The following is a 118,781-nucleotide window of genomic DNA, read 5'->3' as shown; positions in this document are numbered from 1 at the left end:
ACTATGGGGGCTTAAGTGACAGTTCTATCAGTGACTTTTTCATTTCATGCACATATGCTGTAGATTAATACCATGAAGTAGAGTAGAGTATCCCAAAGATTAACAATGAATGGGTGGGGCGAGTCAACTTTTTTTAAACATATGCAAATTTCATCTCATTTCCAAGGCGTGGTTTAAGTGGAGAATCAGTGGAAAGTGTTGATCATCAGCTTCAAGACAAATAAATATGAACAAGCCTAACGTGGCTGATAGCCTACTTATAGTCTTACTTTTCTACAATTTAGCAAATGTTTAAGGAGTAGCTACAGTGTATCCCAGAGTTTTACCTAATAGATAGGATGAGTCAACTTGTCTTAAACGCCTCCTAATTCCACCCAATTTCAAAGTGTGCCTTCAGTGGAGAGTGTTAGTGCCCAATGATGATGCTGTTTTATGCTGTTTTTTTCCTTACTGCCTGAAGTAAACTGATCAAGTGCTTAAACATGGTATTTATCCATGTGAAGAAATTATTATTTAATCAGAACCAACATGAGCCTTGAAATATGTTTTATCTATTCTACAACCAGCAGGTGGGTTCCTTTCTGTTGCTATAGCAACCATTACTAGCAAAGTTCAATAAAAATTTAGTTTAAGATCAGATCTGTGACTTCCTGTTTCTATACTCTCCAATGCCTTTAATGAACCATTTTCTATGGATGATCTACTAATTACTGCTATTTCAAGTTTCTGTATGTGAAGGGGTTTTTTTTTTTAAGTTTTTGTTTTGGGCTTTTCTATGCCTTTATTAGAGTAGCAGTGAGAGAGAGACAGGAAAGTTTGGGGTGAGAGAGGGGATGACATGCAGCAAAGGGCCATGGGTTGGATTTGAACCCAGGCCACTGTGCCGGTACACGCTCCACCAGGGGAGCCACCGAGGCGCCCCAGTTTTAAGCTATGCTTATGATGGGGCAACATGGGATGCCATGTTGGTCCTAACAATCCTCCACTTTGATCCAGACTGATGTATCTTAACTAATATCTATCCAACATGGACTGTGGATGCAATTTGCACAAAATTCATAATCCCCAGAGGATCAGTCCTAAAGACATGGTAAATATTAGTAAATAAAGCAACAGTAAATTCAGCAAAGGTCTGAATTTACTGTTGCTTTTCATGTTTTATTTTTCTTGTGGACTCGGAAACTGTATATCACTTACTGTGTTGTAGGTTCTTTGAGTAGTATGTTTAATTGTTGAATTATACAAGGACAAAGCAACAAATTTGACTGTTAACATATTGTGAAGCTTTCGTGTTAAGTCAATATTAATAATACCAGTAGTCTTGATTTAGTTTACTGTATTGCATATTTTTGTGATTTGAAAACCATTATCATCAACCATTATCACTGCTGTATTTTTTTCAATGCTGTTTTCATAGTTCAACAGCTGCTTCCAGATTAAACAGGTCTTCCTGGTCCCAAACCAGTATTAGAAGTGTGTTTAGTTTGTGGCTGCATAATTGCGGACTTAAATATATATTGAGGGGAAATGATTATTAGTTAAGCAGTTGTATTGATACACCAAATGTAGTAATTATTAACTAGTGTTAAATACTGCTGTAATATAAAGGGTGATCATGTAGGTTTAACAGATGGTCTAAACAAAAAAACAAACTAACACACTCTGGGAGAAGGTTGCCTTAACATCCTATACATTGTGCAAAAACCTAATCTAACTGTGGAGATGATAGACTAACCACCTCGGTTCAGCACATTGTACAGTACTGTGTGTATGTGTGTTTATGTACCTATGGTTGTTTCTGGAGCAAGTTGCCTTCCAGCTTGCGGAAACAGATCCAGCTCAGTTTGATCAGTCTCTAAACACTGTATGTTCTATGTACTTGCAACAAGTTACAGTATCTCATACACACACCACGACTCACTAGGCTGACACCAGTGATTCAGTATATTGGGTAAATGATGTTCATCTGGGAACAAACATGTTATACCCAATAGGTACTGATAGTACTACTGTTACTCTTGATATAGTGATAATCATCACTTCTTTTCCTCTGTTTGAAACATTTTGGGTCTATTTCTCATTTTCCTTTGATAGATTTACTCACCTTAAACTTCTTTTCTGACTTATTTCATGTGTTTCAGCAGCCTACAAAAAGTGAGCCCTGATAAACTTGATGTGATACAAGTGTGAAGTTCAAATGTAGAGTATTACGTTGATCAAATATGACAAAATGCTCAATTATGTGTTAAGTGTTATGACCTTGGTTGGTCAGTAAAAATCATATTTTATGTAGGTATATATGTATATATATATATATATATATATATATATATGTATATAATATTTCTAAAACTCAACCATCTATTTGGCCAAAACTGTTACACTTACATATCAATAATTAAATGGCACATAACAATGGATGAAATGTAGGGAGACAGATACAAAGCAGCATAGCAATATGGTAACCAGTTTTGGTTTCCAGGCAACAGCTGTTGGTCCACCTTTTGTCAGTGGACCAGGAGCTGGAGAGGGGGTTGTCTTCATTCATAAGCTAGGCGGTCACATGAAGTGCCTAGTGACTCATGTCAAAGACCGAGGCAGATACCCAACAAACACACAGGACTAAAAATACATCTCAAAATCATTCTTGATTGTTTTTTATGATGGACTAAACTAAACTAATTGCATTTTCATCATATTAGAGGCACTGCAATGATGGTGCCACACACAAACATTCAGTCTTTGTTCTATCATTGTGAGGATTACCAAGAACAGATGCCCAAAAATATCAGTGACTAGATGCATTTATTCTTCCATATCCATGTTTGCTGAGAGGTTTCAGTGTAATGAGACACCTGCCATCAGGAACATAAAAACATGAGAAAAACAGGGCCTTGCATAAAAGACCTCTTTTTCCCTTCAAAACAGCCCCTTTCGGGAAACAGACCCTAACCATGTACAGTCCTCCTGTCTGCAAACACAGACAGCAGTGCTCTCGTTTTCAAGAGTGAACACACACTATCACGTGATTGTACACAAACACACAAGCTCAGTGACTCATCTCTAAATGTAAGAATACCCTTTTATAGATATTTACTCAGGAAAAACTGAGTATGTTTGCAATCAAACCAATAAAAGGTTATTAACAACAGAGGTGAGACAAAGGAAATTTGAATAATGAAAGATGACAAAGCATGGGCAATGGATAGATTTTAGATGAGAATAGAATTACTGCCTCACAGGTGTATAGTTGCAGTTTACAGCCAATGTCTGTCCAGGCTCATATGATATTTGTAGACTTTGAAATAATGCAATAAAAGGTATGAAGTGTATTTTTGGATTTTTGAAATAGGAATATATAAACAAAATTGATTTGAGACAACTTCCTTCATGTGTTCACATGCTTGGCCAATAAAGCTGAATCTGATAGAGCACAAAGTTGTAGCCATGACAGTAGATATTGCTTCAAATGTGGATGTTGCTGCAAAGCTAAGAATTCAAAAGCATAAATGCATTCATACACGTCTTCAACCAAGCTGCACAGAAGACCCATAAGATTAGTGTCACCAGTTCAGTGCCCAACCAATTGTGAAATATGGCCACTTCTGCTCCTGAACTACAGTGTCGAATAATGGCCAAAAAAAGTGTTTTTGCACAACATTATGATGTCACAGTGAAGTTGACCTTTGACCTTTTGGATATATAATATCATCACTTCATTATTTTATCCAATTAGACATTTGTGTGAAATATTGTCAGAATTAGTGTTTGAATTCTTGAGCTATGGCCAAAAACATGTTTTGTGTGGTCACAGTGACCTTGATCCTTGACCTTTTTACCACCAAATTCTAGTCAGTTCATCCCTGAAGTGAAGTAAACTTCTGTGCCAAAATTTGAAGAAATCAGATAAGAATGTAAGAAGGGAGGTATTGGGAGAAAATGGAGTGAGAAATGTGTCTCTGACACCTAAACAGAGACGTTACAGAGACACATTTACCGTGAAGACGAAACACTTCAATTTACTCACTAACTTGACCTACTTCTTACAAAAGAATTACATGTATTCACACACTATCACTCCTGGAAAACAAAATGAGCAGACCGTTCACAAAAGGCGTCACGAAAGAAACAGTTATGTCATTTGATAAATGTGTCTGACCGACTACCTACCATACCTGCCTTGCTACAGATGTCATCATGACTTCGATTTTATGATATTCACATCTGCTAAAAAACTGCTAATGGCTAATGGCCCAAATAAAGTGAGTTCTGAACACTGTTAAGAAATTAAGTTGCTGGCTGTCAACACAGGTGATGGTTCATAAAGATGCTTTAAAATTAAAAAAAAATCCGTTTTGGCTTTGATATATTACTGATAAAGCTTTGAAATCATACCCACAAAAGCTTGTTTTAGTTGTAAGGGCCACCACTGAGGAGACAGCGCTATTATCTTCAGTATTGTTTATGAGAATTTGAGCAATTCAACAACTTGAAGAAAAGTTTATGTTCTACAATTATGGCTACAAATTAGACATAGTGAGTTTTTTTTTTTAAGGTAGATCCAGATATTTTTAAGAGTCAATGTGACTGTGACTGATTTTAGAAAAAAAATAATGTAAAATTTTTTATGTTTTCAATGTTTGTCCTCCAGATTTTTATTTCCCAGCAGTGTATTCAGATCTTCATGTAAGGAGATAAAATTTAGAGAAAATATTACAAGTAAATACAACAGTGAGATCTACTTTTTCTTAAATCTAGGTTATCCCAGGGACTTAAAAGTCATGAATATGTAATTAAACACTATCATGTCTATATTAGACAATCACAATCAGTGGAGGCAGAGACATTAAAAGGGCATATAACCTCTGGAAATCATCTCAGATCACAAACTTTTGTTTATGTTTTTGAGCCAACATTACTAATTGGAATAATTATGGAAAACATGTCAAGAGGTCATGTTGGAATCCACCCATAATGGGTCCTCAATCCAAACTGAGTCGGAAAACATAGACTTATGAAGACATATAAACTGAATGTCTAGTGAAAAATTTCTTGGGTGGTTGGGGTTCACACTGGGGGGTTTGGACTCAGTATTTCTACAATTCAAGCTATGGTTTTATGTACTAGAGGTCCTTCCTTTAGTTGCCTGTTGTTTAAGCCTTTAAAAGCTGACCCCACTGCAGAAGTTTCCTTGCAAAATAAAAAGGAACTAAATAGTATTAAAATACAGGCCTTATTTTTTGTGATGCATGAGTTTTTCCTCCCCTTTGCAGCCATATGTGAGCAGAATTTTATCATAAGACTTGGTAAAGAGATACAAACCTGTAGGGTGATGGTAAACCAATACAGCGGAAACAATAGAGGCAATATTTGTCCGTGTACATGGTGTGTGCAGTGTAAGAACTTTTGCCAAATTTTCAGAAAATTTTAACTACTGATGTTTTTTCTGGAATCACATGAAATTCCTTTATGGACAAAGACCCTTGATGGTCCCAAAACATTGAAGATTCATGGCACAAATTCTAGTAACTCCAAACAAAATCCCTTCTCAGAAAACCACTAGAGTCACCTGAGTGGCTTTCCTCACTTTAAGTGACACGTGTCATTACAAGGTATCTGTAGTGTACTCTGAACACCTCTCAGCACTCCAGTTGTAATGATAGTGCTACAGGGTGAATGCCATATTCCCTCCTCTCCACTTGGATTTTAGAGACAGTGAAAACATTATTTTTCTTTAATTCCCCTGCCGTTCGGCATCACATCACATGCTGCAGCACCCCTCCCCTGCTCCCCGCCCTCCTCAGGCTCACGAGGCACTGATGCAGAGACCAGTGGTTAGTCGGTGTGCCGACTGAATGCGTGTGTGTGTGTGTATGGCAGGAAAGGCAGTCTTCATCACATTTCCTGACACTTGTGGGTGAAAGCTGAGTACTGACAGAGGATGAGAGAGGAGAGAGGAAAGAGAAAGTGTGATAGACAGAGGGAAAGTGAATAGGGCGCATAATGGGTGAAAAGGGACTGAGAGAAAGAGGAACTGACAGCAGAGGAGAGATGGGAGAGATGACAAAACAATTACAGAGGCTAGATTCAATTTTTGCATGTACAAAAGAGCGAAGAACCACAAAGCTCAGACAGAGAAAGAGAAAGGCAAAGAGAGAGAAATAAAAGAGTAGAAATCTGCTTATAGGCAACAGCAATCAAACCTCTCACACCATGTTAATAAATAAATGTTTAATTCAGAAGTGTTATAAACAATAATTAGCTGACATTTAAAAACAAAATCAGTGTGCAGTTTTGTAAACTAAGAATGGGGTTTAATAAAAAGGTATCAGTGATGTGGTTTACTCAGGTTTAAAAATCCAGGTTTTAATCAAAGCGTGCAGTGCACTCCTCAAAATATGATCAGAAAAAGTGAATGATCTTAAAAAAAAAAAATGACCTGGACATGGATCGACAGTACATGTATGACTTGCATTTTGTAACACTGTTCAATTAATATACAAACAAACATGTATTCATGTCAAGACTTTTTTAAACAGATTTTAAAGGCTCAAATGACATGAAACGGATTTAACAAAATGAATAAAAGGAAAATCAAAACTCACATCTGAGGTGGATTTTAGAGAAGTAGTCATTACAATCTTTGGACCTACAATCTGACTAATGGTTCCAAACATTTGGGTCAAAAACAATTAACATTTTTGAAATATACTGTACATATATAGTTAAATAAACTTTTTAAAAAGATTTGCAATTAAAAATTTAAATCGATGGAAAATAACATAAACAAAAAATAAAAAGAACCATAAAGGCAGCCTGTTAAGGCAAAGTCTGAATGAGTAAAAAACTGATTAGATTTGAAGCTACTAAAACACACAAAGGAAAGAAAAAAAAAATCAACCCATTTAGTTTAGTCCAAGTACAGGATACGTGGGTTGCTTATGAACCATTATCTTCATTATGGATAGTCTTCTCCAGAAATAAGGCAGAAATAAGAAACATTTGAAGAGGTGGGTAGATGAAGCAAAATGGATTTTTAGGCAAGAAACTATCTATTTGCTCTGTCCTGTAGTTACAAAGAAAAAACTTGAAGCCATAACCTTCAGAGTCTTAAAGTAGGAATGTCGTGTTGGACTACAGCTGATCATCCTCGACACGCATGATGGTAACAGAGATCTGGTTCATGTCAGCTGTGTCTCACATGTACCTGTTCTTGACGTACTCCCTGTACATCAACATGTCGTCCCTGCACAGCGCCCTCACCTGGCCCTGACCTGTCATCACGTGGCTCTCAAACACATCTCGGCTGTCTCTGTCTGCATGCGGAGGAGAAACGGCGTAGATGCTGTCCTCTGCAAAGCAGGACACTGGCTCTCTGAGAGTGAGGGAAGAAGACAGAGGGAGAGAGGAATGTTTCAAATGGTGGATGTAGTGAAGAATTAATTTTAGACAACTCGCGTAGCAGTAGAAAAAACAAGCCATGAAGTTTAATTATTTTAACATCAGGGAAAAAATATTACTATCTATAGCTATCACAAGATAATCAAGAAGTGCACTAAGGAATAAAAAAATTGTTTTAATCCAACTAACACCTTATGAAACGCTGCTGGGGAGAGCAGGTCATTAAGAGGGCTGTTAATGGAAACAATAAGAGGATGGCACAGATGGGGCTTTTTACAGCAGAATTACTCATATTTTCGCAGAAGCTATACTCTAAAGCATGTCTCATCATCTTAAGGGTGCATTATCAACCACGTGCTTGTCTGGTCATCTATTCAGTCAGCCAGTTCAACAGCAGCTGAGGTCCCAGTGAAAAGCTGCTCTGACACATGGCTGCATTACAAGATGCACCTCCTTGATGATTGGCTCAAGAGGCTGTGGTAGATCGAAGAAGCCTTGAAATGAATTACGAGCTCAGTAAGTGTCATTATGGAGTCTTCAACTAAGGGTTTAATGTAAATTAAAGCTAGTATGACCGGGTCCAATCGACCCAATTTGGGCCCAAGGGACACCAACACACAGCAACCGAGAAGCTGAGAGAACCACTCAAAGGGGCTTAAACATATCATTTATCACGTTTGTGTTTACATTTTCAGTATTTCAAGGGAATTTTCTTGGGAATTCGCAGTGTTTCCACTCAAGTTTTTTTTATGCAGAAACTGAAAATGCATATAAAACCAGGTGGATGGGAACCCACTTTGATGCTGCCAAGATCTACTCCAGCATTGGAGGAAGTAGAGTAGTGTGTTTCTGTGCCAAAACATTTTTCAATTTGCACCTCATTCAGAATGAAGCACAAATGATGTTGATTCACTGTCTCCTAGTTTCGAGACTTCACTCTGCAATACACATCAAACCTAAAAGGTGAAAACTTTGTTCTTTTCCTTTTATCAGATTTGCAAGACACTCTATAAAAGACCTGAACTACACACAGCATATATACGTTTATTTCAGTAAGTAATAATGGAGTGGTCAACTAAGGGTCGAAGGGTCAATATAAATTAATCTATATGGAAAATAGGAGAAGAATTCATACCAGTTTGTTTTTGGGGTTTTTTGGGTTTTTTTGCTCATGGCGAAATCTGAATATTAGGCACAATAGAATGCTTTACATATTGTGAAGAGTTGAAGATAAAATGGCTCGACAAAACCATGAAGGATCAATCATCAGAAATCAGGACAGTTATGATGGTTTCAAGTTGATGAACATTGACTGAGACGTTTGAAAAAGAAGACAAATAAATTAATTGAAGAAAATAATTAGTACTTACTTAAAGAAATACAACGCTTTACTAGTAATTAATGGATTTGGTTGTAGTTACTGTGAAAATGTGTGAGGTGAAAACATGTCTGACTCAAGCACAATTTGAAAGTTGTATTGCTATCAAATAGATTTTATTAAGAAGGTCAATCTCCACACTTCTATTTAAATAAGCACTTATGTAAATGTTGGAGCCAAAATGTGCTCTGGTGAAACCACTTGAAAGAACATAAGAGCTGGAGCGCACAATGGACATTTTAAAGGCCAACTCGTGAGCAGGTCGTATCAGTACATGTGTGGGAGAGAATGATGCAAATGAGGGTACAATTTTAACTGTATGAACCCTGAAGGCCACATGTGCGTCTAATGTGTATTCTGCAGTTGCGCTCTGTATTTCAGTAAAATGGTCAGTGGGCCACGCTACGTTGTCTGTTAAGCACACACAAGTCTCGTTTTGTGTCTGTTTGTTGACTAGTGGTGGCTCCTGACACACAGCTGAAATCTCAGCAGCTCTGGCAGACTATCATTACAGCCAGCCGACATCTCAATTGATGTGAGCTGGAAAGCAGGGGATCCCCCAGCTCCAAAAACGTTTTCTCACAGGCTTACACTCGCAGAGGATGTGAAATATTTGCAAAACGCATGTGACACTGGAGGTAAGCTGAATCTCAAAATTTCTTATACCCTTCTTTATAATCTGAGCTGACAACATATTCATATCTTGCTGACTTGCTCGCTGCTATGTTAGAATGTGATGATCATAATTTATGCCCAATAAAAAATGTATAAAACATTTGATTTCAGCTAGACAGACACTTCGATTACACATGAATACCTTAAAGAAAGCAATCTTTTTTTTTTAACTGTCCATTAATTATAATTTAAGGAAGAACCAAATCACCACACTGCAATAATTCTTCTCAACAGGAATCTGCCACAGTGTTCATATCCCTTTCCATTTTTACCTCCAATAATTAAGTAACCTCTGCCTTTGCCCAGTAGATCAATAGAGGAACTACACAGGGGGAGACAGACTTTCCTGTCAGTGAAACATGTTGAAACGTGTGTTGTAACAGCACCTTAGAATAGCACCGTTACACAACAGACACACCTGCCAGACCCTATGTACCTAACATGAGGACGACTGCAATGGATGACTGGACTAATGACTGGCCAGAGCGATGAGAGGTGAGGATGATATAGGTGGACAAGGTTGCAAACAAGATGCAAACTGAAGAAGGATGAAAAGATGTTAAGATTCCCAGCTGACTGAAGTTGCTCTTGCTCTTGAATTTATGTCTGCCATCTTTGTGTGACGTATAATAACCTAAATCAAAAATGGTATTTCTATTTAAAAATAAAGTCATGTGTTCAAAGAGAACCACAAAGACTCATGTATTCACTCTAAAAAGGCAGCACTCTACAGAGAGTCAAAGGTTACAAAATACATCTGAGAGATTTCATCCAACATACATTGGATTCCTTCAACCCACCCCAGAAAACTGAAATTTCTCACTGGCGTAAGTATTCAGACCCTTTACTGAGCCACATTTATCTCAGGTTACTCTTGATCACCTTTGAGATATTTTTTAAACCTTGATTGGAGTCCACCTGCGGTTAAATTCATTTGATTGGATATGATTTGGAAAGGCACACACCTGTCTATATAACATCTCACAGCTGACAATGCATATCAGAACAAAAACCAAGCTATGAGCTCAAAGGAACTGCCTGCAGAGCTCAGAAACAGATCTGGGAAATGCTACAAAAATGTCTGCTGCGTTGAAGGTTCCCAAGAGCACAGTGGCCTCCATAATAATAAATGGAAGAAGATCAGTATTCCTGGAGAGAAAGAGTCAGAAAATTACTTTTTTTTTTTTTTTTTAAACACAACCTTCAACCTTTCCTCCTGTGACCTTTAGCTGTCTATGAAAACCTTCTGACCTGAATGGTCGTCTTGGTTTACTCTGAAATCTTTTTTTATTCACCTGCACTCTCCCTCTCTCTCTCTCTCTTTAACCTGTGCTCTCACACTGCAAAGTGCAGCATGACATGAAGCAAAACACTGCCACGTGGATATATTTTTGCCGTCTATTTACCATTTTTCCATTCTGCAGAGGTGTCATTTCGACAATTTCAGTTTCCGATCCATTCAGTTATGATGCACGCAGTTAAACTGCAAACTCCGTCTGGCAACCTGGATGTATTTTTAGAGCAAAACAATAAAACAAGCCCTTCAGTTTCCTCTCGTGCCTCTGCTGCCTCTCCATGAAAAGCCCTCAATCATCTCTCATCTTGAGTAAGGGTTCAGAGCGTTATTTTTCTTGAGCAGTCTGGTTAGTTATCTGTACACTATTCTTGTGAAGAATATCTCTGTTGAAAGAAGTTCGAAGAAATAAATATTACAAAATAATACACTTTAAAGAGAAATCCCAATGAGGCATCTTGTCACTAAAAATGCTGTCTTTGTGTACGCGTCAGAAAGTTGAAGCTAGAAAAAAAGAAAAAAAAACGCTCAGGCGTCATTTTGGCTGCACATTGCCTTCGGACATATGGTTGAATTTTGATTTTGACTGAAGAGAAAAAAACTGTCTGTGACTCGCTAGGTCATGGCTGCAGAGAGCAGCAGGGTTTCGAGTGGACTGACTGGAAAACAGCAGGGGTGACAAGAAGTAAGGAAAGAGTGGTTGGTTACAAGAGATGAAGATTAAACTGCGCACAGCTTCCCTGGAGACCACTTAGTTCAAGCAACTGTGTTCACTTGTCCCAAGGCTGCTGGAAATGTTGAGTGGTATTTAAAAGGGGTCGGATTATAACAATAAACCGATATTGCATTGTAGCGCTCAACATCACATGTAAGTGAGAATTATTGAGTTTAGGCATATGTTTTTTTTTTAATTTCATTGTGTGTTTGGGTGAATTTGTCACATGTTTTACTCACAAACAGATGATGTTTGTCAGGTTTATGTGTTCAGTTCTCTCCACTTTGTGCTGGCTCTCGCCCAGATGTGCAAACCTGCAGAAAAAAAACAACAAACAAAAAACATGAAAAATATTCCTGAAAAAAAGCCAATACTCTAGATGCGATTGTCTCTGCCACTTCCTCCTGCCACCGTCATCATATGAAGAGCAATTAACAGAATATAATTGCGTAACAGTGTAATTTGTTCCTAAAACACCCGTTAAATTTCAGCTTCTTATTGTCTGTTCTTTGAGACAAATGCTCAGAGATGAGCTAAACATGTCTGGTGAGAACTCTAATGTTCGGAGCACATCATCATCAAATCTCAAATCTTCCCATAGGTCTTTTTTTTTTTGTAAAGACACAAGCAATAGTTGAGAGTTCCCCTCTGGCTCTTGCTTATGATTTTTAATATTAATGCAATGATTAGCGACACTATGGCTACAGCTAACATCTTTGGAGCTGTTCCAAATTCTAGCCTCAATAATGAATGCAGTTTAATTTTCATTATGTGCCACTACAGTGGGAGGATATGAACAACATTGTTCACTGCAGGTTGAATTTTTTTTTTTTGTTTTGTTTTGTTGACTCCTCTGTGCCTGCTATCAGATGAGACACAAACTCAAGAAATAAAAGTCTTTATATTGCAGCATTAATTCCTTTGCAGGAGCAAACAACCAGCATCAAACAGAGACATCTCAGGGCGATACAAGCGAATCCAAAAAGCTGCTTTTAATAAATTCATTTATTGTTGTTGCGTAGAACACTAACTCTATTTGAGTTGACAGAAATTCTCTTTTTTTTTTTCTTTTGCTCGAACACATTTTGGCAGTTGTTAAAACTGCAATTTTCAGAGCCCATGAATGGATCCCAGGATAAGTCTGAGGCAACACAAGATAATTAAAAGCATAAAGAAAGAAAAAGAACATTTTTGTTACCCATAACTATGTTTATTTTGACTCACTTTATTATAATTTTTTCTTTTTTCTTGTGAAAAACTGAATATTGAACTGAATCATGCCACATTTTAAGTAGTATATCAACTGATATGTGCATTTGCAAAAGTAAAAAGTTCACTTGGACAAATGAAAATATTGCCTGAAAGACATGGCCAAACATTTGCCACTGAAATAATACACTGGGCCAGTTATCCTCTGTGGGTTTAGGACAGCTGCGTGGGAGAAAAAAAGCTATTCAAGCTTCATCAAATGCATCACACTGTATCACATCAGCAGTTCGTATCCAAAGAACAGATAGTTGTGTTCAGTCTCAGCGCCTGATAAGGGCTATTCACTGTGGCTCATCAACATGGTTGGGAGCATACAGAGAGAAAGGACAGAATGAAACCGAAAGGACAGAGACAAAATGAAATCTCAGGGGTGGCAGGAAGGGAGAGGTGGACAAAGAGCAGTGAGGTCAGAAGTGTGATGCACACAGCAGGGTAGAGTTGTCCCTTTTGTAAAATGACCTAATGTCAACCTGAGGGGACTGCTGACAATGACTGCTTGTTCCTCCCCTTTCTGTCTTGGGCACTGGGTAAAGTTGTCAATAACAATAAAAGGAAAGTATTTTCCTCAGGACCAGTTGGTAGGTCTGAGAAATGACAAAAAATGAACCCAGAATTGTGTGTGTGTTACTTTTTCTGACTTACAACATCCATCAATCACCTTCCTCATATTTCATGCAGCCTATACAGTAGACTTTAATGCACGAAAATGTGGTGTGGATCTCAACAACTAGTGGATGGATGTTCTAATACTTTGGTTTTTGACTAAATACCTGCAAAACTCCGTCTCAGCTGTACTTTGTATTTACTACTAATCGTATGTCATTAAATATGTTTCTCATCCATTAGAGCTGTACTGTAAAGGTCAATTACTACCACATTATCTATGGTAGTAACTTAAATGTCCTAACTCAAAAGACCATAAAAAGCCCTATACACTGTCGTTAACCATTCTAAGGTGTGTGCATTCATTCTAATATCGACGTAATATATGTGTGCATGTGTGTGCCGTATTACCTTTGGTAAATGAGCAGATCTTTTTCAGCAGGAAACTTGGCCAGATTGAGTCCATAGGGCTCCTTCACGGTCTGCTGCTGCTGCTCCTGAAGAGGTGAGAGGGAAAATGTAAGAAGCTACAGGTCCATGAGAGCAAGACAGAAAAACACAAAAAGGTTTTACAGGAGATTTAACAATGACCTCAAAAGCACTGTTAAGAACTATACAAAGTGAAACACTTCAGGTAAAGCTCTTTGTTAACAGCCAGCTTCAGCAAATCAAGTAGCTGCGCCTCAGGTCATCAGGTTCAGCTGCTTCTCTACCACTAATTCGCTAATTAGGACGGCCAAAGCAGTGTAATTTAAGCAACTTTGAATATAATTTGATTGTTGGTGTCTGATGAGGTGGTTTCATGTGGAGGGGTAGTGCCCTCCTGGGGTTTCTGCACGCAGTGTCCAGAGTTAGTAGAGATATGACAATCATAATAAACAAAAGATCAGATTAAAAAGGTCAGACAGTTCAAGATGACAGATTCAAAAAAGGCTTAATATCAGAGGCAAAAGAGCATGATGTTCACAATATCATATTGAATTAATACTCAACTGAGCACTTATAATGGATTAATACCAAAAAAGTAGCAATGGAAAACTATACCTCTACTTCATAGAGAAGAAAAGGTAAAAGATTATGTAATCAGAACCTTTTCAGTCATTAAAAATGAGTGAGTTTGGAAATTACAAATAAATCATGAGTCAAAAATAATCAGTGGCTAAATCAAGTCAGATAATTATGAAATTATGACCAGGGGCGGTACACTATGATTAGGGCTCTGATCTGGTAAAAAAGAAACATACTATTGCATAATATATGAAACAGTAGAATAAAATATTTCCTATTGCATTTTCAATAGAAAATACAATTAATTAATTAAATGAAAATTATTATCAAGGATAATTCATGATGAGGCCATGTTATGATTAGAACAGCATTATTTCCACAGCAGGACATGCCATGACTTATGTTAAATTTTTCATTTTCTTAGAAAACAAGTTATCAAACTGCAATAAGACAAAATTTATAAAAATTATTTCAGAATTTTTTTTTATACTGGTTTGTATGTGATCTTCATGTGGGAATATACTCCTACATTCTTTCTTTTCTCCATCCTTAAGCTGTTTCCTACCAAGCACAAGGCTGATGATGATCTGGTGTATGGGAAGACTACTCTGAAAAGACAACTTGTTGAACCTTGAAGCAGAGTATGGTGAATTGAACTCCTGTAAGATAAGAACAAGATACTGAGGCCACAGTGGACACGTGCTCACCAAAACCAGACAGCTGAATTAGTGGGTAAACGTTATCTGGTCTGATGAATCTCATGTAAACAGCATGAATCCGTCTTCCCTTGTGTCTAAGTGTGAGATTGTGGGGATGGTGTCATGTTGTGGTTGTGAGTGTTTTCTTGGCATGGGACCATCTCCGAACAACTGAGCATGATCTGAATACTGCAGCGTCAACCATAAACACTGGGAAAAACTGAAACCTTTTTTATTATAGTTTATTTTTTTTATTATATTATATATTATTATATTATATATAGTATATACATAAATAAATATATATAATATAATATATATTTGGTATCTATGGTGATGTACCAGTCATACAACTGATCAATGGACCAGATGTAAGGAAACTGAAAACAGCCTCAGACACCTCCCTGATGAAGGCAAGATAGCTGAAAATGTTTGATGAATAAAGCACGGGGTAGTGGCGAAGAGAGTCTGTAAATGCATGTTATCTGTTCTCAAACCTGTTGTCTCACAGTATATACTGTCATTCTTTCCTGCCCTACATGTAATGGCTCATAGTTGTAGACTAACCTTACTATTAGTAACTTATTACTATCCAGTTGTTGAAAAGGCTCTGCAAGTACTCTTCAGGAAAAGGAGTTCTTGAACAAATCTAGGAAACCTGGACGTCTATTTTATGTCTTTCCATAAACCTAAAGAGAAGCTTGTTACGTAACGGCACGGCCATTAGTGTAGTCAGCTGTGCCATTCTTCTCTTTGAATGTTTTCTGACGCCGCAGCAATAAGCTCGACATTATGCATTGAATTTTCCCTGAATTTGTATTGATCTGAGATGCAGGGAGGGAAGAACGAATGAGGGCTCGCTATGAACACACACACACAGCATCACAAAAACACTTGGTTCAAACTGAGATTACATGGGAACACACACACACACACACACACATACACACACACATTCATTTGGCATCTAGTGTACAGACGAGTGTATAAACACATACACCCACACACATTGCAAATCTGTCCATGTTTAAGCAGGCACACGTATGCCAGTATTGAGGAGGAATATGAAATGTGTATGTGTAATTACATGGCAAACGTGGTAATGATCTGATGTTTAAATATTTCAACAGTTTTGTGTTGTGCCGGCACCCTGGCAATCCATTCTCAGGGACAGGCTCGGAGGCTGCAACACGAGACGCATGAGAGTGAGTGTGTGCACCCGACACGTGAGCTAGCTGTCCAGCGCAAAATATTCATGATCAGCTCAGTGCTCAAGGAGAAGAACAGAGAAGAGAAAACCTATGGAAAATACACCATAAATCAGGAGGGGAAAGAGATGGATGGAGCAAGGGGGAAGAGGGAATCAAAACGGTCCTTTTAAAATTGCTCATCCAGATTCTCTTCTCAGTTTAAATCAAGCTAAACTGGGTTTTTGAAAAATGATACGTTGGAAACAGTTCTGGTAATTTAAACTATTTTTTCTGACTGTCTAAAATTATAAAGCCAATTAATAGTGTCTTCATTACCCATCTATGTGATGAATGCCAGCTGCAAAGAACCAAGTTCTGGCTGGCAAAACATACAGTAGTCACAGAGATGGGAACCGAGAAATGGTTCTATTCCAAACTCAAGATAGGAAGGAGAAGTAAAAGAAGAAGTACCACTACCAAAACAATACTATTTTTGAATAAAAGTGTTTTCTACAACACACATTTTATTCACTGAAACGCATTGGGAGAACATTTATGTTACTTGTTCTGAGATTGTAGCAGTTCTCCCTGCTTCTTTTCAATCATGGATTGTGCATTATGTTGTTTCAGATTGTAACTCATATTTAGTGTAAAATTTCACATCTGAGGTGTAATAATGAAAATAAGTGACACCCCTAAAACCAAATTTCCCATGTGGCTAAAAAAACAATCCATTTGATAGAGGGGTGAGCATGAACAGCTTTTAAAATTTCACCTCTCACTGCCATCATTACAGAAGATGAAGTCCCTCCATCAAAGCACTGAAGGGGATTGTGTTTGAACAGCAGGAGCTGAACAAGCACTCAAGTGATGCCAAGCAAAGAGTTGACACCATCTGATGCACAAAGAACTGATTTACCCACAATCCCCTGGTGTTTTTGGGATTGCGAGTAATTCTTTCACTGATCTGCTTGGTTGTAAGACGACTGCCAACAAGGCACTTGGTCAAGTCATCTTTGGAACTGTTTCTGATTGAGGCTGATGTAAATTAGGACACAGAGTGCGGGCAGGGAGGGAGCGACCTCACTCCTGCTGATGTGAAAATGGCTGTAAATGATGCTTGTAACCACAGTAACATTATGGTTGCTGTGACCAACAGTTTACTCATCACTGGGGGCTCCTTGTGCACTATCTAAGACGGTTCTTATAAACTGACAAATTCCAAGAGGAAGCCATTTCCTGGTGCTTTTGATAGATCCTCTTGACACACTGACCTAATATCTGTGCTGATTAATGTGCTCCTTCTCACCACTGTGGAACTGAATCTGGGTCAAAAGGAGATGCAAACGTACGACCAGTCCACCTGGGGCATGAAATAGATACTGATATAGTGATGATTGACCCTGGGCATTCTTCATGCCTATACTGTACTCTACATATAAATTACAGCACGTGGTGAGCTATATGATCAGAGGTGTCAGTTATGAAAGCAGAAATAAGATCTGATAGTTGTGGGTGGTTAAAAAAATGACATCCAGAGGAGTGTAGAATTTTTTTCCTACATTACTCTGTGACACTCAAAATCAGTAAAAAGGATCCTTGTCATATGCAAAGAGACTGAGGCCACTAGTTTGATGCCAGAGAACTTTAATGCTCCACTAATATATTTTCGTATTAACAATATATCAAATAACTATGTGTAATATGAAAGACAACGCTCATAAGAGTGTTTCAGTGTCTTCTAGCTCATTTGTTTTGCAGCCACTTTACTGTTGTGTTCACTCTCACTGCTCTCATCAACCTAGTTTCTAGACGTAGCAGGCAAGCTGCTAGCGGCTAGCTGGTGAACATAGTGGCTGATTAACTGCTCAAAGGCCAGATATTTCCCTCAGCAGCTGGTGGAGATTAAAACAGGCCGACAACAGAGAGTAAATATTTGACTTTATACTCAGTGGGCTGTCAGGATATCAGATTTTCACTACACGACTATAGTGGCCAAAAGAATTCATAATAATGATATTATTGTGACATCTAAAGCAAATTAAAAATAATATATATATATCAATGGTATCAGTCAGATTCAACTTTAACTTTGTTTATTGTGTGATTTGTCTTTCTCTCTCTTTTTGGCAAATGAATTAGACTGGAGTGTGGAGAGAGAGAGAGAGTCTGAAACCATAACTGTACAAAAGCATATTGTAAATCTCTTCCCATAAATATGTCTTCACATTGTAGAGGCAGACTTGGACCTTACCATCAACCTTGGCAAGAAAACCCAAAGAGGGCATTCAATGAGCAATCAAAAAATCACAGCAGGCATGACACCTGCAGGTGACCAAATATCCCCTGATGCCCTAAAAGCAGACAAATCCCACAGGACATGTCCTACATACAGGCTTTAATGATACCTGGGCCTTGGGGGAGGAAGCCATAGAAGAACAGACCATTCTGCTACATTTCCCATGAAAGTAACACAGAATAAGTAATGTTTCTATCAATTCCCACCAAAATCCTGATCATGCCAGACACAGGATACAAGGCATGCTTTTTAAGAATCTCCAGAAAGGGCATGTTGATTTGAGGAAAAATGCTTATGTTTCAGATGGTGTTTTTACTTTCATTCATTCACTAGCATTCAAAAATCAAGACAGAAAGACGTGATAGAGATCAAAACTGAATTAAACAAAGAAAGTTAATTTAGTTCGTTAATTCTCTTCCTCCTGCTCTAGGCAGGCAGTAACTGGATCTTGAAAGGGAAGCAGTATAACAGAACAAAATTTGCACAAATCTCAGTAATAGCCACCACACAAATGGATAAAATGATATATTTATAAAAGATTGTGGATTTTAGTTTTAATATTTTACATAAGAACAGATCTACCGGTGAAGGTAACTCAGGCTAGATCAAGAACATAAGTCACACAGGGAACACATATGAAGCTGCTCTCTGCATGCTATGTGTAAATTATGTGTATAGAATAAGGTTTATTTTCGATCACTGATGTCATCTAAGTTTCATCCACAAGAGCATCAAAATCATGGACTACATTCAACCAGCATGTAGGCATCGATAATTCCTTTCCTGATGAAATATTTGATGAGGAGATGATATTAGAGTACTGACAGAGGAAATTGAGAAAGGAAGGAATAATGGCATAAGGCACCTTTTATTTTAATCACCCTGAAACCAGCATTAACACAAAGCCATGCTGGTGATGAGGCTGATTAGGTTGATGTCTTTTCTTCTGTCTGACGCAAACAGAAACACAGAACTAATTTCTTGTGGGAGACTCAAGCCGGGAGGTGGAGAGGAGAAAAAAAAACAATCAGGGTGACATACTCCAACTGGAAAGGAAAATGCTTCTGAGGCCCAAAATACAAGCAGGTGGCATGATCACATGTGATGACATTTCCCTGAGGTCCTTAGAGGAGGTTATATAACCTTGACTAATTAGAGGATCTGATTGGATAGGCTGCTGTTTTCCCTCCACATTAAACAATAAGTCTCTGAGGTGATACAAATTTTTATTTGGTTTTACTTGTCTTTTCAATTCCTCCTTGAAACGTTAAACTTCGTGTTTTCATACCTCCTGTGTACGAGTGCTCTCTCCAGACTCTGTTAGCAGTTTGATCGGGGTGGAGCGCTGGGACACGGATCCCTCATCGTCACGGTCCTCCTCGGAGTCGTCCTCTGATGTGCTGGAGATGGCCTCTTCACTCGGGGGAGGAGGTGCACTGGCAGCAGTCTTCCTCTGGAGCAGCGTCTCCTCCTTACTGCTCTTGTTGCTGCCAACATACACACACATGCAGACGGATTAACATATGCACAAACACACACAATTAGCTCATAGATTTAGTTCAATTAATTAATTCAAATGTAAACTTAGAGAATGTTTGTATTTCTCCTTGAAGAGACCACACTTCATCATTTAAAATAATACATCACAGCAGCAATGGCACCATGTCCTTTCACAACTCCACCCTAAATAAAACTAGACTAATTACTGAAACTAGCTTTCTGCTACCCAATAATCAGAGAGAACTTAGATCTTTCTACAGACAACATCTGAGTGCACCCTTGATTCTTCTAATATAATCTTACTTGAGCTCAGTTTTTCCCACCTCTACCAAGAAAAGTCTGGTTGAATCACCAAATGGTGACTCAATATCTCCATAACCAGTCCATACTCTCCAGGGTTTTTGCTTCTGCATGGCAGTGTGGGCATGTACCCTGCTGTTTTGATACTAATGATCATTTCTAGGCAGTGCTCACTTCAGTGGAATAAGAAAGTTAATGTGAAAGCTAATATGTTGGCTTGTAATATCCTATTGAAATCTAATAAGTAACAAGAAAATGTGGAACAGCAATGCCAAAGATATGTTTGAAGTCTAGCAGAGGCCACTAAAAACTTTTTCAAATGCAGTCACTACACACCTGAGTCACAATTCTTTAATATACATATTTAAATTATCCTTATCAAGTTTGTTGATTTTTTTGTCTTGACGTAAAAAAGAAAAAAAAAGGGAAGAGGAACAGCCAATATATATCATTAAAGATTGTTTTAAGCTCTTGATAACACAAACAAAAAGCTGAAAGCAGAAAATATATGACATTTTAACTTGAAAAATGTCCAAAAAATGTATCAATTATCAGAATAGTTGCAGATTATTTTTCTGTTGATCAACTAATCGATTAATCAACTAGTTGTTGTAGAGAGAGTTGAACCGAAGAGCACAACGAAACTTAGCAGTCAAGCTCAAATAAGGTTCTGTACAGGTTAGCTAGTCTACTGCTCCCTCACATCGAAAAGAGCACCTCATAATAACGGACCCTCTGCTGCGCTGGCATAACCAGAGGAGAGGAGACCAAAAAGAACTGCATCTTTCACAGGGCCTGAAAGAATCTGGTGATACTCCAGGAGCCTGAAAATGTTGAAGGGAAAAAGGACCTCTGGTTTTCTCTACTCACCATGTTGCCATAGTCACCTGACCAAGATAGGTGGCTTAAAAAGATGGATGAATAGATGGCTGTGTGTGTATGTGTAAGCACACGTGATGTGTTGAAGTTCAAAGTCAGTGAGTCAAATCAGTCGTAAATGCCACATACTGTATTTTTCACAAGGCGAACAGACAAATACAATAGCAGAAGGCTCCCTCAAGAGTTAAGTACTCAAGCAAAACATTGAAGCAGTATAGAACATTAGGGTGGTCAGGTGTAGTGTTGTGGTGGTCACGTTTTGCTGTGCATTAAAGAGCCACCAGCACATGAGGTTTCTAACCAAGAGAAATAACTCATTTTACAATAGTATGTGTGTGCAGGAGTGATTTAAAAAAAAAAAAGAAAAATAAAAAGAAATATGCGAACACACACGCACAGACGCACACAGGCAAGGTTGCTCGCTGGTGAATTCAGTGCCGTGTGCTATAAACAAAGACAGGAAAAATGGACAAAGTGCTGTGAGAACAGAGTGAGAACACAGTGTCAAATGAGGTTGTGCGTATGAGGTCGCAGTGACATAGGATTTATTGCATCAAAAAAATGAAAATATATATATATATACCTACCTACCAAAACATAGCAAATGTGGACATGTGTATTGGCTTAGATTTAGATTTACTCACCCGAGCACTGATTTCCCTGTTTCCTCTGGCTTGCGAACTGTGAATGGGCTTGGATCCACCCCTACAGTCTTGGGCATAAATTCCCTTTATGAACACAAAATAGAAGGAAACCCATTAGCAGACATCCGGCAGTACCATTGCAATAATAGCTAATGAATGTTTGCTACATCCTTTAAGTGAGGTGTTCATTGACAGAAACATTTCAGCCACGCTTAACCAATAACTTCACTGTATTTAGCTGTAAAAACATGCCTTTGCTTGTATATTACAATCACCAACCTTTGTTTTTTTTATGTCCCTAAACAAAATCTTGGATTGCCAGAATTTCTGTCTAAAGGGTTTTTGTATTTGTGTTTTCACCTTGCGGAGTTGGTCATGGCGATGCAGAATGTGTCATCAAAGGAGGTGATTTCATAAGGTTTGAAGAATTCTGTGTAGAGGTCGGTACTCTCATCAAAACGGCTCACTCTTTTCACTTCGACTTTCTTCATGTTGTCCTCACAGGGGACTGCATCCATACAGCAACAAACAGGCAAGACAAGCTTTACAGGGTATTAATCCATATAAATAAAATATATGGCTGGTGATATTTTATCAACATGTCCCATGAAAAAGCCTGTGTTGCAAAAGCCTGATGTGGCTTATTCCTCTGTGCCTGAGCTCCATTGTTGAACAAACACTACTTAAAACAATCATCAGAGAGCCACAACGTTGCACTGCGAGACATATCTTTTTTTTTTTTTTTTTGGCCATTTTATGTCTTTTTTGGATAGCTGAGGCATTTGAGCCCATGTGGAAGTCGCCCTAACCATCCAGCCATTAGGTCACACAAAGGGAGACATATCTTTTAATTGTCGGTCCACCATTGGTCTAGACAGAAGTAGTTACTATAACAGAACAAAAAATGGATTTCCGTGAGAGTTTGCAGAGATACCAATGATGCACTGAGAATGAATTCTTATGACTTTTCATGTAGCGGCACAGGTTAAAAAATTATTATTACAATTAAAATATTTTTTTATGACCAAACACCCATTCCTGTTAGCCTCAGCTGTACTTTGTTTTGTGCTAATTAGCAAATGTTAGCACGGTTACAAGCTAAACAAAGAAGGTGAGGTAGTAAATGTAATTTCAACATTTTCATGTAAGTTACTAAGGCTCAGCTGTGCTGTAAGCACGACTGACGGTGATGATAGCATTCAGCTTAAAGCACAGCTGAGCCTAATCTCCTCACAGGGCTGCTAGCCAGCATGGCTATAGACTAAAGATTTATCCTTTCAGTAGAAATGAATGGCCTTGGGGCTGAGAGCCACAGGCTGAGGAGGTTAAAAAGTACTGTGACACAGACTGATAGGACCAATAAGAGTGCCTTTTAAGTGCCGGATTGATAAGCAGTATCAATAAAAGTAGTAGTACCCTTAAAATCTTGCCCATGCCTGATTATGGATGTTTACAATTTTACATTTATTACAGATGTTATATAATAAAGAGATACCTTCATCATAGGGAACAGGAAGATAAGACAGGATTCCCTCTGACCACCACAGTGTGTAGCTGGAAACAGACAAGATACATAAATGTATTGAAACCTTACAGAAAACTTTGCACTGACTCAGGTATTATTCTGCAGTCTGCAATGTCTCTTCTGCGACTTCACATAACCTAGATATAAAAATTGACTTGGCTGGACCACCTACTGTACAACTCCTGAATACATCAGCGTTTTATTCAATATGACCAATTTGAGTGTATGCACTGATTATGATTTAGTGTGTGATGTGCTACTTAGACGGGTTTGAGAGCAAAAGCACAGTGTGTGGCTGCCGAATTGAATTCAGTTCCGCCTATGATAATTTCTTGGAATAAAGGCTGAGGTACATAGGCCCATTGTGGCTAAATAAACTAGTGGCCTGTATCAGAAAACTGGGTCTACTTTTATGTAAGTATTCAGACTATGGAAAGCAAACAACATGCATACTAGTATGCTCCCACACACATGCAGAAAATGCTAAGAGCTACTGTGGGTCAGACCAAACCAAAAAATGTGCATTTCACAGACAACGCATCATCTTGAAGTAAAAAACAGCTTCATGAATAGACTGGAAGCTTAGTCTATTCATGATGACATATGTAACATAGAGAAAAAAACAGTAATATTTTTCTTAATACTACTGTCAGGGAGGAGGAAGGCAACACTGGAAGTCTTTCCATCTTCTCTGTGGAATTGTTTTCTTTTTCTTAAACCTCACCTACATCATTCAGTGTAGACCGAGCAGCTACCCGAAATCAGGAGTTTAATGCAAGGAATTACCATCTCATATTAGATGCAGTGGTGCAGTGTAATGTAGACACTGTATTGAGCTGGAACGGTAAGCAATGAAGCCTCAGGGCCTCAAGAGCATGACACATATAATTATACCTAAAGGCCAAAGCTCTGTGACCCTTGTCCAGGCAACGAGGAGGCTCAATCGTAACTACATGGACTGACCACAAAAGCAATCAAATGAAAATCCACCCACATGCTCATGTGAACAACCTCAGCACTCATGGCAAACTTGTATAGCCTGGGCTTAAAGAAAAAAAAAATCCTATTGAGAAACAACAGAGCAGGTGCTAATCTTCGAGCGATTTTCCCACTGAGCAATTCAATCAGCACAAAAAAAACACAAAGAAACTTTCACAACATTCCGAGCAACTGAAAGAGTTTAGGGTTAGGGTTTATTTGTGATGGTTAAGGTTAGGTTAAGGGGCTCATTATGTCAATGAGTGTCTTCACAAATAGAAAGACCAACCTCTGTGTGTGTCTCTGTGTTTGGCTGTGTGTAGGTAGGTTCTTAGATTTGTGCATGTATGTACAGAAGGTGGTTGTGTATTTGTAAGTGTATGAGTGTTTACCTGCGTCTGTCTTGGGGGAGGGCCATAGTGCTCTTCTGATGCAGGTAGAAGTCAGTGGGCAGCTCCCATAGGTGCGGCTTGGACTCCGATGGCTGGTAGACTTGGAGAAACAGGTTGATGGCATCCTGTCTGTCGGCATCTGGAGGAGCAAGATGGAAACAATAATTACAAAAACATTGTGAAACACAAAGGTATAATACACAGTAAAATGCTAAAAAAAAATCTAGATTTCTACATCATCATTTGTCGCTTGTGATGTTAAAACAATTAGTCAATGAATCTTTTTTAATTGCATATATTGTCAAAATACCATTGTCCAAATTTCCAGCTTCTCAGGTTGTGAATTTTTGCTGTTTTTCTTAGTTTTATGTGATATTAAAGTGATTGTTTTTGTGTTTTAGACCATTGATCAGACAAAACAAGTCATCTGAAAACATCTTGGTTTTAGGTAATTTTAACAAACAAATCCTATTGTTTTCTGACATTTTATGAATCAAATCATCAATTGGTTAAGCAAGAAAATACACAGAAAATTACTTAGTAAAATAATTGTTAGTTGCAGCCCAACACATATCAAGTCTGTGCCGTGAATAAACCAATTCATCTTTGACTGACTAAACCGTTCAGAAGCATTCTGTTCGTATTCCACAAAGTAACACAAAGTCCTTTTATTAGCTTTTTCCTGAGCTTTCAGCTAGCTCTCACAGTCATCATAGGTGGACAGAATTTGCTCAGTTGTCATGGAGATGGTGGGGATGGAGGTGGATGCATCCACCTCTTATTATGTGTTGTGTCACATGATGACAATGACCAAACTCCGTCTGCTGATGTAGGTGTAGAAGAGATGTGACTGAAAGCTCCAGAAAATGTCAGTAAGTGGAGCAGTGTTAAGAGAAGACACTGCAAAGGCGCCAAATAATGAATTACAGGTAAATTTGAACTCCCTCAACCATCGTTAACAGAAAACACACCAATGAAAAGTATCTACAGCATGTTTGGCTATGAGAGCGTGCTGAGATAATCTGTGTGTGTGTTTGTGTGCTCAGCGTGTGGCACGTGTTTTGCATGTTGCCCAGTTTGGTGCCATTTAATCCATCCTCCAGCTGTGTAGACACGTGAATGCTGCTCCAGCAGTCACGTTAGATAATTAGAAACTAAATTGGGTTCTATTAAAGCCTTCTATCAAGCCTTTTCTCTAGGTAATTTTCAGCCAGAGATTCAGTCAATACATCACGAGATAAGAGTTATGGATGAACATAATATACACGTGCAACAGAAGACATTGACAGAAAGCCTTGTCTCATAACATGTATTATAAATGAAATGTACACAGTAAAAATCGGTCTACAGGTCTGTTCATTTTCAGCACACTTTTGCCACCTCTTCACTGGTCTCATCAAAACAGTCATTCAAAGTTGCTCCTACAATTCAAGAGGCTGCAAAACACCTATCAGTGTGTTCTGAACGTTTGTCTGTCCAAACACAGACCAAACAGCAAATAATTTTAGTTTATTTGTTTGCAGCTGTGTTCCTCCACAACAGAGTGAATAGTTAAATAATAGTAAACAAGTGGCACATGGTTACCTTAATTGGTAAAGTCAAAGATTATGTTCAAACACATCTCTCTTTCAGATTACAGAGAATGAATGTGTTCAGAGGTGTGAAAATGCCTTAATGATAACTGTGTGATATCCAGAGAATGAGCTATGACTGAGTAGAGATCCTGGGCAACACACAGCCCAGAGGCAGGATTTCAAATGAGTACATGTACTCTACACATCTAGGTATTTTACAGAAGTGGCTTCAGATATCAAGTAATATGGGGTTAATATTCTTTGCAGAAAGTCTTTGTGTTGCTCCAAAAATTAGAGTTCAGTTTTATGGTTAAACCATCAAAAGAACAATTTAGTAGAGAGCCTGAAATTGCAGACTTCCACAGAGAGATACAGGGTCAAACTTAGATTATTTCAATTTAATAACATCACCGTGACAAAGGGGAAGTGACTAAGGGGATATGAAAATCTGGCAAGTCTAGTAGGACGTGAAAATGTAATCATGGGTAAATGTATGAAAATGGCTGTGCCCTGGTAAAAGGGCAGGTTGACAGCAGACGGTAGTTGGCCCTCAGATCACTGAATAGATTTTTCAGCTTTTCTTTGCCCTGATATCGACTTTTTCAGTGTCTTGAAGGGAGTGGAGATGCATAACTTGTGCAACAGTCATCTTGGTCAGCCACTTCATACTATAAGACCGGATATATTGTAGATCAAGGCATTATAGCTCATAGAGTATTGAGCACTTGTATGTACGATTGTCTGTGTGTGTGTTGCATCATATGAGCTCCTCTCTCTTGACATTTCAGTCTGAATAAACAACCTGCTACTCTCCGGGCTTTGCTCTGCAACCAGCCAGTGATCCCATTTTTCAAAAGACACGGAGAGGAGGTTGACTTAGGTCAAGTAGTACAGCTCTGTAACTCCTGGCTCAATACATAATGCAAAATTTTCCTCTTCATTTCTCGGGACACAAGTACCACCCATTGATGTGGAACAGTCACTGGTATGTTGTGAAAAGACATGTGTACACCCACGTACATTTTCTTAGACACACTTTTGTCTAACTACAAGCAAGGGTGTCATTATAAATTATTAGAAATCTGAAATGCAGGAATTTGATAGCCATATTGTCAAGCATTGTTTGGCAATTATGCCCTGCTAATCAGAAGGCAAAGAAAAACATCAATACAGGAAATTTAAAGATTTCTCCAGATAACAATATCAGAAATCAAATGTCTGAAAAATCTCCCTTTTCCTAGGTTTTGGCAATAAAAGTTTCTATAAAAACATTGTAGTTGCCATTAAAATTGTTTACTAGCATCTACAGTACTTTGGGAGCTAGGCTGGATCTGTGTATGTCTAAATTTTAAATCAGGAGTTGCATCACAATCTGGATATATAGAAAAGGTTTGCACTTGGTCTTATTGTAATGAAACAATAAGATTTTTATGATGTGGAGTTCTGGGTGTGTAATGTGCTCGATGTGATGTGCTGGGTCTCTTTTTCCACTTTTACAACTACTATCTTTTAGAGAAAGAGCAACCAAACAACAATGGAATTATACAGTAGCACTGGTCAGTTGAAAAAAACTGAAATACGTTTACGTGTGAATGTAGTACTTTTTAGCTTTATGTCAGACAATTTCTTGATCTCATAACATGTTGTGTCAAACTCAAATGATAAGTTACATCAGCTCCAATAATATGTGCTGGCTGCAGAGCAAGGTTGCACAGTTTGAAAAGTTCCAAGTAGTCTTCTGAATGTTTTGTGAAAGACTAAGAAGACTTAGGAGTACATTATGAAGCCTTCCTTTTGTGTGTTTTTATTTCTTTATATATTACCTGAAATGTACTGTATCCGTATAGTCTATATGTGTATTAGAAGTCTAAGTTCAAAGTCTATGTCTAAAGTTGCTATGGTAACTTGAGATGTGAAGATGATTTGTATAAGGCTCATGCAAATAAAAGACTTTACGAGCCGGTGTAACACACACCTGAGAAAGCATTGCTGTAGTAGCGAGATAGGGTCTGCATGATGTCTTTGGAGTGCTGAGTCCAGGGGGCGATCTTGCGGTAGGTCTTGACCCTATGGACCAGCTGGGAGCCGCCATACTGCAGAGACAGAGTGTCTCCATGGTCCTCGTACAGCTCTTCAAACAACCTGAGGTACACGCACACACACACATGCACATAGACACACACGCGCACACACACACGAACATACAAGCGATGGACAGGCACATACGCATAAGGTTGTGGCTTTCAGTGGAGACAATCAGACATGTAATACACACACAAACACACATACATTTTCTGCTTCTATAGGACAACAGAGTGATGTGTGTGTGTACATGTGTATCACATGTATGACTCATGTATGATTGCTGCAAGAAGCAATTTCAGCATCCAATCAGAACTGGACATAGGTAGTAGAGGGCACAGAACCACAGATACCCGCTGCAAATACATCTGAATATAGTAAAAGTGCTGCAACTATGTGGAATTGGATTTTGTGCCGGAAACAGTGGGATAAAGGACTGGCGTAACTGTTCATTTACTAATCGCTTTCCTAATAATTAAGACAACATAAATTACCTTGAGTTTTCAGACACATATTGATATAAGGCTGTAGCAATTACCATTCTTCATTTCTTTTCGATGCAAGTATACACAATTGGTTCATTCAAAGGAGTTTTACCTCACACAGTCAGTATCAAACTGCAGTTTCGGCTTGTCAATCATTCCGAGTGCATAAAGCTGATAGGCCAGTGCGCACTTCCCCACCATGAACTGGGCAGTATTGGTGCGGTCCAGACAGTCCACACAGTTGGTCCGCAACACACCAGTCTACAATGACAAAGACTTATGAAACTTCTTACACCACTTCACTAAGCTACAAGATGTTTATGTTTTTCCAAGAGTCAGAGAGAAACTTCATGAAAAGGCCATAAGTAGAATCAACAGATAACTAATCTGCATGTATTTACCTTCTATAACGAGCAGCAACTAAATGACAGGGAACAGCTTTGATAATTCCCAGCTGATCACTGTGATCAAAGTTTCCATGATAACTCATAAAACCACTCATTATGCACTAAATGTCAGTGCATAGACCTAGTTTTGCATCTGTAGCAATGGATGATGGCCATCTTTTGAAAAAATATTTCAGACAAAAGTTTCTCCGTAGCCCAGATACCTCAGTACCATGAATTAATGTGTGTTTCTATTTGTTAACTCTGCTCTTTTTTTGTTTTTACCTTTTTATATTCATATGTGCAAAAACTGCAAAGGAATCCCTGAGGTGGAGGAGAAAATTATATTTTTAATGACTTAAGACTAAAGTTATACCAAAACTGATTTCTATGTGGCATACCTGCACTCGTCCACTGCCTGTGATGTGTCCACCTACATCTCCCCACCTGCAAAAATGACATTTAATTCAAATGAGAGGATAGAAAACTGGAAGCAGACAAAAGCACTGAAGTGCACCTGTCTGCTCTACTCTTCATAAGGCATATTTACTCATCTTCTTCTGCTACAAGAGGTGAGATCCTTGTTAAAATGCTTTTGTGTATTTTGTACCCATATAGTGTTTTTCAGTCATCCTTAATGTCTGTTCTATGCTGCTATGCGTTCTATGAGCAACGTCAGTTCACTTCCTTGTATGTATGCAATGCATATGTGTGGAAATTACAATGAAATAAGAAAAATAAGAAAATCAGGAACATAATTACAATACCATACCATTTTTTGGTAATACATTTATTTGCTTTCTTGCTGAGAGTTAGATGGGTAACTGGATACCACTCTCATGTCTGTATAGCAAATACAAACCTACAGCTGCTGGCTAGTTAACAACTTAGCATTAGACTGGAAACAAACAAAAAAAATAAAATAAAGGGTTGTCCAGGATATAACCACCTGTCAAACCAAAAACACTTTTAATAAATTTTTACTTTTTTTTACTTTTACTCCAAATTAAACAAGGTAGATATAGTGTTTTAATTAGTAAGCTTTCGAGGTCCTGGTAAACAGAATTTGTTACCTTTGGACAGAGCCAGGCTAGCTATTTTACCCTGATTCTGGTCTTTATGCTATGCTAAGATAACAGGCTGCTGGTTGTAGCTTCATATTCAATGGAAAGATATGGTAACAATATTCTCATCTAAAAAAAAAAAAAAAAAAAAAAAAACATATAAAAATGTTAAACTATTCCTTTAAAACAAAAGCAGGGGGAATTTTAGGTTTAGGTAAGTCCAAGAAAAGTCAGATACTGAGCAAGTTCCACCTTTGGCTATTTGCCTTCTGTTGTTATTGGTCTTTTTTTCCACCAATTCAATACACTACTCGTTATTCATCACTTTCTGTTTAAAGTGTTCTCCAAAAAAAACAGCAATAGGCAAAGAAGAATCAACTTGTGAGAAAAAAAACTGCCTCTAAATTGCTGAAAGGAGAAGCTCTGAAAACAGAATTCAATAGTTGGTGAAGGGTGAGTTTTAAAGCAAAGTGTTTCTCTACAGGGCATGAACTCAATGAACTGACTGAGACCAATGTAACTGTCTGAGAAAATGTAAGTGTAAATGTAGTGAGGTGGAGAGGATACACAAAGGCAGTAAGATAAGGATAGACACTGTTAAATCATCTGTGATCCTCCTGATAATTCATGAGCTAACTTATGCACGTGATCAAAGCTACAGATATCATAATCATTAGTACATCTACATAAAACCTTGTGAGTGTTTTCTTTGTGTTTGAACATTAGAGCAGGGGACTGTGTGCATTAGTGTGAAGTGAGTGTGTATTACAGAGAGAGTGAGGCAGTGCTGGGTAACGCAAAAGAAAGGGTAATAAATACTGAGCATGCTGTAGTCGTTGGGTTATGTAACAGAATGGTAATGTTGGGTGAAAGTGATTAAAACATGCAGACAATGGAAGAGGCATGCGTTAAGAACACGGACGGCAATCTACTCCGCTCGTTAGCATAAAACTCTCCGCGGCACAACTGCCATCAGGCATAATTTCCATTAAGAATTCATATCAGAGAGGTTCCAAATTAAGCCGTGTGGATTAATGTATGATTCTGGATAGGTATGAATACAAAAATGGATAATACACTTGTTCTTAGAAAAAAAGGCAGTCTGATATGCAAATGCAGCACATGGGTCATCTTACAGTTTTCTTAACATCAATCATGCATAATCTGTTACTTCATTTTGATCCAGTGTGACCTCTGATCATTTAAACAGTGCTCTTGCTTTCTTGTAACACCGAGACACGGCAGGGATAGTGTAGGATTGGGAAAGGCCCACCTGTCATCTGGTCTGAGGGTATGACAGTAGAAGTTGGATCGATTAATGAAGAAGCCTGTTCTCTTGACCACATTCTCCGCGATCATACTCAGACGATCCAGAACGTTGCACAACTTACTGAGAAAAAGAGTGATAAAGAGCAAGGTCATATTAGTAGTTTCTCAAGAAATCAACCTGTTTTTGTGTCTCTGTAGCTGTAGCTGAGTTACAGTGATGATGTGCAATACTTTTGTAATATGCTTACTTAATTTTTTAACACAAGTCAAAAAAGGCAAAATACTGGGGATAGTTGTCCTAACATGACTCTGGCACAAAAAGCAAATGTGTGTCATTCCTCGAGCAAGGCTAATATTTCAAATGGAGAAAGCAGCTGCATGTCTTATTTTTACACCAGGCTTTTTAAAATACTTAATTATAAAACCTGAATTGATCCCAAATGGGATTCTGACATTGATGGGAGGCTGCAACAATTTTACTTTAAAGAAGAAATGTCAAAAGTTAATTCTGTGTCAAAGAATTACGTAACTCTACTCTTCAATCCAAATGAAATTTGAATAATAATCTCAAGCATAATAGAAAATATCAAGAAGTATTGTATTTTAATTGTAATTATTTCCATAAAGATGATGTCCATAGCATCCTAGTTAGCCAATTTGTGCTCCTCTTTTATCTCCACACTAGCTCACTCGCTCTCTATGTGCTGTTGCACATTTTGTCTGAAACCATAAGTCAAAGTAGTTTATTGGTAGACACAACTAAAATATCTTCTTTTGTACTGCAAAGGTTGCATTATGTCGAATTCAGGCAAAAAAATGACTTATTTCCTTTATGTTTCATTTACTTTTTCAATTATTTCAGTTCTGCTGGTTAAGCATAAGTGAAAGTGTAAAAATACTACATTAACAAAGCTGGGTTTAAAGCAAATTTAAGCTCACTACATAAGCACATTTGTTATTTCAACCTCTTGGTGTAGCGGGCCATGTCCCAGGCAATGTAGTCGATCCAGTGGTCTGGAGGGAGGAACTGATTTAGGTTGATCACAGCTGGGTAGAGCTCTTCACTCAGGATCTTCTCATGTTTTCTTTTTTCCCGTTTCTGTAGCACAAGAGAGACGTGAAGTATATCACATGTGTATGACCTTGGTTCTATAACAAAAACATTTTTAAAAATCCTATTTAAAGGTGTTGATGTACAGTTATAATAGAATTCTAGTTGCTTAAAGGTCCCATGAGTACACAAACAGATATAGTCAGACATGTGACAGATGTTTTCTCTTTGATGCATTCACCAGTGACCTCAGAGAAAAATAGACCCACAAGAAGCAATTTACATGAAGAGATGGATATATGTAGTGCTGAGGACTGATGCTGCAGATATACGGGGAATATATAAGTGGTGCAGCTATCTGAGATTTTTATGCTGCAGAGAGAGGGATTAAGGGCTGGAATAGCTGGTGTGTTTGGAATCCAATTATAGTAAATGAATAAGAATAAGTGGACATTAATGCAAGTTTGAGAACACATATTGATGTATGGCTATGGTCACGATTGTTCTTTATTTTTGTCCAAAGAACAGTAATAAAGCAATTTTCTGCCAAACTGTTTTAAAGCAAGTATTCTGTAATGGCAAATATTGCATGAAAAGGTGACATAACAATATGATGATACATGATTATAATGTATCTAACAGATAAAAACAAGGGCACATAAAATATCCTAAAATACTGATAGTAAACAACCCGAGCCCCAAAGTTGCTTTTTAAATAAAATAATTATGATCCAACTCAGGTTAAAAAAAAAATAATAATTTGTGAAAAATATTTCTCACCAGAAAATTGGTGTGGTTAGTATATTAGTTAGTTAGTAGTTAGAGTATCAACTGACTGACTAGATTAACATTATTGTTTCTCAGGTCCAGATAGTTTTAATTAAATCGACAAAGGGAAAATATAATATTAAAAAATTGAAACAAAAAACATTTGTTAATGAAAATGGGTGCACACAATCATAGTCCTTCTCTGTGACCTGTAGTCACACTGTCTATTAAGTTATTACTTCATGTACTCCTCCACCCCTCACTGTGGCTTTTTGACTGATCACTCTGAGTGATAATTGGCTTGGCTGCATCATTTAGCAGCTCACATCTCCGTCCACACATCCAGCAATGGCAAAGAAACACAGCAACCACTCAATTTATGAGTGCATTTCCTACATACATTTCCTCCGGCTCACTCACACTCACACACACACTCACACTCACACACTCACACACTCACACAAGACCAGAAACACATTTCACTTACAAAAGCACACGTGCACTGTTCACAGGTATAATCCAGCATACAAATGCCACAGTAATAATCATGGTTGTAGATGTATGAAGGTGCAGTCACAGATCATAAATGAATCCACACATGCACTTGTACATACAGGAGGGGGCTGTTCATGTACATTTTAATGGACGGAAATGATGATGATGATTATTATCTGTATATATTATATTATAGTACAGTTTTACACAGTGAAGGGTTTACAGGATGACTTGTTTTATGTTTCTCATCTTTACTCCTCCTCCTCCTTTTGTGTGTGTTGGTTGCATGATGGGTGGTTGCTGCAATTTTGGACAGAAAAAAAAAAAAAAAAATTTTTGTTCTTTAGAAATCACCCTGATTAAATTAAAGTTAATAGATGAATTTTTTTTTTTTTTTTTTTTAGAAATGTCTATGTGAGGAGAGTAAAAGTTATCTCCCACAGTTGGAACAAATTGAATCTAATTAAGTTAGCCAGTTAGGAAAGTGATTCACATGCTTGGCCATGTGCACTCAAACTCTCCCTCTCTTAACGTGCACACTGAGGAACATGCACTAACCCATGACAAAACCATGCACCCATCCCGAAGTTAACACAGCCACGCCAACCCCAGTCACCACCATGGAGAGATGGGCTGTCATGATTTTATGGTAAATTGCCATTCCCTTCCTCTCCCTGTCTCACTTGGATAAGCTAGAGGGTGTAGTCTATAAGCAGGGGGGTCCCCTCCCTTATTGCCCACAGTCTGCAACTGTCACATGGCTGCAGCTTGTGCGGACCTCTGAGGCCTGCGATTGGTCCCTTGCCTCACGGCTCCCCTTGTGAGTGACAATGTGAGCTTGCAACCCAAGCTACAGCGTGTATTGCTGCGTGCCCCAATATGTCCATGTGATCGATGTGAAAAGGCATTGCAAAACTACTACTAGAGCACTGGCTTAAATGGAAAAATGTCTAACAGTCTAACAGCAGGAAGAAGGAAGAAGAAAATGGGGTGGGCGGGGGGACTCTGTTTGTGTGCAATGAAGTGTTACCTTTCATCAGGGCTGTGTCTGTTTGTGTGTTTCCCATGCAATGCATAGGGAGATCAATATTCATGGGAGCATTTCAACTGCTAGTAATCACCAGCCACCAGGAAATTCTCTCGTGACTGTTGAAGTGAGTGCTTAGACAATTACACACTCGTATCCTTATTAGATAACTATCTGTTGAGTGATTCCACAGGCCTGTTATATTTTATCCAAAGACAACCACATCAACAATTCACAAATATCCACATCTGGATCTTACATAATCCTCACACTGAGAAGCCAGTCTTCTAAAAGACAATGCCAGCATTTTACAACATGGATCTTATTAAGATCATTTAGGCTAATGTACTGCAACTATAGGTTAGCAGTTTCCAGTAGATCGCTCTTGCTTGCCATAATACAACATATAGTTCCCTAGAAAACAATTCCTAAATAAAAATATTCTTCCACTGGTATCCTGTCTTCTTGTCTTGTCATCTTTTCTTTTCTTTCTGACATTTAAGGAAAACAGAAAGGGCCACAAATTCAATTAGAGAAGGAGTGAGGTAACAAGTGAGGTCTAAGCACTTAAATAAGTAAAATAAAAAAACAATAGTGCAACCCTTCTCTCATAACCTTTAGGTCTCTTCTAACATATGATCCTAAATCACTGTAGATACTATTAGTGACCCATTGAGTGGGGGAATGAATTCTTTAGAAGTGTCTTCGAGCAGGATGTTGCATGATCTCTGCTAAATCACTGTAATTCATTCTGGGTAGATGTTTTAAATGTACGAACTCAAAGCACTAACTATTTCCCAGTTTCCCAGCCACGGTCAAAGAATTAAATAACTTCAAGGCACTTATAAAGACTGTATACTTACATAACTGTCTTCAAATTCAAATGAATCGAAATTGACACATTGTGTATTGTGATGTAGTTTACACAATATATACAGGCAATGGGCTATAATTTTATTAGTTAGTTAGTAATAGTTTTATTAGTATTAAGACTCAAAATGATGATGATTTGTGTAGATGTAGAATGTGAATGTAACATTTTTTTCTAAAAAAGACAATGCCTATGCAAATATTCTCTTGATGAATGTTTGAAAATGTCAGTTAACCCTTTTTTCAACATTTGCCAGTTACTGTTTTTTAGTGGGATATACGTTTTGTTCTAGTTATTCCCATTGTTCATGGGTTCATGTTCATTCAGCCAAAATGGGGAAAGGGTGTGTGCATGTGTGTTACCTTGACCAGGTTGAGGATGATAATAGGGGAGCCAAACCGCTGTAGCATCTGGTCAAAATGGAGGGCAGCTACATGGGCGTATGGGTCAGCTTGATCCACTGCAAGAGAGGGCAAACTGGTTGCTTAACATTTAAGGCATTGAGGTCACCACATGTTACTGAGTAGCTAAAAATGATACAATATCTTATCAGGTTGTCCCTGTTGAAAGTAAGGACACAGATATTTCATTTATCAGCTAAATTTAAGAAATTATCAGAAATCTGAAATTCTCAAGGCAGCTGTGAGCCCACTGGTTCAGATCAGATAAATGTGTGTGACAACACCAACACAGAACACGTCGGACTTTGGGCTGTGTCATTTTGAGGATGAAGTTCTCATCAAAATCCAAGGATTAAACAAAAAAATGTTTTTTAACTGAATCCAGCTTCTTCTCAAAATTCAAGCTTCAATACTAAAACACAGGGAGATGAGGTAATGCGCGGTAACACGGCCAAGTCTGTTTCATAAAGAAGTTCCGGCTTATTGTCCCACTGTTTCATGCGTTCACTTCCATTTTCATTCTTCTATCCATTCTTTATTTTAAAATCATATTTAATGCCTCCATTTGCCACTCATGCACAGTACCACACCTGCAGCCCGCCGTCAAATTGGACCAGTGAAGCAGCCAGAAGGCAGATTAGAGGAAATAGGTCAACTCGTTCCACAGTTTATTCCCCCCATTCTTCTGCAGGTGTCTCAAAAACAGACAGTACAAACAAAAGCTTGGGCACATAGTTTTCAACTTCACTCCACTACTGCTACTGAGGCCTCTGCGGGGACGAGGGTTTAGGTAAACATAAAGAGATGGCACCCGATAACATTCTTATTGCACCTTGGGAAGGGAGCGTTGATAGTGATAATGATGATGAAGAGGAGACGCCTATTCAGGTCATCTCCATCACAACCAAGACATCTGACCACTTCAGGCCAGTCATAAAGACATTTTATGTATACTTATGTAACAATTAGTCTCGACAGGCATGGCAAAGACAGGCAAGGGGCAGTGCATCCTGGGATATGGACGAATGTACTCAACATGCATAGACACTGAGCTCAAAGCCACGTCGCTGACCTAGATTCGTCTGATGTAATTCTATGCAGCCCACATCCAAATCAAATATTACAATTGTATTGAACGTGGGCTGATTATTGGTCTGGTTGACGCTGCACCTACTTTTGCATACTTGATGCTTCATGTCAGTTTCACAATAGTCAAGGCTGTGGTAGAAAAAATAAATGTAAGATGTACTACATTAAAGTCCAAATGATTTGAGTTGCATCAAATAAATTTGTCATTCCCCTTATTTCGAAAAGTGATTATTGAAATATTTTTTAATAATCAAAAACAAAGGGGTGGATATTTGAGAAAATATCAAATATGTTTGTTTCTCTCAGCCTCTGTATGTGTCTCCCAGTGGTGCCCTGACCGGGGCACAGGCAGACACAATATTCAAACTCTAGTATGGTGCTGGTTTTGGGAAACATGCTTATTCCCTTTCTTGAAGAGAGTTAGATGAAAAGATCGATACTGGAAACAGGGAAACACTTAGCCAGACCATGCACTACATATCCGAGCTACAGACATGATAGTGGTATTGATCATCCAAACTAATTCTGAGCAGGAAAGGAAATAAGCTAACTTCACCAATGTCAAATTATTCCTTTATGCTGTTTAATGTGCTGCAGCTGAGAAGCTAATTAGTTATGGAGCCTGCAAACTGATAGTACTACACTTTTTTATTGTAGATGTTGCTTTGGTTGTGCTTTCAGCAAACTAAGGAGCAGGACAAGATGTGTGTTCAAGTTTCTAAGTCTGATAATGATGACACGTTAGCAGAAAAACTAATGTGGGCTACTGTCTGGCTATTATTGTGCCCATGGACAGTTATGGACAGTTGTGATGTAAATGCAAATACAGCTTACAATAAACACAATTTGATAAGCTGTATGAAGCAAGCTGTCCATTAACACGGACAACCAAAGGCACTTTGACTGGTTAATGCACAGAAAAGGGTGCAATCATGAAACCAAAAAATATAAAATAAATTTCTTTCATTTTTGATTTCTGTCCCCGAAATGTCTCTTGTACGTGAAAGCCACGGATGGTTAGCTTAGCTTAGCACAGAGAGTATAAACAGCTACAGGGCTCTCTCCAAAAGCAACAAAAAACTGCCTACCATAATGCCTAAAGCTCAGAATAGAAACTGAAGTGTACTAGGAACACAATATAGTTTTATAGGGGCTATGTACAGGATTATTTCTTGGCTAGGCTGCTGGTCGTAGCTTCATATGTACTGTAATGACACAAGAGTGTTATTGATCTTTGCATCTGACTCTTGGAAAGAAAGCAAATAAGCAGATTTCCCAAAATGTTATTATAATATAATATCATTTTACCTTTAATATAGATACAGACATGAGGACAGTATTATCATTAAAACACTGTACATAAACCACTACTACAGACAAAGTAAACCAAACCCAACATGAATAATTTTGTGGTTCTCTCTTGGTGTTTTCTTTATCTGCTCAAATATGTATTAGTGAATGACAAATTAAATAAAATTAATTGGAGACAAACATATCATGTAACAAAGAAACATATGCCAATACCAAGGGCATACTGTGTCAGACTACACACACACAGATCAAAAGATAAACTGATGGTGCAACAATTGGGAAATGTAAAATTAAGACTGTCTTTAAAGATCAAAATGGGCCCAGGATGATGAGGTAAGTTGATACACAGAGGGATCTTAGGGACAAGCTCAGTGTCTCTATCTCACACAGGTAAATGTCATCCAAGTATGAATTAAAGGGCAAACTAGGGGGGGAAAAGATTATAATTTAATACAGGCATTGTACACATACAAGCACCAATGTCTTCCAGGCTATATACACACACACACACAGCAGTCTCCAGTGTCATCATTCTCAGAGACCTAATCACCTCCCTCTGGCCCTGGTTTTGTGTATTTATCTAGTTCATAATGAGATGGGAGAATGGATACAAAGATGAATACCAAAGGGGGGTGTCCTGCATTCACCTATTTCTTTTATTTTTTTTTTATCTTGAGAAGAATGGCCCTGGTAGAAAGCCACTGTCTTGTTTTAATGCATTTTTTCTGATTATATTCTTCTTCTGTCCCTGCAAGGTTATTTGTGGTCCTAGAATGAATACAGTGAGCATTATAAATATAAATAGTTAAATACCCATTCAAGAAGATATACTTGTGTCCATCATTTGTTATCTGTCCTTATGTATAATGGCAAAGTGGATATAAGAAAAAAGATGTATCAAAGCCTGGGCAGCTTTGCTAGCTCTCTACCATTTCAGTTATAAAGCCATGATACAATTTGCTCATGATAATATAGTGTAACACATGTACCAAATATTCTGATACTGGACAACAAAGAGGCTGCTGCTGCACACAATAAGACATATATCAAAAATAAACGGGTGTCTTACGTCGTATGGGGGGTTTTGGCATCATGGTGGAAATGTCCTGGGACCAGTAGAGCGGGACTGAACCTCGCACTTGGACGTATGAGGAGTAACTTCCAGCTGTGAAAGACATAACTGAGGCGTCATGGACGATCTGCTCTGTCTCTACTTCATTAGCAACATCCCCCTGAAACAAAAGAAAAGCACGAAGAAAATTTAAATAAGGTTGATAAAAAAGAAAGTGGGGCCTAATTAGTAGCTGGCCTGGAGCTTTAAATCCTATCACATGAACTTTGTCAACAGATGGAGTTTAGTCAGTTGTCACAGAATTGCAAACGTTCAAATTTCCATTTTTTGAGCACTTATATGAATTGTCGTCCTCGTTGAGTGGACAATCTGAATCTTGATCATGGCACTCTGCGGATAATGGAGCAGGGACATGATTGACTTTTCATTTTTCAGCGTTACACCAGAGATCTGGCACAGTGGCGGAATACTTTAAGCCCTGCATATCTGTGCATTTTCTGCTATAATGAGTGAAAATGTCAATTATGAAAAAAGCTGTGTTAGAATGAAAAACTGTTTGAAAACTCTATGTGGCAATGCACATAACAGCAGGAAATGGTGAAAATAGTGTCCAACCTAATCACGGTGGAATAGTCCAAATAGAAAGAGGAAATCTGTGTTTGTTCCTAAAGTTCCTCCCTCCTCCCGCCACTCACCCACACAGACACTCATGCATACTCAAGGAAGAGGCAGCAGGTCAAATTAACCCCCTGTGATCACTCTGAGTCATCTCAATCATCCTGGTGCCTCTAAGCCCGCCTCCACTATCTATTCTTCCCTGTTGCCTCGACAACCGCTGTACCTCACAGTTGGCTCCTCTTTTGAGGAAGCGGGTCCCGGCGAATTTGCTGGATCTCCTGGCAATGAGGGTGATGTGAACTGGTCGGCCATAGATGAGAAGCTCTGTAGTTGGTGGGTAAAGGAGGAATACTAATCATAGTAATATGACACTGACAGCATTACACAATCATCTGTTGGTGAACACACATATACAAAGTTACAGTCTAATTTACAGTATTAAATTTAACTAATCTAATATCTAACTCAATATCAGTTGTGTTTTATATGCTATGTCATGTCCTGTCACAAAAAATAAAAACAGTTTGCGACCAAAACAGGACTAAATCATATAAATGTTGTTCTTATTTATAGTACAAACATTGTGGAAATAACAAAATAATTAATCTTACAATAGTTCAACACATATACTGAGGAATGTTTGAATGAGGCCAAAATGTCTCCCTTTTCTTCACCCACTGTCTTATTGCATCTTTTCAAAAATGTATTTTCTCCTGCCTGTTTCAGTGTCTCCTCATCAGCTACAAATTTCTGCATTTATCGTATCCACTGAATCTCCCACTATTGCACCCACCAGCCCTCTTATACTGGCAAAAAAACAGCACTGAAGGCCAGTTTACAGGAACTGTATAACATCAAAACACTCATACAGTGTCTCTGTGGCAGCATGCTGCTCAATAACAAACGCTGACTGATAAGAGATGGCACCACTAACTGTAAAGTGCATCCTAACTTATGTACCTGCTGCGTTTTAATGTGCAATACAATGGCATTAGGCAAGCATAGAAACATAAAATAAAGCGTTCGAAAATACTTCATTAAAAAATAATCACTGAAATGCAAAAAGAAAACACATTTACACAGCTTTGTATGATTTATGTAAAGGGGACCTAATGGAAAATTATTGAAATCTTTAGTATAGATAACCTAAGGCAGCCTTTTACTATAATAAATCAAACTGTTTATTCAGCTCTAGTCTAGCCCAAAGCCCCTCTGCAGCAGTAACCCATGCATCAATACTACAAAAGCTTCTCAAAAAAATGCAGAAGAAATTATTAATGTAGAGCCACATACAAATTCCTGGTCCACAGCTTCTGTCTAGTCAAGACTTAAAAGCAAAAACTACTGAAGCGCTGAGATGCAAGACAAAAAAAACCCCAAAATAAATGAACAAAAAATATGTGTGTATGCATGTACAAAATAAAAGCCACGTATCACAACTGATTAAATATGCAGAATATTGCTGCTTTCTCCCTGCAGATAACAGATGAAGAGATTATGCAAGTGGCAGTGTTTACATACTTGATAATCATTGCTTAATTGCCATCATACTTGTTCTGCTAAAGCCCTAAAAACAAACAAAAATTGATTCTGCAGTTCTGTGCTGAATCACACACTCTCACTCACAGTGTAATCCACGTGCTTTGATGGAGGTGGAGCACAATTCAACAAGTGATGGTGAGAAATGAGGGGGAGTGTTGACAAAGGATGACAGACTTGTGTCTTCTACAAGTGTTTTCTTCTACACTGAATCTAACAGATGTTTTTTGTGTATTTCATATAGTGTTACAATCTATTGAAAAGCACTGTGTAGTTTGTAAGGTAGATTTTTTACATGGGCACATTTTTGAAGTTTGTTTTAGAACACAAAGCAAAAAGTTGTTGATGCCAAATTTTTTTTGAAAAGCACACATAGACACATTAATAATGGATGATGATAATAATGATAATTCTGTCATGCACAACTGAAATTGACTGACAGTTCTCAAAGGATACTGGATTGGCCACAAAAGCCATGGATTATATACATGAGCCAGTCATGATGCACTATGTCCTTGACTCGTTCCAGCAGCCTCCCGTTCCACACGTACTTGTAGTACGGCTCATTCTGGAGGCCGTAAACAACTGTGGCAGAAGAGTAGGAACACATAAAACCTCTGGATTATTTTACCGACCTGGAATCAGACCATCATCACCACCATCAGTTAGAAAGCAACAAATGGAAAAAACGATTAGCTGAGGTGACACTGGCCTTGGAACAAGATTATATTTAGAGACATTAGTAAATTGCTGAAACTGGAATTAAGCTTATATTATTGTATTACAATACACATCATAAATGACAGAATACATCAGCTAAGGCAAATCAAGTTATTTTCCAATGGACTTCAGTGGCTTCAATAAGGTTAAGGCAAACCTGCTGTATAACAGATAATTAAAGCAAGCAAGAGGAAAAAACAACAAATATGCCGACATTATCTTTCATTTGTTGTTTTAAAAGGCTTATTCACCAAAAAGGTAAAACCCAGTCGTTTAACTAAAGCTGCATATTTGGCAAAAACTGACATCAGATCTTCTCTGATTTTTATGACAGCAGTTTTACGGTATAAAGAATTATAGGAATGCGTCATTTCTGTCAAAACTGCTTTTTAAATTTGCACTAATCATAAAACAGAGCTAAAAACCACAGAAAGACAACAACCTGTACAGCTACAGCAGGAAAGCTAACATTATACCGAGCTAAAGCTAGCTAATGCCATAGCTAACCTAGCTAAAACTAATGCTGATTTTCTTTAATGATTCTTACAGTGAAAAATATCTAGTTTGATTAATAAGAGTCTTGATATTTGCAGATATCACCATTCCAAAAAAATTAAAATAAAAAGCTCCTGTTAAGTATAACTAGCTTAGCAGATCTCAATCGCTGCTTTTTCAGCTTTTCACTCTACAAGCCTTTTCTTTAAACAATTAAAATAAAGATTATTTTCTTAATACAAATACTACCTAAAATGGACAACAAAAGGTATTTAGGATTTATGTGAATTCTGTGGCGATAATAAGTGGGGAATAAAATAATAGGATATAAATAATAGAAAAAACAACCTTTCAATATGTTACACAGGCACACAACAGTCAACCTGAAAACTGGAACCTCTTCTTCTCATCTTCACTGCTTCTGCAGACACTACTCTCTGCCTTTGTGTACCAAAGCATCTCATTTGGAGGTTTACTGAACTATAGTGATAACACTGAGAGAAGGCTATCATCCATATACTCTGTTCACTGTGCACAACCTTCTCCTCTCTCTCTCCTCCTACCACCAACCAGTCACTACCAAGGTTTCTGGTTCACTACTGTGCCTCTTTCCATTCAAAACAAGCACACACCAGTATGAGTATGGAGCTCCGGCAGATTGGTCTGCCAAGGTCTTCTCCAGCCAATAGAATAAAATAAAGGACTACAAGCTACTGATTGATATATTCAATATATATTGATATAGATCATCTTCTGCTTACCTTGTGTAGGCAAACCCTCATCTTCAAAGATGTCAAAACTGTCCTGCTTGCTCTGCGTGTGTACCTCTTCCTCAGTGGAGGAAGCTGCTGACGACCACAGTTCATAAGGCCTCTGCAGCAAAGTCAGGTTGTACTGCAACGAGTGGCTCAGGTCATAGCTGTAGCTGCAGGGTATAACAGCAGTGTCATTTCATCTTTTGTCAGTTATTAACATTTTTACCACATGTCAACGTGACACATGCAAAATGAAAGCCAAATGTTTTTTCTGATATGAACTACTCACACTCTTTCATATTTTCTTTTACTTATTAAGTAGCTGCTTGCTTAAAACTGCAATGAACAGACATAGAGGCAATAGGAACCTTTGCATTAACTGTCAATGAAATAGCTGACCTATTCAATCAAATCTTCAGGCTGTGTGCAAACTCCTTGTGGCAACCAGGGGCACATTGGTCAAGATAGAACTAAATTAAAGCCTTTTTAGATGTTACAAGGCTTTATCTGACCTTCAGCATCACATATGGTTAGCCTTGTGTTGAATTTACAACAGCTTCAAAAAATAAAAATTGAAATCTTGGCAATTTCATCTAGATTCCAGTAAGCCTTAAAGACGTGACATAAACAGACATGTACAAGCCAATCATGGAGTCATATCTTAGATTTCGTTCTTTCAATTCATTATAGTTTGTGTGAAAATAATTTCTCCTAACCTTTTACCAGGTTCCCCTGAAATGTGTTCATCAGTTTATTAGATAACCTGCTAACATTGCAAACAAATGGGGCAAAAAAAAAAGACCTACTTTAAGAAGCTGGGCAGGTGTTGAAAGCCCCCTCAAAGCTGAGTGTACTTGATGTGTATTATTATTGATATGTGATGCTTTGCCTAAAAATTAATTTTTTCCACAGAGAATTTGAAGTAAGAATCTGCCTTACCTGAAGTAGAAGTTGCTGGAGAGGTCCACGTTCTGAAAGATCCGCACATATCTATAAAAGGTCATGAGCAAGAAAACATGAGTGAGACTGATGCAGATAGGCATGAGTAAGCATAGGCACCCATTGGGTTTCTACCTTTTCTTATTCATCATCTATAAATTTCTTCTTCTTCTTTCCCTTGAAACCTACGGTAAAAATTGATTGGGGATGATGCTTTTCACTAAGTTGGATTTTTTTTTTTCTATTCCCTGCTGAATCCTGCTGTATTGGCTAAAAACATATTATCTTATCTTTTTCGTCCTTGAAAGCTACAGTGTGTGTGTTTGGGAAACAAATGCGCATGCACAATCCTCCAAATGGCGCCCTTACGAATCTAAAAAGGGAAGGGGAGAGAGAGGGGAGAAACAGACATTACCTTGCTTCATCGGGGTGTGTAACCCTGACCGAGTCATTGGGGATGTAGATCATGCTGGTGTCTTCAATTTTATAGATGGAGTGGCCACCGATGTCAGCCATTTTTCTGCGCTTTGTGATCAACACAATGTAGTACCCCTCCAGGAAACGTACAAACCCTGTTAAGGTAACACAAAAAAAATTACAAAATGATTCTCTTTCAGAATAAACTAATTTTCTTTCCAGGAACATTTTTTCCACCTTTCCAATGACATAAAAAAAACTGAGCAAGCTGATATGTAGGTCAACCTCTTTGTTGCCTGCAAATCAGCTACAACTTTGATAATACAAACAAGTGAACTACTGTGTTTGTGGAGGTGGGTCATGAGTATTTGTGTGTCATATTACCTATACACTCCAATCCATCTAGTCTTACATAATTAAAATCTGACCCAGAAAGTATCATGCAGCATAGATGAGCTATTTTGTAATCTGTGGCATTCAATAAATAATACATGGATGCGCATGATGTCTGTGTGTTTTTGTAATAGTCTGAATATTATTAGCAATATTTGCCTCATCAAGGCCAGTGGTTTATGTAAGTGTGCCAGTGTGCTAGACATGCACCTTCATTATATTACTACTAAGATTAATCTGTGGACAGCTCAATAGTGTGAATAACAAGTCCTTGTACATTTGGACCATTTACAATAACAGAAGCCCCAGTACGATTGTGATGTAAGCTGACTAGTAAGGATGATGAGGTTCATATTGTGTTTCCACATAAAATAATACATACGTGATGCTACAAAAGCAGACACAAGTTATCAGACAACTCAAGAAAATTGTATGCTATTGCCAATATCACACTCTATTCACAAAATTTGTGTTTAATTACTTTGAACAACAAACTCTGACTTGCACGAGGCATCTATGACTCAAAGTCATGCTGCTGCATCGATTTAAACCTCTTGTTTTTCGACCTGCTTCCCCCTTTATGAAAGTACGATACAAAATTACTGGAGTATTCTGAAGTTTATCAGTATCCACCAAGGCCATCAAGCTGTCCTATGTACTAAAACAAGATCTAAAGCATTTATTGCACAACCTTGCATATAGGGTATGACATACAGTCATTTTATATGTTATAGTACAATACCACTGTCTTTTTGATGATGGTTTTAATTATACAACAAACCACACCTTTATTCTGTTAGTCTATCTATTTGCCGAAGAGTGACAGTGTTCACCAACAGAAAACACAGAAAAGCAGCATGTTCAAGTCTATGAAAAACACATAATGTTGCATTACAGCATTTTGTTGTGAGCTTCTCTGACACCGCTGCTAAATAACTTGACTCATGACCACTGGGGATTTTCTTCCGAAGAATTTACATTAAGAAGGGCAGGTATGGGGCGTCGTGTAGCGTAGTGGTCTAAGCAGGCGCCCCATGTGTAGAGGCTACAGTCCTCGCTGCAGTTGGCCCCGGTTCGAATCCCGCATTGGACGGCCTTTCGCTGCATGTCATTCCCCCTCTCTGCCTCCCCGTTTCCTGTCTCTCTCCACTATACTATCAAATAAAGGCATAAAAAGCCCCAAAAATATACTTTAAAAAAAAAAAAAAAAAAGAAGGGCAGGTATGTCCAAACTTGCACATATGAGGTATTTTTCCCTGTGTAATGACAGTTAACTAAGTGTGTGAGGCACAGCCATGTATGAAGGCAAAATATCCTTCCACAGCCCACTTAATATTTTCTCACTTGTGGCTTTGCTGCTTTACAATTCCTGTGTCAGTTCATTGTGTTCCTTCTTGCGAGAGACGGGTCAGACTGACAAAACTGCCAGATGAAAGTGAATAAAAATATACTTAAAATAATGGTATTCATTACATACTGTATTAAGAAAGGTGCCAGGCAAAGGGGCTCTCAGGATACACTGTACCCAACCTGACTGCATCACTCTTTTATTCCATATGACACAGTGACTTTGACAAAAAGCAGCTTGTCAAAGATGGCACAGTGGAAAAAAGCGTCTCACTTATTTGCGCAGACGCCGAAGTCTGTGTCAGTGTGACCAACCCTTCTAAAGCCTCAAAGATAATGCTGAATTTAATCTCAAAAGTATACTATTACAGCACTTATTTAAACGGGAGTAAGACTGAATTTTATCTTTGATGTATTACTGTTATGCCCTGAAAGAGCCTTGGCAATATTAGTTAAGAACAGCTGGTATGTTCCTTGGCAAGAAATGGATACATATACACACACACATACACACACACACACAGGAACGGGATGAATTTAAGACCGTTGCAATTGTGACATATTTTTAGCAGCATGACTCAGTGGATAGCAATATCAATCAATCAGTCAGTGAGTCGGTCACTTTGGTTCAGACTAAAATATCTCCAAAACTATTGGATAGATTGCTGTTAAATTTTGTACAGACAGTCATTGCCCACTGAGGATGAATGCTAGTGACCAAGGCAACAAAAAGCAAACATTAATGCCCAAGTGAAACCAGATATCACCTAAATTATATAAATGAATTATAAATACAAAATACAAAACAAGTTTAATATAGGGGTACATTTGTGCAGTGGTTAGCACTGTTGCCTCACAGTAAGAGGGTTCTGGTTTCGGCTTGGGCCTTTGCATATTCTCCTTGTGCCTGTATGGGTTTCCTCCATGTACTCTGACTTCCTCCCACAGTCCACAGAAGCAGGTTAGGTTAAATGGCAACTCTAAATTACCCACATGTGTGAATGTGAACGTGAATATGATTGTTGTTCTCTGTATGTTAGTCCTGTAATAGACTGGGAACCTGTCTAGGGTGCACACCAGGTTTACAGGTTTACACACACACACACACACACACACACACACACACACACACACACACACACACACACACACACACACACACACACATATCATCTCTACGAATTGGATTAACCTCCAAAATAAAGGTCTCAACATGGTAAGAGGGAATTATTGGCTCTGTTGTTAAACCTGTACAAAACCTTATGCAAGTCTCAAAAAGGTAAGAGGTAAGGTAGGTCATAAAAGTTCGATCTTAGAAGCTATTGTCTATTTGGGGATATAGTGGTATAGCTTTATTGCAGATCAACTTCTGTTAGGGCATGTACATGTGTGTATACAGCGACTGAGGGTAGTGTCCGGATAAGTCTCTACAATATGAATGAAATTGAAAGTAACATCCTTTGTACAGATTGAAATGAGTGGAGTGAAGTACACGCACCAAGCAGCAAGCACATTCAAAATATCTCCAGGAATTTTCTAGTTTGAAATCACAATTTGAAATCACACATTATAAGCTTCACAAAGGTAGCAGTAGTGGAGGTGGTAGCAGGGTTATATTATTGTGAATTTCATTATACTGTCAGGTGCTCCTTTTATTTCATGTTTTCCATCTGCTGCTCTCAATAAGTAAAACCAGGTCAATACCTGTAGTTTAAAACTAATGCTTTGGAGATGAGTTACATGTTGCCATCATTGTTCCCCACAATGGTTGTTGCTATGTCAACAAGGAAAAGAGTAGAGGGACTATACTCACCGACAATCCCAAAGGCTGAAACAGCCCTGGACAGACCTGAGGAACCCTTTTGGCCAATTTTGGTGCGGTTGCCCAGGTCAAGACGGCCCAGCAATTCCCGAACCTCTTGCTGGTTGTACACATGCTTTGGAACAATACACACACAGATATAGTATATACATGAATACAGCTGTAAGCAGTTTCTGTTTCTTTATTTATGTGCACAGTTTCCATATTGTAGGAGACCACAAGTGGACAGCTAATTTTCAACTTAATTCAGAGCCCTGTACTATAAAATTCTTTTCTGTGCAATAATAAGTAAATGACAAACAGGCCTTGTTTAATCAATGGCCCTACATTTTGTACAAAGGGGTTTAGACTGATCCTCAGTTAGGCTATTAAGCCAGAAATAGATTAGCTGCTCTCCAAATTCTTTTGGCAATATTGTAATGACTAAACAGTAACTGTGCTTTTTATTATTCATTTCTAAAGAACAAATTCAAGCAGACCAACTACACTGCAAACAAGTCATCTGCACAGCAAGTTTCTCAATTCATAAAGTAGCAAGAAAAAGTAAGTGAACCCTTTGGAATTACCTCAACTTATGTATTTATTATACATTATATTCTAATTCTATTCTTATTATATCCTAAAATATGGTGAAATCATCATACTAGTTACAATTATGAACAAACACAATCTATTTTAACTATTAACAAACAAATTATGTATATAATATATTATTGTTCATGTCCATATTGAAAACATCACTGGAACAATCACAGTGTAGGTTGGAACCTCTCCACTAATGGCATCAATAAAAGCTAACTGGAGTCAGGAGTTAACAAACCTGAAGTCTAGTCAATGAAACCAGATTGGAGGTGTGTTTTAGAGCTACTTTGACTGATAAAAAAAACACTTAACACACACTGCTGATGTGAACCACGCCTCGCAAAAAAAGAAAAAAAAAACCCTTTGATCAAGAATTGTTGATTTGCATAAAGTTGAAAGGGTTACAAAGACTCAAAGAGTTTAAAACACTGATCCGTCCACAGTCAGTCAAACTGTCTATAAATGGAGACGATTTAGTTCTGTGGCTACTCTCCCTAGAAGTTGGCGCCCAGCTGAGATGACCCAAAAGCACAACAGAGAAGGATCAGTGAGGTAACGAAGAACCTCAGCGTAACAGCTTAAGGCTTAAAGGAATCATTGGAGCTGGCTAACATCTCTGTTCATGAGTCTACCATACACAAATCATGGTACATGGTTGCATGGAGCATGGTGTCGTGCCATGGACACCACGGAGGAAGCCGCTGCTCTCCAAAAAAAACATCACTGTGCCCCTGCAGTTTGAAGAACATGCAGCACCATGTATAGGCGTAAAAAGGCCACTGCATACCAATGTGAAAACATCATCCCAAAGGTGAAGTAGGGTGGAGGGGTTTTGCTGCCTCTGAATCTGGACAGCTCAAAATCACTAAGGATAAAATCAATTCCCAAGTTTATCAAGGTGTCTTACAGGATAATGTCAGGGTGGCTGTCCACCTGCTTAAGCTCAGTAGGAGTTGGGTGATGCAGCAGGACAATGACCAAAAACATCAAAGTAAATCTACAACAGCATGACTTCAAATAAAGAAAATCCACCTTTTGGAGTGGCCCAGTCCGAACCCAGACCTTTATCCAGAAGAGATGCTCTGGAATGACCTGAAGAGACCTGTTCACACCAGACATCCTAACAATATGTCTGAGCTGAAGCATTTCTATAAAGAAGAATGGTTCAAAATTCCTCCTGAACATTGTGCAGATGTGATCAGCAGCTACTGGATGAGCTTGTTAGAGGTTATTGCTGCCAAAGGAGGTTCCACCAGATATTAAATCCAAAGGTTCACTTACTTTTTCCACCAGCACTGTGAATGTTTAATGGTTATGTTCAAAATGGACAAAAAAGAGAATTGTTTATGCGATATTAGCTTAAGAACACTGTGGTGATCTACATTTGTGACATAGCGAAAGATTAGATCACATCAATGTAGAAAACCAGGTCATTCCAAAGGGTTCAAATACTCTCACCACTGTATAATACATTTGACCTCTTCTGCACGACATATTTGTGTGTGCATTTCCTGTTTATTTGTAAAATTATATGCTTTCCACTGTAAAATACATCAATCTAGGAGGTGCCCACTATCCAATTATTTAGGTTCTTCAAATCACTGTATAATTTTTATTCATCTCAGTATTATAAAGAGGTTCTATGGAGCTCTTTATTTCATTATATGTGTGTCAGCTTTCCTCATATACAGTATGAACTGAGAGAAAGTGAAAGATGAGGCTGTTTCCTGCTTTAAACCTGCTCACCTCCATCTTCACCACATTCTCAAGCATCCACACTGTTTATAAAATACTACACTATGCCAATCAAATAAACACAGTTTCCCGAGGTCAGTGCAATATCTGCAGGAATGAGAGCGTGGGGTAATGGATATTTAGTCATGGATGCTTCATAATAACAAACACATCATCAGCATAATCACCCGCAACACGAACAAACAAATCAACTCCCAGCTCATAGATCCTAGTAATGAGCAATGGAGAAGAAAAGGAGGCGCACTCAGCACTCATCAGCTAAGCTGTCATCCACAATACACTTGGGACAAGCTGAGTGATTGTACAATTTTCCCCCAGGCGTACTGTACTGTATTACATAAGCATATACATTTGCACTGTACCAACTCTGGTGGAAATTCAGAGCTTACCTTATCATCAATTATGACCAGGTCCTTGGGTTCTGTGCGGTCAATCTTCAGGACTCGATGTTTGGTTTGTGCCTGATTGCTCCCCACCAAAAAATACCTCTGGAAAGAAGAGAAAATCATGATTGCACTGTGGGCTATAAGGCTTTTGGTGCAGATTATCACCAGTGCCTTTGCAATGTATCCTACATAGTTGGTTCTGGTAATACGTGCATACTGCAGACAACCAATTTATGATTGTGTAATATTTTGTGCATATAGGTTTTCAACGCAAGAAGCTTTCTTATGGATGATATTCAGTTTAGACTTGTCTCTACCAACCAATTTCGAGAGAACACAATAGAATACACATTTCCAAATTCCAATAGACATGGACAGTCTCTGTTATTACAAGTATGGTATAGTGGATGTTGACTCTAGAGTCCCATTGTTATAGTCTTACTTTCTTCAGGCTTTTTTCTTACAACATTTTCTCTCCACAATAAGCTTCAAAAGTAGAAATGAATGCATAAGAAACCTGTGAAATGATACAAGGACTTCAATCCAGATATGTATCATATAAAGTCCATGACTTTGAATGGAAGTGGAATTAGAGTAGCTACAGTCCAGAGTACATTTGGGCACAGCACATATTTGATCACAAAGCTCCGTTCTAATATGGCCCTTGTTAAGATCAGTGTCTTCCCTGTATGTCTCTTTTTTTCATGTCATTATTTCTCTCATACTGGGCTGCAAGATGGCGAAAGAACGTTAAATTGGAACACCATGTATCAGTACAGTCCGCAACCATTAAAGTCATCTCTTCGTGTTCCACACTTCCCAGTATCCCATGGAGCTCTATTTGTCCACAATAGTTAGACCACTGTTATCCAAGTGGGCTGAAAGGGGTTCAATAAGAAATTGTGATAACTCAACTGTGACAAATGTTTTCCTGCTTTTTTTCTAAATGTTTGTGACTAGTCATGATGGACAGTAATCACACTTTCCTTTTAACACCGGTGTACGTTTGGTTGTTGACAACATTTTTTAAAATGCATTGGAAAAACAAAGCAACACACTATTAGTTAAGTAGGAAAGAGGGATGCACAATAACTTGCCTTTCAAGTGCACATATTCATACTCAATGTATAGAAACCTAATCCACCCTAGAAGTAAAAGTAATTATTCTGACTGTCTAGACAACTGTATTCCCTGTAATTGACTTAAAATGGTTCATGGTAAATCAAAGTAGACTGGGCTATACTTGGAGCAGCAAGTCATCACAAACACTCTTTTGCTGCCATCTAGTGTTTGCTGACGGGCATGTGCAATCCTACAGGAGCTCTCCATCCTTTTCCACCCTCATGTTTACATACATTAACTTTTTTTAATGTCTGACAAGAACCTGTGAATTATATCAGATTGAATACCCAAAATGTCTGGGATAATTTGTTCTGAATGTCCTGAGTAAATACTTGTGCCACAGTGTCTTTATAAGGCACTCCCATTAGAGCTGAGTAGTTCCTAGCTCCATTTTGCATTTCCAAAATGCAAATACGGGGAACTGTATGAAAATCAAGCAGGTTGCTGCTGATAGGCAGCAGGCATACTGAATCTACTATTCTTTGTCTCAAAGAAGTGTAAAAAATAAACATTATATTGCTGTAATCAGTACATTGCTCTATGTACTAATACTTACTGGTACGTATCAGGGCAACCAAAATGCAATTCGGCATAAGTACCCTACTTGTACCCTACAAAGTGGAACTCATACAGAGACTGACCAGACGTTTTGGGAATCATGATGAGACAGTGATAATGACAGCAAAAAGATTATGTCAAACGTACAGCTCTGGTTTCATACAGAACCATCCTCTGGATCCCACTGATGATAGCCGCTGACTGAGGCATCTTTATTTCTATTTTCTCCAGTCACAATCCAGAAGAGACAACACAAGAGCTGCGGAGTGAATGTAAACACAATATGTAAGTCCATTACACTACATCATAAAACACTACAAGTGTTGCACATACCGTAATCAACGTTGATACTTATAGCTACGGTATGTGCATCTTTTTATTTTTGTCCCTCAGCATTTCCTAGCTAACGTTACTCACCAATAATTTAGCTAGCTAGCTGTGTTAGCCACAAATCCTCTCCAGTGATGATAGTATGCATCTTCTCTGGCAGTCAAAACAACAACTTTGAACGTTTTCAATAAATTAAATATGTCTGTAAGCCGCCAAAGTATTTTCGGCCTGCACTCAGGAACATGCAACATTAATTTGTTTTAGTCAGGTGACTCATGTATGACTTGTTATCTCACGTCAGCTGATACGGTGCTTCGCAGAGCCAAAAAGTTCGAAAAAACGAAAATGCGATTAAAAAATTGAGGGTCCTCCTCCTTGACTTTTTGTCTATTCATACATAGATAACAACTATACGCGTTAATTATTGTGTACAACTAGGAATACACACACATTTCTTAACGCGGCAAACTTAAAGTAGCAAGCTTTAACTAGCTACAATATGGAAAGCCTCCCCTCCCTCACTTTTGTTTGTTAGTTGCTATGGTAATCGTGCTTGGTGACTGTTGACCCTGGATAACAAGGGGTTATATAAAGCTTAGTACTTGTTAACAAGCGATGATAAAAGTTTAAACTGGTAAAAATGGATGACGGAATGCCCCAAAGTAACGGTAAATAAACTTCTACTGAAATATAACAGCAGTTACTGTACCTTAATATCTTTTTTATCGGCACTTAAACCTTAGGTCGTAAGATAAGTTACAACTGACAGTTTGTTTTATGTCTGACTTTTAATTCTACCTGTCTACTGATATTTAATAAGCTCATATGGACCGTTTAGTGGACAACCTAATAGAAGATGAAGCTGAGAGAGAGAACCTTTTTGCCAAACCCACCTGCTTCATCATAGTTGGAAGACCGGTAATTTACCTTTTTTCACCCTTTTAATTTAATATTATACTGGAGATTTAGAAACAAATGAAGTCATGTTTTGGCGATAAGAACGTGTGAACATTGCTGGGTGCAGTGTAAGTCTCAGTATCCACTCCTCAACCACATCCTGGAGTTTGCTGTCACCAGTCCTCATAATTGAACCATGACACACCGAACACCGGAAATGTTTTTTCTAACACCTTTCATGTCATGTGACTTAATGACTCAATTTCAATTGTGTGGCATTTTATGTGACAGGGTGTTGGCAAATCCACCTTGGCCAAAAAAATTGCACAGTCTTGGAAATGTATCTTGATTGATGGTAAGGACTTTTATTTCCTCTTCATACCAACATAATGTCTATGCACATCATGTGATATTTCCTGTCTGCTTTTACAAAATTTCAGATACAGATCTGCTCAACACACACATAAAAAATAAAACAAAGCAAGGCATAGAGGTGAGTGATATCCTATTCTGTATCATGGTACAGGACGGTTAATTGTTCCTTTTGTGCGTCATATGTCTCTAGCCTCTAATTTGCATGTCTGACCATTTTAGCTCCTAAATATCTTATCTGAGGGGAAAAGTATACCAGAGGACAATGTGCTGGAGCTGATTCTTGCCAGGCTTAACTCACCAGATGTGGAACACTATGGTAAATCATGTACTCAGGATGTATTTAAGCAGGCATGCAAATAAACCTCTGGCTTTCCAAATGTTGTTTGTAGAATGTGGTTAACTTAAAAAAAAAATTGATGTGTACTATGACCACCAACAGCAAGATGTCCTTCAAAACAGCAGTATTGGAGCTCTGCCACTGCTTGTATTTGATTAATCAATGTGTTGTAATACAGGCTATGTGCTGAGCTGCCTGCCATTCATGTCGGAAGAGTGTCTGAAGATTCATGAGCAGATTGAACTGATCAAAAACCTCAAGCTAACACCTGATTTCATCATTAATATCAAGGTTAACATCACATCATATTTATAGCTATATTTACAGCTCAAATTAGCAATATCTGTTTTTTTGAATGAAATGTGTCAGTGTGTCATTGGTTTAATTATGAACGTAGCACCCTCATCTTCCACTAGTGTGCAGACAAGGACCTGGCCCAGAGGCTGTCAGGTTTGAAACAGTATCCAGAGACAGGGCAGCTGTACAACAGGGACCAGTGGAGGCGTGATGAGGTGTACATCGACACGAAAGAGAACAAGGATGAGGAAGTGGAGGATGAAGAGGAGAAGGTATACCTTTCCTGTCTTTAGAGTCATTTGGTTGTGATTGTATTCCAGTAATGAATATATAAATATTCTTAATTTCCAATTCTGTTGTATCATTTGGAAACATTTGGGTTTTGCACATTTTAGATGACTCTTTTTCATTTTAATCAAGCTTATCACACCTATAAACTTTAAACCTTAAACAAGACAGCTGTCAAGCCATGATTTTCTATCATACTTGTAGGATTTGTTTTGTCTGTAGGCTGTTGAAGAGGAACTCCAGAAGGATATTATTTATCAGATGGTGTGGATACCAGAGAATCTGGACAGAAATGCTTTTATCAGAATCAACATGTACAAGGATACCATGCTCAGACCACTGGAGGTGAGTTACCTGGGACAGCACAACCTCTGAGTGGCTCACAAATGAATTAAGAAGTTAAATAAACTACTCGTCAGTCATCAGTGCTGTCAGAGATATTGACTCAAAATCTAGGAAGTCAGCATTATTTTTCAAATGCCAAATCAGAGTGATGATATGTATCATCCCTCTATGTTTGGTGAAAATGGACCCAGTGTCTCTGAGATATTAAAAAGAATTTACTATCCAGCGTAGAGATGTATCACCATTTCCTGTTTTTTCATAATCCGAACTGTTGCATCATCTGAAATATTACCACTGATGCAAAGATGCTTAATACTGCTTAATCCAAAGGTCTTTTGTCACAAACCAAGTTTACTGTAATTTTCTGTTCTAATAATAATAAAATCAGACCAGGGTTTAAATGAATTGCCCTACTGACAAAAATATTCTTTTTAAAACTCACACTAAAACTTTTAGTTACCTTTTTTTTTTTTTCAGGACTACATGACAGCCCACAACCCCATCTACTTGTTGGAGCTGGATGGAAACAACACACCTGAACAGCTACACTTGGTAAAAACACTAAGGATGAATTAACCGTCTTTAGCAAACACATGCTACAATATCACAAACTATATAATAAGTAACAAAATTTTGCATATCATATTCTGTTGAATTGATTTTGTCACCATAATAAGTTTTTAATTAGTAGCCAATATTAGTCTTGTTCTGGCTTAAATGGGTGAAGCATGTGTGTGAGCATAAATGTGCATGTATTCACTGGATTGATGGTAATTGTTTTGTCTGTAGTCTGTAATGTCCCGTCTTGGATCCATGGCAATAAAGCGTGTCTCCATTCCCATACTCCTCCGCCAGGCTGATGACGAAGAATTGCCAGAAGATGTTGACACGGTCTGACATTAATGATCATATTTTTTTTTTTTCATCAAAACACAGTCAGTTATGTAAATGCTTTGAAACCACCAGTATTTCAAACAACTTTGAACAATAAACACACATGTGATTCTCATTTAACTAGAAGTAGTTCAATCCTGAGTTCATCTCTTTTCCAGGAGGACCTGCTGAGAATTATGTCGTCTTCCAGGGAAGTGGCCCCTGGCTTTAGGTGGAGAAGGAGCCGCTGGGGCCGAACCTGTCCTGTTGCTCTGAAGGAGGGCAAGATCATTCCTGGCAAGCCTGAATATTCTGTAGGGTGGGTGCTTTTTATAGGCTGTGGCCTTGTGAAGAAAGTTTACAGTGAGACTTTGCAATACTGTCAGCCAACTCTCATGTCAACCCCAATATAGCTTCCAGGACAAACTGTACATCCTCTCATCTCAAGAGGCCTGCCAGAAGTTTGTCAAAAACCCCAGGCGGTATTTACTTCCTCCAATGCCCAGGCCCCCTTGTCGGGTTTCCATCATTGGGCCCCCTCAAGCAGGAAAGAGCACCCTATGTAAGCTTCTATCCCAGCACTACAACACATCAGTGCTTGACATGGAGGAACTGGTGCAGCCAGTTCTGGCCAAGGTTGAACAGGAGAGGCTTGACAAATTCAAAGAGGAGACTACACAGGTCGCTATAGACAAAATCAAGATGAACATGGAGCAGGATAGTGGACAGAGTTCAGGCAAGGATCTTTTACAGTCTTTATTTTTATACTGTCATAGAGTGGTCTAATGATGCTAGATTGTTACAAACTGGGCATTTAGTATTAAATGTCAGAGTTTTTGTGTTAATGTCTTCTATCTCAGTGACAGAGGATCATCCAGAGGTGAAGGTCATGGTGCTTAATGCAATGGAGGAAGCCAAAAAACTGAGCACATCTCCCCTTGGCCTGTATGCTGAGGCACTGGCCAACTGTATAAAAGAGGTATGTCAAACATCTAAACATGGCAGCTGCATTTACACAAACTTTTTAATCTTAAAATTTTTTTATGTAGACATTAAGATCCAGGATACCCAGGATTTGAGACTATTGTTAGAATGTTTTAATAGATTGAATTTATTTGTAAGATTACATTGACTATATTAAACATAAATGTTGCTATTTGATGTTAATAAGGTTGATGTTACAGATGGAAGAGACAGACACAGATGCAGACGTCAGTACTGGCTGGGTGCTTGACAACTTTCCCATGAACTTCTCCCAAATGGATGCCTTACAGCAAGGTGAAATCCTGCCAGACATCCTCTTTTGTCTCAAAGACAGTGGTGGAAATCAAGGTAGGAGACACAGAAACAAAGCATCACAAACAAGTTGTTGTTTTATTTAAATATATAGACTTGTGTCATTGTTCATGCATCACCGCACTTCAATGTGTTGTTCAATGTGAACAGTTTTGAAGAGATTGTATGAGATGAACAAGGAGAGCGTGGACAAAGCAGTAAGGAGGAGGTTGCAGGACGAACAGTCTGAGAAGGAGAAACAGGTCCCGTAAGTGAAGATAAAATGATGCGGTGACATTTTGCGGTTTGTTATATCAGAGCAGGATTGTTCACGCATCAGTTCTTTTTCTGCTTCATTTCTCTCATTAGAAACCAAAAGGAGCAAGAATCAGAGGTGCTTTCAAATCTAGAAACAGTAGATGAGGAAACTGATGGTATGTATTATCTGTCTATGAAGCAGCTTAAATTCCCATACCCTCCATGAGCCTGTAAAGTGAAATCAGCATTATTTTTGTTGCATTCTTTTTCTATGCAGAAAATTCTAAGCAATCTGAAACCACCAGGCCTGTACGTCCTGACATAATCAAAAAGGAAGGTGAGACATTTTTATTAAATGAAATTTAATAAATGAAAATTTAAATGAAATTTAATAAACACAAATTCTGATTCATCTCTCAGTATTTACAAACTTCTATTCTCACTCTTCCCCTCCTTCTCCCTCTGTTTGCTCAAGCTGTAATACTACCTGGTCATTGGGAGTTGGGTTATCCAGATGGCCCAGAGATGAATGACTATAAACTGCAACTGCAACAGTTTGTGTCTGAATGGGAACAAATGCAGTCAGCTCTAAATGTTACCTGCTCAGTACTGGAGATTGATGGCAAAAGCCCTGAGGATTTGCTTCAAGAGATGATCTTTCAGATGGAGAGTGAGTGTAACCTCAATCGCGGTCTTTCATTTTTGTTACACACACCTCATGTCTTTCAGTTTATGAAAATATACAGTAATTAAATGTATACATTTTTTTAAAAAAAGGGAAGAATACTAGTTTCCAAGACTGTTGGTATGCAGCATTATTTTTGATAGGCCTTTTAAGTGGGAGGGGAAAAGAAAGACAAGGAGAATGCAAAGGCAGAGAGTGGAGTTGATGCCTTGGTGATAATTAAGATTTTTCTTATGTTACTCTCTTGGGGAAGCAAATAGTCAATATCAGTTAGAGATTAGGTTTTAAGGTTTTGTAGAGTGAACTTATTTTGGTTCTGTGGAGATTTTAGATTGTTAGTCCTACAATTTTCTTTGCGTCCATTTGGTTTTTTTTTTTATTCTTTTAGTCCTTTGTCATAAATCAGCCTTGTCCTGGGAGTACTAGACCATTTTGTCTCTGTTTCATGTCTGTGTGATAGTTTTAGTGGGATAGAGAGCTGAGGTAGGTCCTTTGTTCGACAGAAAACAGAATGTCCCTACCATCACCTCTTTGATGATGTGCCAACTATGCTGCTGTGTCCGCTACAGAGCCCTTCAAGTATGTGCCCTGGGAGCTGTCAGCGTTGGATCTGGACGAGGAGGCAGAGGATTTGGAGGCCCTAGCAGAGCTTGAGAGAGCAGAGGAAGGCAACAGTGATAATGATGCAGCAGAGGAGGATGAAGTCAGTAAACTGAGAGTTCTTTTCATTTTAAAGCCCCAATAAGTGACTTTATCTGAATTTATATGCTACGGGTTTATAAGTGAAGGGACTGAAGATACAGGGCTGTTTTACTGTTTTGTTGACAGATGTTTATAATATAAACAAACCTTAAACGGGATCTCTTCCCTCTCAATGAAACCAGGGGGACACAACAGCCAAGAGATTATTAGGTGATACTCATCATTTCTGCCCTGTGGCCTTAAAAAATCAAAACGTCCTGTTGCCCTGTACGGAGGAAATTGCAGCCAAGTACCGCGAGAAGACCTTCTACTTCTCCAGCCCAGAAGCAAGAGACGCCTTCGTTCAAAATCCTGTACAATTTGTTGCAAAGACTGAGCCTCTCAAGGTACAAGCTGACATGAGACAAGATAGAAAATAGTAAAATAAATTTAAAAAAAAAAAATTCTCACAATATCTTATCCTCTTCTATCTAAGCCTCCTGCCCTGCGAGTCTTTTTGCTTGGCCCCCGTGGGTCAGGCAAGACCTCTAATGGTGAGTGGCTCGCCCAGCAGCTTGGTCTCTTCCATATTCAGTTCAGGGAGCAGCTCCAAATGCTCATCATGGCCAAGACAAAGAAGCGAGTGCCTCATACTGATGAGGAAGAGTCTCAAGAGGAGTCTCCTGAGGACTTGGAGGCCCTGATACAAGAAGCCAGGGGGGAGGGCGAAGAGGAGGAGATGGAAGATACCTCTGCCAATATGAATGACATGGAGGTCAGCCTCAATAAACTGTATCTCTAGCAAGATTTCCAATATTATGATGCCTCAGATCACTTTCTCGTTAGAACCAGAGTTGATGAATTATGATATCTTCTGAGTCTGGATTATTGTGTATTTGCTTTTGTGTGTTTACAGCAGGAAGTGGTACTGACTGATGAGGAAATGGCCATCAAAGCCTACCTCTCTGATGGAGAACCTCTGACTCCACAGATTCTGGACATGGTTATTGCACCATACTGGAGACAAGAACCATACATGTAGCTGTACACACGCACAAAACAACATTTGCTGTCTTAATGAGTTAGATGAGAAGATTGGTACCACCCTTATATCTATGTGCTAAATATGAAGCTATTAGGTTTATGCTAAGTTACCTTAACTTTTACATATACATCACCTGTATTCATTATATATGCATTTTCTGTATATTTATGTGCAATGTTTTTACGTAGTTATGGTGTGTGTTTATGTTTTTTTGTGTGAATACCTGACAGCACAAACTATTTGCTGACCTTAAAATTCTATCTCTTTCTTGCAGGTCCACAGGTTTTATTTTGGAGGGCTTCCCCCATCATCCTGATGAGGTGCAGTACATGTTTCAGCAACAGCTTTTCCCTGACATTGTGGTAATCATATCGGTAGATGTCAGTGATGTTCAGAAACGTCTGTTGCCGACATACCTGGAGAAGTGGCGTGAGCGTCGTAACCACCGTGAAGCACAGCTGAACCTACTTCGCGATCTGCATAAGAAAAACCGGGTAAGCAAGTTGGTAATAGTATTTTTCTGCCAACTTTATTATGAAGCATTTATTATATTGTCTTGTGTAAATATCTAACACAATAACTTTGATGTCATCGGTACAGGAGGAGAACATTGTCAAGAGAAGGGCTGAGCTCATGGCAGAGAAAGGTGCTACGGCAGCCAAAACAAAGGTAAGCGATCTCATCATAACCACAACAGTCATTCCCTCTCCTTCACTAATTAACCGCTCCATCTAATCTTTATCCCCTAATCGAGTAGTTTAGGTATCAAGAGGCTGAGGAGGAGGACGATGAGGAGGAAGAAGAGGAGGAAAAAGCTGCAGACAACATAGAGGATGAGATAGAGGCCTTGCTGGAGGAGGAGTTTCCCTCAGAAGAGGATAACGAAGACAAAGAGAACGAGGAGACTGAGGAAGCTGCTGATGAGAGGCTCGAAGTGGAGATAGAAGAGCGATTTGTGACAGATGAAAACAACCTTGTTACTATAACGGTACAAAGACAACCACACAAACCCATGATGGCACTTAACTAGCCAAACAACGATATGGTTTCCACACCCTTACCATTTCTGCTATTGTTTCATGTTAAGGACAAACTACACTGTAAAGAAGTTGTACTTTACTTACCCTCATATATTGTGCTTTGTGTTTTTCTATAATCAGGAGCTGTTGAGTGAGCAAAACATACCCAATGTCTCAATCAGTGCATCTCGCAAGCTTCAAATCGTCCGGCAGCAGCTGCTCAGGAAAATGCAGCCTCTGCTGACTAACAGGGAGTCACTCTTCCAAAAATGTCAACCCATCTCATACAGCCTGGCACAGAGGTTGCTGCTCTCCACTTACAAGTTACACAGTGCCTTTGGCTGCTGGGATCCCATCAAGGTATTTATAATCCCAGAATGGCCCCATCATCAGTGGGATGAGTCTGTGATTTTTGTCATGTATAAAAGTTCCAGAAGTTATTTCAGATAAAAGTACACCTAGTTTCTCAGCAGAAATCTCAAATTTCCTTTACATAGTGTAATGTATTGTAACATGTTGTCTATCTACACACAACCCCCTCTACAGCAATACAAGGAGAGAGACTTAATCCAGCCCCTGCAGTGGCCTCTCAATACCACATATCCCCTGATCTTCCATCAGTATATCTACTTCTTTGCATCTAAGGAGAACCGCAACACATTTATGGTCAACCCTTTAAAGTACCTTAGGCAGTCCAAGCCCACCCCATCCCTCCCTGTTAAGATGGCCGTCCTTGGACCACCCAAATCTGGTAAAACGGCTGGTAAGACTCACAGCAGTTGCAAAGTTTCCACTTTCTCATTTACATATCCCTTTCCTTTTTTTCTTAATTTTTGGTCTTCTCTCCATCTCTCCAGTGGCAAAAATGTTTGCTCAAAAATATGGCTTGGTACAGCTGTCCATTGGCAGTGTTATGCGTATGGTGCTCAACACTCAGGAGCACACTGATCTGTCTGTCCAGATGAAAAAGCACCTCTCCCAGGGCCTTGTTGTACCCGATGAACTGGCCATTCAGTGTCTGGAGGTGGCGCTCATGAGCTCGGTCTGCAGCACTCAAGGGTAAGACAGGTTCCATTCTTTTGTTTATTAAAACTCAAGGCCTGAAAAGGTCCTAACTGTTACCTTAGTAACATCACTGCTATGTACCATGTTATGACTGTCATGAATCCTGCATAGACTTGAGGATGTTTTTTCCAGGTACGTGTTGGATGGCTTTCCGATGACACTTAAGCAGGCAGAGCTCATGAGTTCTCGGAGCATCATCCCCATGATAGTCGCTGAGCTTGAGCTGGACACAGTGGAGGTGCTGAAGAGAGGCCTTGAGGACAAGATAAAGTCCAACAAGTGAGACAACACTTACACACAACAAAAGGAATAATAAATACACAGAAATCGTGTGTATTTTCAAAATCACAAGCCTTCAAAGTGAATGTAATAAAAATGTGTCTTCCTCTCATTATAGGCCTCACCTGATGCATGACAGCTCTGAGATCCTCCACATTCGTAACTCATGTTACAAGCAGGGGGTGGAGCTGGTGAAGAAACACTTCCAGAAACAATATCAGAACTGGATTCTGCTTGATGGCTTGAAGAGCAAATGGTGGATCTGGAACAGTATTATAAAAGAAGTCAGTATCAGCATGAGATACATCCACAGTTACCTGGATAGGGTACGCAGCGGTAAGTATTAGAAACTTAACCAGGTATCAGCTCAGCAGAGCTTTTTATACCTGAAGTAAGATAACAAATAAATATATAGCATAGCAGTTTGCAATAAATAACAATGCAGCTGCGGCAATTAAATAAACAAAATAAAACATTAAAAGTTTTTTAAAAAGAGATAAATTAATTTAAAAAGTCAAACAAAAAGTGAGTAAATAATAAACTTAAATCTAGATCACTGTCAAGATGACAAACAATAGGTTCTCTTCCACATGCCTTTTAATTTTGCAGGTCAGTCAGCCTGCATCAACAGGCTGTGCATCACACCAAAGGAGCTGCACCATCGGCTTGGAGAGTTTGGCCATTACTGCCCAGTCTGCCTAGCTCTACATCACCACCTGGGAGACTGCTCAGAAATTTCAGTTCTGATTCATTCAGCTGAGTACAGGGGACAATATTACAAGATGTGTGGCGAAAACCATTTAAAGGTCAGTGTAGTGGAGCTTTAGGACACTTTACAACACACAGATATCAAATGTTCGAAGGTGGAAAGTTGTCTGCTTTTAAGATATTTTAAATTCTGTGTGTGATTCCTGTCATTACTCGGGGGATTTTGTTATGTCTATATCATGCTCTGCGATTATAAAGGATAACATTTATGTTAACTGTGACTGAATCTGAATGAATGTATTGCTTTCTCAACCACAGAGGTTCCTGTCCACTCCAGATCAATTTGTGACTCCTGGCTGCCCAAACACTCTCCCAGAGCCCCACCTGCTCCCAAGAAAGCTAACTGAGATTCAGGTGAAGAACAGGTTCCCACAGCAAGTTGAGATGAAGGGCTTTTGTCCCGTTACTTACCTGGATGGAAAACAAAGGTACAGTATTCACCCGTATAAAGTCTAACTCTAACCATATCTCACATATGTCTAAATACAAAACAATGTGTGCACCACTAGATTCTTTATTTTGGCAATTTCTCCTCAAGTTCCAGCTCCACAGAAATAGATAATTGTGAAATATGGATAATAAGCCACGGTTTCTTATGTCTTTTCTTAGACACGTCTAGGACCCAAAATAAAACAAGTCAGTGCAAAGAGATTTATGTATGATTTTTAGGCACAATATGTACTATATACTAAACAAAACAGGCCTTTTAATAGATTATTTTAATAGAAACAAACTCAAATTCAAACAAATATCATAGCTGGTGTTTGAAATCAGTCAGCATGTGTTTGGATACATGATTGACATTGATTTATTAATGGCTTCGTAGAGGTTCTCATTTAGCAGTTAGAAGTTATTTTACCTTCATAAATTTATAAGGGGTCCCTGGTCCAAGACTGAAGATTCTACATAAACTGCATTTTGCAAGCACATAATGTAAACCTAATGTGAATTATAATGACACAAAGTAGTTAAAATCATACATTCAGAAAACACTACATGCCAACACAAACAAAACATGTTAACAAAACTTAATTAGTGTTAGATTTCTTCTTACTGCCCTCAACTCTTTAGTATATTTGTTAGCTTTCTATTCATGGAAGGCTTATTTGTTCCCAGGTATGAAGCCCTGGTTCGAGGAAAAAAGGAATATGCTGTGGAATACAGAGAGCGGATCTACATTTTTGAGACAAAGCAGAAACAGGACAAGTTTTTGAGGTTTGGTGCTATCTCTGCATATGCGAATCTCCACTCTACTGCTACTAGAATAATGAACATAATAAGTGAATAATGAGTCAACATTAAGTTGCTTCGCTGAACTTTGGTCTATTCAGTAAAACTTCATATTCACACATTATTTATCAAGGACTCCTGAAACCTACTGGGACCAGAGGCTGCCCAGTAAAGTTCCTCCTCTTTGTGAGCCTGTAGCCCTCACCTCCCTCCCAACGTTGGGTTACTTGGAGCAGGTCAAACACACTCAAACACACCTAAAAAAATGCAGTATTAGTCCCATCGGCATAGATTTTATAATATCAACATTTGATATAAGTGCATTTCTGAAGTGTTTCCCTGAGATATCTGCTCTGCTTTGAGTGAAGTCTGTATTTTTTAGGGTGTGGCAGTAGCAGTCATCAAGGCCATGACAGCTGTTGGGTGTCTCAAACCAAAGCATCCCTTCCTCTGTATACAAAGATCAGCACTCCTGTATGTGGCCTTCTATCTGAAAGGTAAACAAAATTCAAGAAAATTAAACATATGTGTACTGCTGAATTTGAATTAGAAGGATGTTAGGTACTCTTTTCTTAGATACGTGTTTGTGTTTTGTTTTTTGCAAAACCTTTCTTCAAAATTAATAATTTTAATAAAAAAAACATTTTTCTGTTGCCAGTAATTATTTACTTTTGCTTCAGTTACTTTTAAAATCCAGATCTTTCAATTGTGATACTGCATTTTTCCACATGTATCATTTCTTTTATTTGTGTAATAAATGAAAGCTCACATTTTTACAGCTTTCAACCACAAGAGCACAGACTACACTCGCCAGAAGTACAAAAAAAAGCTGGCCTTGTTTGAAGAGAACTGTGCGCTCATTCCCTACCTGAGCTCAACAATGAGAGGGAACTACAGGCCCCCCAGTGAACGTCCCATTGACTTTGAGTTCAAACTTAACAGGTTCCTGGCCTTGGAAGTCTTGCCAAGAGCCAACTGTGTGCTGTAACTGTGCCTGTTTTGCACTTTTGACAATCACAGTATGTATGCTGTGATGACATGTGTGACAAAAAAGTAATTTGAAATATATTTTAAATGTAACCTCTTTTAAGAGTTTATTTTATTGAGAGCTATCTGTAATAAAGCATCCTTCATTGTCATCAGGGCTAAAAAAAATGATTTTGCCTGGGTGAATCTTGCTTCTTCGTAGCTTGGCCATATACTCTTGTAAACACTGAACTTTACTTTTCATGCATTGCATTTTATATGAAAATGAAATATATATTATGCAAGCAAGTTATGAAGTATATGATGGACTGAATATTATATATATACAGTAGTCAGTAGCTCTGTTGCAGTTTTCAGTGTCTGCCATCTGCACGTCAGGTTTCCTAAAGGTTGGAGGGTCCACACATTTCACAGTTCAGTTATTAGCAAGCGTTCAAAAGTACACATGAAACGGCTAAGATCGATTGGTTATTTCATTTTGATTAATTTTCATATATATATTAGACAAACAGTGATTACCTTCATTACTGTTTATTACATATATAAAAAGTCTAACTTTTAAATAAATAATTAAGTAAAACATTCATCTCGTTTATTCGCGCGAGATTTCCAGGAGAATAGTGAGCGCGAATTCGATGAAAAATCCAGTGGTCCTTCCCATCGTCAGCTGTTGTGCCTGACTGCTGTAAAGAAGGTAAGTAGTGACACCCTAACCATATGATATCACTCCTCTCAGTTTCTTAAAACGTCGCAAAACCTGCCACAAAATACTCAGCTGCTCTCTGGCTACATAGTAACTTTCTGTTTAGCGTGTTGCGTTAGTTAGCCTGCTAAGCTAGTTCTGCAACGTAGCTAACCTACTATTGTTAATGTTTTCTTAAACTTAACTTGCAGCCACTACTACTACTAGTCTCAATCACATTAAGGTTCCCGAAAGACGTTACGCCGGTTAACAAAGCCAAAAAATGTGACTATAGTGTCTTACACGGAGAATGAGACTCGCCTTTTGAAGTTGAACTATCAACTAACATGAGTCTATGCTAGTTATATAATCTGTGTTTTCTTTCACTTTCCTTTCCCCCGAAAAGTGGGTTGGCGAAGATGTCTAAAAGGAAAAGCAGATCTGTCAGTGAGAACCCCAACAAACGGGTCAGACCTGAGCAAGCGGAGGAAGAGGAGGATAAAGATGCCGCTAATGGTGACCAGGATGATCCTCTAATGAAACAGGTACATGTATGTTCACTCACTGTCATGCTGTAAGCATGCAGGTTTTCTTCTCTATAAAGACGTTTTATAATTTTTTTTCCCACTTTTTCTTCTTTTCCTTATTTCATGAGAAAAAAATAAGAACAGTGTAGCTTTATTACATTTGTATCATACTCTATATGTTGCATGCATGGGAGTGAAGTGACAGCAATAACTTGTGTTTAGTTGCAAAGTGCTGGTGAGGTGGTGAGTGATGCAGGGATTGTGGAGAGCATCACGTTGAAAAACTTCATGTGCCACTCACTCCTCGGCCCGTTCACTTTTGGTTCCAATGTCAACTTCGTCGTCGGCAACAATGGAAGTAAGTGAAACAATTTAACAAGTGTGGTATTCCAGTAAAGAGGATTGACAAAGTATCTAGATGTTTTGAACTGAAAATAAGAGAAATCCTTGTTTGCCACCCCAGAAACTAGGTTTTGCAGAATTGTCTGTTACAATGGCAATTGATGCTCAAATATAACCTAACTTGTTATGTAGGAGGTTGAAATGATCATACCTCTTTTCCCAGACCAGTTTTCAGGCTCAACTGTCTATAAAGGGGCTAAACTAGTGTTAAATGTTTTTTCCAAACTGAAACTCAGTCATTTTTTAGACACTGTGTCCTGGCAGGTCTTTGTCTTGTTATGCTATGACTATATGTCAGATAAAGGTCAGACCAGTGCTGATGTATAGCTGTCACATACCAATTTAAGTGAAATCTCTTGCTTTGAAATTCATGAGAGAAAGATCTTTTGTGGATAAAATTAGGACCATAGCTGTATTTTCAATGCAACAAGCTCACCTTTAGCTCTCAATACAAATGCTGTACAGGCTAAATGAACATGTAAGGAGCTGACAGCCATCATCATATGGAAGTTTGTATTTCACCCACTACATTGGCTGATGGAACTGATAAAGTGCTTGTACAGAAAAATATTTTTTCTATATACCAGGAAGAAGAAACGATCTCTCCTCACAAAAAAATTTGTAGTAGTTTCACATTTATCTCAGACCCATGTTACCGAGATTCTGAGAGATGAGCACTGATAGAATTAACTAATTAGTTATTACCCACAGTGTGAGTTTCGTCTCATTAATTCCACAGTGAACAAAAATGAAGAATGAAATATTGGTTTTGGTTTTGTTTTGTGATTCTTGATTGTTAAATGTTTTCTTTCTTCATTCATATTTGTTTAAATGTGCTGCTCTGTGGCCATTAAATTCACAAGTGTATCTGTAAATAGCCATTATTAATTGATGTGATCTGTGCTTGACCTCTTGTGTCTGCAGTTTTAAGTTGTGCAAGTGCATTTATTTTGAATGATCATGTCAGCTTAAACCTAAATCATGTATTTATGTAAATTTATGATAGGATTTTTTACTATAGATTAACCATTTTGCTTTGATACCTTCTGTTTTGTGTCTGTCTTATCTTCCATTTAATTCTTCTGTTTATTGCACTGTTTACATTTTTTTTTTTTTTTTTCTCAAACTGCTCGTGTGACAGGTGGAAAGAGTGCCGTCCTGACTGCTCTCATAGTTGCTTTAGGTGGGAATGCACAGGCCACAAACAGAGGATCATCCCTCAAGGGTTTTGTGAAAGAAGGTGAAAGGTAAACCTTGTGTCAGTTATGGCAAAAATTCTGCGAATATGTCCTTGTGGTTCTTTCCGCTCAAACTTCCTTGTTTACAATGTTGGGCGCAGCACACTGACTATTCTTAGGAAAAGAAGGCACTATAAAATTGACTGCATCTGTTGTCTTTAGAGAGAGTAGGACTCTCATATCCCATCATAAATGTGAAATTGTATGATGTGTATTAATGCTCAACAGATTTAAAGTATGTCACTGTGTCACCTGTGTTTCCGCAGCTCGGCTGATGTATCGATTACCCTGCGTAACAAAGGACGGGATGCTTACAAATCTGAGGTGTATGGTGCAGCCATCATTGTAGATCTGAGAATAACACGTGAAGGGTTGAGAACCTATAAACTGAGGAGCAAATCAGGTAAAGGATGGATGGATTTCTCATTTACAGTATTTTGTGAAGAGAACACTGCTGTAACTTGGTACAACAAAATACAGTTTCATATTTCCACCAAGTAAATTTAAGTTTGAACATCTTTAACAAACAACAAAATTTTTTTTTTTTGATTGATTTTCATTTATTTAATTTATTTCACAATTACAAAACACTGCTGAAGAGTAAGAGTATGAAAGGAATAAAAGGACAAGACAAAGTTTGCAATATTATTGTGCAACTTTAACACTTCCATTCGCTCGCTGAATAATTCTCATAAAGTGTTAAGGATTCATAAGCTTTTTTTTTCTCCTCTTGTAGGTCAAATTGTTTCAACCAAAAAGGAAGAGCTCCTGTCCATCCTGGATAATTTTAATATTCAGGTATGAGCAATGCAAGTCTTGTTCAGTACAATGTTGTTTAAACTTTACTATGACAAAATGAAACCGTGTGGAATAAACCTGTGTTTCTGTGTTGGTGAGAAGGAGTCATTGTTAAATTGTTTTCATCCAAAGGTCAATAATCCTGTGTCAGTTCTGACTCAAGAGATGAGCAAATACTTCCTGCACTCTAAAGGAGAGGGGGACAAGTATAAGGTTTGTCTAGTAATTACATACGACTACATTTTTAAGTGAAAATCTGTTGTTCTTGTGAACTTTTTTTTTTTTTTTTTAAATTTCATTCCTTCTGCTCAGTTTTTCATGAAAGCTACACAACTGGACCAGATGAGAGAGGACTTCGTCTACATCAAAACCACCAAGCATGTCACAGAGGATAAAGTGGAGCAACATAGTGAAGTAATTAGTCTGCCTAACATTTTCACTTTAACTATATTAATACTATAAGTTTAAGAGTTAAATAAATACATGCTTAGGCATCATTGTGGATAGAATTTGTATTTTTTAATTATTAATTCAGTAGTTTAGCTAGACAACCTAGCTAGTTTTATTTGACCATGTATGTTTTTGTGACTGTTACAGTGCTTGAAAGACTTGAAGCGGAAATACCTGGAGAAAGAGGACCGTTACAAGAACCTATCATCACTTGATGAAATGCATACCAAACTGGAGGAGTTGCAGAAGCAGATGGCCTGGGCTTTAGTAAGATCATTTTGTCTTTTTTTTTTTTTCTCTGTCTCAGTGATGTTGGATTAGTGCAAAAATTATTTAAAAGATGATTTATCTAAATATTAATGACTGCGAGTGCCTGTGTAAAATTGTACAGGTGACAGAGATGGAGAAGGAGTTGGAGCCGATGAAGGAGAAGCTGCGGTCAGACAGACAGTCCACTGAGAAATATGATGAGAAGGTGGACGAATGGAAGGTGTAACACTTCTTTAGTATTCACCATAAAATCAAGGGTTCAGGCAGCATATGATTGATTCTCATCATCACAAATATTTTTCAATTTTTAAAGATAACACCAGAATCATTAAGTGTGCATTTTTAGTATAACCTACAATTACTAGTAAATAAAGAACTTCTACTTTTGTTTGATAGCTCTCACCATAATTGGCGCATGTATAGCCTTTAACCCCCTACTTCACTGTTTTTATGTTATCACGCAGAACAAGGTGGAGGAGGCTGAGAAGAAGTACAAGCAGATCCAGGAACAGTTGGAGGGGATCACCCAGCAAGTCCAGGAGCTCCAGCCCAAATGTGCTGAACTCAAGGCTGAGGCCCAGAGACGCAATACTCTTTTCAAGACCAGTGAGGTCAGGTTCTTATGATTAGTCTGTAATGATACTTATCTCTTGCACTGCCTCACTTCTTGTTATCAGCCACATCAGTTTGCAGTTCCAGTTGCTAACAACTACAGTTGAGTAATGTAATCCAGATAAACCTGATATTTTTGAGCGACGGTGTCTACAAAAGAAAAATCTGTCTCTGTCTAACTTTTTAACTTTTATTGTTATCATAGTGACACTTGGTTTGCAACTCTGTCATTGTTTCTGTTCTTCATTTATGTGTGCACTCTAGGTCACTGTCCACCGATGCAAAGCTAACCTTAGAGACCTGGAAAAGGACAAGGTTCAGTTGTCCTCTAGGATAAATGATCTCAAGCTTAGGTACGACTTCATCCTGTTTTCATGTGTTGCATGCAAGCTGATATATGTTTTAATTCTGTGCTTTTCCTTCTTCTAATATTTGTTGTCGCATTTTTATTTAAATCTCTCTAGCATCAGTCAGACAACAGGAGCAGAGAGTCAGGCCAGGACGGAGCGTATGGAGCAGATCCAGGCCGAGCTGGAGAACATGATGCACCAGATTTCAACTCTGGGCCAGCAGATTGACCAGTATCACAACGCTTGTAGCCGTGCCAAGGAAGAACAAGGAAAGATGAGGTAAGGAAATAGAAATTGGACACAAAAACAGTTAATCGTGTACAAATCAGAAACTGAGGCAAGAAAATTACAATCACAAAACACTTTTATGTGAATCCATCCCTCAGTCCTTCTGTTCCGTCAACTCTTCTAATTAATTCTACCAGTGAGTTTATATGCAAATAAAACTGAATTTGGGATTCTCCTGTCTTGTAGTCCAGGTAGGCAGCAATTCCCTAAAGAATCTTCTCAGCAGTCCAAATTAAAAATAGCAAAAAGGGCAATCATTAAAATATGATTATCTTCTAACATAATAAAGCCTACCTCCTTCTGTCTTCAGGAGAGAGCAGGAAGTGCTCCGGAGGTCCATCGAAGGCAACAGAAGGAACTTGCAGACTATGGAGAGCAGTCGCTCCAATCGGCTGCGGCGTTTTGGAGAACACATGCCAGCACTCCTCACTGCCATCCAGGAAGCTCACAAAAGAGGCCAGTTCAAGCACAAACCCCGAGGACCTCTGGGTGAGAATCGGTGTCCACTTGCAAACCCTTTGAATAACGACTATAATATCACACAAATGGGGCAGCACATTTTTACAGTAACACTAGTAAGAATATGTACTCGCTTTATTTATAGATATTTAAAATGAGACCAAGCCTCACAAAACTTGCTCAGTAATTAATTTTTCTTTGTCACCGGCAGAGAGCAAAGCCTGATTAATGAATGTTGAAAATGACAGACAGTGCCTGTTTTAAATATCTAATCACAGAGCAAGCGGTGCAAGTTCAAATTCTTGTTTGGACATTTATGGTGGCAGGAGAGATCTGTCTCTAAGTAAACACAACAAGGGATATTCTGGTTTATACAGCCACTGTCAAGTTTATTTGTATTCTGGTTTTCAAAAAGGAGGAACGCCAAACAGAGTAATGAAACAGCTATGGTTACATATTTTTGTCTAGCAGTGCAGGCAAAGTTATCTAAATAGAATATTGTAGAACATATTCCCCTTAATATCCTTCAGTGGGAATCTGAAAGACTGAGAAGAGCAGAATTTATGGCTGTGACTCTGTCTTCTGTGTATTCCATGTTTACTATTTTACTCTGCTGTTTTATGACTTCTTGGTAAATAATTAAGCATAAATAAATGACTGTGAGAGCCGTGTCTGCTATAAAGTGATAGGAATATTAAAAAAAGAGGGAGATGTTTTCTTGCTTCAGTGGGAAGCTGAGCAATGTTAGACCCTTGTTTAACTCAGGTTTAGAGATCCAGAAGATGTCATTTTGTCCTTCTGAAAGTGACAAAAATACACTTTTAACTTTGTCGTTTCTTTTTATATTTCCTTTCCTTTTACAGGTTACCTTATTAGCCCAAAGGACCCAGAGCTGGCCCTGGCTATAGAAGTTTGTCTTAAAGGTCAGCTGCAGGCCTTCACCTGTGACAACCACGAGGATGAGAGGGTGCTGCAGGGCCTCATGGCCAGAGTGTTCCCCGGAGGCCGCAGACCTACCATTATTACCAGCCAGTTCCTCCCAAAAATCCATGATACAAGAAAAAAGTGAGGACATGTACATTATTCACAGAGACATTTATTAAAAGCTTGTTTAAAGTTTAGCAGTACATTGACTGGAAAGAAAGCATGAGGCTTTAGGGTTTCCTCCACAGAGAATGATAACATTGGTCAAGTAATTACACCAGTGATAAGGTGTTTTCACTATTACAAAGTTTACACAGCTTCCTGATGACTATGACAGGCCTATAAATGAAAGACCGAATGGCAGAGCATTATATTCAGCCATGTTTGTTGCTATGGCAGCTATGACAGTTTGGAACTCACATTACAATACAGAAATTTATCATGCTGGTTTGAGAAATGTCAGGATGTTTTTGATGCTTTTATTCTGCTGTGATGCATTGTTACCGTACTGTACTACTGTACTGAGTGTACATATTAATTCAGGATGACCGCAGGTGAGATTAAGTCTGTGATACATATACATATTTTGTTAAATATCACTTTAACAGTGCAAGTATATCGGAAGAGTTACAATAAAGTGACTTTGGTCTGTTTTGTCTGTCAGGGCCGTGAATCACCCTGAATACCCCTCCGTGCTTCAAGCTCTAGAGATTGAGGACCCAGTTGTGGCCAACTGCTTGATTGATCAAAGGGGTATAGAGAGCATTCTACTCATTAAGGTAACAAGCAGGTTCTTCACAAGAAAAATCCCAGTAACATCATAAGCTATGTAGCCATGTATTTTAAGCAGATGTGAACGCTCGGCAAGGACAAGTCTTTTGAATATGAAAATGAACCGGTTTACTTGTTTTTATAGGTGTAAATTCATCCATGATCTGATCATGTGATCCATTTAATCATATCTCTTAAAACCCAGTCCTCACATTTAACACTTATGATAGCAGATGTTGCATTTAAGAGACATGTTTAACCACAGCTTTTGTTTTTAGTGTTCTCTAGGTGTGGTGTATTAACAGGGATTTTGTTTTTGTTGCGCGTGTATGTGTAGAATCGCACAGAAGCTCGGAGAGTGATGCAGGGCAGGAACCCTCCTCAGAACTGTGTCCAGGCCTTCTCTAAGGAGGGAGACCAGATCTTCAATAACCGTAATTACACTGCTGAGCAGACCAGAGCCAACTACCTCACGGGAGATGTTGAGGAGGAGATTAGGTGTGTATCTGTTTGAAGTTAAGACTTTATTACTTCACTCCTGGGTACCTCTGGCCACCAGGGGCACCCGCTGCTGACATTGTGGTGGTACCATGTTTGATACAAGCAATCCTGAGTATATCTTGAAACAATAAAACAGTTAAAAAATGAATATATATTGCAACAGTGAGTGGTTGTATAAACCTGTGCTCTTGTCTTCTGTCCTACTACCTTCTCTATCTCCTTCACTCCGTCTGTTATCCCCTCTCTTGTTCACTCTCTGTCCTCTCAGGCATTTGCATAGGGAGATGGAGAACCAGAAAGCTCAGGCAAACCGCTTCGATCAACAGATGAGAAAATTAGATGAAGACATCAAACAGAATGAAGGGCTGCTGAGAAGAGCTCACATAGAGCAGAAGACTACCAAAGTAAAGATTTTTACCTCTTACATATCAGTATTCATCTCTCTCTGAACCCGGGATATTATGAAATCTTGACACAGTGAATTCGCCAATGAAGTTTGTGTAATTGATTTAGGATAAGGCCACGAAACTACAGCTGGAGCTGACAGACCTGCAGAATGTGGAAGAGCCTCAGTCAGAGGACCTCAAGCCCCTGGTTTGTGCAGAACACATCAATTCAGTACAATGCATTCAAATGTTATTTAAAAAAAAAAAAAAACTGAATAATTGTGATTTGTTACCACTCTACTACAGGAGGAGGATCTTCAAGAGATTGTTTCCAAGATTTCGTCCAAGCGTACTGAGTGCGACGAGGCACGACTTCAGATGGCCGACCTTAAGGCCTCATATGATAAAGCAGAGCGGGAGTACAAGCAGCACAAAGAGCAGATCAACACTGTCGCTGAGGAAGCTGACTCGATCAAGGTAATGTAATACCTGATCAATCTAAAGAAATACTCAGATTAGCACCGTTGTCTTATTGTGCTCATTATGGAATTAGAAGGGAGTTAGAGGAGGAACAAGAGTTAGAAAGTTAAAATCGGAGTCTTGGAGCATGTGACCAGACTTTATCAACTTAAAAATAAATTCAAATAATTTAAAACTTCATCAACTTGTAAAAATAATTTAAAAAGTTGCTGTAGCCCAGTCATTTGGTGATTATTCTCACCACAGTCTCATCATGCCCACGTTAATGGGTGTAGCATATGTGGTGATTTGTTGTTTTGCTTGTCCTACTAAAGGAGGAGCTGAGTAAGGCTGACCAGGAGGTGATGAAGTGCAAGCATCACAAGAAACACTATGACGAGAAGCGCAGCACCCATCTTCGCAACATCCAGACCCTCAACGCCAACCTTGACAGCAAGGATAAGGAACTTCAGGTATGCCTTACGTTGATGTGTGGGGTGACATGAGACAGGAGCCATCAATTTATTAATGCCGTAGATTTTGCACCTTGTAGTTTTGTGTCAGAAATTGATGGTTTGCTTTGCTCTCGGGTTCAGACGTCTGTGTCCAAGGCTACGGAGATCTGTCCTGAGCGCGTAGAAGTGCGTCGGACAGCCAGGAGTCTCGATAGTGAAATCAACCGTCTCAAAGTTAAGATCTCTACCCAGCGGGAACAACAGGGGGACCGCGAGGAGGTTGTGAGGTATGTTACCTCAACCCCTGTGATAAATGATAGTAAAATAACCATGACCATGTAGCGTCATAATCGAAGTGCAGCTAAGTTTTCCCTTCATTGACACTACGATGATACCCCACCCCACCCCCCTTCTAGGCAGTACCATGAAGCTCTGGAGAACTACAAAAACCTTGCACAGCAAATGAAGAACCTCAACACCTTCATCAAAAGCCTCGACAGTGTTATGAACCACAGACTCCAGGTTTACGCTGAGCTCAGGAGGCAAGTTGTCGAATCAAAAAATGAACCCTTTGCTATTATTATTATTTCAACCCCTTGTTTATTCTTTTTTCTGTTCTGCCCTCCCTTCCCTTCTCGTCCATTTGATCCCTTTTCTCTGCATCTCTCACTGTCTTAGGTTCCTCTCGGCCCGGTGTAAATACTACTTTGACAGCATGCTGGCCCAGAGAGGCTACACTGGAAGTATGACCTTTGACCACAAGAATGAAACCCTCTCCATCACAGTAAGAGGAACATGTGCTTCATCAGTTGGACAACACATTAAGCCTCATTTTCCCTCTAAAAATGAAAAAAGTTTTTTTTTGGTGGATTGTGTAACGCCAGTGAACTGTAGGTCACATGAGTTCTGTTTTCAGAATGCACATTCCTGGGTTCAGTTCAAATGAACTTGTAACCCGGACTGTGAGAGGCAGCTATTAGAAAACCGAATAAATGATATAGCAGCAAAGTTAAAGTCTAAATTACAGCACACTGAATTTTTTCATTAATTATTGCTACTCATAATAAAATGAGACATGACAGCTACAGCTTTTTACCAGGTGGTGTCAAGTGAAATGCTGACAACAAAGCTTTCTTGTACAACATTGACTTCTCATCCATTGCTGTGTAGGTGCAGCCAGGCCAAGGAAACAAGGCTCACTTGAGCGACATGCGCACTCTGTCCGGAGGCGAGCGCTCCTTCTCCACTGTTTGCTTTGTGCTCTCTCTTTGGGCCATCACAGAGGCGCCTTTCCGCTGCCTCGACGAGTTTGATGTTTACATGGTAATCAGAGACTGTTCTTATTGGTATTGTGAAGTCTGTCTGGATATGAAATGCTTAAACTGTGGAGTGAAATCATCTCTAAAGGGGAAGTTAGGAGAAAGTTCATATGCAAGGTCCTTGACAATTGAAGAACTGTCCTCTCACTGTGTTCAGCCTCACTTATCAAAATATAACATGAACCTTGGGTTTTGTTTTGTTCAATTAGGACATGGTGAACAGAAGGATTTCAATGGACATGATGCTGAAGGTGGCTGCTGGTCAGCGCTACAGACAATTCATTTTCCTCACCCCACAGACCATGTGTGTAACCGATGATGCATCAGTTTGTTTATATATTTGTATATTAAAGCCGTTTGACCACCCAGATAGTGATTTATTGACTTAGTGACTGTATATTAAATTAGTAAATGAGTTATGCTAAACTAATCTATTCAGGATTAATAAATGTGATTTTTAGTCCACTGCATGGTTTCCTCTTAACCTCAAATATACAACCATATTGTTAACTTTGTTGTTTTTCTCCTGTTTCTCAGTAATCTTCCCATCAGCGAAATCATCCGCATCCTGCGACTGAAAGATCCTGACCGGGGCCAAAACAACACACAAAGAGGTCAAGACGAGGACCAGTAGTATTGCTAGCTGAATTTAACATTAAATGAGGTGATGAGACCACCAGCAGGTGCTAAGACCCTCCATAAGTGTGATACCAGGACAGGCTGGAGTCGGGAGAGAGTTTACTTCTGTGTAACTGTTCAAGTTGTGTTTCAAGGGTAGCGTTTTAAATGTTTTGTAAGATGTAATTGAATTAGATTGAGGGGTTTGTACAGGGGGGAAAGCATTTTTATAGCCTTTGTCAAAATAACTTAAATGGCTTAAATGAAAACTGTTATGTTGGTTAAGTGTTATTCATTAAACCAAACAAGTTAGTAGACACATGCAGTGTTGTGAGTTTTTTTTATGCATGGAAATATATTTCAGGACTAAGGCTGGATTGTAGTGGAGAGTTTTTCCACTTTTGACTTAGTGCATGATAATTTAGATTCTCTATTATGTGTTTCTAAATAAAATTGCTATAATTCATGTTTTTCTTTTCTTTTTGACCAAAATGTCACAGGACACAGTAAAGATGACTGGTCAGATAGAAATCTAAATTCATCACTTACACAAAGCTATCTAGTCTAGTTATGTTCATTAAATCCATCAGAAAATGTTTGCCTTTTGGATGGCTTTAGTACATTTTGCTGAGAAAATTTATACCTGTATTCATACCTATGCAGACCTGTAGCCGAGCTGAGATTCTGTGCCATCTGTAAAAACCCTTTACCTTCTCATTGCTTGCTCCACAACATTGTTAGAAAAACACTAATTCTGAGTTATTTTTTTGTCATTTGATGCCACTGGTTGGAAGGTGTTGCTGACCACAGAAACATGGCTCTCAATTGTAAGTTAGCCAATCATATGCCACTACTTGTTTTTCACAATAAAGGTGCAGTCCAACAGCAGACAGATCCAGATATAGGACACTAAAGTGGGAGAAGGTGCATTTCAAGATTGTAAGAAAACAACACCCCTTAAGGATGGCTTCCTTTATTGCTCTAAGGTGTTATACAAATAAACCACTGAGATCATTACTTGTATTATCACCTTAGAACAAGCCACGTTGATTGAGAGGTGTTTAATCCATAGCACTGGATAAAAGCAGCCATTTCCATCTGGTTATTTACATCACAATAGTAAAAATATCCCAAAATAGAATCCATTTTCCACCCCAGCTTTCACACTTTTAATGTCCATTGAAATTTTTGTTACTATTCTTACACTGAGGCTTAACAGGGAAAAGTTATTTGTGGAAACAGAAAGGAGTGTGGACTTTGTCACTTACACTTAAGAATAATTACAGCCAGCAAAACTTGTTTTGATATCCATATGGGGACCTGACTATTGTGTGTAACATTTACTGTACACTAGTGCAGTGCCCATTCAAAATGTGCACGCCGGTATGGGGCTGATTGCTTGGCCTGCATTAATTCAACTCACAGATTTCTCAAAAGCATCATCCAAACAACTTCTCATTTGACACTGCACTTCTTCGGATCCTCAGCGATGCAACTGTAAAGTTTGAGGACAGTCGGATGAACGTTGATCGAGAAAATAGATAGACAAACAGAAAGAGATTCCTCCATTTATAGTAGGATAAAAGTTGATTTGATTTAGATCTGCATAAAAACATTCAACCTGAAACCCTGAGACCTATTAGGGTCAGTTTAGTGAGGAGGAAGGATTTGCACCTTTAAGGGCTCTGTGCCAAATCTCCCACACAAGGCGGTCCACTGGAATGCACTTCCACTCATGCACATAATGTCTGTTGACAACATACCTAGCCTCCTGAGGAAAGTGGCATTTTTTCATTACATCCCTGAGAACTGCAACAAGCAGGCAACATGAAGCCTAAATCTCTTCCATCTAGGTTCTTCAACAGAAATTCAGCAGCAGCGTCAGGTGAGACTCTGAGTATAGGAGCAACAAAGTATCAGCGACATGTGGACTGTATGGATCCCCCAGAGAGTGAGGAGAACCCTGACTGCAAAGACAACCAGCCAGTGAAAGACAACAGCAGACAAAATGAGAAGAGCCACAGAGAAATACACTTTGCCTTTCTGTCTGAGAGGTATGAGCCACTGACGGATGATGAGGCACAAGTCAAGACAGAGGAAGAGAAGAAGAAAAAGAAGAAAGAAAAATACAAAAAAGTAAAGAAGGTTGGTGTTCCTTTTTCACATTTTTCTTAAAATGTTCATTACCAATAACTATGAACTTGCAAATGCAGTGTGCGCATTCTGATGGTTTGGTAGTAGACTTATGAAAATCCAACATCCCCTGACCTTTTGTCTTTTCTTTATAGCCTCAACCCGGGTAAGTTCAAATGTGAATCACAATTGTTTTTAATATGGCATTAATCAGCCTCAAATTGTTTAATAGATTCTTAATTACTGGGAAAATTGCAAAACTGTCAGTCACCATCATGCTATAAATTATCCTGAAAAATGTGATTCACACACATGTACTGTTTTGGTTCTGAGTTCTGTGCTCTAATTACATAATCATCTCAATATTCCCATAAAAATCAGGCTTAGGTTTCTGATTATTGAGGTAATTACTGATCAAATGTATTTATTTTCACAACAGTTTTAGAGTTCAAAGATCACCAAAAAGTCATTAACCTAAAATTACACATGATCAGCTTCTATCCCAGTCTATCCCAATTATCACAAATATTACAGCTTTGTTCTTTTTGGCAACCCAGCACCATCTTGGACTGCTGGCCTAAATTCTGGGCTCATGTTGACCCAGCCAGACTAAAGCCAGCGATTCATATGTGTCACATCTCTGGTCTCTGTCTGCTGGTGCATGGCAGAGGAGACAGAGGTCAAGACAGTGCTACTCAAAGGTGCTTTCCAGTTTCCTGGACTGTCCTCACTCTTTTCTGCACCGATCACTTTACACTGTACCTGGACGTACGTTTGTGATCCAGCTTTACCTGATCACTTCTTCTATTGATTAAGATTAAATATAGTAAAGTCTGTAGGGTATAAGGTGATTCCTCTGTGAACATCAGTGGTCTGTTTACAACACAGTTTCTGTTGTAACCCATACACCCACGTGATTGATAAGGAAATGGCTCATTGTGTGACCTCAAACAACATTAAGTGTTTATATTGAACACTAACAGAATCTTTATCAGTTTATCAGATTTCCTTGTGAATAAATGCTGTAAAAAGTCAGGTAAACAAATCATAAACTGCTGCTGTTAATCGTTAACTATATTTATACTATTTATATTATACTATATTGATATTAGACTCAACTACCAAACTGATGCATATCCACATGGGTGTATAGGAACAATATTCAGTTCCACTGGTGAGTCATATTATCCACAGATAAAGGAAGTACGATTGTATTTAAATATAAAAGTAGAAAAAATAAACAAGGTTTTTCTCTGCACTGTTTATTTCATTGATTTTGTTTGAAATGTTTAATATTCAGTGAATATAATATTTCGAATACAATACATGACTTGTGATAATATGATCCTGACGAGACGGGACTTTTAAAGTTTTTAACTTAAACGTGTGTCTTTTCTTGCAGTTCCATTGTAGGTAAGTTGAACTATGTACTGCAGTTGTTGTTTTTTCTTGTTTTTTAAATATGACATCAATCAGCCTCATTGAAATGATACACTGCATACACTGTTAATTATTGAAAAACTGCAAAGCTACTGGGCCAATGAAACTGCTGATTCAAAATAATGAAATTATTTCAGATACAAAGTTTTATCTAAAGTGATCAACTGAAAGTTAATCATCATTTTAGGGTAATTACTATCATGAGCAGGTGAGTCCCCTTGACAACATGTTTACCGGATGAACTGCTTTATAACCCATATACACGTGAGATATATAAGGAAATAGCTCATGGAATGTGACCTCAAACAACATTACTACAGTACGTTTATCAGTGTCCACGTGTGTTTATACTGGACATTACCAGATTCTTATCAGTCAGTCGTGGCCTACATAAATCTGTGAAAACACGCTGAAGAATTTTAGGTAAACAAATCATAAAAGAGCAACAGGCTGCTATTGACACTTGAGTGTGAAAGTTCATTCTTGACTTTTTACAAAATATTTTTAACTCAAGGTCCACTTACTAGCTTTTTTTCAAAGCTCTTATTATGCTATTTAGCCTATATACAGTATCCTGTTTCAAATTAGCATTATAGTTGGTTCAGTAATCAGTTGAAATAAATCAGTTCAAGTGGTGCACAGAGTCATATTTACATACTGTATTGAGGAAGTGGGTTTGTTTCTGCTTTATTTTTCTAAAACACCTGACTTCCTGTATCCGCTTCAGCCGGACAGCCCTTTCCTGTTCCGAGAGCACAGGAGACAATAGTGTTCACGGGACTCCTTATTTACATCTTAAAGACAGACTGTACCTCTCCCCCTGCTGTGCTATTGTTCTAAAACTATCAAATATGCAGGCTTTACTTTGAACTGATTTGAACTGATTCTATCTCAAATCATGTCCTGTCAAATCATGAAAAAATATTTCTTTGACCTAGTTCTGTTACAATCATTGGAAAAGCTTTGGAGCATTTTTTATCACTTGAATATTATATGAATAAAAATGATTATGACATGATTGTGTGGGAGTTTTGAAAAGTAAATGATCACATCTGGTGCAAAACACACTTTGTGACTCAGCATGTTAATTTACATCCTGCGCTGAATGACTGAACAGCTTTGTAATAATAACTGTTAAAATCTACAGAATTCATAATTAATCTAAGGCTGTTTGGTTGTCTTTCAGAATGTCGGCAAGGCACTGCGCTCCACCTGGAAGTGTCTAATGCTTGGCCTATACCATTTTGCCCTCGGCTACTCTACTCCAATCACGGTGGCAGCTACTTTTGTTCCTGACTTTCACCCAGGCAGAAACAGGACCTGAGCTGATCTGCATGAATCTCCTCCACTTTCTTTACAAGTGTAAACAAGAACACTGGCCAAAGCCTTTTGATATTTATGTTTGTGTATTTGAAATTAAATTTTTTTTTTTACATGTCTCCACAAGGTGTAATCAAAAAATGTACTCATTTGTTGATTTTGATGTATGCAAATATGTTATAAAGGTATTTCTTTGCAAAATAGGGCTTTTTCACTGCAGACATTTTGACTTGCCATAGTAGGAAAAGGACAGGTGTTACCTATAACACTAAGGATGGCTCATTTCTATTAAACTGTTTCACACCTGTGCTTTTCCTGCTGTGATATGTTAAACTGTCTTCTATGAATAAAAGACATATTGCTGATCTTATTAATTGTTGATATTGAAATCTTAAAGTTGTTGATGATCATAATGTGTAATCATGATATATATACTATGGCCCAATTTTTAACCATATTTGCAGAAAGAATGCATTTTTAATATCATATTATTAGAGACAGAGGCTGTAAAATTGCTCTGTGCTCCTCTAGCTTAGATACTGAAAAATGCATGTGCCTTTTTTCATTTAGAGAATGTTTTTATTTTTATTTTTTTACTAAGTATCTAGTTGGTGTTTGCATGTGTGCAGAGGGATAATGTGTTAATGTGGCATCTACAGCACAACAGGAAGGACTATGTAGGAGTATTTACTGTAGCTGCAGATGAAGTGAATCGGGGCAGATACTGCTTAAAGGGGTTTACAGGCAGAAAAGACTGAAATGATCATCAGTGAAGCACCAAGGCTGAAAGGATGTGGGCGCACATAGTGAGAAACAAACCAGGCCACCCCCTGCCCCTCCTCTCAGAGTGGAACAACTGAATCACTGATCTCATCTCAAGAGTATTTCTCAATTCTCAAACTGTCAAAACAAGGCATTGAGATGAACAACAGACTTCAAATGACTGGATAATGATGATTATGGCTAAATTACTGTGGACTGCAAGTTTAAGAGGGTTCTCTGTTCAGAATATGAATAATAGTGAGGTTCCAAAACTGAGTGATTTTGTACATCTGAGAGCTTGTTGAGTTTTGCATGTGATGATAATTGCTAATGCTAATTTGGAGTATAATGTAAAATGTGCTGCAGAACAAAGCTAATTTGGAATACTGTAGCTTTATAAAAACAAACAAACAAACAAAAAACAAGATGTAAAACACACAGACAAGATCAGTCCATACTTGAAAGATTTCAAATTAATTTGGATCACAGGTGTGATTGTTGTGGACTGGATTAGGAAATAATCACCCACTTATTCATTTACTATGTTTAGTCCAGGATGTTTTGGACATATTTAGAGACAGACACCTGGGATTGTTATAAATGTAAGAAAAATCTATTATGTTGTTTTATTTTCAAGACGACATAAAAGATAGAAGACCTATTATATGTAGTTCATTTGTGCATTTTAGTTGAAAAATATCATATTCATTAAGAAAAATGGTCAAATGCTAAGCAATTTTTTCAAAGCTTTCTTTATGATTTTAAATGAACAGTAGACTTTGTAAAATTATTATTAAATAAGCATTTTACTTAACTATGTTATTGTAGTTTAAGACCCGTTTGTCTCTGTGATGAAAATAAAAATGTAAAGAGTCGTCTCCTTGCTGACGTATTTCGACTGCGACAGAAGAGCTACTTCCGCAGTCTTGTCTTGTTTACCTGAGAGCTGAGCTGAAGCACAGTCAGCCATCAGTTCAGTGTTTTCTGAAGATGACGGACCTGAAAGCAGAAAATATTAGTTCCATTCCTGTCGACGGCTTCAGCAATTTAAGAATCACGTCAATATGGACGTTTCTCATGTCTGTAAGTAGAAAGTTTAATCCTTGATTCTAAGGGCTAGCAAGATATGACCCGAAGCGTAGCGTTAGCTCCGACAGCTAGCAGATCGACCCCCGTTGGTTTTTAGAAGAGGTAGACGTTTGTAGCGTTTTATTTCATTGAACAGTTCAGTAAACACTTCTTCTAACAGCTACTGACTGTGTTGCTGTTTTTTTTACTGTTTGTAGGTGCAATGGTCGGAGCCTTGGCTTATCGGGCTATTGGTGTTTCATGTTGTGTGTTTGTTTCTGACGGTGGTGACCTGCAGGTTCTACAGAGCTCAGATCTGTCACTTCCTGCTCATGGGTACGTTTACCAATATAAACTGCTGATTGACAATACTATCATTAGACATTATTAGACTTTGTCATTTGCACAGACTCTTTGCACTCACTCTTCATCTGCAGAGTTTTCATGTTGACATGGCAACATATATTTTTCTTGCAGTGTCGTTGCATTTTGTTATTCATGTCCTGTGTCTTCTACTTACAGTATGTAATGATTGGTGATTGATGATGAGGTTTTGCAGATTAAGAATTTCATTGTACTATGCACATTTAGAAAGCTACATACAGTATGCTAGCCTACACTAAAATGCATAAAAGAAATGCATTTGCAAATCAATTCATTTAAATTAGATGCTACTTATCAAATTTGGCATATGCTTTCAGAGAGACTAACTAAAACACATGCCTTTTATGCCAGTTTCAAGTGATATTTAGATAGATCACCAGTGCACAGCTGTTTGTGTCATTTTAATGGTAATTTTGCATATGTACTCGATACTATGATGTCCACAGAGATTTTACAAATATTTTCTCTCATTGACTTTAGAGAAATAATGAGGATGAAAATATAAAGCTTTTTTTTAAAAAAAAAAGAAAGAAAAAAAAAGATTTTTTTAAAAAAAAACAGACATAACAAACAGATAAAAAACAGCAGTTAACTGAATTTGTAACAGTGCGTCCTGTATATCTTGTTTGGATCAGTCACCACAAGCGCTAATAAACAGTGGTAAATGAGACCTGATGCTGAGTGTGCATGATGATATGATCCAACTTCTCAGTGTTCCCAGACTGACATGACTTCTCTCCACAGTTGGCATGGTGTATAGTGCTGAATATCTGAATGAACTGGCAGCTATGAACTGGAGGTAAGACCATTGTTCAGCAGTATTTCAGGAAAATGTTTGAAATAACGTGTGTATAGAAACTCTGCTTGCTTTGTTCACACACACACACACACACACACACACACACACACACACACACACACACATATATATATATATATATATATATATATATATATATATATATTTGTTTACACATGCTGTAATCATCAAATATTCATTAACTCTTTTTGCTGTTTACAGGTCTTTTTCCAATTTCCAGTACTTTGATTCCAAGGGCATGTTCATATCTTTGGTTTACTCGATTCCTCTTCTGCTCAATACAGTCATCATTGTGGTAAGTTTTCCTGTTTATTTTCCATCTTGTCGGATCAAAACAAATATTATATGCACTATTCAGCAGCAGGTATGCCACACATAACATCTGTTCATGTGTATGTTTGTGTGTGTTACATAATTACAGATGGTGTGGGTGTACAGGACCTTTTCCACTATGACTGAGCTGAAGACCCTCCAGTTGAAGCGAAAGGCCCGCAGAGAGAAGAGAGAGAAGAGTGACTGATCCCTCTGCCTATGTCCGTAAATGGACTTTTCTGAGAGGAGCTTGAGAATCTCTCCTTTGCTAATCCTGAATTTTGGAGGTGGAAGGCAGATTCCTTCTTGAGACTGTATAAAGGATTGTCCGTTGATGTCAGGACTGGATGTCTTGTTTCTTGTAACGGCTGTTGGATGGTGCTGCTGAACTCGCTGTACACTATGAGGTTTACGAGGACCAAAGGACAGTTACTGTTTTCTAATTAAAGTTGTTTTAAAGTGAGTTAAAATGTACAAAAAAAAAAAGATAAATCATTTTTGAATTACTTTTATGTGACTTGCCTTGCTTGTGTTAGGTAAAGTTATGTAAAGTAGGTTGCTCTTGAATCTTGCAGCAACTGCATTAATTCACAGTAACAAAATATAGAATAGGCTGAACTTCTCCAACAGCTTCCTGGGGGTGTGGTTGGGGGTGCGGGTTACTTGACTGTTATACTGGGCTAACCTCTTTGTGCAAGGCAAGTTTGACCCCTTCACTTCTACCAGGTGACAGTTTAACTTGTCATAGTAGGAAAAGCACATGTCTTCGATTATCTGTTTATTAAATTTGTCATGGTTTGGCTCTATAATCTAGAATATACCATATGGAGATATGTATGAGGACCAATGGTGCTTTTTAAGAAAACATTTTTGCAAACTTTTTAAATTGGCAAACATTTAAGTAAGGCAAAATGCATGATAAAATTATAATACACAACATTCAGGAACACACAATAGCTGCTTAGGAAATATACACTGAAACAGCTACACAGTACGTCTGGAAAAGTCAAGTTCAGTCAGCTGAATTTTTAAGAACAGTGTCATTTCAAGTATGACCGCTGAGGTAAAATGTACAGGTCAAAACTATTGACCTATACATTATAATATAGTGTTTTCTCTGTGGTTTAAATAAGTGCTAGTACACCACTAGAGGGCAGTACGGGCTAGATGACATGAGACAGGTGCTGCTCTCCATAAGATCTGTGCTTTGGGAGATTTTCCTCATATCACGCTGAAAGTTTTTTTTTTTTATTTTTTTTTATAAATCCATTTTTAAACTTTTTTTTTTTTTATCTCTGTAGAGAGTTGACAGGATGTGGTCCCACAATTTGTTTTACTTGTTTTCCCAGATGCATCTGATGTATGTTGGTATGCTTTGCCTCCATTAATCTAGCAGGACCCATTAAGTGTGGACATGAGTGATTAAATAGCGGTCTTGATTGGTTATTTAAGAAGATGGGGAGGAAGATAGATGGGTTGTGTGTGTGTGTGTGTGTGTGTGTGTGTGTGTGGGTGTGGGTGTAGATTGGACTCCATCTCTTGGGTAGGAGGCTCAGCTTGAAGAACTGACCACATCTTAAGGGAATAAGCAGCACAGCAGTAGAGCCATTAGGGGTTGCACTCTGACCTTCTTTAGTGAACAAGAGCAGGTGTTACAAACACACACACACACATATTGCAATCAATGCAACCAGCTCAACCTCACTAGACATGAGTCATGTCTAAATGAAAGATTAAGTTCAAGAGGGTCATGTTTCTCAGATTTGAATGGACAGTATCCTTTAAATCCGTTTAAATCTCCGGGTCTGATTGGTGTAGATGTTGTGGCCAAATTCACCAGTTCATGTATTTCAGATATGGCTGCTTTCCCTGACTTTGTCATGCAGAACAGAACATTGCACAACACCCAGTCAGCTGCAGTCCTGTGGGTGAAAACACTTTGGATAAAAGAAACACTACCTGCCAGATAGAGGTCTGATAAAATGACCGTAGTGCTCAAGCTGCAAGGTGGGGAACAGTGTACTTGACAAAAATGAGGCAACATTGATTAATGAAAGTCAACCCTGCCCTTTGTTAAACACTTCCATAACTATGTAGAAGGTTAATTAAGTGTAGGTTAATTGAAAGCTTAAGAGGGGTCTTATCACTAAAACTTAATCGATCAAGTGTATAGGCTGATATTAGAAAAAAAAAAGTATTTTTATTTATATTTTTTATACTAATAGGAATGTTATAATGGCGCTTTAGGAAACATTTGGAAACAATTGCCCAGAAACTGACATGAAGATGAATCATGTCAATGTTTTATGGCATGTGAGCTGAGGCTGAGGCTCACACAGGTTCTGTGCAGTTAGGACTTTACAGATGAGAGCGTTCAGAATTATAGCCATACTGCGTGTTAGACGTGCCTGATATGGTATCAGCACAATAACATGGTACATAATTAACGTAACATCCAGTTCTCCAGTTTTCTTTCCCCTTAAGTACCTTTATGGATTCCACTCTATGACCTTGTGTACTGTGCATATGAAGTTGCATGTACCCAAGAATCCATGTGTTTTTTAAGCATGCAGCATTCCATCAAACTGATGCTGCGTGCATCATTTTATATCCATTTCCCCAAAATGTAGTCTGACATTTGGTATTTTTTTCAACTTTGGCATCTGCACTACAGTTTAATATAAAGCTATGTAGGTTTGAACAGTGTTTGGCTGCACAGCATGAGTTTGTGGCCAAACAACCAACTCACCAGCAGACTGCTGCTTGTCAATGGGTCATCCCACCCAAGATCACATGCTCTAACACATGTTGGTAAAGTTTAATTTACTCAATTAAAGAATTAAAAATATGAGAATTATGTCATGAAATTATTATTTAAAGAGACAATAAACGATCTTAGTGAATTGTCGGCCAGCATCCTAATGTATAAACAAATTATTTTCTCTATTCAACAGACATTTCAATTCTCATGACAGTGAGTGAAGCTTCGCCGTCAGGTTCAAACTGAACTAAAAATCCCAGAAACACATGAGCTTTGTTTCTGACTTCTTGTGGATGTTTTTGTTTATGGAGCATGTCAAGACAACTGCCAGCTAATCCTGAAATGCATTTTTTTTACTGGATATGAAAGAATGGATAAACACATGTTGTATAGGCTATAATGGGCGCTGTGAGTTTTTATCTCCAGCACAGAGAGGAAATGACCTCAAATGATGAGTGTTTTCGCCATCTGTCACAGAGTTCTCTCTCACTCTTTCTATACAGTTTATGTTGGCTCCTGCTGTGATTCCCAACATCTGTGATTGTATAATCTACTGGTAAAAATAAATGACCAGGACTCTGTGTTTAATACAATATTATGCTAATTAAGACCTCTGTGAATATACATTCTCGCACGGCAACAGAGCTCAAATGATGATTAATGTACAGCAAAATCTTTTTTACATGAAGTCTGAGGTGAAAATATTTAATATATAACATGATTCATTTTTCTCCTCTGCTTAAATGGGGTCAATGTTGTCATGAGACTTCATTGTTGATGACAAACCTGTTGTAGTTGCTGTTCAATTCCAGTCTGAATCATAATATTACATACAGCTGATTTTTTGTACACCCACTATTTAAAATTTATAAGCAGAATATAAACACCCACACAGGTTTTCAATGACTGTGCCTGATTACACCTCTAGTCACTGTAAAGCTAGGCTGAGCTACACTGGGAATTATTTGATGTAACAAAACTCTGTGTACCAGTAGGAATGATAGCAGGTGTAAACTGTTCAGGCTTAATGGGTGCAACAAAATTAACATTAGAATAAGGGAGATGTCAATCAAGCCTATTTTGTACACGCCCACACAGTCCTGTGAAGAACTCTAACCAGTATGTAACACCTGAATGTGGACTATGGGTGGGTATGGACTTTAATGTAATTGATATTACAGTACAACACACTGCAGTGTAGTTTTTTTTGGGGGGGGCTTTTTATGCCTGTATTGATAGCACAGTAGAGAGAGACAGGAGATGGGGAGGCAGAGAGGGGGAATGACATGCAGTAAAGGGCCGTCCGATGCGGAACTCAAACCGGGGCCGACTGTAGCGAGGACTGTAGCTTCTACACATGGGGCACCTGCTTAGACCACTATGCCACACGACGCCCCTGCAGTGTAGCTTTAAGATAATATAAGGACATATATTTGTCAACAGCTCCTCATATGAAGCATCTGAAACTGGTGTATAAGAAGATAATGAATGCTTGAAAACATAATATTAAACACTTGTAATAATGAATGCAACAGCTTTATGAGTTTCCAGTACATTTATAAAAGCTAAATGGCTCTAGTGATGACAGTGTCTTTAGATCAGTCACTTTGGTCCAAACTGAAATAACACAGCAACTAATCCAACTGGATTACCATGAGATTTGGCACATTGTCATAACTTCTGTTATGATTTGGCACTAAATAAATCAAATTTGACTTTACATTCATGGTCCCCAGATGATGTGTCTTACGCACTTTGATCATCATTTGACTTTTCCTCTAGTGCCACTATGAACAAGACATTTTTGGTCATTCAATGAAATCTCTCAAAAACTATTGGGTGAATTATTGGCACAGACATTCACGTTCCCCTCAGGACGAATTGAATTAACTGTGATCTCCAGACCTGTCATCATAGCGCCATTATCAGGTCAAATTTTTAAGTTTGTCAGATACTTTGGTTTATACAAAACTAATGATATGCTCATAGTTTAATTTAGTTTAGTTTTAGTTTTATTTCTGTGTAATGCCAAACATCTGGCCCAAACATCTGGTCCATTGTTTGCACTTTGAAAAAGAAATTTCCAAATGGCCTGTTCACTGTTCCACAGTTTTTTCTTCTCCCAGACTTTCTCCAAGAAAGTGGCTAATATAACTGTAAGGATTTGTTCATACATCATTATGTATAATGATGTCAACAATGGTATACTGTGTTATCAAGAATGCATTAACTATTAATATGCTATTTAATGCATCCTTTATATGAGGGGCTGTTGACAAATACAAAAACAATAGTAATAAACACCTTACTTACTTACAACTAGAATAACATGTGTTTTAAGCATTTATCAAGTGTTTATATACTGAAATAAAATGTAACCCAGTAGCTTTGGACATTGAAGGCAGCATACTTTGATCTGATGGTGTTGTCCTGTAGCAGCAGCAGCAGCAGAATCATCTCTCAGCTGGTTGAGTCACACTGTGACTGGGCATGCTCTGTAATGCGATAAAAAGAAACGAGAGAGAGAGAGAGAGAGAGAGAGAAGCTGGTGTAACTGATTGATAGATGACTCACTCAGCGTGTGCTTATGAATGAGTCACTGTGATATACATGATTATATAGATTTATTTTATTAGACACATTCTGCATACTGGTGAGCTATAAAGCTACTGCTACTGACTGATAAAGATTGGAATAAAATCACCAGGAATTACAGTTGGATATAGGCCTACTGTTATTTATGATATAGACATAAGATAAATCAAACAAGTATAACGTGTATTAAATATAAATTATGTTAATGTAACTTTTATTGATGTGTTTTCTGTTTTAGAAAGTACAGTATGTCTCCAGGATACAGACTTGAAGCCACAGAGGGCTTGAACTCAGTGACTCATTCTGTCTCACATCCAGTGAGTCACCGATCAACTTGTATCAATTACTAGAGAGTCCAGATTGAGGATGATCACCTCCTTTCATCATTGTTTGTTTTTAGCCTACTGAAAACTCAGTGAAAAACATTATCATTCCAACATGACAAAAATGATTATTACCTCACTTCTCAAAACTAAATCTTCTGTTGATGATATTTTGGTCATTTTGGCATTAACAAGGCACAGACATACTGAACCTGAATATTATGACACTGTAAGCAGTTTTTATTTTCAGTTTTAATATTAAACAAGATACAATGTAGGGCCCTTCTAAAACAAGTTACAAGATGTTTTTCAAAGCATAATGAAACAGAAGAACTTCAATAATGAACAAAGTAAAAGGAAAAACAAAACAGACACTATAGTACTTTTATGCTATTAGTAGGAAAAAGCACATTTTAAAATGCAGGGTTTTCAAACAGCAATTCACTATTAAATACTGATTTCGTGAACCTTACTTAAAAGAAGCCATGCTTTATACATTTTAGATACATCATATGTGTCTTCATTTAACCCTAAAATGTAAGTTACTACTAGTCGCACGATCAGTTACTAGTTTCAAGAAGTGCTGTGGTATCACTTTATGCAACAACTATGTCTCAAAACAGATGTGTGTACTTTTTGGAAGAAAGGTAATTTGCAGCAATTCAGTCCTTTTCAAAAGTCCAGATGTAGTAAAGTTAAAAAAAATCAAACAAAAAAAGAAAAAAAACTTAAGTACAATCAGTTGACATTGTTAGATTTATATTTCAGGTGAGATCATTCCTAACATCATACCCCACAAGGTTCCTCCTTGACTTTCTCACCATTCCCTGTTTTTGCATATGCTGGCAGTCCACACAGTGAGCAGTTGCTGTCTGTTACAGATATCCAATGATATTGTGGGAAGCTGCAGATCATAACATGAACTCTATGACAAACAAGGTTGCTGCCAAATTGTCCCCTATGGGCCTTAAAATTCCTACATCAAAATATGCAACACTTTCCATCTTGCAGTTTAAATGCAGACGGTAGCAATGAAATTGTAGACTAACAGACCTAGATCGATAGCACTTGCAAACACTGCTGGGAGTCTCACGCAGATGTGGGCTTTGTCTTGCTATTCAGTGTGTGCAGAATCTTTTGACAGTCCCAAGAATGTGTGAAAGTCAGTTAAACAGCTTATAGCATAATGATTTATCTTTCCGGGCAATCTGGTACCAAATAACTGGAAAATGGGACTTTCCTTGACAGACAAGCTCAATTTACACCCATGTAAATATTAATTCAGTGTAAATTAATTATTGGGAACTGAATTCATATAAACTTGACACTTTTGTTTAGATAAACTGCTGTATAACCGTTAATTGGAATTAATTACTTCTAGGCATATAACTCAACAAAGTCTCAATTTTCCCTGCACCTGGAAATAATTAGGAGATTTGTGTGAAGTTATGGAACCGTAATATAAAGCGTTCCTGCCAAGAGTTTTTGGGTTAATATCGGCTTTAGCTGGCAATTTCAGTTTTGAAATTTTTGAGATTTTCACCAGTGACTAAAAACACTGGACTCTAATGTTTCACCAAGTCTTGCTGTGGTTGTAATCTCTTTTTCTTTCCATGTCTTGCACTAAATTCATCAACCAGAGCTGTCTCCATTTGACTTGAAAACTTAATTTAATGGTCTATCTGGAAAAAGGGTTTAGTCCACGGATGTACCCAGAACTCCAAACGCTAACCATCCCTCGCTAAAATCATCAGACCACAACAGAAGAGGTGCAGGGGAGGGAAATGCGACCCAGCCTAAAAACAACCAGAGGTGCTGAGGTGATGGAGACGGAGTGACAGAAAGAACTGGAAAAATGGGGATGTTTTTTTTACGAGTGAAATGTTGAAATTCAGAGAACACATAAACAAAACATTTCTCTTATGATAACAGAGTTCATTTTATAGTATGAGGAATTTAAGATGTCAAAGTTTAGATATTAAGTTCACAGAGCTACATTCACTCCCAGTTTATCAAACAGGCAAATTACTGTTAAGATGAATATCTTTCCAAAGAGATTCTGCCAAGTGTGTTAGACTCCCAACATTATGTCATAAATCCATGGGTGGACACACACAAACACCCTTACATAAACACATAAAAATATCTGAGGTCATTAACTGTACAGTACTTTTCATAGGGAAATTGAAGACAGTCAACTTTACACACAGTCCTGCCCAGTCCTGTAGGAGAATAATAGCCGAATGCATAAAAATGGAGCCATGGATGGAAGATCTGCTGAATGAAATAAGCTTATTAATGTCCATTCTCACACATATCCGTCTGTCTGGACAGCGTGTACACTCCAGGGACAGTGTCTCCATTGTCACTTATGCCAATTTGGTTCTCCTATCTGAAATGCATGAATCATAGCCCATTATTGTGATGTATTATAGAACTTTCTCACTCAGAGTGAGATGCCTCATTTCCACTGTGAGGCTGTAGATTGCCCAATCGGAGAGGAAGAGAAGACACACACACCTCTCTACCACCACCCCATAGTCCGCCTTTCCTACAAAACATCTTGTTGACGGATGAGTGCAACCACTGTAACCTTCAAATGTATGACAAAAGATATGAGAAGAGCTACTGTTGGATACTGGATTTGACTGTATTATACATACATATTTTTAATTTAACAACCATCTCACTTCCTGTTCATGCTATGACTCATCCACCCATATGGAGAGAGAGGAGGTGGTCTTGGACGTCGGTAGTGGAATTCCAGTGTGTTGCAACACCGCACTATGTATGTGTTGCTGAGAATCACCATGAGGCATTATGGGAGGGTCCAGTTTCAGAGTGTAGCTTCACAGCAGAAAGACCTGGCTCCATCTAGTCCATGTGTACATCTAATAAGCAATGCTGTCAGATTCAGAATGTCAGGTTTCATCGTTATTTTATTGTTGATCATTTTCATGCCGATCTGTTCCCCTGGCAAGACCTGTGTTAGTCAAAGCCTCAAGATAAAAACATAAGAACATAAAACAAAAGCACTTCACACAAGCAATAAAAATGATGAGTTTTACAGGGGTTACGTGCTACACTATGTCTTGGGCGGGTGCAGGGAATTTCCTGGAGTTTTTTCTTGTCACCATTCTGGACAACTGGCAAGTGTTTCCCTGTAAAAGCATGGCTAATTGTCTTTACACTTCAGTTTTTGTGCAAGGTTTAACATGTTAACTAATGAGCAGGACAGAGCCAGGCTAGCTGTTCCCCCCTGCCTCCAGTCTTTGTGCTAAGCTAAGCTAAGCTAATGAACTCCTGGCTTTAGCGCTGTATTTAACAGACAGAAGTGATAGTGGTATTGATCTTCAAGTGAAATCAATTTTAATTTATATAGCACCAAATCATAACAGAAGTTATCTAGGGGCACTTTTCATATAGAGCTTGTAGGAAAACAGTATTTTCCATAATTTTCTTCTAGGCTGTTTGAGGGACATACTTTAAGTTATACTGACCCATTCCTTCTTTTGTTTTGCGATGAGATTTCTTTGTGTTTTTGGAGTGCCACTGTCTCAGTTCATAAGGTGTCACTGTAGTAGGCCACCCAATTTGGGAGGTTTTAAAATGGGAGGTGTTGTTGATATTTCAGTAATTCAAATGAATCATATATGTTTTGATGTATATATATGTTTAGAGCCCTGTGTATGAAGAGCCAGTGTTTGACAGGGAGGATCTGGTGTGTGTGTGTGTGTGTGTGTGTGTGTCAGTGTGTGTGCGCACGAGTGTGACCATTAAATTGCAATTACCCGAAGCACAAGCCAAAGAACACACCGGCTCTCACTCACATACTGAGAACTGTGAAAGATAAAAAGAAGAAGTTTGGGTGGATGATTGAAGTGCAAAGAATAACATCTGGATGAGGAAAATGGAAGATGAAGAAAGAGAGGGTGGTGTGGAGGATGATGGTGATGCTGGAGCTGGGGTGTCAGAATGTGTCTGGTTTTCTTTTGAAAAGTAGATTTTTTATTATCGCAGCCTTTGTTCTTTGCCGTCGTCGCTGAGAAATGTCCCATGTATCTGTCTAGACCAATGAGTCATCATCTTCGTCTCCATCGCATGTCCAGGATCCACACGTGTCACATCAGGAGGATCCGACCAGCAAATTCTCACATCACTTCAGCTCTGTGAATCAGACATGTTCCCCCCAAGAGACATTCACAGATGAACTCTCTATGTGTCATTTAAGGTATGGATGTTAATCCAGTGCTGTGCTTTTCCCACCAGATGTGTCGTTTTCTCTTATATTGTGCACAATCCATTTGTGAATGTGAAGCAGATGTATTGCTGGTGCAGGGGGAGGGTTAGGGGTGGTCACAGCCATCATGAAAGTTAGCAGATACGCTGCTGTGGTTCATTAACTATAGACAGTGAGACTCTGGTCCAACATGCCCCAAACCACCATTGCAATCACATCCCCTAACTAGCAACCCTTCATCTGCTGTAGTAGTTACATTGAGCAAGCTTGTTGCTGGAGGAAGGAGCCCAGGTTGAAAATGTGAAAATGGCATGGCAAAGGAAAGAAAGGTTAATGCACGAAAGGATTGTTGACTGAGAAATACGCTCTCTTTCTATCCAAGGGAAACACAAAACTACTCTACAAAAATTGCAATGAAACAGTGACAACTGATATAATGTCATTATGACACTTAATATGCTCTTTTTGAACCAAACTGTTCCTAGAGCAGAGAGGAAAGAACCACAAAAGTTTAGCAAACATTTCTTCTCCCTTCAGTACAGGATTATGATTTGTTAAATTAATCTGAATCCAACCTTCCCTGACCTGTGACACAGTGGAAATTTTGCAAGTGGACCTCTAGGACTTGTATTGAAACAGGCCTGATCCTTATCGTATCAGGCTCACGCAACTAAATTAAGCAATAAAAGTGGATTTTCAGTCATGACCTAACGTCACCAAAAGCACAATAATTAAAGGGTTTAAAAAGTTGACAAACACATGATCTCACTGATCCTCTAGCCTTATCTCGTACTCACACGGTGTATTTTACTAAATAAAGCTGTGTATCATCAAATTACCACAAACTCACTTATATGAAGTAAAGCTAGGGCTAGATATTATTTCACTGTAGGATTATGGTTTCAGGATCCCTGTGCAGTGTACTTGATGGGAACTTGAAAGCAACAGGGGCCCAACACCAAATGTCTGCTCCGAGGGTGAGGTAAATCCAGTCGCGCCATAGACCGGGGCCTGCAGTCACTTAATTTAGTTATCAAGGTTAATGGTACACTATGCTTTATATTTTATTTTGCATTAAAACACCAATAAGTAAATCTGTATCAGATTTAAAAAAATAAGCAATGAAAATGGATTTTCAATTAATTCGGGCGACTTTGGAGCAGACAGGACGTCCCCAAAAGAACAACAATTAAAGGGTTTAAAAAAAAGGTCATCACACTGACCCTGCTCTTATATGCTACACACTGTATGTTATATTGCCTTGATGTAATTAGAATGGAAAATGTGTGATGCACTCATTCTACGCACATACAGTATAAATGTTTTTGCTTCCACATTTTACATGATGTACTCTCGTTGTGATTAGCTGATCGAGGCAGGATGCTCTTTCTCAGTGTGACCTCTCCTCTGCACCACAGGTAGAGCCTGCTGGATACCTCTTCTCCTCCCTATAAAAAAGTAATGCACAGTGCTTTTCCACTCAGTTCTCTGTCAGTGTCGTCCTGAATCTGCTGAATTAAAGCTGAATGCGCCCCACTGACCACCAGGGAAACCCACAGGAACATGTCTCAATGTTTGATCTTCACACACATCAGGACGACCTGCTCAGAGCACGGAGAAATAGCGCATTAAAAGGATGTGTGGAAATCTATGGTTTCTCGACCTACTGTGTATCACTGAGTGAAAACACTTGTATGGCTTCCTCTAAAGCTTGGTGGCGACACTTGGTCACAAAAGTTTTGATCAATGTCCGTATATCAACAACCACTGAATTGAGACACTATCTTAACTGCTACAAACAATAAGAGGTGTGTGTCCAACAGACACTACTGTGCATGCACACACACACACACACACACACACACACACACACACACACACACACAAACACACGCCTCCATATAGTCAGTGTGCAAGCAGTAGTTGACTGACTAACAAGGTGACAGACCCATGGTGTGAAATTTGGATATTCATTTAAAAAGTCAGTGTTATATTTTGACAGACTTAGTTGTAATGACAGTAGCCTACTCATGTTATGTGAACCTTGCTCACGCTTTGAGCTGTGACTGTGTTAGCCTAAACAAGCTAACATTAGCCTTCGTAAACAACATGTGTGGAGCGTTGCTACAACAGATGCCAGATGTCACAATTCACAAACAATAAGGGAAACATTTCAGGACATTTTGATGAAATATACACACTGAATTCTGAGTTCAGATCCGGATGTCTGTCTTTGAGGTGCTTAAATACATTCAAGGTGTTTCCACCTTTCATTTGAAATGCACTGTGACAACATTTACATAGTGGCTTTTGGTCGTCTATAACTCGTCCCTGATGATCTGCGTCAAATACAAAACTTTTTCATACACCAGTCTTGGGTTGTTTCTTTTTCACAAGTTGTAGAGGACCTGTTGTTGTACTCACACTTCCAGCCGCCATTCCCCAGGTTGTTATTATTGTTTACTATGCCTGCCTTCTTCTTCTGTTTGGGTTTATTTCAAACTAGGATGCTTGTAGGGTTATTATATGCCCTCGTTATTACTGAAAGAGTCACACCTCGAGGACTTACGACATATACTTTGATGTAGAAAAACAAGTGGGTACCGTCACATTTCCTGAAGTTTGGTATCAACTTCCTAGTTTTGGGTTCTCATGACATCCCTAGTATCAGGTACTGACAAAACCTAAAAAAAAAGTGAAGAACAGAAGCAATTAACACATTTACCACAGAACTTGTATTTGTTTCATAGGAATAGTTTGACATTTTGAGAAATACATTAATTTGCTTTCATAGGCAGTTCGATTAGAGGATTGATATAACTCATGGTTAATATGAGGCTACAGCCAGCATCTGGTTATCTTAGCATTAAGATTGGAAATCGGGGTAAACAGCTAGCATAGTTTGGCTCTATTAAACTATTCCTTTAAGTTCCTTCTGAAAACTGGGCCAAGTAGCTGGATTAAAATAAAACAAACAAAAGCTACATTTTCCATCTCTGTTTGAGCCTTAGGAACAGACAGCAAAATTCATCTTGGGTCTGAGAAAGTGATTGCTTCCCTTTTAACTTTATCCTATAATGTCCCCCTATCAGTCTGCCCCTATCAGTTTATTATCTTTCCTCTCCAGGTTAACCCGGGTCGGAGGCAGTCCATATTCAAGAATACATTAGGCTTACACTTTGGCCAGTTTGCCAGTCCATCACCAAGGAGGAGACAAACGTTACTCACTTATGTAGACAATCACACCCATAAGTCTGTGGGCTGTCTGGGCACAGGGAGGACCACTGTTAAGATATTCAATTCAGGCCTCTGAGAGGTGACAATAACCTGGGGACACAGAGTTTCCTTCTATCCGTCTTCCCTCTTTGTCATGAATTCATAATTGCCTGAGTCCCTTCCTCTTGAATCTCAGATACCAAATGATGAAGCATCACAGGCTCTGACATGTGACTATTCCAAACTTTGGTCTGAAAATAGTCATGAAGTCCTGTCTTTGGCTCTGCTGACACCCTCCTGCGTCACCAGCCATGTTTGCTGAGGTTTCCGTCTGGGATGAGGAGACTTTCTCTTCCGGAGATTTCTCCTGATAAGACATTTCTGTCACTGGGGGTAATTTCCCACTACAAGACTTACTGCAAACACCCATAACCTACAACACCTCCTGAAAGCACAAAGGGTGTGTACCCGCTGGAGACGGAGATGAAAGGAGAGATAAGAGACAAATTCTGGGACCTCAAAGGCCAAATAGAAAATACCAGAACCCTTTTGCTCCAAAAGAAATATTTGTTATATTCAGTGATGAGTAAGCATGAGATACTGTCTCCTACCTCAAAAGATATTTACCCATTTATCAGCCACACACCGAAAACATATCTTTGCGTCTGATGAATGGCATATAAGGCCCTCCCTATGTCTCGTACGTTGCACCTGATGTTCTTTGTCATCAAGTCAAAGAAAAATAATAGTTGTGCGCTTTACCCACCATGATAGTATAATAGAATTTCAGAGTTAATAGCATTCGTGGGAAAACGGAGACCTTAACTTTCTTTCCAAATTCAAATGAATGAACGCAGCAGGAATGATGTCATCGCTAATGTGATAAGCCAAAGCGGTCGTTTTAATGATGGTGACGGCATATGATGACTCAGACTAAAACAAAAAGAAGTCATGATTGTACATCAAAGAAACACAACAACAAGAACATACATTATCCACACATATCAAATATGTAAATGTGTGTATAAGCTGTCCTGGCCCTGGCTCTTACCACTTACCACTCCGCCCTCTATCAGTAATGCATTATTGATGAAAAAAATCAGGCTTAAGAGCTTACTGCTTATTTAATTTCATTAAACAATTCTATACCGCAGCCTTTACAGTATGCATTACAGCATATGTGCATTTTGTTAACCTGTACTTTAACCTGTATGAATTATTGATATTGAGAAAAAATAAGTACTTTCTGTGTTGTGCTGGGTTCAAGCCACAGAGGACTCAGCGTTGTGCAGTAAGATCACAGTCCACATGACCACATGTTCCATTAAACAATATATAAAGTGTGCTGTCATTTACCTGAACAAAATATTTTAGGACAAAGAAAAGGAGTTTGATTTCTCATAGTTTCAAACAAGAAGCATAAATCAATTTGGTAAAATGATGCATATTAAACTAAAAAAAGGAACCTGTGGGTTAATTCAGTGACTGTGCCCCCCTAAAATAGAACTATGTCCATTGATGATCTCTCAACACAGATTATGAGCTGCTCAAAACATGAGTTGGGTTGATTTTTCCTCCTCAGATTCTTTCATTTGAAGGACTTTCATGGGCCTGAAGAAGTTAATGTATCCCCCTTTCCCAAGGAAAGATAAGTTTCTGTAAGTCAGGTATTTTTTATGGGCAGGTAGGGAAGTGAATTATATGATATTATTGAACCATACAGCAGAGGTGCCAGTTTTGCAAATATTTTGTTTTTGCCCAACCCACAAAAAAAGAGAGAATTCATCCCAAAAGCTCCAAGATAGCTACTAAATAAACCTTGTGGTGACATTTTTTTCTCAAAACATCTGAATTGTTTGCATTGTTTAATTTAAAATAAGTTACTTTATAGCAAAAATCATATCAAAGGCCCTTCTTGTCAACCAGATCATTTAACTGACTGGATTGATGAAGAAAATATTATTAATCTCCTTGTATATCAGTGAAATAAAAGTTGTAATATTTGCACGGTTTTCTGGTTTTGATTCTTCATGTCACTTTGTTATACTCCTCCATAGCTGATCGTTTAGCTCCTCTCCTTTACTCTCTCCTATCACTTCATATGTTTCCCTTTTATCTCTTTAAGTCTGAAAAATGTGACCATACATCTTTAGAGCATAGTAAATGTTTATTGTTAGGACTGAAACATTTGTAAGGGAGGCAAAAGGTTGTCAGACAGAAGCTCGTCTTTGTGACAGGACACTGTCTCTGTCCTCACTGCCAACAGTCTGCTCTCGCCTGGGCCTCTGATCTATGGCCATAAAATGAATCAGCTTATCTACAGGAAAGGAGGAGGTGAAACAGACTTGAAGAATGGACCTGTTGGAAAAGAAAAATAGAAGGGGAGAATGAAAGAAAAGATGAGAGGAAAATTTATGATAAAGGAAAGCTGTGACGTTAAAATTAAGGAGAACTGAAACTGAATTAGAAACGCAATAATGCAGGTGGATTCTTTTTACCGATGCCTTAGACAAAGTAATTTCATGTTGGAAAAATGCAAACAAAACTTGCATACAGAAAATTTGAAATAACCCGAAAAGACATGCTAAATATTGCATGGTAAAGTCCTGCTATGGTTGCTAATATGACAATTACTTTCATGATTTACTACATTGTTTTTCACAGTAAAAACTTTACCCCATACTGCATCTAATCATGAGTTAGATCACCAGTTATTGACCTTTAAAGCAAGATAATGTCATTCGATAGAAAAAACAGATCAGATCATGAGTTAGATGACCTTTACGGCAACATTAGAGGAAGAATCACAGTCTTCCTTTTGCATGTCAAAAGTCCATTTCAGTTCATAAGCAATAAAACATACCCTCGCTCAATACAACACAGTCATGGGTTTTATTAAGTCAAGTAAATTTTTATTTGTATAGCACCAATTCACAACATACGTTATCTCAAGGCACTTTCCAAATAGACCTTCTCTTTATAATAATATTATTGACAGAGTCCCAACAATTTCCACCAAGATCAAGCACTAGGCGACAGTGGCAAGGAAAAACTTCCTTTTAAGAGGCAGAAACCTCGAGCAGAACCGGATTCAGGGTGGGCGGCCATCTGCCTCGGCCGCTTGGGTTGGTTGTTAGCAAAAGTTAGCAAACTTTAGAGAGACATTGCTCTAGACTAACTGATATTACTAATCTATTTCACAAACTTTATGACTCTTCTCTACTCGTGCTACTGTAAACTACATTTTAGCATTTAGCGTCGTCTTATATAGGTAACTGTCACTTGATGTCACGGTGGCTACTGTTCAGCTAAAAGTTAGAGTTAGCATAGTATGTTTGCAGTAACTGGCTCTTACCACACAGGTGTAAATGAACACACTGGGATTTGGGAGTGACGCTTCCTTTCTAGCCTGAGAGACAGATGAGATGATTGATACCATTTTCATGTCTGTTCATTCAATATAAGGCTAAAGCCAGTAGCCATTTGGCGTAGCTTAGCATGAAGACTGGAAACGGGGAAACAGCTAGTCCAAAGATAGCAAAATTTGCTTTCCAACACCTCTAAAACTCACTGAGATGTTGGATTATTATAATTTAAGAAAAACTGAAATACAATGTAAACTGTTCGCCTATCAAATATACAAACTTTATTACCAATATGACTGAATAATTAGTATCCTAATGCAAGATGTATAGACAACACAGAACACAATAGAAAACTGGATAGGCTAGATAACAATCACTACAGTGATATATTTGTGCTCCAGGAATGCATTTTTTATTCCTTTCTTGTTGCATTGAATTATTCATCTCCTCATAACAGTCGACATTTACCTGACTTCCTGAGTTGAAATGTTTGTGTTCTCCCTTTTTCTCGACTTGTTCATCAATAAGTAATGATGCATTTCATTGGGCTTGCACCAGTGGGGATGCCATTGTACACTGTTGTGTTTTTTTAAATGATTTCTCTAATGTCAACCAGCAAAATGACAATGTCAATTCTAGTCATGAACAAAAAAACTTTTCTGTCATGATAGTCTAAAGGCTTTCTACTTCTCTACCACTGTACTGTGACCCTTGTGTAAACTGGAAATGAATCCAGCATGGCGTTCATGTTTCTTTGGGACTGTGTGATATTATATACTATTTTGTGGTCTCACATGAATCTCAGAATTTAAAGAATGCACTGTTCGCTGATTATTTTGTAAAATAAATAAATAAATAAAATAATTGATTGCAGTGATTCTGAAACAAAGCAGGAGCTTTAATGACAAAGCGCGCTTAATTTGGCTGATGCTTCAAATCTGATTCTGAAAGAAAATGTTAATGCATGTCAGCAGTTTTACTTTGATGCTGTTGCATTGATTAATAATGCAAGGACAGACAAACTGTCTGGCTCAATTTGCTGCAAATGTCAGTCTAAGGCATGAACACAGTTTTATTAAATGCACTCAGGATAACTGCGCATAGAATATATATGAAAAGCAAAGTGCAAGCAATAGTTTTCATGTCAGTAGAAAACAGTCAGGGCCTTTTGTTTTGATTATTGAAGGTGGCTGTGGCTCTGTGACAATATTGGGCAGAGCATGAATGTTACATTCATATGTCCACACCCTTCAGTGCCACTCTATTCATCCATGATGCCTTATACAATTTGACAAGCCTTTAGGCTGACATGCTGAAAATATTTTGAGTTAGAGTGTGTGTCTGTGTCAGTGTTATGCTTATTTTTATTGGCCAATATCAAAATGAAATCTGTCAGCATCAGAAAGGGTAAAAATGCAACATTTCTATTTTATTTTTCAACACAGAGCCAGTTTAAGGTCATGGTTTCTTTCTCCCCAATGCCATGCAGGTTTATGTTGCTGAATGTTTGGTTTGGCTGAAGTTTGTTAATATAGGTGTTGCTGGAAGGCCATTAGCTTTGACAGTGAGGAATGGAGGTTGGTCAGTGTCAGAGGAGGTCAAGACACGTGATAATGATACTCCCTTTATCCTCCCTCTGTCCATAGTCACATATCATCAAGAGAGGAGTCACAGTCTCATTTGTCGTGAAATAAAAAGTTCAAAGTTACAAGGCTGTTAAAACATGTTTCAGTCTATCATTGTTGCTTGTGATGAATGTGTGTGACGGAGTAATGATCCATAATTCACTAATTCACTAATACAAAGTCTGTACAAATGTTATTTGGATTGTGGGTCTAGACAAATGTTATAAAATAAACACATCATGTCTTGTGCTTCAAATCACTGCTTGAAGATGATATTCGCCAGCTGTGTTGCTTTTTTTTTAGCTTTTTTTTTGTGTTGCCAACAATCCAAGATGTCCAATGTTTATCAAGTAATGCTGACAAAAGTCCTTTCTCTGTGCTTCAATTTGAAAATAAGGTGAAAGTGCAAACCCTGAGGTGCTGAGCTTTGAATGAGCTGTCACTGAATTGCTGACTAATGTGAAATTGTTTTGTTTGGGACCTGGAGCAAGTAATTTTGTTTGGATGCTTTTGCTTTCTGCCACCCCAGTAGATCAGCGCCTGTCATTGAGTATTAGTGTTGTGGTGTCAGAAAGAGTGGAACTCCCAGGTTACATTTCAGTGGAGCTGAATTAGAATAGACACCGATGGCAAAACCCACCTCTGACTCAAATCTTTTCAAATCGTTATTGTAACACTTACAGTTACATATGAGCACATAATTTCTGGCAAAATATTAAAACTCTTGAAAATCTGATACATACCTTTGTTTCCCTCATTTCATTTCCTCTGCAACTAAAGTAAATAAAGACAAAGATTCCTGTTACTCCCTAAAATTTCTACATATCTCTGCATGTCTTAGATCAGCTCCCTTGTATAATCATTTTGTCTTAAGTGTGTCTCAGCCTTTCAAGTGCAAAGTGGAACACTGACACCACAGTGACATCCTTTGATACAGAGGAGTCGAAGTTGTGAGACAGTGGAAATTTATGATATGACTTGTATCTTATGAATCTTCTTGAAAGAGAGTGAAGAACAAACCTCCCACTCTATACGCCCCGTGCACCCTCACACCACTTTGTGAGATAACAGGCTGTGTATTTCACTGCCTGATTTCATTTTTTCTTCATGTTCATCCTTGAGTTGAAACTTTATGTCACATTTTCCAAATGCTCCAAATGTAAAATGTAAAGAATAAATGGCTTATGATTACAAAAATGAGTTGCAAATGAGTTTAATATGAATATATGTCTAATATACTGTATGTCTAATATGAGTTTTGTTGTTATTTAAGGCAATTTTTTCTTCATCTTTAAAGCAAGACAAACATACCTAGTTCATACGTTTAAGGAAAAAATATATTTTGTGAACAGACACAACCCTGACCAAAAAACAAGAGAAAAAGAAAAGCAGTTTTGTCTTTATTAATTTACCATTTGAAGATTTTAGATAACTAGCAGGTACCAGCCTATGTCTGGGGATGCACATGAAAGCCAACAGCACAGCAGTGAGATACAAACAGACGGGTGACAAAATATAGGAAAAACTTGAAAAATGAGAGAAACAGGATGACAATGGCCCCATCCATAGGGCACATGGGGTCATTGAATGGTTTGATGAGTATGAAAATGATCTCAACGTGTCAGTTTCCTGTGGTTGCAATTTATGTATTTAAAAGTGATCTGTACCAAAACAGTGATATTTTACAGGTCAGTTTCAAGTTGTCTGGATTCTTTATGACTTCTACCTCCTACCCTCTATACAGCTGCTAGTATATATGTAACATGTGTTAAACTATGCTTGTTGACAAGTGCATACTGCTCTTGTGTCATAGATCATTAAACATGTCATGTAACATCAGCCTTCCTTTTCCTTTTTTTTTTTTTTTTTCTACCTGAAACCACATAAAATGTTTCTATCAGGACTGATGTGATAAGACAATCACAATCACTATGGATGTAGAAGCACAGCTAAGCAGCATGCTAAACACACTTTGAACAGGAATGGTACTCAGTAGAGAGCATACTCCTGCCAAGGCCAAAACATTCCTACACATGTCAGTCTGATCCAGACTATCATCTGGATTTGCAACAAGATTCTACAAAGTCATAGAGCTCAACATCATAAATACGTCAGTTTTTTTTTTTATACCAAGATCCGTAGATCTTTTCCTGAGAAAATGTTGAAAAATGCCCTGTCTCGCAATGTTAAGGAAAGTGCTCAAAAATATCTGGATCTGGCTGCCTCCTCTTGCCTCCTTGGTAGAGGTAATTTGTACAGTAGGAAACTGCATTTTAAAAGAGTATTTACAAAGTTTATATACAGTTGTAGAATTATTCACATAAAGTACAGCACAGTATGTTGTAAACATAGACATAGTCAGTAGCAATTAGCCCTCAACAGCTAGTTTGATGGTTAGTTTGTTCAACAAGCAACGAAGCTACAGATAATGCTGTAGCATTTAGGGAGCTGAATGAGTATGTGCCCGGCTACAAAAGGACATAACAATCAGAGGCTGTGTCTGAAATCAGTCCCAATTTACTATATAGTGCACTATATTTGTATGGGTGAGAAAATCACCCCTGCAGCTGTCAGGGATGATGCAAAAATGATGATAAGTAAGTGTCCTAAATTCAAAATCCCTGCTCACTATTGAGTAAACCACTGAGTGTTCATTATATAGGGAGTATGACTGAACAGTGTTTTCGGACACAGCCTATGTGCTGACCAAGCGTGGGAAACTTAACAGCTGTATAGCAACAGTAACCGCAGTTTTGTGGGGGTTCAGTAGTTATGCTGATGAGTGAAATGTCATGTTGATTGGAATGATACATTTCTTGTCTTTTTTATCGTTTTGATTTTTTTGTTGTTCTAAACAGCTTTTTTTCAGAGTCAGGGTCTTTTCATTCAAGTGCTTTCCACTGATGAGTCTCTAGACAGACTTTTCTGGCTTCTGTAATCACACACAATTTGGACGCAATAATGCCCTTTAACCATATGCTCTCATTCCTCTCTTCCCTTATCTTGTTTTCTATCAAGGCTCCTTATTTTTGCTTTCTCTCTCAGCATTTTTCTGTCTCCCATTTGTTGTTGTATGGTCTCTCTTCAGATTTTTGTCCACTTAACTTGGCCATTTCTTTGTTTCTTTTTCTCTGCAAATATTAAACAAAGTCAGGTTTGATTTGGTCAACTCAGAGATCTAAGTGAAAATCGTGAATATTAGAGATTGAAAGATGTCGCATATATGTGCAGACCCTTGTTTGCATGAGTCTGTTACTATAGAGAGGAGCGTGATGAGTGTGTTTTTCTCTGTATTTGTGTCGCATATTGTATATGTGAGTATGCATTACACCACAGACGATATCGTGTTTCATGTGTGAGATCAGGTTATCCTGCTCTGCCATCAGGGCGAGCAGATGTAACGGGAACTCAGCATACTGTGGCCATGTGACTAAGGAGAATGGTACCCAAGAAAAAAAGGGGGATGATGGGAATTGTGCGTCTGTCTTTAAGTGTACTCGCAGTGTAACTGGTACACCAAAGAACTCTATGAATAAACTTTAAAATAAAAAGGATCAGTTACTTCTGTACTTACTGTAAAGTCAGTGGTTCAGTCATGGTTCAGTCTCGCTGCTCTCATCAGACGCCACAGTTAGCTGTTTTCAATGAAAAGGCTCTAAAACTGCCAACTGTACACAACCAAACAGCAGACAGACACAGTTACCAACGAGCTGGTGAACACAGTGAATCTTCTCACAGCTGAAAAGCCACATATTCTTCTCGTTGTTCGTCGTTGATGGAGACCAAAAACTAAAACTAAAACTAAAAGTGAATATTTGACCTACTTACACATGACCAGAGATAATACTTGAAATGAATATGTCAGTGTTTTGTTTACAGTCGTCCACACGAGGAAAAAATCAGTTAAGGCAGGTTTAAGTTGAAAGATTTCCATTTTCTAAGATATTTCCAAAACCTTTTTATAACTCTGTGTAACAAAGAGGTGTGCTGCACATTTAATTAAATGCATGCAAGACTGATTCACATGATTCAGAGTCTACAAATAGTTAATAAATTGGTCCAATGTTTTCGTACTTTGGGAAAAACTCTTTCTGGAAGCGGCTGGCTACAAATAACTTACTGCTTTCTGTAATCCCTCCATCAGGGTCACACAAAGGCCCACTGTATGGTGTCAGAGGATTATTACATCACCATGATGTGGAAAATAATGTCTGCAGTTCAGATAATAGTTCAGATAACGACAAGCATTGGGTTGTCATCACCGAGCGCAAAGTTGAGGATTAGCTTCTTTGACTGGATTTTAATAAAACCTTTGCGTACACGTGCAGTACAAATAATGTCATGTAGGAATAATGCAGTCATAGATAATGGTTTAAGTACTACAGTTCTTCCGAGGAACTGTCTCCTAGTCGATGGCTGCAGCTACAGTAACTGATCCATGTCTGAGTGCATTTTCCGTACAGCGATGGTGAGGGTTTTTCTTGAGAATACACTGTTGTCAAGCAACAGTCTTCTAGGAATTAATTATTATCTCTGATACCAAATCTAATACTAAATGTATTCCTCAGAGGGTATTTCAGTTTTTTCCTCTATTTAGAAACTGTTCCTGTACTTCCCGTCTCTCACATTTTGATTGTCATTTGTCCATGCCCAACATATGGATGCATGCTGACACATGAAAGCACACTTTGCAATGTAATTGAACACAAAACCATACCATTTACTCTCCTAGGGGAAATTATATTTACAAAGCTCTCACTCTCTTAAACATTTACAAGTTACTGAGCTGACGCAACTTCATTTTTCTCTCTCTCTCTCTCTCTCTCTCTTTATCCTTCCCTTGTTCTCTTTGTCTCTCAAGCTTTTAGATCCCACGTCAGCAATGTTGAGTGGTTGGCCCTGCAAGACAAGTGTGTTCATATCAATTGCTCCCTTGGGGAATGGCATCTGGTAAGAGCTCCTTCTCCTTTAAACATACAGTGTGAGGTCAGCAACTGGATCCTGAACGAAAGACAGAAATACAGCCTTTCAGGCATGCTGCAGCAGAGTATAACTGGCCAGCTAGTTATATTGACCTTCAGGAGTTGTTGGCTCAGATGATGAGGCATGACTAATCACATGTGGATACCAAAGAAGAGAGGGGTACTGTGTGAGTAGAGAGCTGAGATCAGGGGCTACTGCCAGGATGCTCTCAATGACATGGGACTCCTAAAGTACTGGGTATTACCTCAGCAATCTTTTCTTGTACTTTTGTCATCTCTTCAACTATTTAAAATAAGTAAACACGGTCGATCTGCACTCTCGGAAATTGGGAGACACTGGAGCATCCTGCCTGAACAAACAAATTCCACAGTGTTGTCTCATTTGTTTTGTGAGATTCTGCTACTAAACCAACAAACTATCCACCGCAGCTTTCACTGATCACTCCCTCACTGCTTTGAATCTTTGCATTTCATACAGATGTGGGAAGTATTCCATAGCATTGGTATTAATAGCGTGCCACAAACATATGCTCTCTCTCTCAGTGTCAGCCAAAAACAGGATCCCGATCTTGTCCGCAGGCTTGAGGAGAGGTCGAGTACCTGATGTTCAGCCCAGGCATCGCACACAGGCACTAAGCGGGATAATGATCTGATAATAGCAAACACACATTAGGAATTATTATGCATAGACAGGCACAACAACAAAAAATCGCTGGATGATCAAAAGAAAAACTCAGCCAACAGAGTGGAGAAACAGAACACAACTGGCTCGGGAAGAGATTATTTCCTTCTTCCTAATGTTTTTGTTTTGGACCTGGCAGAGAGAACATGCGATCCAGGCTGTAACTCACAATGCAGTTTATAACAGGAGTACAACTTTAATGTGACAAAATTGATGGCGTAATTATCCCTTTGTGACTTAGGGGGTTTACTGTGTCCATAAAACAGTGTGTGCAGTTTACAACTGGGGAAAAATAAATTCATTTCAGTGCAATCGCTGAGTAAAACTGCACATATTTTTCACATCTAGTTCAGCTTTGAGGGACTCTGATGACCAGGCCTTAATTGTTGTTGCACTACATTTTAACGCAATTGACATGTTTATTTTTTGTTCTCATTGTCCATGTCTTGCACTCTTTAAAATGTTCTCCTTTATAAATTAACCTCATCACTTTAATTACCAGCTTAAGTGCATGTTTGAAGGCAGCTGCTCTAAAAAGTTAGTACATGCAATTAGTCTCTTTCAACAGAATGGATAAATCAGCCAACCTTCTTGAAAACAGCTTAATCAGCAGCTGCCAAAAATAAAAACTTTATTCTCTTAGATGACAGGGATGAGTGTGGTCTCCTTTTATTATCATGTTGTCTCTGCAGGAGGATAGTTAAATGGTCACAAATGATTCACAAATCATTTCAGTGATTCACAAAATGGTTTGAGAAAATGTGTTTTGCACATTTACAGAGGGTTTGTCACAATTAAGCTTGCAAGTCATGCTTCAAAACCTGCGCATAAACAGACTTTGTTTCTCAACAAAGCACACACACAGATTTGAGTCAAGGTACAACCTCACACACTTTATAATATTTGCTCACATATTTTTTTGTGGTGGTTTATGCTCATTAAGACAGGCTGATGGGACTTCAACTATGCTGAGAAACGTGCATGTTGGCAACGAGACTGAAAAACAATCACAAACACTTTGTTTGGACAGAAGAAATCAAGTGACCTGTTAGACCTGTTTGGCCCAGGGGCTATAAAGAGCTTTATAATAAACTTTAAATTGTTGTCAGTGGATATTAAATGAGTCATGACATTTGGACTAAAAGGCATGATTGGATGATCTGGAATCTGCCACAAAAACATAGTCAAAATTTTTCTCTCCACTACTGCCAAAAGTAACAGACCTATAAAAAGCAACCAGAACATGAATAGTTCTGTTAAGACTTCCATATGTGACACTGAACGGTGATATTGTTTAGTTGGTGGAAGGTTATTCAATCAAAAGTAAGGAAGCCCCTCATTAAGGTTTGTGTGAGAAAACCATGAATTTCAGCTCCATTGCTTCAATAGGTTCAAGCCACAGAGTCAGGTCACATGATGAAACACAGATTATACTTTCAGGAACAATGAGTGCTTCGATACAGACCACCACTTATTATGGTTATGTTTGCCAGCCGCAACAGCATGTGGCTGCTTTTGTTGTCCTCTTTTGTGTGTGTGTGTGTGTGTGTGTGTGTGTGTGTGTGTGTGTGTGTGTGTGTGTGTGTGTGTGTGTGTGTGTGTGCGTGTGTGTGTGTGTGTGCGTGTGTGTGTGTGTGTGTATGTCATCCTGATAAAATGTGATCCTGGAGACAACCATTGAATTACCGAGTTGGTTTTGAGTACTTTTGCAGATCTTCACATGTTTGTCTGTTTGTCACCATGATCTCATCAGACGAGTAAAAAACTTTTACTCATACTTCCTCAAGGTTACGTGTTACGTGCCATAACGTTGTTCTGTCTCATTGACTTCACCACTACTACCACTACTCTTGCACATATAATGACACTCAGTGACTTCAAGGTGACGCTGTACATCTTCACATTTACGCCAACAGCTTGGCCTAGAGTAGAAATTATATATCATCTGCACCAAGGCTGAATGTGCTAAAAATATCAAAGTTCACAGTTTTTCCCAATCTGCTTGGACCCTGATTATTGCCGCTTGCGATTATATTTCGTCATTATTATTAATATACAGGAATATTCATTCATTCAGTCATTTGAAATCATCTAGTTGAACATACATTTATGTTTTTCAGAATGGTTGCACTTTACTCTGTTTAAATGACAACATATGTATGTACATTCAGGCAGAGCTGGGCGCGGTGTGGTAATGAGAATTCCAGCAGAAAATGCCATAAAATACAAAAATAAGTCGCTCCAATGCACAAATGACTCTTTGTGGTAGAGTGCACTATTATCTTTATTACCATGATTTGTTACAGTAATAAATTACATTTTTTATTTTTAAAATAATGACTTCCATGGTATTTTAATGGTTTCATGAGAATGACCCAATTAGCTTGTAGTAGCAGCCCTCAAGGAACATTAAGCTAACAGCGAGAATGGATTTGGACTAGGGTGTGCGGCAGCAGCAGGATGCCGCTGGGAAGCGGATGAAGAGCTCCGTGCTGCTGGCGCAGACTCAGGCCTCACTGCCTCAGCTGTCTGGGCTGGACCCACGGCGGGAGTGTGTGGTGGCTTGACCTGCTGCTGCACTGGCTGCACAGCATGGAGGATGTTCAAGTGGGTCAAGTGAGCTTTACAAGATCCAAAGAGGACAGCCAGCCTTTATTCCTCCCTCGCGCTTGACTTACAACTACAGGCCTCACAGCAGTTATGAAGATAATCTACCAACATGTAAAGTAAGTGGAACCCTCCCACAGACAGAAGAACTCCTAACACGCATCATTTTTGCTTTGTTACTCCACATTTTCATGGTTTGTTTTTTTCCTTTTTAAATCAAAGGGTGTTGTTTAAAGTTCCCACTGTAACGTAGTGGGCCGTCCGTCAGCCCTCCTTGGACTGACAGGCTTCTGGTTACACATTACACACACACAAGATTAATTCCCATCCAGAGCCCGCAGTGATTGTTTTTAACATATTTTCTAAACCATTGTTTTAATGCTTAATTTTTCATTGAACATGAGAAAGATTCAAATTTATTGAACATATCAGAATTTGAATTCAGATAGATTTAATTGGGCAGATATATTTACTTTCAACACATTTACACTTGGTGCACCAGATGTCAGATGTGAAGAAATCTCCAACAAACTCCTTCATCCCTTTATGTGGAAGAGCATAATCATCACCGTCATGTAACTAATGCTGAGGACAGAGCTTCGAATTCTAATGAGTCATTAAGCTAACACACAAGACTGAAACCAAATGACTCAACATCCATTGATACTATTAGAGTGGGGAAACTGAAAGTGTGTGTGTGTGTGTGTGTGTGTGTGTGTGTGAGAGAGAGTGAGAGACAGAGAGAGAGCAGTAGAGGAAACTAGATGTATATCACATTTTTACAGTTCCTTATTCAAGATCCCTGAAATAATATTTGCCACAGTTGTCTTTGAAACTGGAGTGTGTTTCTTGCTTCGAGTAACAGTATAGTACCTTGATCTGGGTGCAGATTTACATTCACCAAGGGACCGTGGTAAAGTTAGATCATTTAGGAAAGGAAAAGTGAGAGACAGAAAATTCTAAATGAATATAGTGATGCTCTTAATGTATAAAAACATACAATGCTCCCAACTTTTGGAAGATGGAGCCCCATTGCATCGCCTAATAGAATCGGGCACCTCATCAATCGGCTACGAGTAAGACACAAGTTTTCAAAAGATCCCTCACACCTACAGACCTTTCCAATTGTATGATCGCAATCAGTGCAGCTGCTTGTTCTATCATTGTAACTCGACACAGGGGATCAGACCCTGTTAAGGCTTCCTCCCAGAGAGTATGTGTGAGTCAGGGGGAGGAGTATGCATTTACACCTTTTCAACAGATGGTTAGAGTGTATCTCAACTCCTTGAACATTTCATGGTTCATTTGTTGTTTCCATTGTCACATTTTGCTTTTATTGATATATAGCCTTTTCCCTCTCAGTCAAGAGTAAAAACTTTAGATGTTTTTCAGTTTCTGGCGTTTCCAACCCAGTTGTTTTATACACACATTTGAAAATGCACGTAAAAGAGGTGGATAGAAACCCGCCTTATGTGGCTAGTGACAGATTATTATTATTCTTTCTAACACAGTCTGATCACACCCTGGATTGATATTCTCAGTCGCCTATGGAAGAGTTGTACCCCTGTTTTCCTATATATTTCATTTTACATTACCTACTGCACAAGCATCATCGTCTTTGACTTTTTTCTTTCAACTGCAATTTTCAAATCTATTTGTTGATGTCTTTCCAAATGATGGTTTCTAACACTAACCAGATGAGTTTGTGACTGAAAACTGTGACAGCAGGAGGGCTTACAGGTGTATCCAATAAGCTTAATGGTGGCTGCAATTAAATACTGGCATGGTTCAATGAGCCATTGCAATGGAATGAAAGCTTCATTAATGTTATTATTCACACCTGTGCTTTTCATGCTCACGAAAAAAAACAAGAAGGGGAAAATGTTTACTGTGAAAAAGGCACATGAACCCTGCACTTGCTCTCTTGAACCTTTTGCATCTGGAATGTTTCTTTACTCATTTATTCAGGTTTTTCCTTACATTTGTGAGAATAACACGTTGACATGGCTGACCCCCCCCCCAATAACAGACGATAAAAATGTCAACTCAACCAAAAGGGTGGTCTCTAACAACTAGTAGCAACTTTGTGCTAAAGGTTTCGGCCCTTGCACTCTGCTCAAATCCAAATGACATTGACTGCTAAAGTGTCACTCCTATGGAAGCCTCCTAGGGTCAGCTGGGGGGAAAAAAGAGCCTTGTTTAAATTGCTCTCGGTTTACAAATCCATGCACATGATTTACAGAGGGTACTTTCGGATTCTTAATCCAGACACACGGACAAATCTGTGTACATGATGTAAATCTGTGCTGATGTGTAAATCTGTACCAATAATTGACTCGTGCCCACAGATTATTCACAGATTTACACATGGTTCTTTTTTTTTCTCTGCTGACCCCATAGTTGTTCTGTCCATTCCTGTGCAGTAATCTAGTCCATTATGCTGCAGAGGAAATAATAGTTCCCATGATGCATTTAAAAATTCATCAATCATGCTCACTCCATGTTACTGTGGATTTAATTATTACCGGCTGTGACAGCGTGGTTCGTATATTGTTTTCTTCTTATGAATTTGTGTGTGTCTGTCATCATGGCAAAAATAAGGTCCTGGAGACACCTACTATAGCACCAGGGTTGCCAGGTCTGTGGTTTTCCTATAGAACTGGGCTACTTTTGAAGTGTTGCCGCAGTTAGAATTTTTTTTCCACTTATTTTTCATGCAAAATATGTGAATAATATCAATAAATAAACAAAATAAATTATATATTTATACCCAAATCCTACCAAATTGACTCAAGATCAGCACACACACACACACACATTCATGACTGGTAAATATGCCTCTGCAAAACCATATACACTGCTTTTCCTGGCAAAGGGTTAGGGTTAAGGTCGTCCTGGAGACACCTGCTGTAGTGGAAGTACCGCAGAGGCAGTTTTGATTACTCAGGCAGATGTTTATATGTCAGACTTTATCACAACACTATATATCAATAGTGTCACAACCGTGCAAGATACAGTCACAAAATTTTAGAGGTGTGTAGTTGAGATAAAATGAAGGGCCAAGTTCAATAGGTGTGGTCCAACCTACGACTTCTGATTACTCATATAATAATGTAGTACTAACGACTGAGTACTCATGGGTCAGAATGTCGCTGCTGGTGCGATCCATTCACAAAATGCTCTGTGTTTTTCCATCCCTGCAAGTGAGACTCACTAGAGGAGCTGCTGAAAATGAGAAACAGTTATGTTTGCAGGACATGACCTGAATTGCCTTTCCAACAGCACAGAGCATATGTTTTTCTGGTTGAAGTATAAGGTTGGCAGCCAGATGGAGATTACAGCAGTGGTGTTGATCACAGCCCGTCACCCCTCAACTGCAGAAATGCAATAGACAGGCTGGGTTTATCTCAGGACACAAAGTGTTAAAAGAACATCAAAGCGTATGTGTATGTTACATGGCGGACAATGTTTACATTTATGGAATAATCAGGAGGAAATTAGGAGTGTGCGGTTTTGAATTCCTATTGAATTTCAATTGTAAAAAACAAAATAATAAGAGAAACTGCAGACTTGTGCATATCCAGTTAATTTGTGTTTAACTTATTTTTATGCGTACTTCCAGCTATCCTGTATGCCTTATAGTACTGTATTTCATGGTGATAATGAACATTGACCACAAACTATTTTGTTGTGCAACACCATAGTGCAACACAGAAACCACCAGTTCACTTAGGGTTGTGTGTATGGATCTATTGACAGAATGCTATTATGATATCATAACAAAATCTTTATCAAAACAGAATCCTAATAACAAGTGGCATTGATATATGTGGAACTATTTGGCCAGGAAGTTTCCATGTGTTACAGTGTAGTTGTGGCTTGTGTAAATAGGCATCTATTTGCTAAAACGTTAGAAAATAGCATTCAGCCTGTTTCCCCTTCCAAAAGGTCTGGTATTTGAGATTTGATTATAGGCTATTATTGTCCCACATGAAAAATCATAGAAATGCATGTTTACACATAAAAATTAATGTCTAAATCCATCGATAAGATTCACAAGTTAGTATATGCATTTCTTTTGTATCTACCATTATAGCCAGTTCCAAGCTAAATGAGTTTAGAAAAATTTAAAGCTGGGAGATGCAGTTCCTGTGAAAAGATTTTTTAAAAGTACAGTTAAAAATTTAAGATCATCAACATCAGTATTTTCAGTTTCACAATCATTTATATGTAAGTACATTTGTTTAGAGTGTAAAATCAAATGTAAGTGCAAGAAGATGTAGATTTCATTATAATTATATAAATTATACACCATACTGTGTCTTGATGGTATGTTTTTAATGCAGAACATGTGCCTCAGTGATCCCACCAAAGGTCAGCATACCACATGCCTGTTGACTGCTTTCCACATCAAAAGACAATTATTTATGGTGTGTGTAATATAAACATACATCAGACATACATTATGGTTGCAGGTGTGTGTGAGTGTGGGAAATATGTTCAGAGCATCTAGACTTGGCAAGTAGTTTTACTGTGCGGTCTACTTTGTTGTGCAGTCTGAAAGGTGAAAAAATACTAACTAGGTGGATCTCCTTTATCCATCCCATCCTATCTCTTCAGGAGCTTTCAATCAAGCACAGCATGTAGTACATGCCTGCACAGACATGGTGAGAGGTCTGATTGGCCACAGTAATTGAAAACACTGTAAGTATGAGGCCCCTAATAATTTGTTCCATCCTATATCAAATCTCTCTCAAATTGGCAGATACAAATTTTTGACTTTAAAGGACTTGATATACCAAAGTTTCAGTTGACCTGTCCTAGTTCTTGCTGACCTTCAACTATAAGTTTATTTAACAACTAAACTGGAAGCATAGCAAGAGGTTAAATTAACACTGGAAACAGTCCTGTCATGATCTGCCTCTGTGTTCCCGCCCCGGCCCATGTCTCCCACCTCCTTTCACCGCCTCCGGGCCATGTTTCTCCCCCTCAACGCCCCAGGCTCCTTCCCTTACTCACCCACCAGATGTCATCAGACTTTTCTCCTGGTTCCCCTTCACCTGCCTGCCTGCCCCGCCCATCCACACACCCGTTGTCATTTCTCATCATCCCTGCAGTAACCTGGTCTCTCCCCACCTGTTTCTCATTCCCTAATCAGCCTTTCGCTATTTATACCAACCCTTTGCCAGAGTCTGTATTTTCCAGTGAACTTTCTACCTGAACTTGCTTGCCTTCCTGTCAGCCCACCACCCTGTATACCTGTCCATCTGAAAGCCTGATTTGTATTATTGAATACACTTCATTGTATCATCCCGCCTGTTTTTGTGAGTCTACGTTTGGATCCCCTACCTTTCCTGCTATCATTGTGACAAACCCTTTGACAAGGAGGGAATCAATATCATCAACCAGGAGTGAGTGGATGGCTGGAGGAAGACCAAGGGGGACTGACACATTCAAGTGTAAAGACCACATTTAAGGTTAGGTTAAGGCAACAAAAGTGCTTTGGTTAAGGTTAAGATTTTGGTGTGCTTTAATACAGGAAACAAAAAACTGTGACTTCAATACCCCATATATGTAAGCAGACAACAGCTGTGAGAACTCCTGGATATGTAGTATGGACGTAGCCCATGGATAACAGGAAGTATCTTCCTGTAGCTATGCCTCTGTAAAGTACATTACACTAAACTCACAGGACTCCCTCCAATTCCTCACTAGGACCGCAAGCTTGTCCATTTTATTGTCAAGGGATCTTACACCACCTTTGATGGTAGAAGGGAGATTCGTTCTTCTCCACCAGCTCTCTCCCCTCATATGAAAGAATTCTCTACTCTCTAAATGTTTTAGCCATCGATCATGAGTCCCATATCGTCACCTTCCTAAAATAATGGCCTAAGTCATGTTTTGACAAAAATGTTTTTTTTGCCTAAATCACCCCCTCATGATGCTGGCCACCTCTGGTAAAATCGCCTGAATCCTCAGTTGAGGGGAACATGCAATTCTACCCCCGGTTGTATAATGGCCTATGTCAAAAGTGTGACTCTTTTGTTGAGTTTTTTGTGTTTCCTGAAAAACCTGAAAAAATGACTTAGGCCATTATTTTAAGAGGGTGTCGATATGTTACTGAAATGCAATGCTAAATTGACAACATGACCTGCAGACAGTCTACACTTAGTTCAAGTTATAGCAAATTAAAAGCCAACCACCTGCTGAAAGACTGTGATGAGAGAGAGAGAGATAAAGACGCTGTGAAAGATAAAATGAGAACAAGAATCTAGAGCATTCAGAAGGATCTATTTTATCTATAAGGAGGATTTTCTTTAACCAGAAACACATGGAGAGAAAGTGTTGCATGGATACCGTCAGCAGGACAGTGATAAGTCATTTTTGGGTGGAACACAAGTGTGGTAGATACTTCAGTTTATGTCTGTGAAGGGGAAGAGTATGTACACTGGACTTTCGCTA

At 38.5% G+C, this 118,781-nt stretch overlaps 5 protein-coding genes across 6 annotated transcripts; 4 read left to right on the top strand and 1 right to left on the bottom strand.

Annotated features, from left to right (window-relative positions):
• Window positions 1–6,216: 6,216 nt before the first annotated feature.
• Window positions 6,217–53,717, bottom strand: fig4a (FIG4 phosphoinositide 5-phosphatase a). The gene is made up of 24 exons (XM_056404844.1): window positions 53,559–53,717; window positions 53,289–53,400; window positions 51,465–51,563; window positions 48,730–48,853; window positions 45,175–45,331; window positions 44,760–44,810; window positions 43,827–43,990; window positions 42,307–42,435; window positions 40,535–40,635; window positions 39,691–39,853; window positions 36,183–36,280; window positions 32,574–32,707; window positions 31,613–31,729; window positions 29,677–29,722; window positions 29,002–29,150; window positions 28,298–28,464; window positions 24,749–24,887; window positions 23,349–23,407; window positions 22,214–22,361; window positions 21,854–21,937; window positions 19,819–20,017; window positions 13,747–13,832; window positions 11,703–11,777; window positions 6,217–7,375 (listed from the first exon to the last, which is right to left on the bottom strand). The coding sequence occupies exons 2-24, from the start codon at window positions 53,349–53,351 to the stop codon at window positions 7,198–7,200; spliced, it is 2,730 nt and encodes a 909-aa protein (XP_056260819.1). The 5' UTR covers window positions 53,352–53,400; window positions 53,559–53,717; the 3' UTR covers window positions 6,217–7,197.
• Window positions 53,718–53,884: 167 nt separating this feature from the next.
• Window positions 53,885–66,327, top strand: ak9 (adenylate kinase 9). Of its 2 annotated transcripts, none has more exons than XM_056404840.1 (36): window positions 53,885–54,139; window positions 54,292–54,389; window positions 54,660–54,723; window positions 54,809–54,861; window positions 54,963–55,059; window positions 55,259–55,371; window positions 55,497–55,649; window positions 55,888–56,010; window positions 56,488–56,562; window positions 56,800–56,901; window positions 57,063–57,202; window positions 57,297–57,619; window positions 57,744–57,862; window positions 58,068–58,215; window positions 58,330–58,426; window positions 58,528–58,592; window positions 58,694–58,753; window positions 58,892–59,086; window positions 59,671–59,804; window positions 59,986–60,189; window positions 60,279–60,557; window positions 60,702–60,820; window positions 61,102–61,321; window positions 61,428–61,496; window positions 61,585–61,815; window positions 61,988–62,206; window positions 62,393–62,609; window positions 62,704–62,905; window positions 63,044–63,190; window positions 63,309–63,526; window positions 63,800–63,996; window positions 64,217–64,386; window positions 65,075–65,173; window positions 65,322–65,424; window positions 65,571–65,685; window positions 65,968–66,327. In XM_056404840.1, exons 1-36 carry the CDS (start codon window positions 54,112–54,114, stop codon window positions 66,174–66,176), a joined length of 5,205 nt encoding a protein of 1,734 aa, XP_056260815.1. In that variant the 5' UTR covers window positions 53,885–54,111; the 3' UTR covers window positions 66,177–66,327. The 2 variants fall into 2 exon arrangements, with proteins under 2 accessions (XP_056260815.1, XP_056260814.1); XM_056404839.1 differs by having other exon boundaries at window positions 60,699–60,820.
• Window positions 66,328–66,764: 437 nt separating this feature from the next.
• si:dkey-119f1.1 (Structural maintenance of chromosomes protein 6-like) lies at window positions 66,765–78,001 on the top strand. The gene is made up of 27 exons (XM_056404843.1): window positions 66,765–66,869; window positions 67,264–67,402; window positions 67,607–67,742; window positions 68,928–69,033; window positions 69,291–69,427; window positions 69,761–69,822; window positions 69,955–70,035; window positions 70,135–70,236; window positions 70,420–70,539; window positions 70,664–70,762; window positions 71,007–71,153; window positions 71,419–71,507; window positions 71,619–71,783; window positions 72,103–72,281; window positions 73,115–73,316; window positions 73,840–73,954; window positions 74,284–74,444; window positions 74,716–74,851; window positions 74,961–75,041; window positions 75,140–75,310; window positions 75,628–75,765; window positions 75,889–76,034; window positions 76,164–76,289; window positions 76,426–76,531; window positions 76,918–77,070; window positions 77,276–77,370; window positions 77,604–78,001. The coding sequence occupies exons 2-27, from the start codon at window positions 67,277–67,279 to the stop codon at window positions 77,698–77,700; spliced, it is 3,276 nt and encodes a 1,091-aa protein (XP_056260818.1). The 5' UTR covers window positions 66,765–66,869; window positions 67,264–67,276; the 3' UTR covers window positions 77,701–78,001.
• A 1,411-nt stretch (window positions 78,002–79,412) lies between these two features.
• On the top strand, window positions 79,413–84,214 carry LOC130160639 (required for drug-induced death protein 1-like). The gene is made up of 2 exons (XM_056363271.1): window positions 79,413–79,829; window positions 82,444–84,214. The coding sequence occupies exons 1-2, from the start codon at window positions 79,512–79,514 to the stop codon at window positions 82,579–82,581; spliced, it is 456 nt and encodes a 151-aa protein (XP_056219246.1). The 5' UTR covers window positions 79,413–79,511; the 3' UTR covers window positions 82,582–84,214.
• A 50-nt stretch (window positions 84,215–84,264) lies between these two features.
• tmem18 (transmembrane protein 18) lies at window positions 84,265–86,430 on the top strand. The gene is made up of 5 exons (XM_056363270.1): window positions 84,265–84,422; window positions 84,626–84,743; window positions 85,536–85,590; window positions 85,813–85,906; window positions 86,033–86,430. The coding sequence occupies exons 1-5, from the start codon at window positions 84,330–84,332 to the stop codon at window positions 86,129–86,131; spliced, it is 459 nt and encodes a 152-aa protein (XP_056219245.1). The 5' UTR covers window positions 84,265–84,329; the 3' UTR covers window positions 86,132–86,430.
• Window positions 86,431–118,781: the final 32,351 nt, after the last annotated feature.

This window comes from Seriola aureovittata, chromosome 19 (genome assembly GCF_021018895.1).
Source record: "Seriola aureovittata isolate HTS-2021-v1 ecotype China chromosome 19, ASM2101889v1, whole genome shotgun sequence".
Taxonomy (NCBI): Eukaryota; Metazoa; Chordata; class Actinopteri; order Carangiformes; family Carangidae; genus Seriola; species Seriola aureovittata.
The sequence above is the reverse complement of the archived record's forward strand: the minus strand, read 5'-3'. Positions and strand labels throughout refer to the sequence as shown.

Bases quoted from the DNA above. Each gene is read 5' to 3' on its own strand.
- LOC130160639 (XM_056363271.1), top strand. From the start codon at position 79,512: ATGAAGCCTAAATCTCTTCCATCTAGGTTCTTCAACAGAAATTCAGCA. The intron at 79,830-82,443 runs GTTGGTGTTCCT...GTTGTCTTTCAG, and splicing joins AATACAAAAAAGTAAAGAAG to AATGTCGGCAAGGCACTGCG.
- si:dkey-119f1.1 (XM_056404843.1), top strand. From the start codon at position 67,277: ATGTCTAAAAGGAAAAGCAGATCTGTCAGTGAGAACCCCAACAAACGG. The intron at 69,823-69,954 runs GTATGAGCAATG...TTTCATCCAAAG, and splicing joins TGGATAATTTTAATATTCAG to GTCAATAATCCTGTGTCAGT. The intron at 76,035-76,163 runs GTATGTTACCTC...CCCCCCTTCTAG, and splicing joins GACCGCGAGGAGGTTGTGAG to GCAGTACCATGAAGCTCTGG.
- fig4a (XM_056404844.1), bottom strand. From the start codon at position 53,351: ATGCCTCAGTCAGCGGCTATCATCAGTGGGATCCAGAGGATGGTTCTG. The intron at 43,991-44,759 runs GTAAGGCAGATT...TATACCCTGCAG, and splicing joins TCCAGCAACTTCTACTTCAG to CTACAGCTATGACCTGAGCC. The intron at 11,778-13,746 runs GTAATACGGCAC...TTTTTTCTGCAG, and splicing joins GATCTGCTCATTTACCAAAG to GTTTGCACATCTGGGCGAGA.
- ak9 (XM_056404839.1), top strand. From the start codon at position 54,112: ATGGATGACGGAATGCCCCAAAGTAACG. The intron at 54,862-54,962 runs GTGAGTGATATC...TGACCATTTTAG, and splicing joins AAACAAAGCAAGGCATAGAG to CTCCTAAATATCTTATCTGA. The intron at 58,593-58,693 runs GTATGTATTATC...TTTTCTATGCAG, and splicing joins AGTAGATGAGGAAACTGATG to AAAATTCTAAGCAATCTGAA.
- tmem18 (XM_056363270.1), top strand. From the start codon at position 84,330: ATGACGGACCTGAAAGCAGAAAATATTAGTTCCATTCCTGTCGACGGC. The intron at 84,423-84,625 runs GTAAGTAGAAAG...TACTGTTTGTAG, and splicing joins TATGGACGTTTCTCATGTCT to GTGCAATGGTCGGAGCCTTG. The intron at 85,591-85,812 runs GTAAGACCATTG...TGCTGTTTACAG, and splicing joins CTGGCAGCTATGAACTGGAG to GTCTTTTTCCAATTTCCAGT.